We start from the raw sequence: 144,179 nt of genomic DNA, 5'->3' as shown, positions 1-144,179 counted from the left end.
CTGCTCTCGTTGACCTCACTCAAAAAGATATAGGACCACTTGGTTCAGTCCGGGTCTATGTGTTTATAATCGCATACGTTGAGCTAAGACAGCAGCTGATGACATCATTACCTGTGAGAAATACTGATCTGTTACATACTGTTCTTTTTTTGAATGAGCTGATCGAGCTATACTGCTTACAACAAAGACATTTGGCTAGAATTAATGGAGGCTATGATTGATGAGCATCTTCCATTGTTTTTATAGTCATTGTGTAAGTGTGTGGCACCCTTTGGAAAAGGGGGCACCACTTGGAAGACTCTAACCTCAGTAATTGCACCTTATTATGTACTTAGATTAAGCACCCCTTAAATATTTGACATCTCTGGGTCATGATTCTATTATTGTTCATGTCATAGTATATAGTAATATACAGTGCATTCGGTAAGTATTCAGACCCATTGACATTTTCCACATTTTATTACGTTACAGCCTTATTCTAAAGTGGATTAAATCATTTCCCCCCCCTCATCAATCTACACACAATACCCCATAATGACAAAGCAAAAACAGGTTTTTAGAATTAAAACAAAAATAAATAAAAACGGCCAAAATCTGTTCACATGAGATAAGCAGACCAAGTGGTATTTTTTTTGTATGGAGGTCTATGGGAGAGTGTCGAATAACATGAGTCTTATTTGATCGAATTGAAGTTTCGTAATGTTTATGCTGTTACAAATAACGTACTGCTATAAGTGGATGCACGTGGCATTCCCGCAACTTTGAGAAAAATGACTTAGTTGTGCCTGTTGTTCACACGCGTATCTGCCTTTTCATTGGCTAGAATGGTCCCACCTGATCTCGCCTCCTCTCGCCTGCCTTCCATCTTTGAGGACATGAATTTCCATTGTTAGAGCAGTCACCTGACTATTTTGCCAATATAATAGATAATCTTTGACTGCGATAAAGTTACCATTTAAGATACATATTGGTAACATTAGTTTACTTAGCTAGCTAACTAAAGTTACTTTGAAAAGTAGCCAGCTAGTTCACTAACTTAGTAATGTTAGTTACTTCCAAACTACTTTTTGATAAATTATCATATCTAAATGTGAATTGTTAGCTAACTAGACTAACGTTAGAAATTGCAAGTACAGATCACTATGGAGTCAGATGTTACGAGAATGTGTAATTTAGTTTATTAAACACCAAACTGTTTCGAGTGAGAATTAGGCAGGTGTGATGCTGAAAAACATATACTAATTTATTCCATTTGTAAAGCGATTTTCATTATACAAGAATCTCAAAGTGCAGAAAATAAAAGTATTGACACTACCGGTCAAAAGTTTTAGAACACCTACTCATTCAAGGGTTTTTTGTTATTTTTACTATTTTCTACATTGTAGAATAATATTGAAGACATCAAAACTATGAAATAACACATATGGAATCATGTAGTAACCAAAAAAGAGTTATGCCTGTTTGTTTCATTCTATTTCTACTTTAAGATTTTTTTCCCCCAAGTGCAATATTTAGATGTGTGTGTGTGTGTGGTCACAAGCGTTCTATTATAAAGGCTGTCATGGCTAACTGCAATATTAGTGTATTGTTTTTTCTCAGACTTGAGTGTCATTTTTAGTAAAGTCTAGGCAAAATCTTTTGCTGTGAGTTAGGTTCACATTAACCACTTTTTTATTTTACACACAGAGACTGATCATGTAGATCACATTATTTGTTGTTTAATTAGTTAAAACCTGCATTTCCCCCTAGCAGGGATTTTTTTGCATGTTTCAGTGAGGAGGGGAAAAAAGTGTCACTTTTTTGGGCCTTCACCAGTTTGCATCCCTGGTTTATCTTTCCCTTGATCCTGCCTAGTCTCCCAGTCCCTGCCACTGAAAATCATCCTCACAGCATGATGCTGCCACCACCATGCTACACAGTAGGGATGGTGCCAGGTCTCCTTCAGACGTGATGCTTGGCATTCAGGCCAAAGAGTTCAATCTTGGTTTCATCAGACCAGAGAATCTTGTTTCTCATAGTCTGAGAATCCTTTAGGTGCCTTTTGGCAAACTACAAGCGGGCTGTCATGTGCCTTTTACTGAGGAGTGGCCTCCGTCTGGCCCCTCTACCATAAAGGTGTGATTGGTGGAATGCTGCGGAGTTGTCCTTCTGGAAGGTTCTCCCATGTCCACAGAGAAACTCTGAAGCTCACCTTCCTGACCAAGGCCCTTCTTCCCTGGGCAGCCAGCTCTAGGAAGAGTCTTGGTGCTTCCAAACTTCTTCAATTTAAGAATGATAGAGGCCACTGTGTTCTTGGGAACCTTTAATGCTGCAGAAATGTTTTGGTACCCTTTCCCAGATCTGTGCCTTGACACAATCCTGTCTCGGAGCTCTACGGACAATTCCTTTGACCTCATGGCTTGGTTTTTGCTCTGACATGCACTGTCATCTCAAGGATGATCAATGGAAATAGGATGCATCTGAGCTCAATTTCGATTCTCATAGCAAAGGGTCTGAATAGTTATGTAAATGAGGTATTTCTGTTTTTTTATTTTTAATCAATTTACCATTTTTATAAAAGTCTATTTTTCATTTTGTCATTATGGGGTATTGTGTGTAGATTGAGGACCATTTTTTATTTAATCCACTTTAGAATGAGGCTGTAACGTAACAAAATATGGAAAAAGTCAAGGGGTCTGAATACTTTCCGAATGCACTTTAGTTATGTGTGGTTTATTTTTAGAAAGTGGAAATATGAGTTCATATACAGGTATATGATATATATTGAGGACTGTTTAAGTATAGGAGAAGAAATGTTTGCAAAAATTGGGAGAGTAATGCATATGTTTCTGTCTTTGTTTAGGTTCATGAGTGTTCAGGATGTCAAGAAATACTGGGAGCTGAAAGGTGTTTTTGTGTCTCTTCGGAGGAGTCTAGAGGACTGGCTGTACAATGTCAAGCTTGATAAACTTAAACCATCAAGGTAAGAAAGCACAGCTGAGATTTACTGTAAATGAATTTAGACCACCAGGTTACACAGTGAAATAACGGTATTATATAACTGCTCTAATGACACATAATGTACGCAACGATATGTTGTATTTCAGGAATGCGATGCTCAAGCGGTGCTACCAGGTTGTCTTCAGCCTCCCCTTTGAGTATTTCATCTACGCATTGATTGTCCTCAACATCTTCCCCATCATCCTGGAGTTCATCCCAGCGATCAGTGACAAACATAACCTAGAACTCAGTGTTATCAACTACATCTTCTTCAGCGGCTATCTTGTGGAGGCTATACTGAAGGCAGGACATAGGCCTACACTAAAATACATGTCAACTAAAAATTATCTAATACACAATACCTTCGCATAATGTCAGACATTTGGGTTTTAAGACCCTCTGTGACACATTTCCTCTTGTTCTACAGGCTTTGGCCATGAGGAAGGCCTATATCTTCAATCACTGGAACCAGTTTGACCTCTTCATTATCGTCTTGGCTTGTGTTGACATATTCCTGGACCATTATTTAGAAACCACATCATATGTTGTCAATATTCACATGCTAAAAATTGTGAAGGTGTCTAAAATGATCCGCCTTACCAGGGCACTTCGTTTGGTGAAGGTATGCTATGGTTTGACGGGACCATAAAATCTATGATCAGTGATATACACTGAGTGTAAAAAAAAAAAAAAAACATTAGTAACACCTTCCTAATATTGGGTTGCCCCCCTTTTGCCCTAAGAACAGCCTCAATTTGTCAGGGCAAAGAATTCCACAGGGATGCTTGCCCATGTTGACTCCGATGCTTCCCACAGTTGTGTCAAGTTGGCTGGATGTCTTTTGGGTGGTGGACCATTCTTGATACACACAGTAAAGTGTTGAGCGTGAAAACCCCAGCAGCGTTGCAGTATTTGACACAAACCAGTTTGCCTGGCACCTACTACCATACCCCGTTCAAAGGCACTTAAATATTCTGTCTTGCCCATTCACCCTCTGAATGGCACACATACACAATTCATGTCTCAATTGTCTCAAGGCTTAAAAATCCTTTAACCTGTCTCCTCCCCTTCATATACACTGATTGGAGTGGATTTAACAGGTGACATCAATAAGGGCTCATAGCTTTCACCTGGTTTCACCTGGCCAGTTTATGTCATGGAAAGAGCAGGTGTTCCTAATATTGTGTACACTCAGTGTAGATTTGACATAGCTTTGCAGTACATTTTTCTAAGGTTATCCAGTTGCATTTAGCAATGCTGTGAATCTTAATAATCTATTGTTGAATGTATATGTTTCAGATCATCATTCCCAAGCTCATAGAAATCATAAACCGTCAGATCCATAAGCAGCTCAGTTTTGGGTATGACATCGGGAAAGGCTATGTCATCGGAGAGGAGCACATAAGCAAGATCATTGACCATATCTCTGATGACAAAAGCATATCTAAGGTGTTTTTAAATTACATTTACAGTACAGTATACAACAACAGATGTTAATCTTTTCACAACATGATATCATGTTTAGACCTCTCATAGTAAAGAAATCTCAGGTACCTACCTTTATTTTGTTGCTTTTTTTGCTACACAGATATGTATCTAGCCAAATAATAATTACTCCATAGCCCTATAATGTGTTGGGATTATGTACATCACACCACATCTTGTGTTGCAGAAATTGAAAAGAATACTGGAGAGAAACTGCCAGCAAGCTGTCAGGGAGATTGGTAAGAGAGTAGGGGAGACATACAAGCAATGTTACTGCATGTACACTGTCTGTATCTTCAGTATATCAGTCATGCTAAATAAAGGCCATCACTTTAACCATGGTCACTGTGGGATCACAAATATAGTATAGTTAGTTGGCTTTAACTCACCAACATCTTTCACAGCAACAATCCTTCAGTCCTATTTACATGTCAAGTATCCTACATTGAACCTCCCCTAAATTGATATAGATGAAAAAAGTATTCAATGAAACAATGACAGAATCCTTCAATGGACTGATGTTGATGCTCTTGACTGGCCGGTATAGTAAGTAAGGGATAACCAACGAGGGCTATCCGTTCTATGGGAAATAATGAACAACGTGTAAAGTGTGTTCCACTATACACTAGCAGAGTGGAACTTACGTTCCACCGAGTTGCATTATTTTCCAAAGAACGAACGCATAGAGTCCCCAGTTTATTATCCCTTTTATACCATGGCTATAATTTAACACATGTGCCGATATAAATGTGTTCATTTTCCTGTATAAATGTGTTCATTTGCTGGTAGAAATGTGTTCAACATCCACAAGTAGCTAGCATGTTTAGTAGATACCTACAGTAGTTGCCGTGGTAACCAAACAGACTTGCTAGTTTAGCTAACCAAACCATCAGTCCTAGCTTGCCATTATTAAAATCTAATTCAACAATGCCAATAATGTTTTCAATTCTACTTTTGTTTTCAAAAGCAGCTCAAACATAGAACATGTAAGAATAAATTATAGCCATTTAATTCTACAGTACATTATAGGCAAATAATGCATGCTCTACAATGCCCTTCAAGCCAATCAGAAACAAGTATTCAATGCCATGGCGATTTAAAAAAAAAAAAATCATTTTTGCAAAGGCGAAAGTCTACAGAACCTTAGTACACTTTGTTCATAACAGATTCTAGTTTTGGGAACAGAAAACTATTGAGATCAAATGTTTAATCGATGAGAAAATGTGCAGAATGTCAGCCAAAATCCATCTCGTTCCATTTTCTCATGGAATTCTTCATTCTTCTGTCAGCCAATCAGCATTCAGGGCTCGAACTACCCAGTTTATAATGTGTGATATTCTAATTGTGTACCTTGGTTAATGGAGGAAAATGCACTGCTAGCCAATCATCATACAATCATTTTAACTTGCATATAGTTGAAGTTGTTCTAGTCATGCATGTAGGGATTCTACGGACCTACGTTCTGACCAAACTTACTTGAGAGGGAGAAAAAGGGAGCAGGCTGGGGGATCAAGTCTGTGTACTTTTAGAGCAACTATCTTTTTAGATACAACCATCAAAGGAAATGGGACACATCAGGAAATACTAATGATTGGGCCCCTGGTATCGGGAAGCTAGCAGGGCTTTGGAGAAAAGGTATGGGGTGTAAGTAACTACCAGTCCATTGTACGCCATCAAAGACAGAAACAGGACATAGGTGACTCCTCAAAGTAGGGGACCTAAATGTGTTCTGGGAGAACACAAGGGCTCAGTAGGATACTGGTAATAATGCCTCATGGAGCCATTTTCTCAGATTCCCAGCATGCTCTCCTGCTGGACGAGATTGATGCTTCTTTCTGAAAACTATATAACACCTTTCATTAGCATTTAGAAAGAGCAGATCTGTGGTGACCTTAGGGAGTCTTCACAGGCACAAAGCAGGATTACACACTACAAGTATATGTAAAACAGCTTGATTTTCTATTCGTGAAATAGAATTATGTAGCCCTCAGTGCATCTCAGGTTCTTTTTGTTATTTGATAGCAAGCTTACGCACAGTGTGCTAAGTTTACAACTGACAGGAGTGTGACTGAGGACACCTTGTGGGATCTTTTCTCAGGCTTGCTGCAGAGAGACCATCCTGAGATTGCCATCTCGGTGAAGACCAGACAGGCCATACGAGCCGTGCTGAACAGTGAGAGAGACGCCATTCATACACTCTTGTCCGGGGGGCTCTTAGATGACATAGAAGCATCAAAGCTGGAGAAGGTGCTTTCAGTTTGCTCCTCCTGCCATTTACAATGCCTCCAATGAATTTCTTCAAATACATACATATATTGTTAAATTAATGAATGTTACATTTTTCCCTTTGGCAGATGATTGAAATAAAAATGAAGAAATTGATCAAATTTCCGCCAACAATCCCAGCAGCAACAGCAGAGGAGCTTCTGCAGAATTTGCCTTGGCTGAATAAAGACAGCACCCAGATTCAGTTCATCAAGGTAGAGCACACTTCTCCCAGACCCTTGCCTTAGAATGACAATTGTTTTTATTTTCTGTATTATACCAATGTTTCTTTCATGCAATTCTTTTTTCTTCTATTTATTGTGTTATTTCAGACAGTGGCCAAGCTTCTTTTCTTTGACTTTGGAGACACCATCATACAAGAAAATGATGACCCTCAAGGAATACACTTGATTGTCTCTGGCCTGGTTAAGGTATGTACTGATATGCACAAATAGTAAAAGGGATAACATACTACTGAGCTGAAGTTGTGTTAATCAGTGGTTACTGTTCTGAAAATGAATTCCCGTTTTTGTATCAAGCGGTTTTCATTTGTAATATGATCAGACACAAAAACCACAAACTTGAAACATCACTGCTAGACGTAATAGTTGGGAATGAATGTCTTTGGCATGACGCATTATTTTCATAGCAAACAAAATAATGACTGGCTGATATTCATCTGCCTACTACTCACCAGTAGTTTCTTTCCCAATCTTCACCACAAACTAATTACCTCTCTCCGTCACATTGTAACTCTGTAGAACACAACATCAAGTATACAGTCAATGCTATTAATATTTGGAAATTACACTTAATCACTTGTCATTTTGGTCACCTTAAAATGGAACACAATGTAAGCTATTTCAACACATTACAGTGTGACAGTGCAATTATGGGTCATTTTGAAAGGCAGGGGATAATAGCGCTCTCTTTGTACAGACACCTTTACTTACCTTGTGATCTTACGCCGTTGTTCAAAATCAGCTCATTTTCTATACCAATTCTTTTTTCTTTGCCTCTGAATACAAAACTGGATTATTATTTTTTTAAGTCATTGTCCCATTCATGTTGTTAATGCAGTATAAGGCATTGGTTTCAGGACCTGATATTAAACAATATTCAGAAACATTGATGAACACGTTTCCTACATTTTCTTTATATCGAATTTCTCATTCGGTAGATACAGTAAGCCAAAGTACCTTCAGGGACACTTATTTGTTGAAGCTTTATTAAGGATAGTAGAAAACAAACTAGAAAGGGAAGTCTCAAATGGAAATATTGAGTGCAACAACAATCTCTAAGTAGTAGAAGGAGGGCTCTATTGTAGTACAGTATTTTATTCAAAATTATTTTTGTAATTAGCAAGGTCGTAAAATGTTAAAAGCACAAACATCCCTTTGTTACTTAGGGCTCTATTCAATCTTTAACACTGAAGCTCTACAGATTCCGCAATAGAAATTTAAAGGGAATTTTCCGATTGAAACGACATATGCAGTGGTTACCGTGAATGCAGTCTCCACTAAGCGGGAACATTGCCTTTAAAATTTCAATCACGCTGTAAAGCTGAACTTCCGCAATTACTGTATTAAGAAATTGTCTTTTGCTAATTTTTTTTGTTTGTTTGATCTCCTTATCCTAGAATGGTTTGAACTTACCAACGTCACAGGTCATTTTCACATTGTATGAAGACGGAGTGTGTAATAAGCTCTATGACTCTGAGTCATGGAGCAGCACGATGGGCATAAAAGCAAATGCTTTGTTACCTATGAGGTAGACCAGCTGTCACACTTACAAACTGCAGTATCCTCTTCTCAGAGCTCCCATCCTTATTCCCCGGGTCACATTGATGACGCTGGTTGATGCATCTTCTTCAAGAGGCGTAATTAAATGTACACATCCCCAGCTTATGTTTTTACATTATACTTTACATGGAAGGGTTTCCGGTTGTTGAAATGGAAGCTGGACCTTGAAATGATCTCTTATGTCGATGCTATTTGTATTATTTACGAGGTAATTTATATCCAATGCTGGTCTTATAGCGTAAGCTCCCCTAATCATCAAACAATACCAAAATCACTTGATTGACGCTCTGTGATCATAACCTTATACTGTATGGATGTGAATCTCTGAACCGTACTGTATCGCAGATGACTGGAGGAAGCCCAAACTTTGGAGGCAAGAGGCCCAAGGAGAAGACCAGACTGACAGACTACAGGAGCTGCGGGGCCATCATAGGAGAACTCAACTGTCTCACCCAGCAGTCTATGGAGATGACGGTCACCTGTGAGACAGCCACTCAGGTCTCTCTACAGTTCATTTACTAAACTTTGTTCGCATGAAATGGCCTACGTATGTCAGTGAAAACAAGTGTTTGAGAACCTTATCCAATCTCAAAGGTCAGATCAGTACAAATGTAAAGGAGAATAGTATGGACAAAGTGGGCAATATTATCAAGACTCTTTCCAGAATGGCCCTGTATCTGATGCAGGTTTTGGAGAAAGCCCAAGTAACTGAACATCCACTCCGCTGTCTGATAATAGCTATGTCAGACAAGGGTGTGATCTTTCACGACATAGATAATTGAGTGCAAAAACGTCACTGTGAGGTTGATAAACTAGCCATAAGGCCTCTTCTCCAACTGTTCCACGTAACCATGGAGACAATTGTTAGACAAACCTTATCCGTCATTTTTTCCCCAGTCTATATTTTTCCTTATTGTTTGTCCATGGTTTCTCCCCAGACCTGCTTCATTGCTATTGAATCCCTGTTTGAGGCGTTTGATGTTTTCCCCGAGTTCCCGTCTCTGGAGTATATGATCTGGCGCTCCCTGGCAGTGAAAATCAGCACCAGCACCTTCATGGAGCACATTATCTATCAGGTACTATCAACTTAGCGCTCTATGGTGCAATATGTAGTAAAGAGCCAAACTGCTTACGCCCAGGTTTCATTGAAATAAATGGGAGTCTCACACTCTGCAAGTTACACATCCACTGTAGCATTCCTATAAAGTTAAACAAAGAAAATGGCCATATTCGCAGCACAGATTGAGAGCGTGAGTTGCGTTACTTAGCATTCTGTAGAACCAGCGGACAACAGGACAACAGACAGTATTGTTAGACAGTTCCAAAATCATTTGAACAAAATCCTTTTCCCTCACAGGGCTGGAGTTACCACAGGATTTGTTCTCATCTGGCCCGGGCCTATCTGGTAGACGTGGAGGTGAACAGGAAGTTTGACGTGTACGACGGCACCATGGAGGACGTGGTGGTGATCTATGGGAGTTGTGATGACCTTGCGTCCCAGTGCTCCTACAACGCCCCAGCTCTCATCAGCAGGACTACTCACCAGGTTACTATACAACTCAGATGTCACCTTCTCATACTGTGGCTACACTAGTCAACTTGACATTCACTGACTGGGAAATAGTGCCACCTGCTGGAGACATCGTCAGTGCAACAGTGTCATGTTAAAAATGGCCGACATCCTCAGATAAGTTGCGCTATTGTATGTCTTTCTATTGTTTTTACCTCTTCATTCAGATGCAGAAAGTGTTAACTTATTTTGTTTTAACTCAACTCGGTATAGGTACTGGGCACAGCAAACACCACCAAACTGTTGATCGTGCCAAGTGAGCATTCTGAAATGAAGCGGACCGTCTCAGAGCTTCCAAGACAGGACAGTGTTCCCTGTCTGAGACATGCAGCTCATAGGAGAGGTGAATGAGGGCTTACAGTCAGCCTCAGGGTGATTACGTGGGGTGTCCCTGCTCTCTTCTGAACCTAGAATGATGCACGTCTTTGTAAGATGGGCAGAATGCTAAACTAGCATTATGACCAAGCCCTTCAGTAGTATTATTTCAAATGGGCTTTAGATAATTGATATTTTAAGTACAACGACCAACACCACTGGCTTTACAAGTATTGCAAGTGAATTGACATCGGACTCTCCTCTTTCTCTCCCGGCAGCATCTAGAGATGATCGATCAGGGCTGCTGAGAACAGTAAGCGTAAGTTAATATAATGAACTGTATCTTATCATGTTTAACACATTAATGAAGTGAAATAGTGGCCCCAGAGAGGAACATCCGTCTTTCTTTGTGAAGGTGACGTCTGAGAAGGGTTCTCCAAAGAGAAGTTGTTCAGCACTTGACAAGGCCACGTGATGATAGGGTATGACTGTGCAGCTGCTGGCCATACAGGCCCAGACACAACCCGCCAGGCAACCTGAATCTGTAAAACTTATATAAGCAAATATTTGTTTTCAAATGTATCATACTGATTTAATATTAAACATATTTATTTCATAGCGTTTGTGTGTTACTGTTTTAAGCTCAAACCTACTTGTCATCCAAGCTGTTCAAGGCTCAACTATTGTGCAGTGGCTATACTAACTGCCATTTGACTAATCCAAAATCTACTCTGGGAAAATAACACTGTACTAGCAAAGCACATGAGCATTTGAACACCTAGATTAATTGAACAGAAAATGCCCCCAGGTTTGTTTGAATTGAATCCCTCGATTAGGCTTGGCTCGCAGTCGGCGTTCCAATTCATCCCAAAGGTGTTCAATGGGGTTGAGGTCAGGGCTCTGTGCAGTCCAGTCAAGTTCTTCTACGACAATCTCGACAAACCATTTCTGTATGGACCTCGCTTTGTGCACTGGGGCATTTTTTTATGCTGAAACAGGAAAGGGACTTCCCCAAGCTGTTGCCACGAAGATAGAAGAAATCGTCTAGAATGTCATCCATTGTAAGCTGTAGCATTAAGATTTCCCTTCACTGGAACTAAGGGGCCTAGCCTGAACCATGAAAAACAGCCCCAGACCATTATTCCTCCTCCACCCAACTTTACAGTCGGCACTATGCATTCGGGCAGTTAGTGTTCTCCTGGAATCCACCAAACCCAGATTCGTCTGTCGGACTGCCAGATGGTAAAGCGTGATTCATCACTCCAAGGAATGCGTTTCCCCTGCTCCAGAGTCCAATGGCGGCGAGCTTTACACCACTCCAGCCGACGCTTGGCATTGCGTATCTTAGACTTGTGTGCAGCTGCTCGCCCGTGGAAACCCATTTAATGAAGCTCCAGACGAACAGTTATTGTGCTGATGTTGCTTCTAGAGGCAGCATAAACTCAGTAGTGAGTGTTGCAACTGAGGACAGACGATCTTTGTGCTTCAGCACTAAGCAGTCCCGTTCTATGAGCTTGTGTGGTCAACCACTTCACGGGTGAGATGTTTTCGCTCCTAGACATTTCCACTTCACAATAACAGCACTTACAGTTGACTGGGGCAGCTCTAGCAGGGTAGAAATTTGACAAACTGACTTGTTGGGAAGGTTGCATCCTATGACGGCGCCACGTTGAAAGTCAGTGAGCTCTTCAGTAAGGCCATTCTACTGCCAATGTTTGCGTATGGAGATTACATGGCTGTGTCCATTTTATACACCTGTTAGCATCAGGTATGGCTGAAATAGCCAAATCCACTCATTTGAAAGGTTGTCCACGTGTGTGTGTATATATACAGTCAAAAGTTTGAACACACCTACTTATTCCAGGGTTTTTCTTTAGTTTTACTATTTTCTACATTGTAGAATAATAGTGAAGACATCAATACTATGAACACATGGAATCATGTAGTAACTAAAATTGTTAAACAAATCAAAATAAAAGTTATATTTGAGATTCATCAAAGTAGCCACCCTTTGCCTTGATGACAGCTTTGCACACTCTTGGCATTCTCTAAACCAGCTTCATGAGGTAGTCACCTGGAATGCATTTCAATTAACAGGTGTGCATTGTTAAAAGTTCATTTCCTTAATATATTTGAGACAATCAGTTGTGTTGTGACAAGGTAGGGCTGGTATACAGAAGATAGTCCTATTTGGTAAAATACCCATATTATGGCAAGAACAGCTCAAAAAAGCAAAGAGACATGACAGTCCACCATTAAGGCAATAATGAACATTTCAAGAACTTTTAATGTTTCTTCAAGTGGTCGCAAAAACCATCAAGCGCTATGATGAAACTGGCTCTCATGAGGACCGCCACAGGAAAGGAAGACCCAAAGTTACCTCTGCTGCAGAGGACACATTCATTATAGTTACCAGCCTCAGATTGCAGCCCAAATAAATGCTTCACAGAGTTCAAGAAAGAGACACATTTCAACATCAACTGTTCAGAGGAGACTGCGTGAATACGGCCTTCATGGTAGAATTGTTGCAAAGAAACCACTATTAAAAGGACACCAATACGAAGAAGAAACTTGCTTGGGCCAAGAAACACAAGCAATTGACATCAGACCAGTGGAAGTCCTTTGGTCTGATGAGTCCAAATTTGAGATTTTTGGTTCCAACGGCCGTGTCTTTGTGAGACGCAGAGTAGGTGAACGGATGATCTCTGCATGTGTGGTTCCCACCGTGAAGCATGGAGGAGGAGGTGTGATGGTGCTTTGCTGGTGACACTGATTTATTTAGAATTCAAGGCACACTTAACCAGCATGGCTACCACAGCATTCTGCAGCGATACACGATCCCAGCTGGTTTGCGCCTAGTGGGACTATCATTTGTTTTTCAACAGGACAATGACCCAACACACCTCCAGGTTGTGTAAGGGCAATTTGACCAAGGAGCGTGATGGAGGGCTGCATCAGATGACCTGGCCTCCACAATCACCCGACCTCAACCCAATTGAGATGGTTTGGGATGAGTTGGCCCACAGAGTGAAGTTAAAGTAGCCAACAAGTGCTCAGCATATGTGGGAACTTCTTCAAGACTGTTGGAAAAGTATTCGAGGTGAAGTTGGTTGAGAGAATGCCAGAGTGTGCAAAGGGTGTCAACTTTGAAGAATTTAAAATATATTTAGATTTGTTTAACACAATATCTCTTAATGACAAAGCGAGAACTGCTTTGTCGAAATATTTGCAAATATAAAACTGAAATACCTTATTTATATATTCAGACCCTTTGCTAGGAGACTCGAAATTGAGTGCAGATGCATCCTGTTTCCATCGATGATCCTTGAGATGTTTCTACAACTTGATTGGAGTTCCCCTGTGGTAAATTCAATTGATTGAATATGATTTGGAAAGGCACACACCTGTATATAGAAGGTCCCATAGTTGACAGTGCATGTCAGAACAAAAGCCATGAGGTCGAAGGAATTGTCCGTAGAGCTCCGAGACAGGATTGTGTCGAGGCAGAGCAGGATAAGGGTACCAAAAAATGTCTGCAGCATTGAAGGTCCCCAAGAACACAGTGGCCTCCATCATTCTTAAATGGAAGAAGTTTGGAACCACCAAGACACTTCCTAGAGCTGGCCGCCCAGCCAAACTGAGTAATTGGAGAAGGGCCTTGGTAAGGGAGGTGACCAAGAACCAGATGGTCACTGACAGAGCTCCAGAGTTCCTCGGTGGAGATGGGAGAACCTTCCGGGAGAACCTTCCAGAAGAACAACCATCTCTGCAGCACCACCAATCAGGTCCTTATGGTAGAGTAGTCAAATGGAAGCCACTCATCAGTAAGAGGCACATGACAGCCCACTTGGAATTTGCCAAAAGGCACCTAAAGACTCTCAGACCATGAGAAAACAAGATTCTCTGGTCTGGTGAAACCAAGATTGAACAATTTGGCCTAAATGCCAAGTCTGAAGGAAACCTGGCACCATCCCTGCGGTGAAGCATGGTGGTGGTAGCATCATGCTGTGGGGATGTTTTTCAGCAGCAGGGACTGGGAGACTAGTCAGGATCTAGGGAAAAATTAACAGAGCAAAGTACAGTCATGCCCAAAAGTTAAGAATGACACATTAATTTTCACAAAGTCTGCTGCCTCAGTTTGTATGATGGCAATTTGCATATACTCCAGAATGTTATGAAGAGTGATCAGATGAATTGCAATTAATTCATGCAAATGAACTGAATCCCCCCCAAAAAACATTTCCACTGCATTTCAGCCCTGCCACAAAAGAACCAGCTGACATGTCAGTTATTCTCTCTTGTTGACGAGGACAAGGCTGGAGATCACTCTGTCATGCTGATTGAGTTCGAATAACAGACTGGAAGCTTCAAGGAGGGTGGTGCTTGGAATCATTGTTCTTCCTCTGTCAACCATGGTTACCTGCAAGGAAACACGTGCCGTCATAATTGCTTTGCACAAAAAGGGCTTCACAGGCAAGGATATTGCTGCCAGTAAGATTGCACCTAAATCAACCATTTATTGGATCATCAAGAACTTCAAGGAGAGCGGTTCAATTGTTGTGAAGAAGGGTTCAGGGCGCCCAAGAAAGTCCAGCAAGCGCCAGGACCGTCTTCTAAAGTTGATTCAGCTGCAGGATCGGGGCACCACCAGTACAGAGCTTGCTCAGAAATGGCAGCAGGCAGGTGTGAGTGCATCTGCACGCACAGTGAGGCGAAGACTTTGAGGATGGCCTGGTGTCAAGAAGGGCAGCAAAGAAGCCACTTCTCTCCAGGAAAAACATCAGGGACAGCCTGATATTCTGCAAAAGGTACGGGGATTGGACTGTCGAGGACTGGGGTGAAGTCATTTTCTCTGATGAATCCCCTTTCCGATTGTTTGGGGTATCCGGAAAAGAGCTTGTCCGGAGAAGTCAAGGTGAGCGCTACCATCTGTCCTGTGTCATGCCAACAGTAAAGCATCCTGAGACCATTCATGTGTGGGGTTGCTTCTCAGCCAAGGGAGTGGGCTCACTCACAATTCTGCCTAAGAACACAGCCATGAATAAAGAATGGTACCAACACATCCTGCGAGAGCAACTTCTCCCAACCATCCAGAAACAGTTTGGTGACGAACAGTGCCTTTTCCAGCATGATGGAGCACCTTGCCATAAGGCAAAAGTGATAACTAAGTGGCTCGGGGAACAGAACATTGATATTTTGGATCGCCAGGATACCCCCCAGACCTTAATCCCATTGAGAACTTGCGGTCAATCCTCAAGAGGCGGGAGGACAAACAAAACCCCACAAATTCTGACAAACTCCAAGCATTGATTATGCAAGAATGGGCTGCCATCGGTCAGGATGTGGCCCAGAAGTTAATTGACAGCATGCCAAGGCAGATTGCAGAGGTCTTGAAAAAGAAGGGTCAACACTGCAAATATTGACTCTTTGCATCAACTTCATGTACTTGTCAATAAAAGCCTTTGACACTTACGAAATGCTTGTAATTATACTTCAGTATTCCATTGTAACATCTGACAAATATCTAAAGACACTGAAGCAGCAAACTTTGAAAATTAATATTTGTGTCATTCAAAACTTTTGGCCACAACTGTACAGAGATCCTTGATGAAAACCTGCTCCAGAGCGCTCAGGACCTCAGACTGGGGCAAAGTTTCACCTTCCAAAAGGACAACGACCCTAAGCACACAGCTAAGAAAACACAGGAGTGGCTTTGGAAAGTCAGGACTTGAACCCGATCTAACGTCTCTGGAGACCTGAAATTGTGCAGCGGCTCTCCCCATCCAACCTGACAGAGCTTGAGAGGATCTGCAGAGAAGAATGAGAGAAACTCCCCAAATACAGGTGTGCCAAGCTTGTAGCGTCATACCCAAGAAGACTCGAGGCTGTAATCACTGCCAAAGGTGCTTCAAAGTACTGAGTAAAGGGTCTGAATACTTATGTAAATTTGATATTTCAGTTTTGTATTTAAGAAATTTGCTAACATTTCTAAAAACCTGTTTTTGCTTTGTCATTATGGGGTATTGTGTGTAGATTGAGGGGGGGGGGGGGGGAAATGACCATCCATTTTGACAAAGGCTGTAACTTAACAAGATGTGGAAAAAGTTAAGTGGTCTGAATACTTTCCAAATGCACTGTATAAAAATAATCAATGGTTGATGCATGATTGAAGCAATACCAAGAATATTCATTACACACGCATCATTATGCGGGTAGAATGTTTGACTTGAGTGGTACTGTAACAGTTGTAAAATGGAACCCATTTACCACAAGACTGCAGACAGTTAACACTCACTAGATACGTGCAACTGGAAACCATTTCCTACAGTTGTTCACCTTGGGTTTGTACAGTTTAATGTTGTCAACGGGGAGAGAACATGTGTATGGCACTAAGTAACAGAACATTATCTACCTTAATAAATTAAGTTAAAAACTATACCAAAGGTTTTCAAATCTTGCTCATGTTGAAAGTATACAAGAAACATTTACAAATAATAGCTGTGGCAAAATAAACCTTGGAATATTTAAAATTATTTTGATTCCTACCAACAAGCGTACTGATAAACATACCAACATGGGTTGCCGATTAACATTGTATGGTAGCTGGAAATAAAATTATCCGATTTTGTGCAGAAGGAAAACCCTATCAAAATCACACCAAGTTTACCAATTGGTATATTTCAGTTATCTTCCGTTTCTGTATACATTTTCTTTTTATAAAATATTTTATTCATACAATCATTTTAACTATAGCAACATTACTATTTAACTTGGAGTGGCAAAATATCAGACGGATCACCTCATAACAATAGTATATAAACAAATGCAAAAAAATAATAACTGTATCCATTAGAGTATCTCTTCATTCAGTTCCAACTTTCTGTACAACTGTCTGTAATAGCCTAATATTAATATTGCTGGTCCTGATCTGGTGAAGTTAGTGCAGCAGCAGCTCTGACTCTGGACTTGCACTGCCCTCTACTGGTGGCCCAGGGAGAGAGCTGTGCGTGGCAGGAACAGGCTGGCAGGAACCACACATCACCCTGGGCCGTTCACAGCTGCCGCCGGTGAGGCCACGCTCTGCTCTGTTCTGTAGGCGGGCAGACAGAGGACACAGTGTAACATACTGGATGACACACACATCACAAGTGATAAGACATGCCAGACTGTAACCCCACAGCACAACCTCATTCTCGCTGACACTTACTTGGCTTCGTCCATTGCTGTTCCTTCTAGGGGACCATTAACAGCGTCACTGGGGACTTTTGATTTCTCATCTGAATGTTGTGCACTGTGGAAGGGAAGAAATAAAGATAGGACATCATGAGACAGAACCGGTACAACAGCATGTCTGAAAATAGCTCACTAGTACAAGACAGTTCCAGTGAAGGTATAAGTTCACAACATGGAGCCAGACCCTGGTTTCGAACAGTTGCTGACAGGCTGGATAGATGCAGGGACCCTCTTCTCTGGTGTTCCACTCTCCCCCACCACGTACTTTGCAGATGCGTCCTCTGAGGTAGACAACTTCACATCCTCACTGCAGAGAAAAAAGGAACATTTACAGAGCTCTTGCCATTTCAAACATTCAGAATGACAAAAGTAGACAGAAACCCCCCACTGTTTAGACACAGAACGGAAAAGACTGACGCATGCAGAATGGGAGAGACAGACCACATCAAAGCATTGGACAAACGAATGTGTCGAAATGCGTATGGCGGTTAAAAATGGATGCAAGGAACAAAATGGACAGCAAATGGACAGAAGCAGCAAGAGTCCATTTAGATTTTCTGACCATCCACTTACAGCAGTTGCCTCTTTTTAAGAGTGAACTTGTTTTGAAGAGCAGAACACGAGGAGATAATGACAGTTTTGAAACTCACCGAAATGATTCAAAGTTGTGTCAGCCATCGGTCTTGATTTTTGTCATTAAAACCACGACTACGTCGTCATAATTACTAGGCAAAACTAACGCACTCCAGGATATTTGGGTATTTGTAAGGGTCTTGTTCATTTTCTCTTTGAGGCGGCAGTTATGTACGATTTATTTAACCTTTAATTTAAGCAGGCAAGTCAATTTAGAACACATTCTTATTTAAAATGACCTGGCAAAGTGAACTACATTTACAACTACCTAGATGGCATTTTTTTATTATTATAATCTTTTTTTTACCCCCTTTTCTCCCCAATTTTCGTGGTATCCAATCGCTAGTAATTACTATCTTGTCTCATCGCTACAACTCCCGTACGGTCTCGGGAGAGACGAAGGTCGAAAGCCATGCGTCCTCCGAAGCACAACCCAACCAAGCCGCACTGCTTCTTAACACAGCGCGCCTCCAACCCGGAAGCCAGCCGCACCAATGTGTCGGAGGAAACACCGTGCACCTGGCCCCCTTGGTTAGCGCGCACTGCACCCGGCCCGCCACAGGAGTCGCTGGAGCGCAATGAGACAAGGATATCCCTACCGGCCAAACCCTCCCTAACACGGACGACGCTAGGCCAATTGTGCGTCTCCCCACGGACCTCCCGGTCGCGGCCGGCTGCGACAGAGCCTGGGCGCGAACCCAGAGACTCTGGTGGCGCAGCTAACGCTGCGATGCAGTGCCCTAGACCACTGCGCCACCCGGGAGGCCGCTAGATGGCATTTTGAAGGTCTGTTGGACTTGAGATCCAAGCATAAAAACAAAGCTCACTGCTAGTAGAGCTGAGTTTTGCGCGACAACAGGACTACTGCTAGTAGAGCTGAGTTTTGCGTGACAACAGGACTACTGCTAGGCTAAGATTCATCTCTCTCCAGTTTATTCCAGCCACCTCACAATGCCATGAGCTACAAACCAAAGGCAATGAGACACCAGCACAAGGAGGTGGCGGATAAATTTTGAAGACTGCCTCCGCCAATCCACACCCCCACCTGGACATCGACAGAAAGGAGAACAAGGCCAACTCAAAGCCTGGGAGTGGCTAATCCTGAGGGCCAATTCACGACGTCATTGACGACAAGCGACGACCAAATCAATACATCTGAGATATACATGCAAATGGAGATGGCAAAATAATTAATAATAAAAAAAACTCAGTGGCTGACATGAAAACAAGACACAGCAGATGTCTGCCCCCCGACTGGCTGTACATACCGATAAGACTTCAACACTCTGAAGCCACACGCACGCCAGAGAGAAAGAGGAAGCTCATGTTGTAAGTGTTGCAGTTAAAGTGAAGGACAGTTTCTCAAACAACACAGACAGACAGCAATGTAGGTTCGGCAGGTTTGGTGATACATAAATGGTATATAGATATTTATACAAGTCTACTGGAGTGTCCCTGCCTTGCATGGATTTAAGTCACTCAGTGCAGGAGGGGGAAAACGTGGCAAGAAACAGGTCAATTCCACATGCTCTGTGAGGTGAATGGCTGTGTTGTAAATGAAGGATTGGTGACCAGAAGAGTCATCAAAAGCCTTACCTCTTGAAAATGGCAGTTTCAGTTTTGGCATCTACAGTAAGGCTAACTGTTTCCTTCATGGATCCATTGATGACCGTCTCAGTGGTGACGGACTCCTCTGCGTCCGAGCCTCCGGCTTTCCCTCCAGGGGAGCTGGCTGGCTGGGCTGCCTCGTCCCCTGGCCACTGGTCAGAATCTGCGACGTCACACAGGGACAGCATCATAACAGTGACCACAGAGTGAGCCGTAACACACTTATTCCTGTATAGCTCAGTGGCAAACCTCACCTTCAGGCTGCATTGGTGCGTTGACACCCAAGGGGTCTCCTGTCTCTATACAGGTCTCCATTGCTACTGGGGAATTGCTCCTCAAAGGATCTTTGGGTCTGGAAGATTCAAGAAAAGGTCTTGAATTTGTCCTCTTAAAAATAGCCAAACTCAAATATAAGACATGGAAAGGCAGGGGAATAAACAGAACACCCGTCACCCCCATCCTTATTCATACTACATGGAAGGATAACGCAATATGGAAACGTGGCAATAGTGTCACCTAAGGCCTTGGGACTGAGGGTGGTGGGATGATGAACCCTTACCTAACTGGTGAGAAGTTGCTAGAGAAGTCTGCCCAGCCCATGGCTTTGTCATGGGAGGCGTTGGGGGAGCTCCAGCCAGCAGACTCTGGTATAACCGCAGGGGAGGAGGGGGAGGCTGGGTCAGCGGTGGTGGAGGCTGGGGCAGATTCTCCCATCGCCGTAGAGCTCCCGGTGTCCATGGGTATGTCGTCAAAGTTAGCTGTCCACAGAGGCCCTGAAACAACAGGGCAGCCATCACAAAAAAGCAAGGCATCATCTTGAAAAGATCATACCAGACCGACCTACCCAACGAACCACTAACTCAACCCCAGTGCACCAACCCGGAACAATCCCTCACCAGTGTCCACCTCCATTCTGTCATCAGAGCTGGCGTTGTTGGGGTCAAAGGGATCACGTTTAACATCCTCCTCCTCAGAGTCTGTGCTCTCCTCACTATCTGTGCTGCCAGAGCTCCTAATGGGAGGCACAGAATGGACAAAAGTCAAGAAAATGTATCAAAATCACCCAAACCCAAATTGGTGCTTTGAATCAGCCTCAGATGATATGTTAGTCATTTGATTGACATATCCGTCAAGAGGCGCTGCCGTACCGAGGACGTCTCTGAGCGTCTGGTGCGAAAGTGACATCTTTCTCGTCCCAGATATCCTCCTCATCAGAGCCTGCATCTTCAAACTGCTGGATCTTCTCCTTACAGCAGGCCTCAAACAGAGCTATATTCGCCTGGAAGACAACACCAATACCAGGGTAAAGCACAAGATACACAAAAAGATATGCTATGATGCTAAATGGGAAGAAAATATGTATGTGCATCATTTTCATAGGTAACAGAACTTCAGACGTCTAGAGTGAAGCATTAGCTAAAGTAAAACGTTTTCAGTGTAAACTTAAAACGACTAAAACCAGGTAAAAAGATTGTTGAAAAGATAATGGAGCAACTTATTTTTTAAAATAGGATCATCTTTGAGAACTAACAATTACCAAAATAAAAACTAGTCTGGGAGAATCTGAAATTCCAAAAATGTCATGTGGCCCCCCATTGACTTCTGTTTTAATCACTTAGATAGCATAAGAACAAGAAATAAGCCATAGCAAAATGTGTAGCCTTGCAGGAAATTAGCTTCAAAACAGACATTCTGTCTCTGCGGCTGAAAAAATTCCCAGGGTAAAGACTAACAGCATTATAAAAATTGTAAACTTTAAGGCTTTGGGAGATAAAGTAGCAGTTTGAGGAAAATGATCTTACTCATTTTCACTAGAATTGAACAGATCACCAGTACAAATGGAAGACAACATGGCATTCATTTTAACATCCTTTCACTACCTTTGAAATGCATTAAATTATATTAAGATACTTACACTTTCATTTGTATTCAAGGAAAAATTGATGTCTGATATTCTATCAAAGGGAATACTGAAATGTTAAAGAAAAGAGTTTAGTTTAGTTATATTAATTAGACAATGACTACAAACAATGACCAAACACAATGGCTTCAGGACGCCTACCTACAGAGGCCCATTAACAGGTAGAAGGATGGCACAATGTTATTCACATGAAAGCAGCTTTATGCAGAAACTCCAGCCAGCCATTCCCATCTGGTCATTCTCCTCGGGCCCAACCACCAGCAGATCACCCACATAACAAGAGCCGGAGGCACAGAGCAGGGTTGAAGTGCGCTATTTACTCCAAACTAAACTGAATTATGCAGGGTTTTTACTCTGCATAGAAAAGTCTTGGGCGGGTCGCCTAAGTGTTTTTCCTCGGGCCGCCTATGTCCAAACAGTAAAAAATATATTAAATAAATAAATAAAAAAGTACATGGAAAGACGTTTTTCAGTGTAAACAAACTACTAAAACCAGAAAGTATGTAGGAAAGATAACGGATACATTTTTAAATAAGATCTTTCAAAACGAACAATCCCCTAAGTAAAAGCTAGACAGTTAGGGAGAATCAAAAATTCCCAAAATTATGATTGGTGATTTTATAATATTCTGCTGCTTTCACATAGGATTTATGGTATTTATTTTTATTTATTTAACTAGGCAAGTAATTCTATCCTAAACAATATTCAAAACAGAGATTTAAAAAAGTTTATTGATTTACCAAGATGAGTCCCCACACTTGTCTCAAAGCAGCGCGCTTGTGCCGTCCCAATCAAAACAGTGCTGAAATTATAATCTAGTAGGCTTTTGCTTAAAATTTATTACAAGAATTGGATGACTTTGGGACATTTCAGTAAGCAACAACTTGATACATGCCTTCAATTGCACATACTTTATTCCAATGGTTTCATCATTCAGTGATATTTATTCCCACAGTAATTCTTTGTATCCATCCGGTTATGTTTAAGATAAAAGTGCATGTGGTGGGCTATGAGAAGAGATGGGTGAAGCGACATGTCTTGCAAAATGTATTAACTGGCTGTCTAGCAACCATCAAGAGTTTAAGAGCGTAGTGCGTGCCAAAGCATTACGGTAACATTTCATACTATGCCGTAGGCAGAACTTTACTGAAATGATTAGTAGGTCGTTTGGCAGAAAAAAAATGTGGGCTTTGATACCGGCAATACCTTTCAGATATAAAGAAGAGGCGGTAAAAGTTGGCAGGATGATAAGGTTGGCGGAAAAACATCTTGGTAGAAAAGGGATATTTGACTCAGATAGCGTAAGGGATGGCAAAATGTGTAGAATTGCAGGAAGTGAGCTTTAAAACAGCTACATTGTCACTGTGGCCAACAGGAGGGCCTCAAATGTTTGGTCAGAGGCCACGCCCATGGCCACACCCACCACAAACCCCATTTTGATCAAGAAAAAAATATTTTAAAGTGTTTTGCAATTACCAATTACAAAGTTACTATCTGGACTCTGGTCCAAGCAAAGCATCAGTCTTAATTGACAGTGACACAGGCAATCTACTTTAATGGTAGAACTGTATAATATGAGCTACTTAAATGTAATAAGAACATTTGACATTCACGGGTTGCTGAATTCAAACTGGCATCCAATTAACCTACCACTTACTTTCCCCCACACTAGAGATATCATTATCCAAACAGTGGCATTTTATTTTCATATGTTAATTGCAAACATGTATGTAACCTAAACCTTTGTACAGAGAAAGAAACTGATTCCCAGTCCTTTGTTAAGGAAGCAAAGAATGTATTAATAGAACACCAGTCTAGTCACCCCACACCCTTATTGAAATCTCCCAACCAGTAGAATAGCAGGTTATGAAGAAAACATGCAGGATTCAGTACTCACTCCACGACATCATCCTGATCGGCAAACTCTTCGTCATTGAAGCCAAACTGCTCAATAAAATTGGACGTCATTTGTTGCATCTGATAATCAGAAAAGGCCTGGCAAACCCAGGACCAACGATAATGATATAGTCTTGGCACTACAAAAAACTTCAAGTACTTCAATTCAAAACAATTGACTAATACTGTAGCTATAGGTTAATCGTTTAAAGATTAAGAGCACAAGCATACTTACAATTGGAAGACACGTTTAATATTCGTTAAAATTCACAAAATCAGTACTACTATTACTAGACAAGTACACTGCTCAAAAAAATAAAGGGAACACTTAAACACAATGTAACTCCAAGTCAATCACACTTCTGTGAAATCAAACTGTCCACTTAGGAAGCAACACTGATTGACAAATTTCACATGCTGTTGTGCAAATGGAATAGACAACAGGTGGAAATTATAGGCAATTAGCAAGACACCCCCAATAAAGGAGTGGTTCTGCAGGTGGTGACCACAGACCACTTCTCAGTTCCTATGCTTCCTGGCTGATGTTTTGGTCACTTTTGACTGCTGGCGGTGCTTTCACTCTAGTGGGAGCATGAGACGGAGTCTACAACCCACATAAGTGGCTCAGGTAGTGCAGCTCATCCAGGATGGCACATCAATGCGAGCTGTGGCAAGAAGGTTTGCTGTGTCTGTCAGCGTAGTGTCCAGAGCATGGAGGCGCTACCAGGAGACAGGCCAGTACATCAGGAGACGTGGAGGAGGCCGGAGGAGGGCAACAACCCAGCAGCAGGACCGCTACCTCCGCCTTTGTGCAAGGAGGAGCACTGCCAGAGCCCTGCAAAATGACCTCCAGCAGGCCACAAATGTGCATGTGTCTGCTCAAATGGTCAGAAACAGACTTCATGAGGGTGGTATGAGGGCCCGACGTCCACAGGTGGGGGTTGTGCTTACAGCCCAACACCGTGCAGGACGTTTGGCATTTGCCAGAGAACACCAAGATTGGCAAAATTGCCACTGGCGCCCTGTGCTTTTCACAGATGAAAGCAGGTTCACACTGAGCACATGAGCACGTGTGACAGACGTGACAGAGTCTGGAGACGCCGTGGAGAACGTTCTGCTGCCTGCAACATCCTCCAGCATGACCGGTTTGGCGGTGGGTCAGTCATGGTGTGGGGTGGCATTTCTTTGTGGGGCCGCACAGCCCTCCATGTACTCGCCAGAGGTAGCCTGACTGCCATTAGGTACCGAGATGAGATCCTCAGACCCCTTTGTGAGACCATATGCTGACACATGCACATTTGTGGCCTGGAGGTCATTTTGCAGGGCTCTGGCAGTGCTCCTCCTTGCACAAAGGCAGAGGTAGCGGTCCTGCTGCTGGGTTGTTGCCCTCCTACGGCCTCCTCCACGTTTCCTGATGTACTGGCCTGTCTCCTGGTAGCGCCTCCATGCTCTGGACACTACGCTGACAGACACAGCAAACCTTCTTGCCACAGCTCGCATTGATGTGCCATCCTGGATGAGCTGCACTACCTGAGCCACTTGTGTGGGTTGTAGACTCCGTCTCATGCTCCCACTAGAGTGAAAGCACCGCCAGCATTCAAAAGTGACCAAAACATCAGCCAGGAAGCATAGGAACTGAGAAGTGGTCTGTGGTCACCACCTGCAGAACCACTCCTTTATTGGGGGTGTCTTGCTAATTGCCTATAATTTCCACCTGTTGTCTATTCCATTTGCACAACAGCATGTGAAATTTGTCAATCAGTGTTGCTTCCTAAGTGGACAGTTTGATTTCACAGAAGTGTGATTGACTTGGAGTTACATTGTGTTTAAGTGTTCCCTTTATTTTTTTGAGCAGTGTATAATAATGTTAACAATAATTTTTTTAAAGTATCAATATGGAGATTTAGCAGCATTTATATAGTCTCATCCAGTTACAGACTTACTTGTTGTAAAGAGGAATCCTGGTGGAATCCGCTGTCCTTGAAGTCTACCTCGTCATCACTGGATGAGTGAATATGGTGTGTGTTCACCTAGTGCACAATGCAACCAACCTTATGACTAAGAGGACAACCACGAGACATCCTTCAAACAGCTTTGGCATTACTGGCACTTCACCTTTCAGTACGTCAGTGTAAATACTGTGTAACAGTGTACTCTGAAAACATATTTTGCCATTAAGTAACTGAGGTGTCTATCAGACTTACTAGGTCTACAGTGTTTCTCTTGTTTGTGTCAGCTAGCTGACCAGAAATGAAGGTCTCCCATCTCTCTCTGTCTTCCTCCGTGAGCTCTGAAATAACACAGAGAAATAACAAGATGAGTCTATTCCACCTCCTTTCAGGATATAGTAAGGATTGTTTTTTCGCTCCAACAACCTCATTCCTTTTGGATGTCAAAGCCCACTCACCTGAGAGGAGCTGCTGTATCTGTGCACCATTGGGGCCCTTGTCGCTGTTGTGCACTATTGAGTTCGCTATTCTGGTCAAATGGCCCATGTAGCCCTGTCTACGTCCACCCTCAGCCCTGCAACAGGAAACACTTACTGAAGCCTACCAGCACATTGTGGTGACATTTCTGTGAGCCTTCGCAAGGGGAAAAACCAAAGAGCTCACAAGAGATATAAAAAACAAATCTGCAGTGGTCTAGTAACAACTAGACACATATATCATTAATAATAACAGTACTTACTGCGCTTTCTCATTGGAGCTCCATGCATCAAGAATTCTCTGTATAAACTGGCACTTCTGAAACAGCTAAAACACAGCGCACAAAAATAGTTGATTGACTTGTCTGATGAGTACCATTCTAGATGTAAAGAGAAGGGTGATGAAGCCTCACATGATTGATGAGGTGGCTTTCTCTGACAGGCTCCTGATCACTGTTGATTTTGAGGTTCTCACTTTGGGCTGGGGGCATCGCTAGGATCATTGCAGTGCATATTTCAACTTGTAAATGCAGGAAGTTATTCCATATATATTTGAAGTACATGTCCTGAGAATAAACAGATTGTTTTTTTTGTTTAAAAAAAAAAATACATTTATTTAATAAGAAAATGTTCCAAACCAAGTTGTTGAAGTGTGCATCATCCCTGTTGACCTTAGTTATGAGAAGGGGGTAGTAAAGGAACTAGTGTAATGAAAGACAGAAATCCCTGTGCATAGCAGTCTAAATCCAGGTGCTGATTACGGCAGGAACAACTAGTACTAAAAACCATGTGTAAAATATAAAAGACAGGAAACTTACGAGTATGACTCCTAGAGTGTTGAGGTTAATCAGCTCCATGTTGATGATATGAGTGTTGGTCTGCAGGAGGCTGGCCACTAGACGGACCACATTCAGCCGGGTGTTTCCCACTGGGGGGTCTAGCACTCCCCATGTGGTTTTCATGATATTCTTCTGCAAATATGGTGATGAAAGAAACAATCAGGCTCTCATTCAGTTGGTAACTCAAACACAACCGCCATTGGAGTGAACTTGTAGAGTGGACTGCACTTGTAGTCAATTTAGAGGAAAGACCACCCACTCTGAAGATAAATATGACTCAAAGTTAAACCGAGATTAAGATAGCAGGATCACTACAAACAGAGAAATGTAGTAATAGTTTATTTAAAATATTGTGGTAGTTATATTTATTTCAAGTTAATAACAAAGTGAAAAACCTCTACTTAGCTAACTGAAATGGCCTGAAATATCTGCAATGTTTAGTGTGTGTGTGTAAGACGACAGTACATGACCAAAAGTATGTGGACATCTGCTTGATGAATTTCTCATTCCAAAATCATGGGAAATATGGAGTGGGTCCCCCCCTTGCTGCTACATCCTAAATTATTCTGGGAAGGCTTTCCACTAGATGTTGGAACATTGCTGCGGGGATTCCACTCAGCCACAAGAGAATTAGTGAAGTCAGGCACTTATCTTGGGCGATTAGGCCTGGCTCGCAGTCGGCGTTCCAATTCATCCCAAAGGTGTTCGATGAGGTTGAGGTCAGGGCTCTGTCAAGTCCTTCCACACCAATCTCGACAAACCATGTCTGCATTAACCTTGCTTTGTGCACTAGGGCATTGTCGTGCTGAAATAGGAAAGGGCCTTCCCCAAACAGTTGCCACAAAGTTGGAAGCACAGAATTGTCTAGAATGTCGTTGTATACTGGAACTAAGGGGCCAAGCCCGAACCATGAAAAACAGCCCCAGACCATTATTCTTCCCCCACCAAACTTTACAGTTGGCACTATGCAGTCGGGTAGGTAGCATTCTCCTGGAATCCACCAAACCCAGATTCGTCTGTCAGACTACCAGATGGTGAAGCGTGATTCATCACTCCAGAGTCCAATGGCGGTGAGCTTTACACCACTCCAGCCGACGCTTAGCATTGCGCATGGTGATATTAGGCTTGTGTGCGGATGCTCAGCCATGGAAACCCATTTCTTGAAGCTCACGTCGAACAGTTCTTGTGCTGACATTGCTTCCAGAGGCAGTTTAGAACTCGTAGTGAGTGTTGCAACCGAGGACAGACGATTTTTACACGCTACGAGCTTTGGCACTTAGTGATCCCGTCCTGTGAGCTTGTGTGACCTACCACTTCGCGGCTGAGCCGCTGTTGCTCCTAGACGTTTCCACTTACAGTTGACCAGGGCAGCTATAGCAGGGTATAAAAAATAACTTGTTGGAAAGGTGGCATCCTATGACAGTGCCACGTTGAAAGTCAGAGCTCTTCAGTAAGGCCATTCTACTGCCAAAGTTTGTCTGTGGAGATTCCACCTTCTAGTAACAGGTGTGGCTGCAACAGCCGAATCCACTAACTCGAAGGGATGTCCACATACTTTTGTGTATATAGTATATGTAAAGTACTGTATTACCTTTGGGGGTTCCAGCAGCAGTTGATGGAAGTCTTTGAGCCTGGGTCTGACAGCCTCCAGAATGCTCTGATTGACTGAGAAGGACGGGTTGCTCATACCAGGAGGACAGATTTCCAAATGGCCTTCGAACCTGCAAACGACAGAACAGTACATCGGAAAAGTGTCACAAAACAAATATGACACATAAAACTTTCAAATGGGATATCGTTAACTTACGCTGGTCTTCGTGTCTCAAAGAGTGTCAGGAGAATCTGAATTACACTGACTATTGCAGAGTCATTTTTCTCTTTGTCAAAGATGTTGGACAGCAACTGCTCCACAGTCTCTTGTCTGAGAGAAAGGGACATGTACAGTATCAATCAAAAGTTTGGACACACCTACCCATTCCAGGGTTTTTCTTTATTTTGACTATTTTTTTTACATTGTAGAATAATTTAGACATAAACACTATGAACATACGGAATCATGTAGTAAGCAAAAAGTGTATTTTTCAAAGTAGCCACCCTTTGCCTTGACAGCTTTGCACTCTTGACATTCTCTCAACCTGCTTCACCTGGACTGCTTTTCCAACAGTCTTGAAGGAGTTCTCACATATGCTGAGCACTTGTTGGCTGCTTTTCCTTCACTCTGCGGTCCAACTCATCCCAAACCATCTCAATTTGGTTGAGGTCGGGTGATTGTGGAGGCCAGGTCATCTGATCCAGCACTCCATCACTCTCCTTAGTCAAATAGCCCTTACACAGCCTGGAGGTGTGTTGGGTCATTGTCCTGTTGAAAAACAAATGATAGTCCCACTAAGCGCAACCAGATGGGATTGTGTATCGCTGCAGAATGCTGTGGTAGCCATGCTGGTTAAGTGTGCCTTGAATTCTAAATAAATCCGACAGTGTCACTAGCAAAGCACCCACCTCCTCCATGCTTCACGGTGGGAACCACACATGCAGAGATCATCTGTTCACCTACTCCGCATCTCTCAAAGACACGGTGGTTGGAACCAAAAATCTGGACTCACAGTCTAATATGTCCATTGCTCGTGTTTCTTGGCCCAAGCAAGTCTCTTCTTCTTATTGGTGTCCTTTAGTAGTGGTTTCTTTACAGCAATTCGACCATGAAGACCTGATTCAGTCAGTCTCCTCTGAACATTTGATGTTGATATGTCTCTTACTTGAACACTGAAGCATTTATTTTGGGCTGCAATCTGAGGTATAGTTAACTCTAATGAACTTATCCTCTACAGCAGAGGTAACTCCAGGTCTTCCTTTCGTGTGGCGGTCCTCATGAGAGCCAGTTTCATCATAGCGCTTGATGGTTTTTGCGACTGCTCTTGAAGAAACTTTGAAAGTTAGCACATTTTTCAGATTGACTGACCTTCATGTCTTAAAGTAATGATGGACTGTCGTTTCTCTTTGCTTATTTGAGCTGTTCTTGCCATAATATGGACTTGGTCTTTTACCAAATAGGGCTATCTTGTGTATACCACCCCTACCTTGTCACAAAACAACTGATTGGCTCAAACGCATTAAGGAAAGAAATTCCACAAATTAACTTTTAACAAGGCACACCTGTTAATTGAAATACATTCCAGGTGACTACCTCATGAAGCTGGTTGAGAGAATGCCAAGAGTGTGCAAAGTTGTCATCGAGGCAAAGGGTGGCTACTTTGAAGAATATCAAATATATTTTGATTTGTTGAACACTTTTTTTGGTTACTACATGAATCCATGTGTGTTATTTCATGGTTTTGATGTCTTCACTATTATTCTACAATGAAGAAAATAGTAAAAATAAAGAAAAACCCTTGAATGAGTAGGTTAGTTAATTAAGTTATTTTATTGTTGTGCATTAACTATGATGACAGTAATAATGAGTATTCTTTCTTGAAAAAAAAAAACAGAAACAGGTTGTAGAGACTTACTTTTCTAGTGTGGCCAGTAATGGGTCAGGCTCTGAGCAGCCCTGCACTTGGAACATCTGATCTCTACTGAGGCGGATGATTTCACACAGAGACTGGGATGCGTTGGAGTGCCTCTGGATGATGAACAGAGAGAGACTGTAAAATGCTGTAAAAGAGCAACAGGACGCCAAACAAACTGCTGATGAAATGTGACTTACATCCTCATCCTGAGAAGGCTGGACCATATCAACAAGCCTCTGGATCACCTTCTCCTCGTTCAGCCACTGTGGGAGGAGAAGATGATAGAGGTCAATAATTGAACACACACTAAAAAAATAAGACCAAAACGCGAAGTAAACCAAATAACAACACTGACATTTAAGACATCTTGTCTGAGCTGCTGTGGTTCAACGCAGGTCAGCATTCTGAGCAGCAGGTCCATGATGGCAGAGGTCCCTATATGTTTAATCATCAAGTCCACAAAGTCTTCCCTCTTCCGCAGAAACTCCACAATCTGCAAAGTTTAAGGATGTGTCAAAGGACAATCTTTTCTCCCGGAGCATTCGTGAAAAGTCATACACTTTTTAAAACCCGTGTGGTTTATACAAGCGTTTTGTATTGATCTCACCTGTTCCGGTTTCCTACCGATGAGGATGCTCAGGACCTTGCTGAAGAAACTGGCCAGTAAAGGGTTTAGTGGAGATTCATTTTGCAAGAAGCCATAAAGTTTCATTAGTAAACGTTCATCTTCTCCCAGTCTGTCATTGATCTGTCCAACGTCCGAGGTAAGGAGTTCACACGATATGTTGGGGTACCTGAAAATAGCATAGAAGTAGAACATTTAATGATCAATTAATACAGTACCACTACCACACAAAAGAGCACATCAAAGGTCCTATATAATTGACTGTCTAGCAATTATAGGGGGAATTCCCTTGAGGTAAACAAATGCAAGGGAAACTGAAATAAAACAAGAAATCGTTCTCAAAATTGGCATATATCCGTAAGTATATCCTGGCCTAGTGTGTGAATCCCACTTACTTGTACTTGATCTTCTCCTCCACATCATCACTTGGCTCCTGCGTGATGTAAGTTACCAGGTCCTCCATGTACTGAGGCCGTACCAGGAAGTCCACCAGCTTGTGGTTCTGGGCCTTGCACTCCTGCAGGACATCCTCCTCGTCCATCACCTCTGTCAGAGTCACATCTTCCTTCTCCAGGAGGGTGTCGATGTGGGACGTCGTGTGTAAATCAAACTTCCAAAACATGATGCTTCTGCAAGGAAGGAAAACATTCATAAGACAATGGGAAAGCACTCAGTGACACAAAGTACACAATGTGGGTTGAGATGAGGTGGTCAAACAGACAGCTTCACAAATGTACCTGACTGGGATAGAGTCCAGAGGTTAAAAATAAAATGATATTGCTCTTTGGGAGTTCTGGCCCATTACAGGCTCCACAGGCAGCAGTGACAAGACAGACTTTTTGACACATGCAGCAGAACGACCACCTCAACAGATCAACGCACACCTGAAACAAACAAAAAATAAATTAGCATATTACTCATTGTAATGGAACATTTTCTTACTAACAGTAAGATTTCTTACGTTAAGGTCACATGCTACTGAAACAAGTAGTAATATAAGTTAATTATTTTGTGTTAGATTACCTTCTAAATAAGAAGTGTTAACCAGGTGAAAACAAATACTTAGTCTAGGTCATGAGACAAACTTTAAATCTCTGGCAAAGAGCCAGTAAACCATAGCTTTTCCATCATAGGAAAAGAGTGCACTTCCTTGTCGACATGTCAGCATCCCAACAACTCTCCCCAAAATCAGTCTAAACTTTGTTTAAACTTCAAAGCATTAAGACAAGCACTACTGGGCGAACCTCTCCACACTCAACATACTGGCAAGATCATTGTTAGTTCAGAACACTGTGCTTAGTCAAATCACCTTGTGTCACATCTTAAGTGGCAATATAGAACACTGTGTCAACAACTCACTCACCGTAGGAACAAAGCAGCATAACATGTTCAGTGCACACACTAGGCATATGCCTCAAAAGATAAACAGAATTTCCCACTGTGTACACCTGGCCCTCAGGTAAAAAAATAAATAAAAGTCAAAGTATTTGCTAGGAATTCCCATCTTGTGGGGAAGCCTGGGAGAAATAGGGTTAAAGGTTACAGTGAAGCCATCTTGTCTTATGCTAAGCAGCACCTCAGATAAGTGAATGGCTGAGAAAAGAAAGTGTATTAATAGACTGAGCATCGGGGCTGTGCTGAGGGACCATTGACATTGGTCCCTGTCCAGGCGCATTCTTTGATGAAAGTGTGCAACTCAATCATTGCTCTATAAAATACAATAAATTGAAGATGTCAAAATGAATGTCATGCACAACATTGGTTGTTGTCTGGCATTAAATTCTGTCTACCACAGGCGATCAAATAACGACAGGAAAACTGTTTTATCGCCACCCAAGAGCGCAACAAAAAATAAGCACTTTCAGCTGCTGGTTTACATCTGTTATATGGTTATTTATATGGTTATGGCCTGGTGCTGAAGTGTTTGCTCTACCAGCTACTGAGAACGCTTATGAACACTTAATTCCATGATTTAAGGAATAGCCCCATCTGTCTCAAATGACAAAAATATGACAAATGCAGAATAGCCAATCTCCAGTGGGTGAAGACAAAAACTATTTGTCAACTAAATCACAACACAGTAATGTATGGTTGGTTACTCAACTATACACGTATGACTATTCCAGTGACAGTGTAAAACTGAAACCCAGGGGTTGCCCAAGGTAACATTCTGTTTCATGTAAACTAAACCAGAATGTGTCATAACTTGATGTGTTTTTGTATAGGCAAACTTCTTTTAGTACACTATTGTTTGTCAAATGTAATGCACTGCCTTGGGAGCAAAGGGTTACATTGCCATTTAGCCCCATTTGCTGTTCAGTGTTGTTCTTACTGTATTAGCTAGCAAGACTACATACTTTTGTGCATTAGCTAAGTAACCAACAGCCATGTCTCAGGACAGCCTGGGACTAACTATCCAGCCAAGTTAGTTGTGGTTATAGGGGTCAGAAACTGAACTAGCTAGCTAAATTCAACACTTAGCCTGAGCCGGAAAATCCTGAAACTATGCCAAAACGACCAAGCTAACATGTAAACTATGCAAAAAAAGAAACAGCCCTTTTTCAGGACCCTGTCTTTCAAAGATAATTCATAAAAATCCAAATAACTTCACAGGTCTTAATTGTAAAGGGTTTAAACACTGTTTCTCATGCTTGTTCAATGAACCATAAACAATTGATGAACATGCACCTGTGGAACGGTCGTTAAGACACTAACAGCTTACAGACGGTAGGCAATTAAGGTCACAGTTATGAAAACTTAGGACACTAAAGAGGCCTTTCTACTGACTCTGGAAAAACACCAAAAGAAAGATGCCCAGGGTCCCTGCTCATCTGCGTGAACGTGCCTTAGGCATGCTGCAAGGAGGCATGAGGACTGCAGATGGCAGGTACAGGATGGCAACAACAACTGCCCGAGTTACACCAGGAACACACAATCCCTCCATCAGTGCTCAGACTGTCCGCAACAGGCTGAGAGAGGCTGGACTGAAGGCTTGTTGGACTGAAGGCTTGTAGGCCTGTTGTAAGGCAGGTCCTCACCAGACATCACCGGCAACAACGTCGCCTATGGGCACAAACCCATCGTCGCTGGATCAGACAGGATTGGCAAAAAGTGCTCTTCTCTGACGAGTCGCGGTTTTCTCTCGCGATAAACCGAGGCCTGTACTCTGGAGCGGGATCGATTTGGAGGTGGAAGGTCCATCATGGTCTGGGGCGGTGTGTCACAGCATCATCGGACTGAGCTTGTTGTTATTGCAGGCAATCTCAATGCTGTGCATTACAGGGAAGACATCCTCCTACCTCATGTGGTACCCATCCTGCAGGCTTATCCTGACATGACCCTCCAGCATGACAATGCCACCAGCCATACTGCTTGTTCTGTGCATGATTTCCTGCAAGACAGGAATGTCAGTGTTCTGCCATGGCCAGCGAAAAACCCGGATCTCAATCCCATTGAGCACGTCTGGGACCTGTTGGATCGGAGGGTGAGGGCCATTCCCCCCAGAAATGTCCGGGAACTTGCAGGTGCGTTGGTGGAAGAGTGGGGTAACATCTCACAGCAAGAACTGGTAAATATGGTGCAGTCCATGAGGAGGCGATGCACTGCAGTACTTAATGCAGCTGGTGGCCACACCAGATACTGACTTTTGATTTTGACCCCCCTTTGTTCAGGGACACATTATTCCATTTCTGTTAGTTACATGTCTGTGGAACTTGTTCAGTTAATGTCTCAGTTGTTATATTATGTTAAGTTGTTACACATGTTAAGTTTGCTGAAAATAAACGCAGTTGACAGTGAGAGGACGTTTACTTTGCCGAGTTTAGCTAACTAACACAATAGACAGCTGCTTGATAGCTAGTTAGCTAGTTAAGTAGGTTCGCTGCGGACAACTAACAACGTTCGTTTACCAGAGTTATTGAAGTAACGTAGTTACAGCTGACGTGGTTTTCACAAACTACTAACATTAACGCAAACTAGCTACTTTGACGTTACCCAAAAAGCTAACGCTTCCTAGGTAGCCAACTAACGTTAGCCAAATATTTTTTTGTTAGCTAACGTTAGCCAGTTCCCGTCAACAACTTGACGCCTCTAGATGGCTATCTAACGTTAACTGGCAAAAAAAATACCGAAGCCAACATCTAACAGTATAACGTTAACATCAATATCCAAACGGTGGGCGCAAGATAGATAACGTCAGTTAGCATTTTCCAGCTAACCAACGCAGACAGGCCAAACCGAACCGTGTATAACACACTGGTCTGAAATACGGCTAACTAGCGTTATCTAGCAAACAACATAGTGCATTTCAATGGACCCCAGTGCAGTGGCTTTTCACACACAATAAGACTAACGTATCGTAGCTATCTATCGAGTACAATAACAAGTAAGGACGATTCGTACTTATAAATACATCGGTGTAGCTAAAGAGAAATGGGTAGTTAATGTTGCTCTAGCTAGCTAGCTCAGTAGCTGTTCCTGTCTCCTGAACTGCATGCACTAGCTAGCAAGTACGTACCAATAAACAACGGTAAATGGTGAGTCCCCGGCATGTAGCTTATTGGGTCATTAGCCTAAAGTGTCAACAACAAAAAAGCCACGAATCCTAAGAAGAAAAAAAAGTGTTTTCAACGGATTCTGACAGGCGAGAAAATGTAGCTAGACTGTCAGATGGCACTTTTCAAGATGGCGGTTCCATCAACTTCAACGACCCCTTCCCCCACCACAACCAGGCAGGCAGGCACACACCAGATACCAATGTCTTTTGGTCGTCACTAGTTACCACAGCCACAAAGACATAATTATGGCTAAACCCCGCCTATTTCTACAATTTATCTTCTTAAAATCTTATTTTAAATCTAACCTTAAGCATAGCCTTAACCACACGACTGATCTTATGCCTGACCTTAAATTAAGACCAAAAAGCACATTTTTGTTTTAATTAGTGTGGCTGTGCCAGTGACAACAGTAATTTTGCCACAACTACCAGTCAATCAAACAGACCGGTTGAGCGCTATTGGCTAATTAATCATGCCAATCAGACTTCTTGCGAGCTCAGTCTTGTGATTTGGTAGTGTACAAGTCATTAAATGGTCCGTGCTATTGATCCTTGGGACGTCCCTACCCCATTGAAGTTGAGAAGTAAAATGGTTCGGGTTTAGGGTAGGGACGTCCCATTGACTCCGGATAGCACTGACCGTCATTAAACTGCGTCCACTCCCTTGCGTAAAAAAATTTTGTCGCGTCGAGAAACTCCCCATTTCCGCAGATAGAGCAGGGTCAGTTGAGGGTAGCCACGATGTCAACTTTGATGAACCCATCAAAGTTGAAGAGATTATAGAGTCTATCAAACATTCAAAGAACAATAAATCACCAGGTGTTGATGGAATTACATAAGAATTTTACAAATTATTTTCTGAACAAATAGCTCCCTTCCTATTTAAAGTCTTTTTAGAGAGTATTTAAAACAATGTTCTCCCTCATACAATGAGTCGGGTTAATAACACTGATACCTAAGCCTAAAAAATAAGTGCTGCTCATCGATAACTGGCGTCCAATTTGTCTTGTTAATAATGACTATAAGATATTAGCCTCACTACTTGCTAAAAGAATTAAAGAAGTCCTGGATGCAATCATTGATGAAACACAGTCTGGCTTCATGAGGAACAGACATATTTCTAACAATGTCAGCTTCATATTATTTTTAGATTTTTATAAAGCATTTGACACAGTAGAGCATCAGTTTCTCTTCCACTCCCTTGAGAGACTTGGCTTTGGGGATTTTTTCTGTAAGGCTATTAAGACTCTCTATGCAAATAGTAACAGCTCTATCAAATTGAAATATGACACCTCACCTAGATTTGAGTTAAAGAGAGGAATTAGGCAAGGTTGTCCTATCTCTCCGTACCTGTTTTTATTAATCACCCAACTTCTTGCAAATTCTTTAAATAATAGTCCTGTACAAGGTATTTCCATAGCTGGTAAAGAAATTATTATAAGCCAGCTGACTGATGATACTACACTTTTTCTGAAAGACGCTAACCAAATTCCCATATCGATCAATGTGATACAAACCTTTTCCAAAGCGTCTGGTCTATATCTTAACATTAATAACTGTGAACTCATAGCTGTCAAAGATTGTGTGACACCTTCATATTATGGTATTCCAGTAAAAGAAGAACTTACATATTTAGGCATAACCATTACAAAGGATCAGAAGTCTAGAGGCTTACTAAATTTTAACCCTCTTATTAAAAAAACCCAGAAGAAACTAAATCAATGGCTACAGAGGGACTTATCTTTAAAAGGTAGAGTCCTAATAACCAAGGCTGAAGGTATCTCTAGACTAACATATGGCGCTCTATCTTTATATCTTGACAGTAAAATAAGCAAGGAGATAGACCAGATGCTTTTCAACCTTCTTTGGAGAAACCGTACCATTACATGAGGAAAACTGTTGTAATGAACACTTGTTAGAATGGTGGGCTGAATTTTCTGGACTTTACTACTTTAAATAATACTTTTAAGATCAATTGGATAAAACAATTCCTAAGAAGACCCACTTCTATCTGGAATTGTATTCCTCATCATGTCTTCTCTACTTTTGGTGGCCTTAACTTCATGTTGTTTTGCAATTATAATATTGACAAAGTTCCAGTGAAACTTTCTGCTTTTCATCGGCAGGTTTTCTTATCATGGTCCTTAATTTATAAACACAATTTTTCTCAACACAGATATTATATATGGAATAATCGGGATATATTGTATAAAAATAATTCTTTGTTTTTAAAATATTGGTTCCGAAATAATATCCTATTGGTGAGCCAACTGGTAAATGCAGAGGGTCTTTTACTCAGTTATAAGGAATTCTTATTATTTTACAAGGTCCCTGTAACACCTAAAAATTTTGCAATTGTTTTAGATGCCATTCCCTCAGGTGTTGCTATGTTATTCAGGAACGTGTCAAGACCTGACCCTCAGAGCCTACCTTCTATTGACCCTGTTGACTCATCAGTAGGAAAGATTTGTTTCTCTTTTGGTCCATTCAACAACAGAGCGATACGAACCTTGTTTCAGCAGGATGTTGTATCTATACCTTATGTCATGCCTTATTGGAATGGATTTATTGATAATATCTGTTGGAAAAAAGTTTGGATGTTGCCACACACATACCTACTTGTTAACAAAATTAAGGAAGTTTCCTTTAAAATTATTCATGAATATTATCCTGCCTACCACTATATGAAGAAGTTTAAGGAAAACTCAAATTGCTCCTTTTGTAATGACCACCCAGAAACAGTGTTGCATCTTTTTTGGCATTGTATTCATGTAATAAAACTGTGGCAAGACATCAGTAGGTTTATAATTGAACACATTTATGAAGATTTGACACTATTGTGGAGAGATGTACTGTTTGGCTTCTTTACATACGATAGAAATAAGCTGAAACATTTTTATGTAATTAATTTCATTATTCTTTTGGCCAAATTTCATATACTCAAATGTAAATTTACAAACAAAAAAACACATGTTCTTACCCTACAAAAAGAAATTGAACTGTATTTTAAGACTGTTAAATACTCTACTAACAAAAAAGCTGTTAGAATTGTAAGTGTATGTATGTCCCTTAAGGTCCTTGTGTAATTGTAATGTGATATTGTACCCCCTAGCTCGATTGTCCATTCTATATATGTAACAGTTTAACTTTATGGCGTCCCCTCGCGCGAACCAGGGACCATCTGCACACATCAACAACAAGTCACCCACGAAGCATCGTTACCCATCGCTCCACAAAAGCCGCGGGCCTTGCAGAGCAAGGGGAACCACTACTTCAAGATTTCAGAGCGAGTGACGTAACCGATTGAAACGCTATTAGCGCGCACCACAGCTAACTAGCTAGCCATTGCACATCCGTTACATATAATCTATATATACTTGTGTTCCCTCATGTACTTTATGTATTGATTTGTTGTTGATAATAAAATAAAATAAAAATATATATATATTTATTTTTAAATATATATTTTTTTTTTAAGAAAAAAAAAGAGCTGGGTCACTTGCCATGGGTCAAAATCCCTCATGTCCATCACTGCGGCAGTCAGAGGATTGGTGGTATCAAATGCATACCCTGAAAACATACTTTTCTATATTTATGAGTTTAGGCAAATATGCGTTAGGGCAGCATGTGGCTGTCCATTCTTTTTCAATGAGGGACTAGGAACAGTGGGTTAACTGCCTTGTCCAGGGGAAGAAGCACAGATTTTTACCTTGTCAGCTCTGGGATTTGATCTTGCAACCTTTTCGGTTACAAGTCCAACACTTTAACCACTAGGCTACCTGCCGCCCCGACTTTTGGAAAAATAAGCTCTTATTGTTCTTACACACAGGGGGATGCAGCATGTCTTACACGTGACATACGTGTCTTCTGTGGGCATAGTCTATGGTTCAATCTACAATGAATGTTACATGATTACCACTCATTGTTATGAGTTGATAATAGAAAATTACACCAGATTACCTGAAAGGTGTATTCCAGTATATCATTTCTCAGTGTGATGATATTGATGTATTATAGGCCAGGAGATGCTCACCTTTGCATCTCAAGGATTTACAGCCCATGCAACTGATCAAAGGTCATCTCTTAGCATAAAGCTAATCTAATCTGCTAGTGTTAAACCATATTATTGCGCATATATTTTAGACTGTCCTGCTGTCCTGCCTGGCAGGCTCCCCTCTCTTCACTGGGATTCTCTGCCTCTGACCCTATTACTGGGGCTGAGTCCCTGGCTTACTGGTGCTCTTCCATGCTGTCCCTAGGAGGTGTGCGTCACGTCGTGACAGGCTTTTTTCGCTATACTCGTCATGAGTGGGTTGAGTTTCTGACGTGATCTTCCTGTCCCGTCTTGTGCCCTCTTGGGCTTGTGCGGTGGAGGAGATCTTCGTGGGCTATATTCAGCCTTGTCTCAGGGTAGTAAGTTGGTGGTCTGTTGATATCCCTCTAGTGGTGTGGAGGCTGTGATGTGGCAAAGTGAGTGGGGTTATATCCTGCCTGATTGGCCATGTTCAGGGGTATCATCAGACAGGGCCAGTGTCCCCCGGCCTCCTGTCTCAGCCTCCAGTATCTATGCTGCAATAGTCTATGTGCCGGGGGGCTAGGGTCAGTCTGTCCTATCTGGTGTTTTGTGTGAACTTAAGTATGTTCCCTCTAATTCTCCCATCTCTCTCTTTCTCCCCTCCCAGAGGACCTGAGCTCTAGGACAATGGCTCAAGACTACCTGGCCTGATGACTCCTTGCTGTCCCCATCCCCAGTCCACCTGGTCGTGCCGCTGATCCAGTTTATGCGGTTTTGCCTGTGGCTATGGAACCCTGACCTGTTCACCAGACGTGCTACCTTGTCCCAGACCTGCTGTTTTTGATTTGATTTGATGTTGTCCCCGTGGTTATTATTGCTGTAAAGTGTGTGTGTCATGAGTATTTCGTTTTTTTGTTCTCTGAATTGTTTTTCTCTTATTGTGACATCACAACCTGTAACCTTAGGGACTGAAAATGGAAATGACCTTAATCTGGTGATGTATTGCAGGCCTTCAGTATGTTATGTTACAAATGCAGGGGGCAGAGTAAAGACTACCTATAGGTGTGGTCATGTTTAAATCCTGCAGACACTGTGGACCTCCTTGGCCACCCGTCTCTTGCTGTTACTCCCTAAAACAGTGATTGGGTTATCATTGGTAACATCAGGGATTATGGAAAGGAGAAGTATACCTTTGTCATCATTGAGCAGAGATGGAAGACATCCAAATGAGCAAAACAACCCGTTTAGACCTGTCATTACATGCCTGTCCTTGAGAGCAACTTCACCTGGAGACTTTAGTAGTTTCCTAATGTGCCCCTACCATTCACTGTTAGTAACCTCAAATGCCAGCCACCAAATGTCTAGTCTTACATAGTTGTTTCTTCTCCTCAACCAACCTACTCAAAAGTTTCACAGGGATCTTTCATGTATGCACAATTATTTCTGCAATGTAGAGCAAAATGAGAGCATAAAATATATTAAATAGCAACTTGTTTCCTCATATGTAGTTTCCTTCAGTTTTACATACCCAAGGGATGAGAGTTGAAGTTTTAAGGAGTTGTCCATATTCAAAAAAGTCTAATCCTTGTTAATACGGGTCACAGAGTAGCTTACACAGGTTGTTATTGTGTTTATGAGGGTGACATACCACACTGGCTCAGCAATGGAACACAGATATTGACATACTGTATCTTCTTATTCGAACTGCAGACTGATGTGTTATGCTGAAGAACATTGTATGCACCAGCAATTGCTCCACAGACGTGTTTCTAGGACAATCAATAAAGTACACCTGCTGTATATTCTTCTTTCAGCTCTCACTCAAAATACTGTGGCCATACCTAGTCTTTAATTAGGGTAGATTGATATTTTTAGACATGGATGTTCACTTGTGAAAAGTGAAAGAGAGAAATTAAGCATTTATTTACAAATAAAAAGGACGGTCCAACTCTTCTCCATATGGTGGCAGCATTTAGCTACAAGTCATTCAAATGTATTTAAAAAAAAAAAGCCCTTTTTACATCATCAATTATCACAAAATAGCCATACAGATACCCAGCCTAAAACCCCAAAGAGCAAGCAATGCAGAAGCACAGCGGCTAGGGAAAAAACCCTAGAAAGGCAGGAACCTAGGAAGAAACCTAGAGGAACCAGGCTGACAGGTGGCCAGTCCTCTTCTGGCTGTGCTGAATAACCAGTGCAGTACCATCTCAACAGGAATGTGAACTCCATTTGGCTAACCAACATGGAAATTAATATCACATTTCATGTGACTATATAAAACAATGACACAGCTAATTTAAAAGATTAGGCACACAAGTATTCCTTAAAATATAACCTTTATTATATAAAAATGCTTTTGATACAAAAATTATCACAAGTGTAAATTACACAAGGCATTTAAAACACAAAACAGAGTTTGTACGGAGAGCATCTATATACTGGCACAATGAAGTAGAGTCGAAGTTTTCCCTATCCAGCAACAAGGCTTAAAATGGGCAGGGCAGCAGGTTTTGTTGTGGAGGTCTGAGGAACCTATACAACCTCTCTGGTAGAAGCCAGAGGTGTTCAACATAAAGATGGAGGCCTGACACTATGTCATAACACTAATGTTGAACATGATTTAATTTCACTTCTTATGTCAGCACCATTGTTAATTGCCTATACACAAATATCCAAATGACTGAGAAAAAGCTTGGAAATAAGCTTTAAAAGAGGTATGAATTTAATATACATTTCCCTCTGCACGTCCAACAGTCATTTTTACATTCACTGTTCACATTTCATAACTGGTTGGATAGTTCATTTTTAAGTAAGTGCTCAATTTAGCAACTGACAGCTTGCTGAGCGTACACATAGACCTTCAAAACAAGACAATATAATGGAGCCATGATTTTACAGGTGCATGATATTCACCACTGATGAAATTCAATCTATAGAATTAAATTGAAAGGTATGAGGATAGTAAAATTGTTTAGAGAAGAGGATGATGGAACAGTTTTTTTTAAACTAAAAACTGACAAAAGCTGAAATACCAACCGTATTGGCATCTTATTTTAATTTTTTTCAAGGAATAGTCAGTGTAATATGTCATATGTAAATAGAGCACACTGACATGGCATATCAGTTTAATGATAAAGTGAAGAGATTCACGAGAGAGTTAAAAGGTTGTGTCTAGCCTTGTCATTTCTGGGTGACAACTGCATCAATGATGAAGCCGTTCTTATGAGTTATTTCATACAGACTCCTTCAAAACAATGAACACAATTTCACAAATGCACATGTGAATACTGTTCTACACAAAAAAAACAATTGCAATGTTGCTAGACAAATAATTAAAAACAGTCAAATAGCTTCATGATCTATTGTCAGTCTTAATACGCAAATTGTAATTGTTTGGTTGGGTGCTTTCCTTTTTTTTTTTTTTTGTGTTTTTATAACTCAGTATATATGTACAGTAGCAGCAAACACACTTTTGGTATATTGTAAAATAAACATATGCTTGGGACAATTTCAAATCACAAATAAAATCATTAATAAGAACATATGATGGCTGTTATGAAAACAATTATTATTTACTTAATTACAAATATTTACAATATAATTTTTTTAAATTCTTTTGGCTGGCCACATAACCAGTTTAATATTTTTGAATAGAGTACTTCCTCAAATCGATATTGGTGTCCGCTTGTTAAAAATGTCACCGTAAATAGGTATCTGTTGTTTGAAGGAAGTTCTAAAGTATTTTGCTGAAAAAACAAAGGCCAATAGAACGGAGTCAAATTGAAGGTATTCTCTAAATTAGGACGATACTCCATCTGAAACGAAGGTGGGAAACATGAAAGATAAAGACAAGTGATACAATTCACACTGTACAACAATTTCACACTTGATCTGGCCCTATTCCATCCCATCCCCACTTTAACCCATGGCAATCAGTGGAAATGAATAAAATAGAATTATCTAATTTGTTCATATTTAAAATTATTTACAGACATGGCTATTTCCCCAAGTGTCATGAAGAGTCAGTGCAGGGTGAGGGGGGCGGGGGACAGAGGTGAAAGTAACTGCGCTCTGTGGATGGAGAAGGGGGGCAGCTCTCCTCTGCTGATAGGTACTGGCTCCGGGGGGTGGGGGGAGGAGGGTAGGGGTCAGAGTCTGAGTTAAGGTCCATGTAGTACTTGTTGCTCTTCCAGCGACTTGTGGTGTAGTCGCTGTCACAGACGTCAGTGCTGCAGGGGGTGGTGGGGGGTGCCACGCCTCGCATTAGATAAGGCCTTTCAGGAGCAAGCATGGAGGAGAGAAGACAACATTGTAAATTGGCATCTGTTGTAAAATAAAACAAAGTTGACTGTAGCATAATGCAAAGAGAAAATGATCTCTTACCTGTAAGACCTGGTGGTGGAGGGACTGTTAGAGGAATAGAAGACGTCTGCGTTATACAGGGAGCGATCCGTGGCTGGAGAGGGAGGAGGGTTGAGCATCTGCAAATACAGAGAATAACATGCATATCTTCAGCCATTCTCCATTTGTAATTGAACTTTTACTTTTCTTCAGTATGGGAATTATGTATGAGAGCCAACTCGGATAGGACAGACGAGGTGGGTCCCCTACGTGCAGGTAAAAGAGGGTGGAGAAGGTAGGTCCCCTACGTGCAGGTAAAAGAGGGTGGAGAAGGTGGGTCCCCTACGTGCATGTAAAAGAAGGTGGGTACATACCTGTGGATAGAAGGCTCCCTTGGCGCTGGATGAGCTGCTGGAGGAGGCCCCTGTCACATGGTTCCTGTCGTAGAGCGGAGTTCCACTACTGCTGCTCCCCATCAGACTGACAGAACTCATGATAGACTTCCCACACGAGATACCTAAGAGAAACAAAACAGTGTCTGTCAGAACAACTACCTGCTTCAGCACGTAAAAACAATCCCGTCACAGTACAGGCGATCTATATACACTCATCCAATTGACCTGCAGTTTTCAGTGTTGTGTAATTGCTGACCTTCTTTACCTGTGAAGGTTCCGTTCTGTGAGCTGCTAGGGGCGATGAAGTTGAGGGGTACGTGGGGGGTGCCACTGATGTACTCGTGGGGGAAGGCTCCGTTGGGACCTTTGTAACGGCGGCACACGACCCGCTGGCACAAAAAGTACATCCCTCCCATCACAAACACTGACAGGATGATGCCAATGACAGGGCCTATGGTGCTGGTGTGAGATGAGTGAATGTCGTTTGACGAGGGGGTGAGGAATTCTACAGACAGACAGACAAAGACATTACTATACATTTAACGGACCGCTGTCAATTCTGAGCAAAATGACACAAAATACAGGTATGTGTAAATTCTGAACTGACAATTCTAAACTCCCTTGATTTTGGCGACAGTGAGTGAAGTTAAACGCACCACAGAAGAGCTCGTCAGAGTTGTCAGCACAGTCACTGTAGGAGTCACACTGCTGTTTCTTCAGGATGCACTGGTTGTTGTTACAGCGGAACTGGTTGGGCAGGCAGATAGCTGAGGGGAGGAGAGGAGAGCAAAGTCCTCGTTACAAGACGAGGCATGGTTTATCGTTACAATCCACACAACAAGGTCGCTGTTGCTCCCAGTCTAAATCCCAACCCCATTAGTCCATGTTTACTAAACTGTCCCAGTGTCAATATGTAGTACACAGTCTGAGTTGAGTGAGCGTACTGTCACAGTCCTGTTCATCGGAGTTGTCTGTGCAGTCTGCCTCTCCGTTACAGCGTAGCTGAGCATCCACACACTGGCCCTTGTCACACTGGAACTGGAAGGCCGAGCACACTGGGCACTTCTCCTCGTCACTGTTATCGTCACACTCGGCGAAGCCGTCACAACGCCACGCCATGGGGATGCAGTCAATGTCGCCTGTGGCACAGGTGAACTGCTCTGTGGAACAGGTGGGCGGCTCTGAGGTGGTAAAGGAGCAGAGGACGTTTAGATTCACAGCAAAACGCCTGGTGGAGGAATAATGCACCTGATATTGTTCACTCAAAGCCTTATTGGATTTGTTAGAGCAGCGGCTGTGCTGTACCTCCACAGACCAGCAGGTTGGGCAGCAGGACCAGGTGCATGGGACAGGAGCAGCGAGGCGTCCCGTCTCCTTTGGCGATGCAGATGTGTGAGCAGCCTCCGTTGTCACGGGAACAGGGATGAGAAGCTTTGGAGGAGAGGAAGGAAAAGACGTGGATGGTTAGCTTTGGCCACTGGAGAGTGTCAACCGAACTCTGCTGTACTACATACAGCACTACATATGCAAAGGTACTGTTATAAACTGTGGCAACGGAAGTGACTAAACAAAGGGTCCTGTTGCCTTACCAAACTCGGTAGGGTCCATGTCTTCCACAGCGTGGATGCTGGTGAGGTAGGAGATGCGACCCTGGATGCGGGTCCTCTTCTCCCCCGTCAGCTTGTCCACCCGCTCGATCATCTGCTGCTGTCTGTCGATCCAGTACAGGTGCTCTCCCAGCACCGTCAGACCCATGGGCTGCAGGATGTTTGAGTCCTGGAGGACGATCCGATTGGCTCCTGGGAGGAGGAAAAGAAATGACCTCATCAGAACCAGGGCCGTATACATTATCCTAATCATCAAAGACCGTGCATTCTCCCAAACGTATTTACTTTCCAGACCCTTAGGGCTTACTTTAGAAGCTCTAACCTTTATCATACCAAATATAGCTAACAACTTCAGACGCCATCACTAAAACAACTTTGTTTGAATAATATTCAATATCTCTGACCAAACATGGTGTGCCAAAGTAAAGATACACTCTTATATAACTCGACAGTCTTCGATGGTGCATAAATGGCCTGGATAAATCAGTCTGGGTGCTTGTTCCTATCCATTCCAGACTTCAGAGGCCAGGCAGGGGGAGTGAAGCTAAACATGTATGTGCACAGTCAGATAAAGGTGAGCTCATCAGCCACCAGGCAGACATCAAACCTTTCTCTCTGCACCAGGACCGGAAAGGATCACAAGGCCTTGGCTAGCAGCTGTCTGACAATGATAGAGCTTAACCAGACAACCTTGATGTCTCTGCTCGTGTGAGGGAGGGACTAGGAGAGACCAAGGATTAAATGTTTTTTTTAAAGGCCCACATCCATTCTGATTACCTACTATTTTCCTATGATCAAACTCAGCTCCCCCCTATTTGACCACAAACTGTGTTTGGACTGGAGGAACATTCCGTATCATTTTCTGTAGTATTGCGGTGTACTTCAGTGACTATTGAGAATGAGAGCTGTAGATAAACACCGTCGAAGCAGATGAAAAGGAACAATATATTTTCAGCTGAGTGTTTAGAAGTGCTGGTCCTCTGATTCTAGAATGGTTGTTGTTCTTTAGCCCTGGGACTCACCAGTGAGGTCACTGCTCTCGATGCGTTTCAGGTCAGCGTCCACCCAGAACAGTTTTCCCAGCTTGTTGTCCAGGGCTAGGGCTACAGGCCGGATCAGACCCGTGGTGAACAGAGACTCCCGCTCCGTCCCGTCCAGAGACGCTCCCTCGATCTTAGCAGAGCGATCCTGCATGGTGGTGAAATACATGTACCTATAGGAGAGATGAGCCGGTCCGAGGTTAGAAAACTAAAACGACCAAAACAAAAGCATACTGCCAGACATTTTATCGGTTTCTAGCCTAACCCCCCAACTGTGTACAGTACTTTAGATGTACATTAATATACAGTATCTATCAAGGTTATCACAAAACATTGGGCCGGCAAGTAGCCTAGTGGTTAGATCGTTGGACTAGTAACCGAAAGGTTGCAAGATCGAATCCCTGAGCTGACAAGGTAAAAATCTGTCATTCTGCCCCTGAACAAGGCAGTTGTAAGGCCCTCATTGAAAATAAGAATTTGTTCTTAAGTGACTTGCCTAGTTAAATAAAAGTAAAAATAAATGACAAAACAATTGAAATCAGCCAGAGATGATGGATAGTATAATACTGTGGTATGTGTGCTGGGTGTAGACTAGAGCTCAGGGCTGTTCAGTTAGCCCCCCTCTCCCTCTCTGAAAGCCTGGAGGAGTAGAAGCTATTGTCTGTCTGTGTGGGCCTTCCCTGGTTTGTTATGTCTCACGCCAGGTTCTATCAGCTCTGATAAGACCCTCCCTAACACTTGTTGGACTGAGAAGACTTGGAGAAATAAACGCTATTGCTCAAACGCTCATCTGTTTGTAATTTGGTTCTGCCTCTCCAAGGGAATAATTGTTAAATGGCAGTCTGTGAGCATAATCAATTGACATATTAATGTAACACCAGAATGCTTTGAGTAAATCTGGAAGATGTCACTTCAAGGGAAAGTGGGAGAAAAATTTATCCTGACAGATTCTCAACCTGCCTGTAACCTTTACTGAGCCAAATATCTTCAATGTTTATCTACTGCTTTCCAGGCCCAAAGAGAGACATTTGAAAGTTGCATTTGATTCCCTAACATACAAAACTACAAGACCATGTCAAATTCTCAAAATTGTCAGCTGGTTGCCATAAGTTTTAAATTTGTTCCTTTCTGGCCACGCTCGTTGAGATAATAAACACGTCTCATGATGATTTGTTTACTTCTTTGACTTTGGGTTACTCCTATGGAATAAGTCCCCTCTGTCACATCCAGGCCAAGCCACAAAGAGCCCAAAATAGAAGCTAACGTGGAGGGCAGCCGCATGAACAATGGGCATCACAATTACAGCGCAGCTTGCCAGGGCCTGACCATGGCCCTGAACATACCACTGCTCCACTAGGCTAGAGGTGAGGAGAGAAGAGAAGCTCAGGCAGCAGAGCACAATATGCACAACCATCTGCTGCACACATGGCCCGACATCTCAGCCTCGTACTTACTTAGGGCTGTGGTTCCTTCCCTGCCCTATGGAAGGAAAATAAACAGAGCTCCACGGAGCGTCCAAGTCAAATTGTCAACACCACATCACTAAACACCTGATCACCCACTAATTACTCTGCTGCTTGGAGGCGTGCCACGCCCTGTCCCTGATATATTTTGGAAGTCCTGTATATTTTCAAAAGCTTTCGAGTGAGTTCCCCCTGTTTTCCATTCCCAAGTCCACCACTTATGGGGTAGATTTCAAATAGAAATGTTGCCATCTCTAAATGCAGTTATTGAGTCAGTCTGCCTCCATCTTCACAGTTGCCTCAACCAGTGTGACAGTATGAAACAGTATTTTGTTTTATTCAGACTCCGCCATGACTCCACCCTCCCCTCTCACCCTTTCTCTGCATTGACAACGATGGCTCTGGGTTTGTCGTGTTCGTCCCTCAGCACCACGCCCACAGCATCTCCGTCTAGGCGCTGGAGGTTGATGGTGTTGGTGGCCTCACAAGTCCAGTAGACAGTACGGCTGTAGGGGTCCAGGCTCAGGTCGTGGGGCTGCTTGTCAGGCTGCTGCTGGTGGGTGGAAGTGGTGGACACCACCACTGATGACTGGAACAGGAAAAAGGAGAAACAGATACACATCAGAGAAAGGGGCCTACAACAGTTTCACATGGTCAAAGTTATTTCCAGTGTTCATACAAATTCATTTGTGGCTGATGGCTGTACTGATGTCAATCAAATTAAGTGTTATAACTCTGTCATCGCCTTGATAAAGTAGCCTGCTCTATATGTCAACTGGAAGGTGACAAGCATAGTTAGTGTCTGTTGGAAATCACATGACATAGTATCTTAAAATGTGCTGTTGGTACAAGCAGGTTAACATTCTGGCCCGTGGTCCTGTTAATGCTCTCGCACCTGTGTGCCATCGTCGCGGGCTCTCCTGATGTTCTGTCGTCCGTCCACCCAGTAGACCAGGTGGTCCAGGGGGTCATAGCTGATGGCCCGGACGGTGCGGAGCACGTGGATGGGCAGGATGATGTCGGGGCTCTGCTCCCCCAGAACCATGCGGCTGATGGAGGCCTTCTGGCTGAACAGGAGGAAGCTGGAGGGGGCTAGAGAGAGAGCCGGGGGGGGGGACAGAGGTCAGCAGGCGCAATCCAAACAAATCTTTCTCGTTCCCCCTTCTCCTACCAACCTCTCCATGACTGTAATCAGCTTACTAGAATGCAGTAATCAGTGATCCCCAGAGGCCAGGGAAGTATGCAACAGTAAGAAAGAAAAACAGACTCATGTAGAAAGACAGAGCCTTCATCCCCTGCCAAGTGCAGAGGAATGCTCAAGCTGGGATATGTGCACAGCAACCTCCTTTCTAACACTTGTGTCCACATCAGGCCTCAGTGAAAGTCTGAGGTTTGCTCATGGCATGATTCAGACAGACATGTGTTTGGGGTTTTGCATGGCCGAGGGCTGTAGACAGACCTGCGTTTGATTTAGACAATACATTCATCTACAGCGGGCGGAGGGATCGATGGCAATATTTTTTTTTTTTTTTAAGTCAGTGGGGGACCACACATTTTTTTGGGGGGGGACTTATTTGGTTGCCAAAAGCAATTTGCGGGCCAGATAGAGGGCAGTTATTTGAAAAGGTATAGGTCCATTCTAATTTCTACATACTTCGATCTAGATTTAGACGTTCACGAGCAGCCTGGAGCTTTAACCCAAAATAAATCCTAAATACTCTCCTTACCCAAACACACAAACTATGACTGCTCAATACAACACTGAACAAAACTACATTTTGTTTATTACACCAAAACATCCCCCAGCCAAGAGCCCGCACGCTCCCCGTTTCTCAACTCACAGCTGCAGTTCCTGCCGTTGGAATCCAGGGTGTAGTGGGAGGCACAGCGGCACTGGGCGCCGGCGGGCGACGCCAGGCACAGGTGGGCACAGTTGCCGTTGTTCTGGGAGCAGTCGTTGGCACCATCCTGGCGGGAGGAGTGGAAGACCAGGATGTCCATGACGTACTCCAGGTGTCCCTGGACCATGGTGCGGTTGAGGCCGCTGCGCTTGTCTGCCCGCTCGATGCTGCGCAGGTTCCAGTCGGTCCAGTAGATATAATCCCGGTACTGGGTCAGACCAAACGGGTGCGGGAGGTCGTCAGCCACTATCTCCCTCTGTAGACCTGGGGGAAATATATAATTATCAATGTGGACTAATGAAAATGTATTGGTGAGGGTATGGTTTTAAACCACAGCAATATGAAAGTAATATTGTACAGTAATATGAAAATAAGTATATCATCAATATACACCATGTATCATTAACGAAACAGCAGAGGGGGTTGAAAAAGAGATCGACTAGGAAAAAAGGAGAGTATCTGGGCTAAATGAAGATTGATATTTCTGTCAACCACAGAAACATGATGGATAGGGTAATACGCTCATCATTTATATTGGAGTCATTTTAGTAGACGCTCTTATTCAGAGCGACTTACAGCGCCTTCAGACCCCTCAACTTTTCCCACATTGTTACTTTACAGCCTTATTCTAAAATGGATTATATAATTACTCAGCAATCTACACAGAATACCCTATAATGACAAAGCGAAAGCAGGTTAAAAAAAAATTGCACATGTATTACAAATAAACTGAGATCTTGTTCACATACAGTACCAGTCAAAAGTTGACACCTAATTATTCAAGGGTTTCTTTATTTTAACTAATAAAATAAAATAAATCTACATTGTAAAATAGTGAAGACATCAAAACTATGAAATAACATATGGAATCATGTAGTAACCAGTGTTAAACAAATTTAAAATATATTTTAGATTCTTCAAAGTAGACACCCTTTGCCTTGACAGCTTTGCACACTGTTGGCATTCACTCAACCAGCTTCATGAGGTAGTCACCTGGAATGCATTTCAATTAACAGGTGTGCCTTGTTAAAAGTACATTTATGGAATTTCTTTCCTTCTTAATGTGTATGAGTCAATCAGTTGTGTTGTGACATGGTAGGTGTGGTATACAGAAGACAGCCCTATTTGGTAAAAGACCAAGTCCATATTATGGCAAGAACAGCTCAAATAAGCAAAGAGAAACAACAGTCCATCATTACTTTAAGACACGAAGGTCAATCAATACGAAAAATTTCAAGAGCTTTGTGCAGTAGCAAAAACCATCAAGCGTTATGATGAAACTGGCTCCCATGAGGACCGCCACAAAAAAGGAACACCCAAAGTTACCTCTGCTGCAGAGGATAAGTTCATTAGAGTTAACTGCACCTCAGATTGCAGCCCAAAGAAATGCATCAGTTCAAGTAACAGACACATCAACTGTTCAGAGGAGACTGGGTGAATTAGGTCTTCATGGTCAAATTGCAGCAAAGAAACCACTACTAAAGGACACCAATAAGAAGAAGAGACTTGTTTGGGCCAAGAAACATGAGCAATGGATAATAGGCCGGTAGAAATCTGTCCTTTGTTCTGAGACTTTTGGTTCCAACCGCCATGTCTTTGTGAGACACAGAGTAGGTGAACGGATGATCTCCACAGGTGTGGTTCCCACCGTGAAGCATGGAGGAGGTGGTGGTGCTTTGCTGGTGACACTGTCTGCGATTTATTTAGAATTCAAAGCACACTTAACCAGCATGGCTACCACAACATTCTGCAGCTATATGCAATCCCATCTGGTTTGCGCTTAGTGGGACTATCATTTGTTTTTCAACAGGACACTGAACCAAAACACACCTCCAGGCTGTGTAAGGAGCGTGATGGAGTGCTGCATCAGATGACCTGGCCTCCACAACCAACCGACCTCAACCCAATTGAGATGGTTTGGGATGAGTTGGACCGTAGAGTGAAGGAAAAGCGGCCAACAAGGGCTCAGCATGTGGGATCTCCTTCAAGACTGTTGGAAAAGTATTCCTCAAGAAGCTGGTTGAGAGAATGCCAAGCGTGTGCAAAGCTGTCATCAAGGGAAAGGGTGGCTACTTTGAAGAATCAAAAATCTTTTGATTTGTTTAACACTTTTTTGGGTTACTACATGATTCCATGTGTTATCTTATCATTTTGATGTCTTCACTATTATTATACAACGTAGAAAATAGTAAAAAGAAAAACCCTTGAATGAGTAGGTGTGTCCCTTTGCTGAGACTCAAAATTGAGCTCAGGTGCATCCTGTTTCCATTGATCATCCTTGAGATGTTTCTACAATTTGAAGTCCACCTGTGGTAAATTCAATTGATTGGACATGATTTTGAAAAGGCACACCTGTCTATATAAGGTCCCACAGTTGACAGTGCATTTCAGAGCAAAAACCAAGCCATGAGGTCGAAGGTATTGTCAGGGGACCTCCGAGACAGGATTGTGTCGAGGCACAGATCTGGGGAAGGGTACCAAACAATTTCTGCTGCATTGAAGGTCGCCAAGAACACAGTGGCCTCCATCATTCTTAAATGGAAGAAGTTTGGAACCACCAAGACTCTTCCTAGAGCCTGCTTGGAGTTTGCCAAATGGCACCCAAATACTCTCAGACCATGAGAAACAAGATTATCTGGTCTGATGAAAACAATATTGAACTCTTTAGCCTGAATGCCGAGCGTCACGTCTGGAAGAAACCTGACAACATCCCTACGATGAAGCATAGGTGGCAGCATCATGATGTGGGGATGTTCTTCAGCAGCAGGGAGTAGGAGACTAGTCTGGATCGAGGCAAAGATGAACGGAGCAAAGTACAGAGAGATCCTTGAAAAGGTCCTGAGCGCTCTGGAGCAGGTTAAGACTGGGGCGAAGGTTCACCTTTCAACAGGACAATGGCCCTAAGCTCACAGCCAAGACAACGCAGGAGTGGCTTTGGGACAAGTCTCTGAATGTCCTTGAGTGGCCCAGCCAGAGCCCGGACTTGAACCCGATCAAACATCTCTGGAGAGACCTGAAAATAGCTGTTCAGCAACGCTCCCCAGCCAACCTGACAGAGCTTGAGAGGATCTGCAGAGAAGAATGTGAGAAACTCCCCAAATACAGATGTGCCGAGCTTGTAGCGTCATACCCAAGAAGACCGCTGTAATCGCTGCCAAAGGTGATTCAACAAAGAGTAAAGGGTCTGAACACTTATGTAAATTTGATATTTAATTTTTTTTTTTCTCTAAAAACCAGTTTTTGCTTTGTCATGGGGTATTGTGTGTAGATTGATGAGGGAAAAAAAACAATTTAATCAATTTTTGAATATGTCTAACGTAACAAAATGTGAAAAAAAGTCAAGGGGTCTGAAAACTTCCCGAAGGCACTGTACAAGAATAATTAGGGTTAAGTGCCTTGCTCAAGAGCACATCAGCTTATTTTTCACCTAGTTGGCTCAGGGATTCAAATCAGCGACCTTTCAGTTACTGGCCCAACGCTCTTCACCACTAGACTACCTGCTGCCATTTCATGTGCTGTCGTCATTAACATTAGTGGTTGGAAAAGAGATTGACTACGGTATGCGTTTACCTTGCATGTTGGTTGACTCTATCATGCAGGTGTCCAGGTCGGTCCAGTACAGTCTCTGGTCAATGTAGTCGATGGTGAGGCCGTTTGCTCTGCCCACTTTGTCCACTAGGGTCACTATGTTGCTGCCGTCCATGTGGGCCCTGGCGATCCTGGGCTTGCCTCCCCACTCAGTCCAGTACATGTAACTGAGGAGAGTAGACAAAGAACTGCTTTTTATATCCCCCCAAACACTTGATGGCAGCCAAGACCATGTCTGCATTCTTAAACTAATTCAATATGAACTAGTAAATTGGTAAAAATGGCCACGGCCTCAAGTACGGGGACAATCACTGTGGAATAACTCGGTGTTGTATTTGAGAGAGGAAACGATGCCAATGGGTGAAGCTATGTGGTAAAAATGCATCAGAAGCCACAGGAATGACTTTTGACAGCTCCAGGATATGACTTCATACTGCAGAGTGACATGTAGAAGCCGTGGCAGGTTGGCACAAGAGTGTCGACAAACTCCTCACACGGAGGACTAGCCGCAGTGCTGTGCCACTGACGCAACCTCTCATTACACTCACTGCCTGAGAGGGAAAAGATCATGTGTGGGGATTCACCCAGCCAGACATCTCTATCAGTACTGGTGAAGAGACAGTCTAGCCTGGCTTCAGAGCTGTTTGTACGGTTTTCCCCACTCTTATGGTCACGGTCACACGTTCAAAGTTGGCAAGACTGCACAAACAGATCAACGACCAGGCTAAGGTCAGTCAGACATGAAAGTTGCCTCATGCAGATGGGACGAATCTCAGTCAGTCTTACCCGTTGGCGGGGTCGAGGGCCAGGGAGCGAGGGTTGTCCAGGTCCTTACACACCAGGACCTGCCGGTACTGTCCGTCCAGCCGGGCCACCTCGATGCGGTTGGTCCCGGTGTCGGCCCAGTACACGTTCCTGCCCATCCAGTCCACTGCCATGCCCTCTGGGTAGTCCAGGCCAAACTCTATCACATGCTCCACAGAGCTGCCATTCATGAAGGCCCTGCTGATGGTCTGGGGAGGCAGGACACGGGAGTAGGGTCAGACACTTGTACAACAGTCAGGCACAGAGCTCAATAGGAATTTTAAAAAGCCCGGAGCCTAAACAAATAAACACCCGGTGGCTAATTCAACCCAAAACGACAGAAAACAAACCCCCAAAACGATACATGGAAACTCTAAAATTAACAATGACTAGAATAGAATGACAGAAAAGCAGTCATCCTCACCTTGGTGCTAACGTCAGTCCAGTAGATCCTGTTCTCGGAGACGTCAAAGTCGAGGGCAGAGGCCTCCTTGACCCCGGTGAGTGGGATGGCCACATCGTTAGAGTTTGTGCCGAGAGAGATGGAGCGGATGTCAGCCCGGTTGGTGAAAAGCAGGAAAGCCTCGGGCACCACGCACGTCCTCATGTCACTGAGCAGCTCCAGGCCCATGGGACAGGCACAGCGCAGGCCCTGTGGCCGGTGGAAACACAGGTGGCTGCAGCCGCCGTTGTCTTCCGCACAGCCGTTCGTGCCTTTAGGATAGAGAGAGAGGCAGACACGGTCAGTTTCTCTGCAGTAGACAGGGAGTTCTGCTCTCTTCAAGTGTTGATAGTTGTGGATATCCATACATGAAAATTAGAAAACATTTACATGAGTATTCGTAAATATTGTATACTACTTCTACTAAAAAAGCTGTCTACATCCTTGTGTCAAACATTAACATTCTGTCTCCTACCGGAGGTCTCTGTGACTCTGGTGGCCTTGAGACCCATAAGGTCAGGCAGCTGATCGATGATGATCTCTCGGATGGCGTCGGTCTTGTGGACCCTCTCGATGCTCCGTCTCTGCCAGTCCGTCCAGTAGATGTAGTCGCCTAGCAGCGTGAAGCCAAAGATGTGGGGAAGCTTGTCCTCCAGCAGGGTCACCCTGTTGGAGCCATCCACGTCAATCACCTGAGGGAGAGCAAGGAGGAGGGTTTAACTGTAAAAAAAATGGGCAACCCAAGCAGTAGCCTATGCCATGTATGAAAATAAACAGTTTTATTTCAGCACACCTGGCGCAGTAGGGTGATTTGCTCAAGGGCAAAATGGTAGGAACTGGCAACTAATAGGCATCTTAAGTCTGCCAAGTATGAGCAACAGAGTTTGATTCATCCTCAGGCTCTTGTTCTGTTAGACAAGCATCCACTCACACCCCATAGATGCTGTAGGCATCAATAAGAGTTATGCAATCTTGTACTTGATAACCTGGGGGTAAATAAAAACAGGTGAGACCAAGTTTGACACAACTGGATACATTGCACTGACAGTGACCCTCACATAATATTTGTTGAGTTCACCAAGTGCGTACTAATTTCAAGACGTTCTTGCTGCGTGTATTAAAGCCAAATCATGGAGACATTTCAAACCAAGAAAAGTCAATACATAACTGCAAACAGACAAACTTGATTTTCATAGATTACCATTAACCATAGAGCATGACTGAATATCTCCATCTGTGTGAGACAGCACAAATCCTTATTTGTATCACGTTTAAAAATGAATAAATGTGACAGTATAAGATTCCTGTCACAAGTGTTGCATTACAGAGGGAAGAAAATGAAGTAAACGGATGTAGGGAGTGGTGCCAAAGCATGTGTCGGTCTTTTAAGGTGCAGAAAGAGAGAACTGAAACTGAATGTTCCTTCCTGGGAAGTGAACTGTGCTTATTTCAGAAAAGACTGCAATTACACTCAACACAAATCCTAGACTACCCGGCATTACCATTACACAAAACTGTGCCTCTGAAAATAGAGCCATTTTTTATTTTCGCAAACTGGGGTCAGCTCCAGGATATATTTCCATCTGACTGAAAATTCTGGTGTGGCATCTTATGGCGGCCACTACTACGTGACTCGGTGAGCATATTCTGCTCCAGGAGAAACCGAACGCTACGCAGATCAGCACTGTGTTTCTCCTCTTCCATTTCAGCTTGCATGGAGGTATCAGTGGGTTCACGTGGGTGTAATTCAGTCCATGCAACCAACCAGCCCACCCTAGGTGTCCATTTTGGTGGGAGACAAACTGAAGTGGTTCAGACACACAGTATTACATTTTTTTTTTAAAGGGCCTGCTCTGGATAAAAACAAGATGTTGTCCACAAGCACAAAACCCTATAGGAATTCAGCACAAAAGGCACCAGTACACCTTTATGTCCTGTTCAAAGCAAGTATTTAACATAATGGCAACTTGTACTTCTAAGATCCGGTGGTCTTACAGATGACTTTGGATTGCTTGAGTTAAGACAAACTTAGGCCCATTCAGCAGTTACCGGTTGACATGTAGATTTGTATTAAGACATTCTGCCAGGTGACGGCCATAATAATGTGGACTATTGTTTTACCGAGAAGGAGCTCTTAAAACAAAGACTTCCTGTACGATGTGGTTCCCATCTCGAGACCTTCCTGTGTGGAGCAGAGAGTGCAGACGGAGATTGGGTTAGGGCTGGGGTATGGGGCTACTGCCAGGGGCTGTTGCCCTGGAGGGGTGTCCACTTGATTCATTCCTGCAATTCAGTCCCTCGCTTCCTACAGCTGGTGGAGCGACTGACTTCCTCCCTCTCCTAATATAAAGAAAAACTGGGCGCATTGCAGGCAGCACACTATGAGGGGGACTGGCAGAATTTGACACCACAGAGAAATGGTGTCGCTTTTGAGGGAAAAAGGTGATGGAAGATAATCCGGTTCACTAAACTGCTCTGACCACATGGCTGACAAACTCAAGGGGTGGATTGGGTTCACTTTACACCCAGCATTCTTTATTGGACATTTATACCGTGTGACTCGGTTGTCCCCACCACTGTTTCGGTAAAAAGCTGAGATGAGGCTGGAGAAATGTTAGCAGTCAAATTCATAGACAGAGCTAGGGATGTAAAGAATGACATCAAAATTATAGTTAACCATGTTGAGGCTATACAGTGTTTGTAAACAAACATTGGCGTAAAACAAGCTCATATTTTAAGTTCTGATGGGGTACTACAGTTAAACTAAGATCATGAGGAATGTATATGTTATATTCTTCAAGAATCAATGGGTACATATCAAATTTATAAGTCCAAAAATGGATGTAGAAACTGCAGATTGCCCCTTTAAAAGGGCTAAGCACAACAAGCCAACCAATAAAACTCAGTGCGCAAAGTCTTAAAGGGGAACTAGCAGAAAGTTGTTTTTTCACACCTCACTCCAATACACAGTTCAACTTCAAAGACAAGTTGAAGTGCAGTAACACTGTGGGGGAGAGGGTGGGTCATCTCTGGGGTGGGTCACGTGACGCTCAACAAACAGGTTTCTATAACAGCCCCAGCTAGCAGAGATATAATACCTCAACTGAACTTTCCTGGAAGCTTCACACAACGTGTGTGGTATTCCAAGTTCCATGAATGTTATGATTCCCTGTTTGAGGGAGACGGATCATTTAAAATGTTTTTCCTGTCTTTGGAATGTAAATATTTGTTATTCTGTAGTTAGGCCTTACTAGTGCCTTATCTTGTCCCAATTAAAATATTGATGACCAGTTATGCTTTGGAAGCAGACTTTCGACTTTGGGTTCTAACAATCTGTACAGAATATTGAGAGTGTTGTTGAACACAGGATGGGGTTGATCTTTGTCTCATGATTTCCTAGGAGTTAGGCATGAATTCTTTCCACTGGTGTAATTAGACATGTTATTGGGTGGCATACCTTTCAAAACGTCCGTTTCCCCTTGCCTTTTTGCTTTCAGTGGACTACAGGACATTGTTCAGGCGCTCACCCGCGTATACCACCAAAATCCCAGCACTTTTACCAGCAATGGATGAAACCTCCCCAACTCGGGGATGATTTCTCCCCTTTACCCTTTCCCCCCAGTCTAATCCAGGTAGGAGTACTGCTCTGGAGTCATGTTCCTCCCTATCCTGACAATTCCACATAATCCTTTGATGCGCTGCAAGGCGAGCGGTGTAAGTGCGCAGCTTATCAATTTTTGGCCCTGGATTCCAGCGGCGTGGCCACACTTTCTCCAGGTTAACTCCTTCTGGGGTTGGCCTGGGAGTGGAGGGGAGAAAGGAAGGAGTGGGGGAGGGGAGGCCCTAGACAGCATGCTCGGGTAAACGCATGGCTGCCAGTGCATACTGGACCCTTTTGTGTAATTAAAAACGTGCCAGCTGCCTTGGTAAATTAGCACAGAACAAACTTAAGCAGGCCTCTGAGGTCATTCAAACATATGCCACAGGGAGAAGAAAGTGTTGAAGGAATTGACCTCCCCTTTCCACCAAAAAGGAAAAATCTTGCAAACAACCAAAAATGGACTCAAAACACCCAAACACACATTCTTTTGCTAAACAAAAAAAAATGAAGGTATAGAGTTGGCAATACAACAAGTAAGGTTTGTTAAATAAGTTGGATCTGATCTTATTATGCTAGATATAGAAATGTTGATTCCACAGGATTTAGGATCAACTGAAAACACACATTTTGATGGCACTTATGAGCAGAAATCTTTTCCAACCCTTGGAAAAATGATAAAACAATTTTATTGAGAGGAAAACAAAACATTAAAGTCTCATCAGCAAGTCAGAGAAAGTTACTTTTTATTTAACCTTTATTTAACTAGTCAAGTCATTTAAGAACAAATTCGTATTTACAATGACAGCCTACCCCGGCCAAACCCTAACGACGCTGGGCCAATTGTGCGCCGCCCTATGAGACTCCCAATCACAGCCGGTTGTGATACAGCCTGGAATCGAATCAGGGTCTTTAGTGACGCCTCTAGCACTGAGATTCAGTGACTTAGACTACTGAGCCACTCGGGAGTCCCTGCTTGGCGGGCTTCAATGCCAGCCGATTTTAAATATCCTATTTGCGCCTTAGTGTCACAGATGCCATTCAAATTCTGTGGGCCGGGGCAGTGTGACAACGGGCCGCATGTTCTCCAAAGACCAGTCTCTACTAGCAAGCCTAAAGCTGCTCTGAGTATGACTGAGGCCTGACCAACACAGAACAGGCCATTTCACTCCCACATTACACTTGATTTACAACATCAGTGACATTTATTTCTTACCACTTAGTCTCAATTACAAACCATCATTCCAATGGCCCTTCAATTAAAATGTCAAGCACTAGTTTATTCTAATTTAAATAATTAGGCTATAAAGTCAGCGTTCTGCAGAAGTAAGATAGATTTGTAGTAGTGGGACCTGGGATGCGTTTTCCTGGGTTTGTTGCTGTGTGATATGATACCTACCCATCATATCATTGGCTCAGCTTTGGGATCACCATCAAGATGCACATAACCTTGTGGACTACATTATATGGAGAAGTCTAGGAAAATTGCACAAATTCAATCTCCACATGAGCGAGCCCCCCCCCCCCCCCCCCCCCACCACCTCTTTTACCTGCCAGATCTGACCAATTACCCCACTCCTGAATACAGCCCCCCCTCAGGCCGCTTCACACGAAACAACCTCCCTATTCACCATTGGCTTTGAAATATTATAGGGTTTCGCTTGAGCTTTGGCCAGTTCTTCTGAAGGCCCGACTCGGCAACAAATGATATTATCTTTTTATCTGCCGTTTTCTATGTAAGGCCAAGAACAGCGCTGCCTTAATTCAAACAGAATGTCCTTACTGCTTTTCTTTCCCCCTCCAATTCTCCATTACACCCCCCCCCCCCCAATAATGTTCCATGCACTTTCCCCCAACTCCCTTTTCAAGCCTTTCTCTTGCTCACCCTCCCTTATGAGGGTTGACCACCTCCACAGGAAATAAGCAGGAAAGGAGGAGAAATGCTATTCTCAAATGACTTTGTATATTGGGTGACACAATTCAAATGTTATGCTTCTGTTTGAAGCCTTAAACAACATTTGGTTTAATGGACTACTATTGGTCATATGATCAAATTCTTGTAAAAGACTTAATCTGAACATGTTTTAATTATTTGCTTATACATGTTGACGTTTGGTCTGTGAAGACTATCTTAAAAACAAAAATGGTGGATCTGAGTTGGTGTCATGTCTACAAAATATCTAAATATAAAAATGTAATATCAATTCTGCAATTCAAATGTCTAGTATCATAATTGGAACTGTCCTCTGGAACTCAACATGAGTCTAATGTGATGCAGAACACAATTCAAATCAAATGTTATTTGTCACATGACTCGTAAAGAACCGGTGTAGACTAACAGTGAAATGCTTACTTACGGGCCCTTCCCAACAATGCAGACAGAAAATAACGAGGAATAAATACACAATGACTAACGTGGCTAGACACACACGGGGTACCTGTATCGAGTCGATGTGCAGGGGTACAAGGTAATGGAGGTAGATATAGGTAGTGGTAAAGTAACTAGGCAACAGGATAGATAATAAACAGTAGCAACAGCGTAAGTGAAGAGTCAAAACGTAAGTGCATAGAGGGTTCATGCAGATAGCACTAATAGTTAACTTCTAGTTAACTTCTTCGGGGTAGGGGGCAGTATTCAGATGACTGAGGTGCCTAAAGTAAACTGCCTGCTACTCAGGCGTAGAAGCTAGGATATGCATATAATTGGTAGTATTTGATAGAAAACTCATAGTTTCTAAAACTGTTTGAATGATGTCTGTGTATAACAGAACTTATTTGGCAGGCGAAACCTTGAGGACAAACCATCCAGGAATGTTTTTTGTTTTTTTTTGGTCACTTTTCAATTGGTTTTCTATGGGGATCTAGATTTCTAAGGCACTTGCTTGCAGTTTCAATCGCTTCCACTGGATGTCAGTCTTTAGAAATTGGTTGATGTTTTTCCTTTGAGAAATTAAGAAGTAGGGCTGTTCAGAACGAGGATCGAGTCTAGTGTACTGTTGTGGTTGGGGCGCGTGACTTGAAAGCTCGCTCCACTTTGTTTTCGTCCTGTATTGAACGCAGTTTATCCCATCTTAAATTGTATCGATAATTTATGTAAAAAAATACCTAAAGTTGTATTAGAAAAGTTGTTTGAAATGTTTGGACAAAGACTACAGGTAACTTATTAGGTATTTTTTTGTCATGTTGCGCGAGTTGGAACCTGTTTTTTTCTGGATCAAACGCGCCAAATAAATGGACATTGGAGATATAACGACGGAATTAATCGAACAAAAGGACCATTTGTGATGTTTATGGGACATATTGGAGTGCCAACAGAAGAAGCACTTCAAAAGGTAAGGCATGAATTATATCGTTATTTCTGAGTTTTGTGTCGCGCCTGGCGGGATGAAATATGATTGTCTGTGTTTGTTTCATGGGGTGCTGTCCTCAGAAAATCGCATGGTTTGCTTTCGCCGTAAAGCCTTTTTGAAATCTGACATGGTGGCTGGATTAACAAGAAGTCAAGCTTTAGTTTGCCATATTGCATGTGTATTTTCAAGAATGTTAAATATTTACAATTCCGTAGTTTGAATTTGGCGCCCTGCACTTTCACTGGATGTTGGCCAGGTGGGAAGCTACCGTCCCACGTACCCTAGAGAGGTTAACAAAATAGCTGCTCGGACTGAGTGATTAACCAAAACGGTTATTTTGGTTTTTTAAACTAATTGATCGACTTCGGTTCAATTATTTAAATTCCATTTTCTTCTGTTTAAAAAAATAATCTGTGAGCTCAGTGCGCACATTGTACTGCATTTTCTCTAGAGATAAATGCCCAAACTGTGCAATGTATTAAGGGGTTGTAGTTTCCAACAGGCCAATGTTCTACATGTTAACGTAAGAATTAAGTGATGCAGAAAACGTGATAATTAACTACAATGACCATAATCCATTGTGCAGCTACTTGGCCGGTCTTGGTTTCTTTCACGCCTCCTACTAAGAATGCGCGATCAAGGGATACAGAGAGCAGTTGCTTTGCGAGGTATTGGTATTCAGCAGTCATGAAAGTATGCGTTATGTACTTTGAAATACTACTTAAACAGTTATCGTCAGACAGCAGCTCTATAGAAATGATTTTTAAAATTAAGTCATCAAATATAATATACAACTGAAATATTTTATTAAAGTAAGGTAATGCGAATAACTGATCAATAGTCATGGGTAGTCACTACCATTATGGGAATTTGCGTTCAACCCACATGATGCATGTAATGTTAAAAATAAAATATTTTTTACTAATCAAACTGAAAACAGACCAGGGGGAAAAAAGCACTAATCGCTCAGCACTATGTACTATTTAGTAGTCTTACGGCTTGGGGGGGGGGAAGAAGCTGTTCAGGGCCTTGTTGGTTCCGGCCTTGTTGGTTCCAGACTTGGTGCATCCATACTGCTTGCCGTGCGGTAGAAGAGAACAGTCGGTAACTTGGGTGGCTAGATTCTTTGACCATTTTTAGGGCCTTCCTTCGACACCGCCTGGTATAAAGGTCCTGGATGACAGAGCTCAGCCCCACTCCACTACAGCCCCGTTGATGTGGATCGGGGCGCGCTCGGCACTCCGTTTCCTGTTGTCCCATGATCAGCTCATTTGTCTTGCTGATGTGGAGGTTGTCGTTCTGGCACCACACTGTCAGATCACGGACCTCCTCTCTATAGGCGGCATCGTCGGTGATCAGGCCTACCACGCGTGTCATCAGCAAACTTAAATGGTGTTGGAGTCGTGCGAGGTCACACACTCGTGGGAACAAAGACTACAGGAGGGGACTAAACACGCATCCCTGTGTTTAGGGTCACCGTGGCGGATGTGTCGTTGACTAGGCCAGATTTTCCAAAGGGAGGGCGAGCCTTGTTACGCATTTCTGTGTGTGGACTATTGCTGATCTACAGTTGTTGCACAGGTGACACGCTGGTGAAAACCGAGGTAAAACGGATTTCAGTTTCCATGCATTAAAATCACAGGCCACTACGAGCGCCACCTCTGGATGAGAATTTTCTTGTTTGCTTATGGCCCTATACAGCTCGTTGAGTGCGGTATTAGTGCTCGCGTCGGTCTGTGGTGGGAAATAGACGGCTACTAAAAATATAAACTCTTGGTAAATAGTATGGTCAGCAGCTTATGAGGTATTCCATCTCAGGCGAACAAAAACTTGAGACTTCGGTAAGATTAGTGATCGCGCAGCAGCAGCTGTTAACACACCCTCAGCGCAAACAGCTTTCCACATAGTACAGTAATCGGAGAAGTTTAAATTGTGGATTATTGCATTTTATAAATGGTCATTTTCTACCAATCATTTGTTTATAAAGGTGTACCTTCAAAAAGGTAGATGGAGTTATTTCCTAGCTGAAGGAGACTCATTAGCGCCACAAGTTCAAGTTGATATATTGTGATTTACAGTGCATTGCACAAAGTCCATATTTTCTTTATAGCAATATAAACATTCTTGTTCCATATGGGCAAACTCCAACACACACACACCCAGACAGAGCAACAGAACCAGATAGGGTCTAGCTTTAGCTGAACATAGTAACTCTTGATCCATGGAACTCCATCTTCCCCTCATCCCTGCACCTCCCCAGGAAATATGGGGAGCTGGTGTCTGGAGAGGATCACTGACAATAAATCTCACCCACTCGTCTATAAACATTGAAGTATTCTCCAACCAGGCCTGCCAACAGTAGGTCCAGTTAAGCCAAAACATAATTACATTTACATGGCGGAACGGCTTTCACACGCAAAGACAATCCTGCTGATCCAGGAGGCATGAGTAAAACGCACGACTTGGGTAACAAGAGCGTCGGGCTCATTTAGGCTGTTCATTCACAATTGTTAAAGCAAAGAGTAGTGTAAACAGTAGATAAAGGCAATGTTTTTGTATACTATGTCAGTCAATCGTTGAGCCAACCTGCACACACACACGATACAAAAGTGATGGGGAAAAAATTTACATTTTTTTTTTTAAATAATAAACCCCCCAAGCACCATATTCAAGGACAATGTAAACAAAAATGTACAGTGCCTTGAGAAAGTATTCACACCTTGAGTTTTTCCACATTGTGTGTTAATGCCTGCATTTAAAATTTATGAAATATTTTTTTATGTCACTGTCCTACACACAATACCTCATGTCAAAGTGGAATTATGTTTTTAGAAATGTTTTTAGAAATGTCTTGAGTCAAAAGTATTTAAACCCTTTGTTATAGCAAGCCTAAATAAGTTTAGGAATAAAAATGTGCTTAACGAGTCATAATAAGTTGCATGGACTCATTCTGTGCAATAATAGTATTTAACATGATTTTTGAATGACTACCTCATATCTGTACCCCACACATACAATTATCTGTAAGGTCCCTCAGTCGAGCAGTGAATTTCAAACAGAATCAAACAAAGACCAGGGAGGTTTTCCAATAACTCAAAGGGAACATATTGGTAGATGGGTAAAAAAAGACATTGAATATCCCTTTGAGCTTGGTTAAGTTATTAATTACACTTTGGATGGTGTATCAATACACCCAGTCACTACAAGCACAGGCAAAGTCCTAGAAGCAGGACAATAACTTAAAACACAAGGCCAAATCTACCCGAGTTGCTTACCAAGAAGACCGTGACTGTTCCTGAGTGGCCGAGTTAGATTTAAGCAGATTTAAGTCAAAACTATGGCAAGACTTAAATGGTTGTCTAGCAATGATCAACAACCTATTTGACAGAGTGAAGAATTTAGAAAATATACCTAATTTTTTTAAACAATTTAAATAATGGGAAATATTGTACAATCCAGGTATGCAAAGCTCAGACTCACCCAGAAGCACTCACAGCTGTAATCACTGCCTAAGTTGGTTCTAACATGTATTGACTCAGGGATGTGAATACTTACATAAAACGCAATATTTCATTCAATACATTTGCAAAAATGTATAAAAACAAGTTTTCACTTTGTCATTATGGGGCATTGTGTGTGTAGATGTTTGAGACAAAAATAAAATTCTAATTCATTTTGAATTCAGGCTGTAACAAAATGTGGAATAAGTCCAAGGGTATGAATACTTTCTGAAGGCACTATAAAATGTAGCTAGGAACTATAACAGGTGCTTCCGGTCTTCTCAACTGGGTTTAGAAAGGACGGTCTAAACAGGCTGGCTGTCTCAGCGATGTCTTTGAACGCCACGCAGGCCTATTTGCCTGTAAATTCCAACACAATGTGGTCTTTGGGATACATATGGGATGCATTGTGAACAGACAAGTCGACAGCTTCTGGCAACTCCTCACCGCAACACTGCTATGGAGAAGAGAGATAGACACAGCACAATCATGTTAATAAGCCACAAACATGGCCAGAACAGGAGCAGAGGAGCTCGCAGACCCCCTGCCTGCTGACAGATGTGGGACAGCAGTGCACATCCCTCAGGAAATGAGACATTGTCGTGCAGCACAGCACTGGGGCTAAGGCTGCTTCTCTGGCTGAATATTACTAGACCAGGCAGTCTCAGTGCTGGAGCTAGGGAGGAGAGCCAGACAGCTCTTTGTAAAGGTTATTGTTAACCTTTGAAGATGCCGATCTCATCCTCCCCTCTAGCAGGGCTGTAACGTCAAAGAAAACAGACGTTCTTGTTGATTCAAGACACTCCTCTCCAATTCATCTTTCCCTTTCCTTTGTTATTTCCAAAGGTGCACCGCCACGAGCCATCAAGAAGATGAGCGTTTACCGGCGAAGTCTCCTGGAAAATTGCAAGACACCTAAACAACACATAGGCTAATAGTTCTCTTCCCGGCAAAACATTTGATTAACTTAATGTATTGGAGAACCTGGAGTTTAATAGGTCTAACACAGCTGTTTACCATCAGCCTGGGCAGACAACTTTAAAACAACTTTAACATTGATGAAGGCACCAAAACACGACACTTGCCACTAATGAGTCTTTCAGATACCTAGATGTGTTTTCTAAAACAGCTTTGCCCATGATGTACAGCCCAAGTGAGTGACAAGTTGGACGGCAGAGTGCTGGCCGATGGGGGTGGAAAATCTTACAAAAGTCAGGTGTCTTTTATTCCCCTCAAATGTGTATCCTTCCTCAGAGCTTAAAACATCAAAGTTTAAGACCTCACTGTAGAAGGCAACAGCAACAAACGGTTGTTACCAGGCAAGTAACTGATTGGCTAAGTGAGATAAGACGTAGCAGTGGAAACAAACCAGCCAACAAGGCCAGCACAACAACAAGCTTGTACACAGATTTACTGGACACCTCTGAAAATGAGATGCATGTCATCATCCCCCTTTATAAAACCAGGGAGTTCCACAGTAAACATGTGGATAACCTGTAAGAAGAGCAGAGCATTCAGCAGACTTCATTCCAGAAAATTGTGACTGAATGAAAGCACAGAAATAGCAATGATGGCAGATGAATCCATAGCGGAATGGGAGTTTAACTTATTTCCTACAATTTGAGTTGTGACTCGAGGTGGTTTGATCTTACTGACTGTGAAGGTGGTTGGACAAGGATTAAGAGAGCGAGTCTGTGATACAACTCAGCTGTTAAGACTGATCGGCCACAAGGCTGTGTGTGTGCGTGGTTGTGTCTGTTGAGTGGCTGAGTGCTCTATGGCTTACTCTGCTGCCGTCCCCCCCACCGTCCTCCATGTGAAGAGGCTTGAACGGGTCACTTATACTGAGACTAAAGCTGTCATTAGCATGGCCAATGTTTTAGAGAGGGGCCCCTTGTTGGAAAATCCTCCGCAAATCAAGTTTCACGGCTCAAGACGGCAACAATGTGGCGAGGCCATCTGAGCGACGCTTCGGGGGAACTTTAAAGAAAACATTATTGATCCCTTTCAGACGAGAGAGGTTTCAGCCAGCATCCATCAGCACCAGGGCCTTCAGCTGGTCAGACTCAGATCTCAAGCCTAAATAAAGCCTTTCTTTCAGAGCAAGGCTTTTCATTGTGGTGGTGAAATCAGCCCTGGTTGCCACTACCTTGGCTGTAATGTACCGAAAAAACTAAAGTAATCAGATGCACTTAAGGCTATTCATTGTTGTTTGTGCCCTTTCTCCACTTTTTATAGAAATAATAGACCACTTCACATAATGATTTATTTGACAAACAGGCAATTCAGCATTTATTTTGTTCATTTTACCAAAGTTATTTTAATGAGATTCATGGCTCAGCAGTAAGCCATAGACAAAAAAAATAGTTATTTTCACACATTGGTTCAAAGTTGCCTCTACTCTTTTCTCACCAACACATAGATGGGTATTGGGTACAGCTGCTGAGATCACAGGAGGTCTTTGAGGTTCAGGTCTGAGAACCAACACCCAGTTCCTGAGAAGCTCATATTTTTCATTCCGCTCATTTTTCTGGAGGAAATTCAATCACCATACCATTTACTTTCCTCTACCTCACAAAATGTACCATATGGAACCACACTCTACACACATGGCAATGAAGAGTGACTAAACGCTCCACGGAAGGAGAATCTGCATAATTGTACAACAAAGCATGAGTTTCTGTATAGAGGACTAGCACATCAGTCAAATGAGTTATCCTCAGGATCTCACCAGTTATTGGGTGAACGAGGGGGTGCGGCAACATCAGAGGATTTCACCGGGGGGGGGGGGTGCGAGGTTGCAGGGGGAGTCAGATTCCTCAAAGAGGCTAAAACACATGGCGAGAGACTGAAATAAAAGACCACAATTCCCTTACTGTTTAAGGAAAAACCTTCCAATCCGAGTGCCAATAACTTAGCCTGCTTTCAGACGTGCGGGTCCCGAGATGAAAGAGGACCTTCTTGGACTGTATTCAAAACCGAGCTTTCAACAGCACATTTAAAAGAAAAGGAGGCAGTGGACTCAGATCACCATTTCAAACTGCACTGTATCTCAGCAAAAGGCCTACTTGGTAGCTCGTCAGCAATGAAAAGCTTTGTCAAAAACATTAAGAAAACTTTATCCCTACTATTTTGTCTTAATAAATACTTTGATAATATCTAATAGTATTGAAACTTCACTTCAGAACACTGATATGGACAGAAGGAAAACAAATTACTAATTTACTTAATTGAAAGTGCCGGACTTAATCGATTTACTCAACAAGCAAGCAATGGATAATGCCATTTAAAAATATTTCTCCATTTTGAATGAATGTGAAAAGGTACTACCTCTGGAGATGGCAAGGGGGACTTTCAAACCATAACTCTTTAAAAAACACCAGAGTAAAAATGGTATAATAGCATTAAATATCCCCAGAAACATCTGATGATAATATAAATTGAGTCTGAGCCACACTAGGGATGGGAGTTTGAAATCATTTAACCAATCGAATAGTATCATTCATATTTGGTCGGATATTCAAAATGCATGTGTTTTTAACAACATACGTTTTTAACCAGAGCACAGCTGTGCGATTTGGAGGCTGGCACTCTATTGCTGCAGGTGCTGAGGTTATATGGGGCGGAGTGTGTAGCAAGCAGTGGATACAGTCACGGCTAGCTAACTTGTAGCAGCCACAATGTTATTCATCATCCCATATAAGCTAGTTGCGCTTTCTCCTCGACCCCATTCAGATAAGACATCCTACCTGTTGGTTGCCCGTTGTAGCCGACCTCCTTATTTCGCTAACTTCATTCCATTCAATCTTGCATTGCGTTAGCGAACCCTCACATCGAGCCTGTTTGCCACTGATTGGCCAACAAACAGGCTACATATGTGAAGGCTAGAGGTTAGATACTGGTCTTTAATGGGGCGCACCGTGCATGGCATAAAAACTATATTGAAAAGTGTTTTATTAAATGAATAATTTGAAATGTCATGGCATATGTGTATGTAACAATGTCACATGGATATTTTAATTTTGAAAAATAAATTTCCAGTGTTAAAATTAGATATACACACACACATACGTTTTTCCCCTAGCAAAGAATGAACTCACAATTATTCAAATAATAACGTCAATTCAGATATTCAAATAACAGTGCACATCCCTAAGCCACACATGCAAAGTGTGAAGATGACAAACATTTAGGGGAGTGAAGAGCTATGCCCTCACACACTGAAAAATGTCTTCGGACCCAAAGGGCATTTCACGACGCAATAGAAAATAAAGAAAATTCTGACAGGCCCAGTCACCAGCACAGAAAAAGAGTAAAGGTGTGGGGGGGGGGGGGGGGGGGCTGGGAGGAGGCCTCCAGACCTCTATTTATAACCATTCAGCCAGTGAACTGACACATTCCAAATGCCAGAAGGCACTTTTCAAAAACATTTAATTCAAGACCTAATGCTGTTGTCATCTAAAAAGAAAAAATGTAGGCAGTAGCAACTAAATGCACCCTTCTTTAAGGAAAAGATAGTCTCGGGAATTTCAAACAGCCATTACAAAAACACAAGGGGGCCCTCAAAACAAAAACGCTTAATTATGTTCAAAAACTTTAATGAGAAATGACTGATGTCTGAGCAGCGCCGGGATTTCTCCCCATTAGCACTTCAAGCAGTTCTGTTCCCTTCAGCAGCTAAGTGGGTCCGTGGAAGAACTGCCCGGGCCTCCATTAGGTGAAGCTGAAGAACCCTTGTGAAAAGAGCAGAACAGAACACACTTGTCAGCTGCTGGGAGCCTCTGGAAGCATGGCTGCCACCAAAGTGTGCATCTGGTGCAGGAGTGGGGGCTGCTGAGAAGGACTCTACAAGGGCCGGCCCGCCACCATTCTATGCACCCATTGTAAGGTCCAGGGCAAGGGTCACGGCAGAGCACACGGGCTAGGGGCTTCCCTTGTCAGTCAGCACATTGGTCAGGCGTGCTGTGCTGTGAGAAGAGGCAGTGCTGCCCAACCCCCTCTTTGAATTGCTCCACTCCACTACCCTTGTTCGGTTTCTCCTCCATCTGCTCTACACAGACAGAGAGAGAGTCATGCAAGGAACTCTGGGCTGCTGGGTCCAGACTCCAGAGCAAATAAACAACTCTTCACCAGCCACAAAGTTATGGAATGTACGATTTCTGGAAACACTATTGTCAGCCAATAGCAATTTCTTTTCACCTAAATTATCCAGTTATCACTAAAAGTATTCATCTGGAAATGAACCCAACATATGATTCCCAAAACTGGTCACTCCCACTCTCAGGACCTGCACACACAGATGGATTCAACATTTTGGACATCGCCATCTGACAAAGGGCTCTTTCTACTTCTCTGTCTGCCCTGAATCCTGTGGGGCTCGAGAGACGATGTCGTCACTCTTTCAGGAAAGCTTCGCCCCACGGCTCTGAGTTGACAACTGATTCAGACAGGAGAGAACATTTCTTCACTGTGCCCCTGGACAAAACCCAAGGCTCGCTGGAGCCTGGTGCTAGCCAAAACCAGTGCCAGCCAAAGCCCCAGCGAGGGACATATGCCTGGTTTAAGGCGAGGGGAAAGGGGAGACAGGGACATTACATGTTGACACATCTGTGGCCTCTCATTGAGCTCAATATCTTAGTGGGAGCTACCTATTCCCTGCTCATTCATCCCAGCCTGCATGCCAAACCCTGTTAATGATAATCAACACTTTGGACACAAACACACCAGCTTCAGAGCATTCTAGCTAGGCAGGTAAAAATGATTTACAGTTCAACCAAGAGTTTTGGAGTGGATGTGTAAATGGATAGTCTCCCCCCTAAGGGTAGTTTATGCTTTCTGAGACTGAACAATGCCCCTGCAGGGTGCCAGGCAACAGAGGCGAGCAAAAAAAAAAAAACTGTGGTTAGGAAACTTCCAAGGGCTGATGAGGCCAGTCAGAGAAACTGCTCCTAAACGAACAGAAACCCATGTGAGTTCACTAACCACTGGTAAAGGCATAGTTATGATGAGCAGGGGAATATTCAACCAACAGGACACACACACAGTCACAGGGAAAGAGAAGAGAAAGAGTGAGAAGGGGAAAATAACGAACTAATTCCCACCAAGCGCTGTGTTAAAGCTCATCTGGGAGGTGGCTCCGGCTCTTCCTGTGTTTACATATTATATGGAGCATGTGACTGGAGAAATATGGCCACCGTGGTATTCAACACCCTGGGACCTGTGCATGCAGGTAGACGATAAATCATAAAATACAGTCAGACCTTGAAGACACACACATACACAGCTCTTCCTCTAAAGATATGATCACCCGCACACTAACAAAGGAGCAGCCTAGCACAGTTTCTAGCCTCTCAAAATAATTCAGTCTTTCACATGTAAAATGACCCCCCCCCCCAATAAAATAACACAATATTGAGCAATATAAAGTGGGAAATTGGGTAATATCAGGGTTTCAAAAAAATTGGCTTTGGACAGAGGCAAGCAGGAAATAAGTACAGTATAAAGTCCTAGCTGTTAGAATCCAAACAATAATAAAACTGCAGTTTGTCTGACAGGAAATCTAGAGTTGCTTGTCCAGGTATTATAACCGCTCGCTCAGACATTCCTCTGTAGCTCAGAAGGGATCAACGGTCAGATTAGGGCTGTAACAGTCATGGAATATTAGATGACGGTAATTGGACAGCCAAATGACCGTGTTCACCGCAATAATTTTTTAAAGCCCATTTTCTCCTCTCCGCCACTTCTGACTGCATGTGCTGCCATAGAAATTGAATGAATAAGACGGGCGTCCCCATTCAAGTCAATGATGGCATAATGGGTGGACTGATGGCCGTTGCAAGTGTACCCATAGGAGCAAGGCAGGAAGTAAAATACTGTATGTGCTAAAATATGCACCGTGGTTTGTTGATTCAACTCAACTGACATTACAAAAAATACATTCCATTGTATGAGCCACATCAGTTAACAATTTGAATGATCATTCTACATTACCATGGAAATGATTGTCACAATGACATATACATATTAATTCTTTTTTTTTTTTTTACACAGTTATGCCGGTTATTTTATTTCCATGACCGGTCTTCATCCATAACATGGTTATAGGGTAATTGTGCCAGCCATAGGTCAGATAAATTCTCAGGTTTGGGCTGCCTCTCCTCATCCAAGAATGTGCTCCTGAAGCACTTCTCAACATCCACAGGCAACACAAACACACCAGACAACCTCAAAATGAGGGGAACGAATGAATGAGAACACAAGTCCCGAGGGAGACGTCGACTCAACTACTTCCACAATCAACAGCAGCAAACCATGATGGGAATATTATAGTTGCTCCATAGACAACTATTTGGTGCATAAGAAGCACCAAACTTACCTCAATTTTGTCTGTCTTGGCATCGCCCCAATACAGCTTTCCTGCTTCATAGTCGATGGCTAAACCGTTGGGCCAACCCAGCGAGGTATTGAGCAGCACGAGACGCTCAGTTCCATCCAGGTTAGCTCGCTCTATCTTGGGCTTCTCCCCCCAGTCTGTCCAGTACATGTAACTGTGGAGAGAGACAGGAACAAAATTCTAACTCAACTAGAAGCACAAGCATTTCGCTACACTCGCATTAACATCTGCTAACCATGTGTATGTGACTAATAAAATTTGATTTGATTTATAGTGTAACTTGAAGTGAAATCATTAAACAGGTGTTTTGTAGAATACATATGGAATGAAGGAGGAATACATCATTATTTTTGTTGTTGCTGAAATTAGTTAACTTGATTGCTGTGATCAAGTAAGAAATAAAAGGGGAAAAAGACCTAAATCGTCTATAAAACACACACATACCCATTGACAGGGTCCAGCACAATGGCCCTTGGTTCATCCAAGTTCTCTGAGATCAGAATACGCCGGGAGGTTCCGTTCAACCTGGTAACCTCAATACGGTCAGTGCCAGTATCCGTCCAGTACAGGTTCCGGGCCACCCAGTCCACTGCGATGCCATCTGGGTGGTTGATCTCAGTGGTGACCAGGGTCTGGGCCTCAGTGCCATCGATACGGGAGCGGCGGATGGCTTTGACCTCGTCATCAGTCCAGTACACGTATCCATCCACGGGGTCGTAGTCAATGGCGATGGCATGGCGGATGTCATCCACCTGAAGGACAATGTCGGTGAAGTCTGGGAGGTCCAGAGAGATCCTCCGCAGGTCAGTCCTCCGGGCCAGCAGCAGAACCTGCTCTGCACCTGGGGGGGTAGAAGTGGACATTAGTGGGGAGAGAGCATGCCATTCAACTGGCATGTGACATAACAGAGCTTATTGGAGACCTATCTGGAGGTCCTACAAAGCCATACCTGACAAACATAAATGAATATGCTTTAGTAAAGACGAACCTTCAGAGGACAATTTATAGTTGTAACTTAATTCTTGTATTCTATTTGTTTACTCGGTTTTTAGTTGATGAAAATAGGCAATTTGTTCACTGTTTTCCAAACAAAAAGTGAGAACAGGCTTTAGATTAGATTGAAACAAATCCAAAATACTAAATTATCCCTTTTAAATATCAGCCTATCAAAAAAACTGTTGTGTATAAATGTTTTCCTGAGGGGACACCTAGCTGCCACTGAGCCTGGTTTAAATAGCAGCTGCATTTGCTCACTAGAGCCACACTCTGCGGAGGCAATTAGGGCCAAATTTTTCCTTGCCCAATCTCACGTTTTAGCCATGTACGCTCCAGTGCTCCCAAAACCAGCTTCAGACTACCGACGCCCAATCAGAAGAGGGCATCCATCAAGGGTGACACCAATGAGTAATGACAGTGAAAAAACGGCTCTTCGTTTTCCCATCAAGGAGAGAACGCCACGCCTTTGATTTAAATTCACTCCTCGGTCTGCTTCACATTTGACAAAGTGACAAGACTTCCCCTAAAACCACAACAAATGCCCTCAATTTAGCCACCCAAGCTAAACAAATGAGGAGCGTGGACACTAGCTCTTTTTAATCTTCACACAACCACCCCCCGTCCTGCTGCTTTCCCCCTAATCGGAGCTGATACAATGGGGTATTGTTTTACATTCTGTTTAGTTGTCAACACTGCTGGAGGTTGGCTTAATCCTATAGTCACTCTGAATACATCCATGTTCTATCAGGCCTGGATAACTAAACCCCCCCCCACACATACACTATGGTTTTACTTACTCCTCTGGAATGAGGGCTAGAAGAATACAACTCATTGTTCCCTGGCCTGGGAATACACCGCCTCAATTTCAAATAGAGGATCTGCTGCATCCCTGGCCTGGGAGAGAAGTCTTATTGAGGCAAAGAACAGGACTGGCGCACAGAGACAATAGTGTTTTCTGTCCACCAGAGAGAGGGGTGAGAACCAGGATGGCCAGGACTGAACTAAGGATTTCAGAATCAGCACTGACCTTGGCTTGACGTCGAACTGTTTCATTCCAACAAGGAGGTATCCCAGGTCAAAACAGCATCCAGCTACTAAACAATCAAAGGGCTGTCACTCCTCAAACAAGGGTTGATCGCAAGAAATCCCCCAGAAGTTTTTTCTTCCCCTCTAGACAAGTATTTGTCACCTTTATGAGGGGGGGGTGGGTCTCTCCTTAGTCATGGGCAGGCGGGGAGAAATATCAGGCCCTCCAGAGAGAGACCAGAGGGAATGTAAACACCCTGGGGCAAGTCAAACAAACAGGTTTCATTTTGCAGGATGGGCCCAGGCTGTGTCCACTAAACACACAAACGGAGCAGTGACCTGATTAGGCCTGGCTTCCTACGTAATTGCGCTCTCTGCCCAGAAGTAAGGCGAGGAGATTGGAGTGGCAAGGGAAATGACCGCAGCAGCAACACAACAACGCATAAACAGGGGAGGTCCAACCTTCCTGAATTTCAGTCAGTCACATCTGTGGCCTTTGGTAAACTCTGGAAAGTAGGGAATGTGGGGAGAGGAGGTGGTGGAGTAGTAGGCTTCTAGGCTAAATGTAGCTGTCTGTATGTGGGGGCAATAGAAATTAAGAGCAAACGGCAGGGTAAATTGTGCATTGAAGAGCTCGCAGTGTGTAGCAGCCATCTGTCAGAGATTAGGCCCTTTTAATGGCTCTCTGGTTAGGCATGGTCGAGGAACAGGATGCCAATACACCCAATAAAAATATCTTAATTGAATAATTGTATAAAAAAAATGAAAATCTAACATTTTAACTGAATTTGATGCTTAATTACTGTGCACGTTGTTATGAAATGAAAAATAGATCTTGGCATATTTCCTAATCTGTTTAAAGAAATTGGGAAAATATGACTTTTGGTTTGTGTGATTAAGGGCAGCTCTTGCAATTGAATAGGCCTAACTCAAGAGTCCATAAATAAAATAACCTCCGAAATGTCAATAATGTCCCGTACACCAGATAGGAATGTCTAATGTGAAACCGCGACACATGTACAGTAGCATTAGGAGAGGGCGTCATCACTGGGGGGGCATTGTGTGGGCTTGATTCTCAAATGGCACCCTATTCCCTCTAAAGTGCTCTACTTTTGACCAGCGCCCAAAAGCAATGCACTGCATTTGAGATACAACCATTGTGTAGTCTTTTCAAAAAGGGGGCTCTCTACGGAGAAACCCATACCAACTGAGGGTAGTGGCCACAGCGGCTTGTCTCTTACCTGGGCGGCAGGTCTTCCCATCCTCCTTGAGCTTGACTCCAGTGGGGCAGGCACAGCTGTAGAAAGGCTGTATGGGGGACAGCAGGCACAGGTGGGAGCAGCCTCCGTTGTCCACACTGCAAGGAGTTTGGACTGAAGGAGCAAAGAGCAATGTCAGAAGAGATTTCACTGAAAGTCAGTGAAACTGTCCCTAAAACTGAAAGCCACACTGCGAGCGTCTTCTATTCACATGTACTGGTGTCTTCGAGAGAACCATTCTGACAACAATTGATGAAAAACTTGAAGACTTTCAAAAAAACAAAAATATAATTTTTCTTTCAAACTAAACCAACTGTGATATTTTTGCTCCACAATAAAAAGGTCGCTGCTCGGACAATAGCTGTGCCACAAAGTTTGATGTCCTGTGGCGTGATTTTCCCTGTCTACTGGGTCACGCTCTGCCAATCTCAGCAGGGCACTACAGAGCTACAAAGCCCAGCGGCTGGCACAGTGGACCAGCAAACACCAACCCTCCCCTTTCTCACAGCACTAAAGGAGGATTACAACCAGGCCACAGTCAAAGGCCAAATTGCTCAAACTCCTCTCACACAAAGTCTAAGCCAACTCATTTCTGGATTGAATTTATGGCGGCTTAATATACAGGTTAGGAGATTTATTGTTGAATATTTATCTAAATGGCCTACCTCCTAAATATCAATGTCGTCCTCTCTAAAGTTTCTTATCTAAGCCTCCTACCTTTCCATCTTTCTCTATATCACCTGCCCTCCCCAAACTCCTTGGGAGACGCAACCCACCATAATGGTGGCGTTCGTCATCATTCACTCTCCAAACACAGGCGTGTCAATGTTTACACACTGCCAAAGTCATCCGTTTTTCACTACCTCCCAACACACACAACCATAGACACACAGATGGGAATCATAACGCACTAAAAATATCCTCCCAAAACAAAGACAATCTGTTATGTTGTGCTCTCTAACATTCATTATGAGTACCATGGGGATATTTAAGTAACACATTGCAGGCCGTTACACATGCAGAATGAACTGAAGAGGCACTACTTACTGTCTGGCTGTCTATCTGGACCCAGCACTTGGATGTCCATGGGGGAGTAGATTCCACTGAGGATCTCCCTCCTCTTGTCTCCTGTGTGTTTGTTGCAGGCGTGGATGGAGCGGGTCTGCCAGTCTGTCCAGTACAGAGTCTCCTCTGACAGGGTGAGGGCAAACGGGTGGGTGAGGGTGCCCTCCACCACAGTCTCCCTGTGAATTCAAAACATAATTTATGGATCAGCATACCTTTTTAGCCATCAGTACCAATCCATGCTTAGACGGTATATTTGTAAGAGTAAAATTGGAACGCAATGAAGAGGAGTATCAGTTGAGATGTTGAGTTGTGCGTCTCAGCCATTCTACAAGTGTGAATGTCATGACACCAAACAGCAGTAACTGGCAAAATCTAGGGCCTTCACGATACCAGCAATATTTCTTCCATGGCAAAAATGAACACGAAGCAGAAACCTGCTGCATGTAAAATAGTGTGCTATTGCTTGGAAAATAAATAATTGTGACACTGGATGACAATGTTTGTTTCCAATATTAGAGCCGTTTTCTTAAAGAAGTTCAATCTTCTGTGTTTTGTTTTCTTGTTAAGATACTAACGAGTATTGCGAAACAGGTATCGTCCTGGCCATAGCAAAAACCCAGACTGAGTAGGAATAAATTCATACCAAAAATAACAAGTGGTAGGGGAAATTAGTTAACAACAAGCTTGAGCCCCCTGGTTGGGATTTCAGTCAGGCCCTAAAGAGGATGCGTTGGAACACGTAGTGACGTCATGGAACCACAGTTCAGGAGCCGCACCAAGCCCTTTCCAAGGGAAAATTTAACAAATCAGCCTGTCATCAGACTTTAATGCAGCATCTGGTAAACTATTTAACAGGGGAACGATTGCCCCGGCTCTGTACTAACAGTACAGCTGTCCTGATTCAGTGGGGAAGTAAGTCAGAGCAGTAGTCTATCAAAGCCAGACCAGACCAGAGCAGCAGAGTACCGAGCGCAGCCTCATCCAGTAGTGCTCCCCTTTGCGCCGCCAGACGACACAGTCAGGCCAACAGCCAGTCAGCCCTGTGAGGACATAAATAAAATGCAGGATCAAAGCGTGGCATGCCGTTGCACAAGTGTTAAGAACCCTGATACAGAAAGCAGAATTCTGTTGAGGCCCTCATCAATCACCAGACTGTGGAGGGTTGGTTGGTAGGTAAATGGATCCCTTTTCAGAGGGGTAGGGTCGAGGAGGGCGACAGCATGTTTTCTCCAAAACTTTAATAGCGTGTGAAGAACGAGGGGTTGGGAGAGAAAAAATATATATAATTACACCAGATTTCACAGCTATTTTGCATTCGACGTACTTGGAAGTTGGACGTGTGCATGTTTGAAGAAGCCGTTGAAAACATACTACAAACTGCTCCATTAATCAGACGTGTCAAGAATGTGTTGCACATGAAAGGCAAAAACGTCTCGCTTTAAGAGGTAAACGCTAACAGAAACTACTTCTGGGGTGAAGTTGACTTTTCTCTGTAAGAGTGCTTACGATAATTCCGAGTACCATTACTAGAGGCATGCAATTAGATTACAGTTGGCAAGAAACAGTTCCACCATGGTGCGTCTTATCCTTAAGTTAGAAATCACAACTTAATTTCAAATTGACATAACACACTGGGCAATCTGGTCCTGAGGGAGTTAAACAAACGAGGGTATTGCAACTGCATTGATCTTGAGAAAAACGCCTTTCACTCTACACCCTGAAGAAAGCAGTCTTGTCTGAACGAGAGAAGGGCCCTCTTTAGGGCTGGGCAATATGGCCAAAATGTTATCACAATATTTTTCACATTTGACCGTATTTTGAGTTTTTGAATAATAAAAATACTAAATATGCTTTGATTAGTTCATGACCCTAGGGTGGCAACGCATAAATTATACATGATTTCAAAAATGGGGCTTCGCCATTCTAATTGTTTTATAGTGTTCAATGCAACAAAAATAATAATTATAATGCATTTATAATTTTTTGCATTTCCGTTATCATTTCCACAGTGTGCCACACGGGGCTGCATGATATGGGCAAAAAAATACGTAGGCTTAGTTAATTGGTGAACTGTTGGAACCTTGGAAATATAATGATTATTAGCGCTGAGCGATTGACCAACATGTAATTTTTTGTTATCAAACACATAATTGACCAACGTTGGTTCAATTACATTAGTTTTTTTTTTTTTTGTGAGCCCAAGGCGCCGTCTCTCTAGAATTAAATCAAATCATTCACGAGAGAAATCATGTCAAGAACTGTGTTGGACGCTGGGCTGAACGGAGCTGTAGTTTTCATCGAGCAAATATTCAACTTAGTTAAGCGCAAAAACAATGACCATAATTTATTGTGCCCATTTTTTTCCAGTCTCAGACAGAGATGGATACACTTTCACTCCTGCTATGTTAGCACACAGACTGCATGAGAGGAACATACACAACAAGAAGGATAGAGACAGTTCGTGAAAGTATGCCTTATCTATTTTGAAGAACTTGTCAAATTAATTAGTCAGACAGCTCTGCAGCATGCTTAGTCAGGCTAGCCTAGCTAAATAGGATGACTAAAGACAATACATATGGGGAGCACAGAACGTTGTCTGGCTGGCAGACTGCTACTGCCTGAGCAGAGATGACATTACTTGATTTTTCATTTCTTGAAGTCATCGATTAAAAACGAAGTAATATCTACAACGGAAATATTTTATTTCATAGTAATTTGCCATTTTTCTATTGATGTCTACCCAATGCAGACCTGAGAGACAATGCAATATTGGCAATTGAATGTTAACTATTTTTGGCATTGGAATTCCATTAAAAAGCTCAAAAATCATTTGAATGCCATTATTTCACAAAAACATTTAACCAAAAACCGTGATGATTTAAAAAAATTAATCGAACAGACCTCAATAAGCACTAATCGCTCAGCACTAATGATTATTCCAATTCTATAGTTGGAATATAGTGGGCAGCACCTTGAATACATTGTTGTTTGACATGACAACGAAAGAATAAGACAGGGAAAAATTATTCACAGGGTAGGTGCCAAAGTGTTGGTCAGTTTTTCCAGGCGACCCTAATTAGATGTTAAATTACATCATATAGCTAGCTAACATATTCATGCTTCGCCTATTCCGCTTTGATTTAGAAGATACCGTTGCACAAACATGATCATCTAGGCCTACACCAGCACTGGTAACATGCTGTATTAAATAGCTACGTTTGCGCGGACTCTTATGACATTTAGCAAGCTAGCTATCCAGCTATATTAGCAGCTTACAATATTTATTTCAGCCACAACTTGCTAAAACACACCAGCAGATAGTAGTTTGCAGACAATAACAAACTAATAGTGCAATTAGAGAACTCTTGTGGAAAGCACCATGTCACTAACATCTAGTTGCATCCATCTGACCATGCAGACTGCAGTGCCGAGTTAACAGCAAGAAAGTGCTCCGACTGTGGTCGAGTAGCTGCTCTCTCCTTGAGTGACAGGGGGCAGGGCTTGGTGTGGGAAGCGGCATGCAGCAGGAGGGAGAGAAAGACTCAAATAGCAAATGGAATCAACTATAAAAACAGATATTACACGTGCTGGAGTTGCGCATCACATTTAACAAATCAAACATTGAAATACGGTTATAAAATGTTAAAAACCCAAACTGTGTATCAATACCGGTATATAGTAAAATACAGTATACCGCCTAGCCCTACCTCTCTTTATGAACACTGCCATTAAATCCAAGTTACACAAAGGAAAGTCAACCCGAGGGCCCCAATCACAACTATAATGCCAAGTCAGATAGGGTTTCAACAGTATGGCAGAGGTAATCTCCAGTTTAGAGAACCACAGAGGGAGGGGGTCACAACTGGGCCTACATGCAGAGCCAATGTTTGGATTGGGACCTCCAGAGTCAAATGTGTTTGGATTGGAGGTTTCAGCCGTCTCATCCTCTGAAATTAAGTTGAGTCCAGTGCTACGGTTCATTCAGATCCCTGGCTGCTTTTGCACAAAGGGTGTACAAACTAATAATGAGAACAGACTGACCGTGAGGAGCCATCCAAGTTAGCTCTGTGGATGAAGCTCAGCTTGGCGTCGGCCCAGTACAGTTTCTGTTCGTCCAGGTCAATGGTGAGACCGTTCGGCCAATAGATGTCCACCTCCACGATGATCTTCCTGTTGCTGCCGTCCATCCCCGCCCTCTCGATGCGAGGCTCCTCCCCCCAGTCTGTCCAGTACATATAGCTGAGGAGGAAAATAAGAGTCAATAAGTAAAACAGCACCCAAACACACCCAATGGTCCTACCAAATGAAAGGTTTCCATTTTCCCCGGCAGAGTACAAAACAAAGCAGGCAGCATAAACACAACTAAAGACCCAGCAAAACTTTGTACAGCACCACTGATAAGACCCACTCTCAGAAGGCTTGAAACATAAAATACCATGTGAATTAACAATACAGGTGGTCTACATGAGTGTTCCCAACGCTGGTCCTCCAGTACTCAACAGGACACATTTGTTGTAGCCCTTGACAAACACACCTCATTCAACACAATTGAGGGCTTGATGATTAGTTGAATCAGGTGTGCTTGTCCAGGGTTTCAATAAAAATGTGTCCTCAAACACTCCCAACAGTAGACATCGGCATTGCGCTTCCCACGGTATCATTTATGCTGCTGTTACTCTTGCTTTTCACAAAAGAGTAGTGTGTGTAGCTTGTTCCTGTTGTCGTGAAAGTCAAACCAGCACTAGGCTACAGTCAGAGCTAGAGCCTCCGTGTGGCAAGTTATTATATATCTAGGCAATCAATGGAAGATGGAATTAAAATGACAGAACTACAAGTTAATTGAGAAAGACAGGCTACAACACCAAGAGCCAACAAGCAGGCTGCTACTTCATCTGAATGGAGTTATTTACTGTATGATTCGGACAGGGAGAAAGCACACAGTTCATGTTATGTAGTCTCAATTAGCCTAGCTAACATTAACTAGCTAGCTTAACTAGTTTCTCTCGGTTTGATAAAGTCAAGACCGGTACTATGCAATAAGTCGACTTGGTTGTCATCTCTGCTCCCCTCGTCACTTTAGATAGCGCCGCTTGATCTAAAGAAGGGAAAAAAATGCAATTTGTTCTTCTACTAACAGTACAGCATCGTTGTGTTAGGTATTTGTAAAAAAGAATATAAAAATAAATAGATTTATTATGATCGGGACCTGTTAGTGGTAGTTGTGTGATAACTGCACTGTGATTTAAATGTTAAATAAAACATTTGGAGTTAGGGATTTTTCTTAACGTTTAGGATCCCAATTTTGTTTAAAACGTTTTCACCCCTAACATGCACACACACGTTCTCATGTCCCCACACGTCCTCTGATAACGCCTGATAGAAATCTTAAAACCTGGCAGATCTCCAAGTTGTAGTCTGCATGTTGTGCCCAGAATACCTGCAGTGGCTCCAATGTGCACTGCATTGAATGGAGGCTACATTAGGCATGTTACATTTCTATTCATAGACAGCTGAGGTGGTGGATGGACAGGGAAGCCCACCAGCAAATAGAAATTATCCTACATACACTACATGGTCAAAAGTATATGGACACCTGCTCGTCGAATAGCTCATTACAAAATTTTGGGCATTAATGTGGAGTTGGTCCCCCCTTTTGCTGCTATAACAGCCTCCACTCTTCTGGGAAGTCTTTCCACTAGATGTTGAAACATTGCTGCGGGGACTTGCTTCCATTCAGCCACAAGGGTATTAGTGAGGTCAGGCCATTAGGCTTGGCTCGCAGTCGGTGTTCCAATTCATCCCAAAGGTGTTCGATGGGGTTGAGGTCAGGGGTCTGGGCAGGCCAGTCAAGTTCTTCCACACCGATCGCGACAAAACACTTCTGTATGGACCTCGCTTGGTGCACTGCCATGCTAAAACAGGAAAGGGCCTTCCCCAAACTTGGAAGCACAATTGTTGAGAATGTAATTGTATGCTGTAGCATTCAGATGTCACTTCACTGGAACTAAGGGGCATAGTCCAAACCATGAAGACAGCCCCAGGCCATTATTCCTCCTCCAAACTTTAGTTGGCACTATGCATTCGGGCAGGTAGCGTTCTTCTGGCATCCGCCAACCCAGACTCATCTGTCAGACTGCCAGATGGTTAAGCGTGATTCATCACTCCAGAAGACACGTTTCCACTGCTCCTGAGTCCAATGGCGGTGAGCTTTAAATCACTCCAGCCGACGCGCATGATGAGCTTAGGCTTCTGGCGGCTGCTTGGCCATGGAAACCCATTTCATAAAGCTGCCGACGAACAGCTCGTGCTGACATTGCTTCTAGAGGCAGTTTGTAACTTGGTAGTGAGTGTTGCAACAGAGGACAGACGATTTTTACATGTGTCAGCACTCTGCAGCCCCTTTATGTGAGCTTGTGTGGCCTACCACTTTGCGGCTGAGCCATTGTTGTTCCTAGACGTTTCCACTTCACAATAACAGCACTTACAGTTGACTGGGCAGAAATTACCAAAAGACTTGTTGGAAAGGTGGCATCCTATGACGCTGCCACGTTGAAAGTGACTGAGCTCTTCAGTAAGGCCTTTCTGCCGCCTATGGAGTTTGCATGGCTTCTGTGCTCAATTTTATACAACTGTCACTAACGGGTGTGGCTGAAAAAGGCGAATCCACAAATTTTAAGGGGTGTCCACATATTTTTGGCCGTGTAGTGCATGTTAAAATGGACAGAATAAAAATGGTGTTAGAACTGAAAAGCTGTTGTAAAATAACCTGGAACAAACATGCAGAATTTTATGAACAACGTATGCGCTGCCTCCAGGTTTCCCGGTTGTCCTGGTCTATGGCTTACTCCGTTTTTCCATTTATCAAACTGGCTAGAGAAAGTATTGGGTGTGGTAGACTGTCTTACTACTACTCATAGGCTACTCACAACAAAAAGACACACTCAGAGGTCAGTTTTGGGTCACTAACATCAGTGTTGTTCCAGTGTTGTACAAGGTCAGCTAGAAAGCAGATACACTGAGTATACAAAACATTAACTGCTGTTCCCATGACAGACTGACCAGGCGAAAGAAGGATTTTTAAGCCTCGAGACATGGATTGTGCATGTGTGCCACTCAGAGGATAAATGGGCAAGACAGAATATTTAGGTGCCTTTGAACTGGGTATGATAGTATGTGTGCCAGGCGCGCCGGTTTGTGTCAAACTGCAACACTGCTGGGTTTTTCCACACTCAACAGTTTACCGTGTGTGAATCAAGAATGGTCCACCAAAGGTCCAGGAATGGGAGGGTCATAATGTTTGGTATACTTCTGTAACATTAGGGATAGCTCCATGTTCCCAGAGCCCCCCTGACGCACATTACTCAGGATGATGTGAATTCCTGAACTCTAGGCCCTGTGAGAGCAGAGCACCTTGTGGGTTTCAGTTGCATTCTAAATACGTCCAAAAATGGATATACTGTACGAGTAGCTAACTCTCAGACATCACGTTCCAACAAGAGCCAATAAAAGCAAAGATCTTTTTTTAAATCCATGTCTTTTGATAGGAAAAGTCTGACATGTAGATTTGTGCCAGAATGGATCGCCTATGTGTCAGGGACCCAGTAGCTGATTAGAATGTAACACTGTGCACCAACTGACACGGTGAACAGCATTCCTGTGTCCAGCCGGGTAGAAAATACAATTATGGTGTCAGGAAACGGGAGTTTGGAGAAGCCCGATTATTCATTCATTTAGCATGTGGTACGACAGCAAGCATGTCACCCACCATCGGAAACTCTTAAACCTAATGCCAGCAGGGAGACCAAGCATGAACACCCCCCCCCCAGAGACCTAACATATTAGTTTGACAATGGTGCCAAACTCAGCTAGCACATTTTTCACAATTAAGAGCTTCCCTGCTCCTATACCCCCGTTAGAATTCAGTTATTGGTTGAACAAAGAGCATGAAGAACAACGGCTGTGCTGTCTAGGAATTAAACTCAACAGCCTCATGAGGGCAAAGCAAGGACAGAAGGGAAAGGCAACACATGTCAACTCGCATTTGAGACACATTCAGGACAGCCCATTTCGCATATATTGTTATTAGGTATACGCATAATTGATAGTATTTGTGAAATAAAAAAAAGTTGAATCTAGAGTTGCTTCTAAACTAATAATCAACGTAATGAAATGAGTATCAACATTGGACATAATTGGCACCTCTAAATAACGCTCATATTAGGTGATGTGGTTGAGAACAGCCTTCCACCTAGCCACCACCTCAGCAAGTAAACGTTGTGCAAATCAAAATATATGTTAGCTTAAACACACCATCCACCAGCGCTAGCTGAACTAGGCTATAACTGGATCCTGGACTGTGGCCTACCAAGGACTGAACACCTTTCCCTCCACTACTCAACCCCCCAAAAAACACTACTGAAGCTGGCAGAAGCTGTACTCAAAAGGAGAGATCTCAAAACGGAAGACTGCAAGAACCTAAAAATGGCTAATGTATTGTGTTTTTGTGCTTCTTCAAGATGAACAAATGTCTTTCAGAGAAAGAATTCAACAAATGAATAACTCAAATCTTACTTGGTTTATCGGACAGTATTTCAGTGATATATTTATTTGAACTGTATGAACACAACTTTGTACAGAGAGTTAAACTCTTGACACCATAATCTGTTTTAGTTTTTATATCGCTATGCTAAAGAGTAAAAAAAAAACAGGTTATTGGGGTTTAAAGTCCAAACGTTAATAAACCATATACATTGAAAAATAGCACTCAATTGCACTAAATCCATCAACTAAAAAGGTATTCCTGCATTAATTTCCACTGACTGAGGTGGAATTTCACTGACTCAACAATGCTAACAAAGGATACACAACCTTAGTCCCTGACGTAGAATTAGAAACAGTGCCCTATGAGAGAAAAGGGGATCCAGAGGATCTACGCAACACAACAACAGGAAACAGACCCAGCTGAAAAGCAGGTTTTCCACCCTCTCTCATCAACCAACGGATGCATGTATGAACCAGAAATACACATGGAGGGAAGGGGAGGCTAGTGCGGATACATGACCTAGGAACCCACCCCAAACCATGTCCAGTCAGGGGAGAGAAAGAGGTCAGGCCAGAGACTCACCGATGGGCTGGGTTCAGGGCGATGGCCCGGGGTTGGTCCAGGTCTAACCAGAAGAGCACTTTCCGAGATGTGCCATCCAGGTTGGCTACTTCAATGCGGTTGGTCTCCGAGTCGGTCCAGTATAGTTTACGGCCCAACCAATCGCAAGCCAGTCCGTCAGGGGAGTCGAGGCCTGACACGACAACAGTCTGCCCTGTCCCCATGGCCTCTTTCAGAGCTAAAAACAAAATGCCAACATTTCAGTGGGAACACTTAGGTCTACACTTAACATCCCTACATTATTAGTGACATTCTTGTGCGATTATCTAGACTTAGCTTAGTTTGCATCTTTTTTCCAGTTTATCTATGCTTTGCAGAGATTAATGTTTAATTATATTTGCAACCAACTTAAAAACAACACATATTTAACACACTTACAAATGGAAGCCAACACAACATAAGTCCCTAACTGGCATGCGGCGCTGTAACGCTTACAGTGAGTGGACTGATTGTAGTAGGTTTGCTTGATGGCCTCCTCGCTGACGTCAGTCCAGAAGATGAGTGCTTCAGAGTAGAGAAAATCCACGGCAGCAGCATCCTCCAGATCACTGACCACCACCACCGACTCCGGCCTCCCCACCTCCACCAGCCTCACATCCCGCCGGTTGGCAAACAGCAGCAAGGGAGATCCTGAGGAAAAAGAAAAAATGAAAAAAAGAAGGTACACAGCCATTATACAACCTACTCTCATTTAGGTTGAAATTTGACTAAGAGAAGCCCATGACCTTTCATGTTAATTACATTTAGAATCAAGTTACATATTCCGCAAGGAGAGAACGCCAATAGCAAAAGCTGGATTGCATAATGTGCCACCCAGTAAGCAAGTGGTGACTCAGTGACTGCTGATTGGGATGGGGGCATTGGATGCATACACACAGACTGATGTCATCACTGGCAGAAAGCAATGACAATGCTTGCGGAGAGGAGAGAGGTAGCCTAGTGGTTAGAGTGTTGGGCCAGTAACCGAAAGGTTGCTGGATCAAATCCCATCGCTGACAAGGTAAAAATCTGTTGTTCTGCCCCTGAACAAGGCAGGGGGACTGTTCCCCGGTAGGCTGTCACTGTAAATAAGAATTTGTTCTTAACTGAATTGCCTAGTTAAATAAAGGTTAAATAAAAAATTGAATAAAAAGATGCCTCCGTCAGCAATGTTTTACATAAAAAGTTGTCAAAACATGTTCCAACTTTCTCTGGGGTATAATCACTTGCTTAACCTTCAGTACAAACCATGTTGAAGCTGCCATGGACTGCTGCTTGTTGCTGCTAAGGAGAACTTCCTCCCCCTGAACAGGATTAAAACCCAGACTAACCACAATTTACTGCCTGTCTACACATCCTCAGAACACGACTCCTCATTATTGACTACAAAAGGGCTGTGAGGCAAATGAACTGAGATGAGCGACACATTTAAATGTGATGGGAGACCTCATACATAGTTTCTACCCCGTCCTCCCCATATCTAGGCCGATATGTCCAACGTAACCTTTCTTAAACCATGATTTTGTGGAATTAAATCTGGATTCCACATGTCTTTGTAGTGTGGTGCACATGTTAGACAGTGAGAAAGACAGAAGATGGCTATCACACAGGTACTAGTGGAGAAAAAGAGGGAGAATAAGCTTTAGATTTAAAGCCACAAGTCACAGCCTAATTCTCCCATAAGGCCACGTGCGTCTCCCTCTTTCTTTTCTTCCCTGAATCACAAGGTTCATAGGTCAATACTGAAAGAAGAGTTGTGACCTGGAGAGGAACATAACACTATCACTGCCTAAAGGTACAGAGAACTCGGCTACAGAAATGCCACAATCAAAGAAAGTCTCTAGAAACTAGGCCTAGTCAACATGTGGCATACAACAAGTACACTACATCCTGATTATGAGATCTCAAGGATTTAGCTTGGAAGTAAGTGGCCGTGTGTATTGGACATTGGAGTGTTGAAAACAAATACGCCCCATTGGTAATCCAAAGGCATTCCTAAAAAGACAGCAGAATGTGGAGGCCCAGAGAGAGAGAGACCACAGAAAGCCATCAGGGAGGATTCTTGACACCTCAGCCCCCAGTGGATACATAACAGTGGGGATTACAAAACTCAACAGCTGCACTTTTTATGAGATCTGAGCAGAGGCCTGTCCACTCCACATGCTGCAAAGCAGTCGCTCTAGGTCTCTGCCCCAAATGCACAATCCCAAGAGGCAGGGCCAGGAGCCAGTCTACCAAACAAACAATGCCAGCGCTTTCCTAAACATCCATGACTGGCTCCCAGACACGATCCTTCACTGACAAGAATGTGGTTCCTTATTTGCCTATCATCATGGTCAAGTGGCTCCAACAGTTGGATTATCAAGCCAGCTAATATAGACATAGAAATGAACAGCCTATAGGCCACATTATCATTTGGGGGTGTAGCTATAAGGATATAGTTTAACAACCCTGCAAACATCTTGCCGGTGAGGCAATCAGCAACTCTATACACTGGAAGGCTAGTTTATATCAAAATGGCTGACCCGAAACAAAAACACTATAGTGCTAGTCCCTGTACAGGTCCATCTTCAAAGCCTATGTTTCTGTCCCCTCTCGACAGTATTTCATTTTCTTTCTCAGCAACACTCAATGAAGAACTTTCCATCTGTATAAAACAGCAGGAGGAACCTGGAAACTTCCTTGAAAAAGCACAATGAAAGCTCTGGCACTCAGGAGAAATGCACTCTCCGAAGATGGGCCCACCGTGAAGAAAGAAATTAAGACCGGGTATATAAAAATATAGGGTTCAGAACCTTCAGGCATTTCCTTAGTTTTGATATAAATGCACTATGCCTCACATGAATTTTGCACTTGAAGCTTAAAAAAAAAGGATGTCTCAAATAGAGAGGAAAGTACAGCCTATCAGATAGGCTACTTACTACCTGAATAAGAAACTCAATTCTGCTCAAGGGCACACAGCTTGGGATAAGATGCATACCAGAGTCTGCTCTGTTTTACTTTTGCACAGGGTCCCAAAAACCTAAACCTCTTTCTTAGTAAGTCTAACTAAGTCAATAGCTGCCCTGACATTTTTCTCTGCCAGTTCAAATAACTTACCAACATTGCATCATACCAGCTTTTCCAGTCAGTCATTTGAAAGGGGGTGAGTTAGGAACACCTGGATCCAGCGGACTTGGCGTTTGTGGAAGAGGGAGCACAAAGGAACAGCTGAGGAGTCTGAGCTTGTCACCAGGATTAACTGGCCCTCCACTGGGAGGAGAGATAGGGGGTGAAGGGAAGGGGGTGACTACTCTACGAGCTTCAGAAGTGTCCTGAAAGGAAGGAAGGCAGAAAGCCTCCATTACTCTAGCACTGTGCTCAGCTTGAGAAGTGATTCCCTCCCACTTATTTTCTTGTTCTGGTTGGGAGGAAGAACAGCTCCCTGGCTCCAAAGCCTTATCAGAGTGCTGTGCTGTGTGTGGTGTCTGAGGTTGCGAGGAAGAGTAGGTGTTAAGGAAAAGGGAGTGGGGGACCCATGGGGAATCTAGACTGCCTGTTACAGTGTACAGAATTCAGCTAAACGTCCTCTCTACATCCCCAGCTGAAATGAAACAAATAACCTACTCATATTTCAAAAACTGATGTGTGAAAAAGATTAAATCTATAGACTACATTCTTCACCCATGGAATGGAATAACATTCACGCCTCAAGTCGTGCAAATCTTCCCATACACAGCAAGGCTTTATTTTCACAGCAGAACAATTAGCCAAAACTCAGATCTATTGGGAAAATAGATCTGAAGGGATTGATTTATGATATGCAGTCACAAGAAAGCAACAGTTACTGAACATGGTCAAACTTATTTTTTAAATTTTAAACAATGAAGTGACTAAAGGGCTGAATCTTACATAGGATGTGTAATGTGAGCGTAATTGAAATTAATACAATCATACATAAAATAATGAGTTTATTTTTGATTGATACTAGTCAGAGGGTAATATAGGATTACAGTGCCATCAGAAAGTATTCACACCTCTTAGATTTAATTGTCAAATGGATTTAAATTGTCTTCATCAACACAAAATACTATAATGTCAAAGTAGAAGACTCAGGAACATTCATGTTGGAAAGCAGACAACCAGGTTTCCTCTTGGATTTTGCCTGTGCTTAGCTACATTCAGTCTCTTTTTATACAAATAAAAAACTCCCTAGTCCTTGCCGATGACGAGCATATCCATAACATGATGCAGCCAACCCCATGCTTGAAAATATGAAGAGCTGTGCTCAATGTGTTGGATTTGCACCAAACATAATGCTTTGCATTCAGGACAAAAAGTTAATTTCTTTGACACATTTTTTGCAGTATTACTTCAGTGCCTTATTGCAAAACAGGCTGTATATTTTGGAATATTTTTTATTCTGTACAGACTTCCTTTTCACTCAGTCATTTAGTATAGTGGAGTAACTATAATGTTGATTCCATCGTCAGTTCTATCACAGCCATTAATCTGTTTTAAAGTCACCATTGGCCTCATGGTGAAATCCCTGAGCAGCTTCCTTCCTCTCCGGCAACTGAATCAGGAAGGACGCCTGTATCTTTGTAGTGAATGCATCTATTGATACACCATTCAAAGTGTAATTAATAATTTCACCATGCTCAAAAGGATATTCAGTGTCTGTTTTATAATTTTAAAAAAACACGTTACCCAACTACCAATAGGTGCACTTCTTTGCGAGGCATTGGAAAACCACCCTGTTTTTTGTGATTGAATCTGTGTTTGAAATTCACTGCTTGACTGAGGGGCCTTACAGATAATTGTATGTGTGGGGTACAGCGATGAGGTAGTCATTAAAAAAATAATGTTAAACACTATTATTGCACAGTGTTAGTCCATGCACCTTATTATGTGACTTGTTAAGCACATTTTTACTCCAGAACGTATTTAGGCTTACCATTAGAAAAGGGGTTGAATACTTTTGACTCAAGACATTAACGCTTTTAATTCTAAATATAAATCTCAAAAGAAAATTCCACTTTGACATTGTGGGTTATTGTATGTAGATAGGTGGCACACAATCTGAATTTAATACATGTTCAATTCAGGCTGTAAAACAACAAATGTGTAAAAAAAATCCAGGGGTGTGAATACATTCTGAAGGACTGTATATGATAATTTGCCAAAATCAATGCTGGGGAAAAGGATAAAAAACCTTAAGTGGGCATTAATCTGCCATTTTCTATTTAAAAGAATGGCCATAAAACCCCAAAATATTCACTTTCTACTTCTTTCAAACTCTAATTGTGTACAATCATGCTAAACTGCATACAGAAATCTTGTATTGATTTATTTCTAGGCATAGCCAGCCTATATTCGATAAAAAGTGAACTAATAATTTAATCTATATATAGTGCATTCAGCCCTAGTCAACCTAGTGGAAACAGCTGGCTAATAACGTACACACAAAACAAGAATCTATAGACCTAAACCCACTTGTAGACTTTGAGAGATGTTTTTTTGTGATTCCTAGTATTTACAAAAATATGTATGTAAAATGGTCAAATGCATTTTGTTAGTGGTTTGATGATCCATCTTACAAAATATGTGTTTGCCTATTCATTGTTTAAGGATTTTTTGGGCACCTTCAGAAAAACTCTCACACCCATCTCATTGGGTATTTGTGGTTTGCTACTTCAAAAAGTTTTGGGGAAAAAAAGAGAAACAACTTGTCCTTCACTTTCACACAAACTTTCTCGCACTTACAAACAGAAAATCAAGGACTCCCAAATGACACCCGACACCGGCGATCAATCGCAGTACATTGAGGCCTCGGAGTATAGGCTCTAAAATGAACTTTTGCGGTTCCCCTCAATAATTAAGTAAAGTTGCGCAAAATAATGTCTCTCATTTCATATTTTGGGTTTTGAACATTTCACTATTACTGATACAGTGTGAAAGCATCACAAATGCGCGAGACAGTTTCGGCTTGAGTGAACTCCTGCGATTTTCTTGCCACACAGTCAGTATCCAACTTGGAAAGAAAAGACTCAAACGTATAATATTTAAAAGAAAATACACGCCAAGACATGCTAGACTCTATTCAACTCTAAAATATTAAAATATAACTTATGGCTACTATAACTACCGACCTCTAGCGAGATACATTCACATATCACGTAGATATAGCCACATTGCTTCCAAGAACTTTGCCACCTCCGAGCAGGGTCCGAACAAAAAAATGCTACTTACCATGAACCAGAGAGAGCAAGCTGCTATAAAACAGTAATTCCACAAGAAGAACGTCCATTGCTAGTGCTCGTGGCTTTAATTCCATAACTCCGACTCCATTATTCGGGTTATTTGTGCAAAAGAAAGTTAAAAATCCGAACGGGAGTCTTAGTCGATACTTTTTATACTTTTGTTGGAAAGCTACTCCAGCCTGCCTTGATTGTAGAGGCACTGACGAGAATGGCAACGGAAATTAGATGACGTCACTAGACATACAGTTACTTTATGCAGAGAGGAAGAGGCAAAGCGAGAGGGATAACTGGGCCCAAAATCTATCTTCTCTAGCAGGTGGCGTTTTTTCCGCTCACGAAGCGAGGAGTTTTAGTATGGAGGACAATGAATGTCGAATTTGGTTGACAAAAAATGTAACGGCATATTTGCAACGTGTGGCTTATTTGATCGAACATAAGTTTCGTAATGCGTAGTTTCTTACGAGTGTACTGACATAAGAAGGACTCTTCACATCCCGGCAACTTTGAGAAAATTTACTTTATATCGGACTTGTGCCTGTTGTTCACAAGCGTATCTGCCCTCTCATTGGCTAGAATGGTCCCACCTGATCTTGCCTCCCGACTGCCTTCCATTTTTGAAGACGTTTATTTTCATTGTTACAGTGTACACTGGAATATCTGCGCCATGTAATGGATAATCTGTGCTTTGTGCCAGGGGTGCCCAATTACGTTCAGTTTTCTTGATCGGCAGGTCGGGAGCCGACCAGGAACATAATTATAAATAATGTGTACTGCACAATGACCGCAAGAAGCGCAAACAGACATAGTAAAAAAACATAATAATTTCAATTCTTGATTACATTTGGATGTGATCACATAATGCTTCTCTATATATGCATGGGAATAATTGGGTACACATTTCCTACATTAAAACCACTTTGAGCTGATTTCCTGGTGATTTAACAGTCTTTGTAATGTAAAACTTGATTTTTAAAAATCACCTGACAGCTCCAATAAATATACTTCCGTAACAAGCTACGTGTCCGTCAAATATTGACTTCATATAAAGTAGTCAATATTGAAATGATTGGTGTTTTTAGGCTTAGAATCAAAGATAATGTAGTACATTTTTATGTGACAGTGAGAATAATTTTGACCTGTAAAATATATTGTGTAGGCTACAGTGGATGTCAAAACATCAGTGACAAAGTGAGTCCATCTTGGTCCAGTGCAGGATGATTTATCTACAACATCTGCAGGCTATAGAAGGGTATACACTTCCTTACAGCAAATGGCCAGTAGGCTATACTGCATCAGCACAGAGGATATTTGGCATGAATAACTCTTTACTATTAGATAAACCTATATTATCTATATCAGTCTCCAAATGCGCGTTGCACTTTGATTTGCTTAGCTGACATTGCACTTAGCCCATAATGTGTCTGAGGCCACAGAATGTAAACAAGTCATTTTAAACAAGGCACACGGACTTGGTCACTACTAGGTTACTTCTACCCATGTTCTCCATATTATATATAATGCAATAACAGAAAAGTCCTTTTATGAGAAACCATTTGCTCTTTCACAAGACTCCAGGCACTGCAAACAGGATTAGGCCATAGACCTGGCAGAAAAAGCACTCGTCGGGTTGAATGCTAAGGTTCTCCAACTGGCCTGAACTCGAAAGAGGAAAAGTAGAAGCATATGTCCCTCTCAGTGCGTGTGAGTGAGGCAGGAAACCATTCCCAGCCCAGAGAAATATGCTGTAATGAAGCCTGCCTTTACAGTCACCTGCACCATATAGCCTGTGGCATTCCCTTTGATCCACTGGGCCCTATCCACAAATAAAAAAAATCTGCCTTTCCATTGGTCTTTGTTGCTTATAAATATTGGGTTTGCAGTAATATACCCACGCCTCAGTGTAACAAATACCCCTCACAGAGTAATGCAGTCCATGAGGGACAAGCCCTCTCAAAACAAAAGGCTTATACAGGTATCATGTCAGCGAGCTTATCACTAAACCCCTGGCTACCAGCTTCTTACCAGGTATTCATATTGCAGATATTGCAGACGCATGTACTGGAGACTCTGATTTCCTGCTCTCTCTGATTTGACAGTTACAGCTCAATACTGAGAACAAAACACCCATAACTAGAGCAAATAGAACATTCCCAAACACTGAAGTACACCAAATATATTCATATTGGCAGCAATATATATTGGGGTATGGCAGATACTGTAGTAACCAATTGTTAGTTATTTTTCTACTAAATGCAGAAAACTGTTCTTTGGCAGTGATGTTGCATGAGGCAAAAATGCTATTTTATTGCCAAATATTCTCAGAAATTGAGAAACTAGACCCTGTGTGGACCGGGACTATCACTGGAAAACTGTGTGGAACAGGGATAAGTCCACAGTAATGGTTGTTTGAACAAGAACTTTTAGAAAGCATTGGCATGAAGAGAGAAGTAAGCAGAGAAGCAAACGAGAAACATAACAACCTTTGGCATCTCAAGGCAGTTCTCTCCTAAATGTTACTCTAATGGAATCCATGTTTTCCCTTTTCAGCTTTTGTTTTCCCTCAAAATAAATGCTGCCCTGGCGTGTGCATTGTAAAGGTGTCGGACCACCTCCACGCTCTCATTTTCTTCTCTGCCAATTAATTCGTAGTCCAGACCTTCAAACTTTCGCTACAAAAACAGACACATTACATGTGCATCATATTACCAGGAAGCTATTACTGGGCTAGAGCTGTGGGATGTTACAGTCCCAACTGATTGATATGCCCTTCTAAAAAACAACATTGAATCTCTCCCTGAAACACAGCATATACACAGTGGTGCAGCCATCTTAAAAGTCTTACAGGAGTTGAGAGAATCGAAGACTACTAATGCATCTCACTGAAATTACACTGACATTTTTTTTGTGTGGGGGGGGGGGGGATGAAAGAAAAATCCATTTCATTCTTAATTGTTTTCTTTACTGGAAATAACATATCTAATAGCACATTAGTAAGATTTAAATTGGCACATAACAGGCCTTCAGACCCATTTCCAACCTTGACAGAAGTTCCTCCGCATTGGAAAGTCTCTCTTGGTTATCATATAATCGTTCCTTCTTCTTCTTCATGGAATGGAGTTCATAATGGCTAGACAATTCCCTTGGCTTTAACGTTCATTTTGGCCTTCAATCTTAATCCAAGGACAGGAATGGTAAACAAAGGAAACATGCAAGTCATGAACAAAGGAAAATTGCACGAAAAATTACCAACAAAACGTACACAAAGCAATGGATACATACAAGCGAAATATTTACAATAAATGAAATACCAGAGATGAAAACAAAGCTACATCAATAAACCTTTTCAGCCCCTTTTCCACAGAACGATATTCACCATTTTAAAAAAGTGAATACTTAACAGTCTATGGCCATAATCCTATTGGTTGGAGGTGGAATATTAATCTGCATAGAAATGTAAGACATAGAAATATAGGACTAACAAACCACTGTGGTGATACTTTGGCCCATGGCCTGAATTGGCCCATCATAAGACCTTAAGGCCTGAATAAAAACAAGAGCAGGGGTAACTTATATTTGAATAATCTCTGTATGCTGGAGTACCTTTAAGACAGAAATGTTATACAATACTAGGGCAAAGGCTGCTGCAACATTGACAATCTCTTAACTCATGTATGTTATTAACCCTTTTCCAATAAAGAAAATATAAAAATAGAAATAACTGAACCATGTTGAAATGTAAACACTCAACTATCACTTTTAAACACCTGAATCAGAATACATTCCATTGATGAGATAGTCCACCTGGGTGTAGTCTTTCCTCCTGTAACTCTTATAGGCCTGTGTTAGGAAGAGAACAACTGTAACTAGGAAGAAGAGGAGGCCAAACAACAGAACAGCCAATAGAGCGCTTGTGTCCACCAACTGGCGAGTCAGAATCTCGCCGGCAACAACATCTATAATGGCTCTGTTGGTGTCTTCGTCCAGCCTTTTTGTGCTGACCTCAGCAGTGGAGGTTGAAGGAACCATGGTGTTTCTGGAGGTAGCTTGAGAGCTGGGGGCCTCCGGAACGGTTGGTGACGGCTTCTTCTCCTCATCTGTAGGCGTGTCTGCGGTGGTGGTTGTTTTTGGAGTGGTAGTTGACGGTAATGCTGTTGTTTTTATTGTGGTGGCAGTTGTTGGTATTGTTGTTTTGGTGGTAGTTGGTTGTGTTGTGGTGGTATTGGTAGTAGATGGCATTGCTGTTGTGGTGGTAGTAGTAGTCATAGTGGTGATTGTTGTTATTATCTGTGGGATGGCTGGTGGAGTCATAACAGTAATAGATTCCAGCTTTACTGAAGTGGCTGTGGTTGTTACAGGGCTTTGGACCTTTGACTTGTGGGTTGTCTCAGATACTGTAGTTGCTGTGTCATTCTTGAGAGCTGGCAAAAGTGCTGCAGTCATGTTAGATGCAGTTAAGACAGGAGAGTCTCCAGCAGTTGGAGCCTGACCAGCATCGCTGTGCTGTGAGGTAGAGTGGGTCTCATTGAGGGCAGAGGTTTGATTGGCATTATTGTTGACTGTCAATTTATGCACAGTAGGGTTCTTATGTTGGCTTTCTGATGGAGTTACGGAACTTGAAGACTGAATGACATGTTTAGCTTCTCTCTTAAAAACACTGATGTCTGTTTCTGGGGGAAAAAAACAGATTTAAAATACTGTGACAAATGTAAAGGCATTACACGACATGCATTTCAATCACAAAATAGATGGTTCATTTACAACCCCTGGAAACCAAAAGATTCAGTAACTAGATATATCAACAGAAAATATTCATATTGATAATAAGAAGCTAATAAACATTCTCCACCCAAGCATTGTGTACACACCTTGTTCCCTTATCAGGTCAGCGACGGAGATACTGCTGCATTTGGTGCAATTTGGACATGTCAAGAAAAAGCAGGTGGACTTCTCTTTCCAAAAGACAGCATGATCACATGTCGTATTGAGTGAGCCTGTGGAATAAACACACACACAAAAAATGTAATAAGGAAATCTTGCATGCAGTCAAAATCATATCCAATATTAAGCAAGAAATTGTTGACACACCTATTCATGAGCTTGACTATTTTCTACATTGTAGAATAATAGTGAAGACATCAAAACTATGAAATAACATATGGAATCATGTAGTAAACAACAACAAAAAAAAAAAAGTGTTAAACAATTCAAAAATATATTTTTTATATTTGAGATTCTTCAAAGTAGCTACCCTTCGCCTTGACAGCTTTGCACACTCTTGGCATTCTCTCAACCAGCTTCATGAGGAATGCTTTTCCAACAGTCTTGAAGGAGTTTCCACATATGCTGAGCACTTGTTGGCTGCTTTTCCTTCACTCTACAGTCCAACTCATCCCAAACCATCTCAATTGGGTTGAGGTTGGGTGATTGTGGAAGCCAGGTCATCTGATGCAGCACTCCATCACGCTCCTTCTTGGTCAAATAGCCCTTACACAGCCTGGAGGTGTGTTTTAGGTCATTGTCCTGTTTAAAAAGAAATAATAGCGCAAACCAGATGGGATGGCATATCACTGCAGAACGCTGTGGTAGCCATGCTGGTTAAGTGTGCCTTGAATTCTAAATAAATCACTGACAGTGTCACCAGCAAAGCACCCCCACACCTCCTCCATGCTTCACGGTGGGAACCACACATGTGGAGATCATCCGTTCACCTACTCTGCGTCTCACAAAGACACGGCGGTTAGAACCAAAATTCTCAAATTTGGACTCAGACGAAAGGACCGAATTCCACCAGTCTGAGGTCCATTGCTCGTGTTTCTTGGCCGAAACAAGTCTCTTCTTATTATTGGTGTCCTTTAGTAGTGGTTTCTGTGCAGCAATTCTACCACGAAGGCCTGATTCCCGCAGTCTCCTCTGAACAGTTGATGTTGATATGCGTCAGTTACTTGAACTCTGTGACGCATTTATTTGGGCTGCAATTTCTGAGACTGGTATTTTAATTTATTATGGATCACCATTAGTTCCTGCCAAAGCAGCAGCTACTCTTCCTGGGGTCCAGCAAAATTAAGGCAGTTTATACAATTTTAAAAACATTACATTCACAGATTTCACAACACACTGTGCGCACTCAGGCCCCTACTCCACCACATACAGTTGAAGTCGGAAGTTTACATACACCTTAACCAAATACATTTAAACTCAGTTGAACAATTCCTGACACTTAATCCGAGTAAAAATTCCCTGTCTTAAGTTAGAATCACCACTTTATTTTAAGAATGTGAAATGTCAGAAAAATAGTAGAGAATTATTTATTTCAGCTTTTACTTCCATCATCACATTCCCAGTGGGTCAGAAGTTTGCATACACTCAGTTAGTATTTGGTAGCATTGCCTTTAAATTGTTTAACTTGGGTCAAATGTTTTGGGTAGCCTTCCACAAGCTTCCCAATATAAGTTGGGTGAATTTTGGAACATTCCTCCTGACAGACCTGGTGTAACTGAGTCAGGCTTGTAGGCCTCCTTGCACACACAAACTTTTTCAGTTCTACCCACACATTTTCTATGGGATTGAGGTCAGGGCTTTGTGATGGCCACCCCAATACCTTGACTTTGTTGTCCTTAAGCCATTTTTCCACAACTTTGTAAGTATGTTTGCGGTCATTGTCCATTTGGAAGACCCATTTACGACCAAGCTTTAACTTCCTGACTGATGTCTTGAGATTGCTTCAATATATCGACATCATTGTCCTTCCTCATGATGCCATCTATTTTGTCAAGTGCACAAGTCCCTCCTGCAGCAAAGCACCCCCACAACATGATGCTGCCATCCCCGTGCTTCACAGCCTCACCCTTTTTCCTCCAAACATAACAATGGTCATTATGGCCAAACATTTCAATTGTTGTTCCATCAGACCAGAGGCCATTTCTCCAATAAGTATGATCTTTGTCCCCATGTGCAGTTGCAAACCGTGGTCTGGCTTTTTTATGGCGGTTTTGGAGCCGTGGCTTCTTCCTTGCTGAGCAGCCTTTGAGGTTATGTCGATATAGGATTAGTTTTACTGTGGATATAGATACTTTTGTACCCGTTTCCTCCAGCATCTTCACAAGGTCCTTTGCTGTTGTTCTGGGATTGATTTGCACTTTTCACACCAAAGTACGTTCATCTCTAGGAGACAGAATGCGTCTCCTTCCTGAGCGGTATGACGGCTGCGTGGTCCCATGGTGTTTATACTTGTGTACTATTGTTTGTACAGATGAACGTGGTACCTTCAGGCGTTTGGAAATTGCTCCCGAGGATGAACCAGACTAGTGAAGGTCAACAAATTTTTTTCTGACGTCTTGGCTGATTTCTTTTGTGCCTCCCATAGTCTGTTCTGGACTTGGGAACTGTGAAGAGACCTCTTGTGACATGTCTTGTGGGGTATGCATGGGTGTCCGATGCATTCAACATGTCAATACGTCTCATAAATAAAAGTAGTGATGAAGTCAATCTCTCCTCGATTTTCAGCCAGGAGACATTGACATGCATATTATTAATATTAGCTCTCTGTGTACATCCAAGGGCAGGCCGTGCTGCCCTATTCTGAGCCAATTGCAGTTGCCTTAGGTCCTTTTTTTGTGGCACCTGACCACACGACTGAACAGTAGTCAAGGTGTGACAAACCTAGGAACTGCCTTGTTGATGTTGTTAAGAATGCAGAGCATTGCATTATTATAGCCAGACTTGTCCCCATCTTAGCTACTACTGCATCAATATGCTTTGACCATGACAGTTTACAATCTAGGGTTACTCCAAGCAGTTCAGTCATCTCAACTTGCTCAATTTCCACATTATTTATTAAAATATTTAGTGGGTGTTTTGTTCCAAATACAATGCTTTTAGTTTTAGAAATATTTAGGGCCAACTTATTCCTTGCTACCCACTCTGAAACTAACTGCAGCTCTTTGAGTGTTGCAGTCATTTCAGTCGCTGATGTGTATAGTGTTAAGTCATCCGCATACATAGACACTCTGGCTTTACTCAAAGTCAGTGGCATGTCATGAGTAAAAAAAAATAAGCAAGGGGCCTACATAGAATCAGGAATTCCCCAGGGTAGCTAACTGGATTATATTTTAGAGGCTTCCATTAAAGAACACCCTCTGTGTTCTGTTAGACAAGTAACTATTTATCAACATTATAGCAGGGGGTGTAAAGCCATAACACATACATCTTTCCAGCAGCAGACTATGATCGATAATGTCAAAAGCTGCACTGAAGTCTAAGACAGCCCCCCCAATCATTTTATCATCAATTTCTCTCCTTCAAATCAGTCATTTGTGTAAGTGCTGTGCTTGTTGAGTGTCCTTCCCTATTAGCATGCTGAAATTCTGTTGTCAATTTGTTTACTGTGAAATAGCATTGTATCTGGTCAAACACATTTTTTCCCAGAAGATAGTAAGGGTTGGTAATAGGCTGATAGGTCAGCTATTTGAGCCAGTAAAGGGGGCTTTACTATTCTTGGGTAGCGGAATTACTTTTGCTTCCCTCCAGGCCTGAGGGCACACGCTCTCTAGTACGCTTAAAATTAAGATGTGGCAAATAGGAGTGGCAATATCGTCTGCTATCATCCTCAGTAATTTTCCATCCAGATTGTCAGTCCTCGGTGGCTTGTCATTGTTGATAGACAAAAAAAAATATTCACCTCTTCCACACTGACTTTACAGAATGCAAAAGTACAATTCTTGTCTTTCATAATTTGGTCCGATATACTTGGATGTGTAGTGTCAGCGTTTGTTGCTGCCATGTCAACCCTACGTTTGCTTACCTTGCCAATGAAAAAATCATAAAAGTAGTTTGCAATATCAGTGGGCTTTGTGATGAATGAGCCATCTGATTCAATGAATGAAGGAGCCAAGTTAGCTTTTTTCCCCCTAAATTTAATTGAAGGTGCCCCCAGATTTTTACTATCATTCATTCTTTGTTACATAGTGTAGTTTCTTTATAAATGTAGTTTCTTAATTTGCAGTACTTTTGCCAATCAGTTGGGCTGCCAGACTTAATTGCCATACCTTTTGCCTCATCCCTCACAACCATACAATTTTTCAATTCCTCATCAATCCAAGGGGATTTAACAGTTTTTACAGTAATTTTCTTAAATGGGTGCGTGCTTATTAGTAACTGGAATAAGTAGTTTCATAAATGCGTCAAGTGCAGCCTCTGGTTGCTCCTCATCGCACACCACAGACCAGCAAATATTCTTTACATCATCAACATATGAATCACTACAAAACTGGTAACTAACAAACTTATCCTCTGCAGCAGAGGTAACTCTGGGTTTTCCTTTCATGTGGCGGTTCTCATGAGAGCCAGTTTCATCATAGCGCTTGATGGTTTTTGCGACTGCACTTGAAGAAACTTTCAAAGTTCTTGAAATGTTCCGTATTGACTGACCATGTCTTAAAGTAATGATGGACTTGTCGTTCCTCTTTGCTTATTTAAGTTGTTCTTGCCATAATATGGACATGGTCTTTTACCAAATATGGCTATCTTCTGTATACCAACCCTACCTTGACACAACACAACTGATTGGCTCAAACGCATTAAGGAAAGAAATTCCAAATGCATTCCAGGTGACTACCTCATGAAGCTGGTTGAGAGAATGCCAAGAGTGTGCAAAGCTGTCATCAAGGCAGACTGGCTACTTTGAAGAATCTCAAATATACTTTTTTGGTTACTACATGACTCCATATGTATTATTTAATAGTTTTGATATCTTCAATATTATTCTAGAATGTTGAAAATAGTCAATAAAGAAAAGCCCTGGAATGAGTAAGCGTGTCCAAACTTTAGACTGGTACTGTATATTAATTCAAGACTGAAGAATGGAACATACCAAGAGGATTGTTATGTAGGCAACATAAATATAGCTTGCCAACAAATAACACTTCTCAGGAGTTATCCAAACATGCCTCCCAAAAAGTTGCCGCAAAAAACCCTGGGAATTCCTTTAAAAATGTTCACCACAGGGACTAAGGTTGTCAGCGTGAAATGAAATAAGAGTAGTACTGAAAAATAGAGTAAAAACAGTCTCAGCAACCACTGTCCGTGTTTATCAGGAGATCTGGGATCCATTACAGAAACAGATGGGAGAAAAACAGGCCTGTTTACGCCTCCTTTGATCCCTTCCAAACTCGTGTGCTGGAGCTATCCTCTCAGTTACACACCTCTGCCTCAACATCCAGCCGTGCACGCCTGATGGCTCTCTTCCCACTGCAGAGCAGACCTACTGATGAGGGTAACAGGTGGGGAAAAGCAAAAGAGCGGAGGCAGCCCTGGGCCTGCACCGAGGAGAGGAGTCAGCCCCACCGGGGAGTCAATGTGAGAGGAGGCAGAGCGAGTTGTGCGACCTCAAGTCTGTCTCCTCTCCTGCTTTATTTTAAAGCTGCTGCTAGGCGCCGAGGAATCAAAACTCCTTTGCGGTTAAAAACTTCAGGTGAAATGATGATCGCGCAAGAAGAGAGAAAAAAAGTTTGGCCTAGAGAGCCATTCCTGGTCAGTGATGGCAAACTAACTGGAAGGCCAGATGCTTTGTGTTTTTAATGATTCCCCAGCTGTTCCACATGGGACAGGAAAAGAGTGTGGAGTTGGGAGTTGAGGAAAGCAGGGAGAGGGGGTAAGAATATCAATGTTGCAGACGGCCCCTCACCCCCCTTCCTCTTAAGTTACTAGGGGGTCACCCTATGCTAGGGGCATGACGTGTCCCAAACATACAGGTCTCTAAGCTGGAATGCGAAATGATTATGTATTTATAGCTCTCTGTCATACCACACATTACATGCTTCCAGATGGTAATAGCGACCTTGTTTTCATGCCCTACTACTTTCAAACCCACATTGCCTCTCGGAAACCCTGTCGCGTGTTTAGGGTGGATCATGTGGTGGAACTGGAAGAAGGCTGGGCCAGTTACAACTAACTCCTCCCATGGAGATAACTGCCTTTGGGTTATATGTAGCTATGCATTTGCTGCATAAATCTGACCAGACTCAGGTGGTGCAGCAAGAAGTATTGTAAGAACTAATTTAAAGAAGAACCTGTCATGACAAAGGCTGCGTTTACACAGGCAGCTCAATTTTGATCTTTTATTCCCCATTAATGGTCTTTTGAACAATAAGATCCAAAAAATATTTGATTTAAATAGATGTGATTGGGCAAAAGACAAATTAGTGGGAAAAAATATATTGAATTTGGATGCCTGTGTAAATGCAGCCTTTAGACTCATGGGGTAACGCTCTCCAAAGCAGCGCCAGGCTCATACACAACACAGCAAGGCCTAAGAATCCCTTTCATCTTAAATCTGAAACACATGGTTGCTTTGAAATTATATGTCCTTCAGTAGAAAGATGTGATTTGGGGGGAAAAAAGAACATTATGGCTACTCCCATATCGGCAGTGGTCCCACTTTATCCAAGAGGTAAGCTTTGAGATGTAGGTAGGTAGCATGCATGCAGCTTATCTTTTTCTATAAGAGCTTCCTTCAGGTTATGAGTGACTAACGTTTATATGAGAAGTAGTTAGACAATGTATCAAACATTGGTGAGCTTTAGTGAACTGGTGTACATTCCACAACATATTTGATGTTTTCAGTCAAATAATAGAGTCGGAGCAAAGATATAGTATTTATGTGTGTTTTCACTTTTCACCTGTGGCAACACACCTGATTTGTTGATTTTCTGATTCAAACTTACATGCTTCAGAGCAATGGGTTTGCTCGGTCATTGTCTGGCTGGCCACAATGCTGAACTGGCTGGCCACATGGGATGACAGACAAGGTAGCACCAGAAGCCCAAGGACAGGGGACAGGACGAGGAGAAGATGCAGGGTCATGGTGAAATGGTGGCACACACTGGGCAGGGAGAGGAAGGTTGTGGACACGAGTCACAATGAAGGCAGGGGACACACCACCATCACAGCTCTAACATCTACAGGAGGGCACAGAAATGGAAAAAGGTCCTATTAAAGATATTTGCAGCCCTCATCATCCCATAGAATTGCATATCATTTACAGACATGTGTTTGCATTTTAATGTTGTACGTTCATCTTCCATAAAGCCATGGTTGATGGATCACTTCCATCTCAATTTTATTCAAGACACGCATTACCATTAAAATATTGAATTGTGAAGATTCACGTCTGCAGAGAAAAAGACAAAAACATGTTCGATTCTGGCTCCAGGTAGCCAATGTCTGTGCCATGAGCTGTTTAGAGACCAATTGCAAGTTTGACTCATGAGCAGCATCTAGCGGGATTACTACAAAACATACAACCGTTTAAAAATTCTATCGCCTGTTACAAATTGATGATATAGTTCAAGTTTCATGTAACATCTGAGGATATGTGTAATGATTTTTCGATCTAGCCTAGTTAACGAAGAATAGACAGAGGCAGAGATGCTTGTAGCAGAACACATATTTCACCATTGTACTGGGCAGCTTAGTTATTTCTGATACCATCACAATTCTGATACCATAAATAGGCTATCATACACGTATATTTGGATACATCCATAACAATGAGCTAATGGAGGCGCGATTTCACCTGGCATAGAAAATGTGCTGACTCGTCAAGACACTGTTGTTCAGAGGAGTTAGCTAACACAATCACTTCAAACTGAAGCTGGAAAGAGTGCAAACTACCTGCACTTCGTTTGACTTATTTTCATTTCTTTGTATATATCCATAAAAATTATGCCAGCCAATTCATGATTTCGACTGCCTGAGAAACGCTGTCTGCTTGTCTGTCTCGATCATTACAGCAATACAAGGTTTATACAAATCTCCGCTGTTGAAAACTAAATGTTAGTCTAAAATAAAATGTGATAATGTCTAGATGCTTTTTATAGTGGAGATCAAGTTTATAAATTGCCTGGCTGGGTTGATGAGACAGTGGATTGCGCAGTCAGATGGAACAGTAAAAAGGCACTTTAACGCACAGATTTAGCCGGAGGTAATTTGTGGAATAGACACCGGCTGGAATGCGGTTTAAGCAAATCAGCATTCAAGATTAAACCCACCCATTGTGGGTAGTTTTAGCATTCCAGAATATTGTTCAATCTTCGAGGACACTCACTGTTTATAGAGTAAGATGACAGTTGACTATTCTGTATCATGTTATACAGTAGTAAGAAGCCAACCCAAATATCATACCATTGTCACACATCCAGAAAAGGAACATGCATACATTCTACAAGAAACAAAATCTCTCACCATTGCTGTCCTCAAGATATAATGGTTACACCTTTTCATACCTCTTGTTGGCTATGCCCTAAATGTAAACACCACTTAGCTAACAAATTGCCATAGTCCACTGCATGCGTGCCAACGTGGTGATCATGTGATGAACAATGGATTTCACTCCACTCTACACCCAACTTTCATTGCACAAATGGACAGTTCACAGAGTAGTTAACTAGTTACATGTGTATGGAAAACACCAGGGACGTCTGGCTTTGTGTATTTATTACCAATGAGCATTGGCAATATGGTTTAACCTTATCGTCCCATCAACAAACCACGCTAGCTGGCTATATTTGTTTTGTAGGAGATTTTCCAGTCATCTGATGATTCTCAGTACCTATACTGTTCTCTTTGAAGTAGAAAGAATAATCGATATAAGTTTAAATATTAGACATGTGTAAGCAGAATGAAGGCTGAAGCCCATGTGAGTGTACAATGCTGGATCAACATTGAATTCTCCATTGGACATGTAAAAACAGAACGTATGCAGAATCTGTGTAGATGAGGCAAGGTAAACTAACAAGACGTGACTGGTCTGGCCTATATCTGATCTTGTGAAGGCTACTGGACATGCACATGAGTTAATCACAGACAACATCAGCCTGAACTTGTCAAGACCTTTGGACAGGAACATTAGCTAAGGGGTATGCATGTCACACCACCAATATAATCTATGCCCTAATATCTGAACCAATAAGAGAATGGAAACTAAGTAAGACAACATGATTCGTAAAGTGGAGTGAGGATGTTATGTAAGGCTAAAACTGTATAAAAGCCAAGCACTAAGAATGAGGAGGCAGTTTTTCCATGGAATTGCTCAGCTTCTGTTACTTTTGCAATAAAGTCTAATTGAATTTACAAGCTCCTGTATCTGAGAAGTATTTGATCTAATATTTTCTACAACAGTTTCCTGAACACTCAACAAACATCTGTCTTCAGACCTCTTCCCCCAGTCATTTTGATAACTACTAACTTAGCTAGAAGCCAACAGTTATGGAGTTAGTTATTAGCTAGCTAACAACATTGTGCTTCCTACAATTAACTTCACCTTTTGGCTGTAGCTACGTTACTGAAATTAAGAGACAGGTCCACTGTGTTGCAATTCTGGTTCATCACACTATCTTGCTTGCTAAATCGACAGCTAGTTGTCCATGTGGCTGATTGTGTAGATAACAGGCCAGCGTTTCTAGACCGGCAACAGTTTGCAAATCAGGCTACCATCAAATCCACCGCAGGTAGTTTAGCCACTACCCCCACTATTTGCTACCTAGTTAACGTAGTAGCTAGCTGCAATTTAGCTAACGTTAGCCAAAGACCAACTCACTCACCCAGGAAGGAGGAGGCTAAATGCACAACTTTTAGCCAACTTCTGTTCTTGTAGCTAGCTAGCTAGCTAATACCGTAGTAGTTAACAATCTATGTATGGGCTAAAACGCTATGTCATGACACGCAGTCAAACACATCCTCCTTCCCAACACATACTATTTAGCTAGCCATTAACCTCATAGATGAGAACAATGATAAAGACATTTCACCGGATGTATTACAGTGAAGCATCCGCGTGGCGTCCGCTCACTACCAAATATGGTGGTGAGAGGAAGCCAAGTGGCCGGCAGTGGGAGAAGATGGAACGAGATGGATTTTGGGAAACATTCTGCAAATGCTCTCATCGATGAAATATTTGATCACAATACAGTTTTCTGTTCCCAAAACTAAAATCTATTGCGAACAGAGTGGACTAAGTTTGGTAGACTATACCCTTTGCCAAAGTTTCCAAAAAGTGTGTTGTTTAGTAGGAGTGCAAGGGCGAATTGAGTTATTGCACACGCGCACCTCACAGAGTAGGCGTTCAATAACATAAATATGCCAATGCATGTTCTACAGCGGGTTGGTCAAAACAAGCATTGCGATTGGTTAAGAAGCGTTCTAAACCATACTAAAAAAACAGTTTAGCATGATAAGCCTGACTCAAAATAATAATATTGAAATCATTAACTTGATCTCCACTGCAGAAAGTATCTAGACATTATTTCGCCTTGCTTCTAGCCTAACATTTGGTTTGCAACAACAGGGGTTTGTACAAATGTTGCAGTCTGTCTCTCGAATTTTGCAACATTGCTTCAATATTGAAATTCGATCTTCACTGTCCTAATGAAAACTAACGTGTCAGAAAGAGATTGACATCTTTTATCAGCCAGTCGAAATCACGAATCAGCATATTTTTTATGGATATATATATATATACAAGGAAATGTCAATAGAAAAAAAGGTCAAACAAAATGAAATGCAACTACTTTTCTGCTACATAACAAGATTCAACAACTGAGACATAAACTGAACAAGTTCCACAGACATGTGACTAACAGAAATTGAATAATGTGTCACTGAACAAAGGAGGGGGGGTCAAAATCAAAAGTAACAGTCAGTATCTGGTGTGGCCAGCAGCTGCATTAAGCACTGCAGTGCATCTCCTCGTGGACTGCACCAGATTTGCTAGTTCTTGCTGTGAGGTGTTACCCCACTCTTCCACCAACGCACCTGCAAGTTCCCTGACATTTCTGGGGGGAATGGCCCTAGCCCTCACCCTCTGATCCAACAAGTCCCAGGCGTGCTCAATGGGATTGAGATCCGGGCTCTTCGCTGGCCATGGCAGAACACTGACATTCCTGTCTTGCAGGAAATCACGCACAGAATGAGCAGTATGGCTGGTGGCATTGTCATGCTGGAGGGTCATGTCAGGATGAGCCTGCAGGAAGGGTACCACATGAGGGAGGAGGACGTCTTCCCTGTAATGCACAGCGTTGAGATTGCCTGCAATGACAACAAGCTCAGTCCGATGATGTTGTGACACACGGCCCCAGACCATGACGGACCCTCCACCTCAAAATCGATCCCGCTCCAGAGTACAGGCCTCGGTGTAACGCTCATTCTTTCAACAATAAACACGAAACCCGACCATCACCCCTGGCGAGACAAAACCGCGACTCGTCAGTGAATAGCAGTTTTTTGCCAGTCCTGTCCAGTCCAACGACAGTGGGTTTGTGCTCATAGGCGACGTTGTTGCCGGTGATCTGGTGAGGACCTGTCTTACAACAGGCCTACAAGCCCTCTGTCTTTTTGTAGTGTCCTACAAGCCTTTCTCAGCCTATTGCGGACAGTCTGAGCACAGATGGAGGAATTGTGAATTCCTGGTGTAACTCGGGCAGTTGTTGTTGCCATCCTGTACCTGTCCCGCAGGTGTGATGTTCGGATGTACCGATCCTGTGCAGGTGTTGTTACTCATGGTCTGCCACTGCGAGGACGATCAGCTGTCCGTCCTGTCTCCCTGTAGCGCTGTCTTAGGTGTCTCACAGTACGGATATTGCAGTTTATTGCCCTGGCCACATCTGCAGTCTTCATGCCTCCTTGCAGCATGCCTAAGGCACATTCACGCAGATGAGCAGGGACCCCGGGCATCTTTCTTTTGGTGTTTTTCAGAGTCAGTAGAAAGGCCTCTTTAGTGTCCTACGTTTTCATAACTGTGACCTTAATTGCCTACCATCTGTAAGCTGTGAGTGTCTTAACGATAATTCCACAGGTGCATGTTTATTAATTTTTTATGGTTCATTGAACAAGCATGGGAAACAGTGTTTAAACCATTTACAATGAAGATCTGTGAAGTTATTTGGATTTTTACGAATTATCTTTGAAAGACAGGGTCCTGAAAAAGGGACATTCCTTTTTTTGCTGAGTTTATTTCCAGATCTCTCCAGAGATGTTCGATCGGGTTCAAGCCGGGAATCTGGCTGGGCAACTCAAGGACATTCCGAGACATGTCCCGAAGCCACTCCTGCGTTGTCTTGGCTGTGTGCTTAGAGTAGTTGTCATGATGGAAGGTGAACCTTCACACCAGTCTGAGGTCCTAAGCGCTCTGGAGTAGGTTTTCATCAAGGATCTTTCTATACTTTGCTCCGTTCATCTTTCCCTCGATCCTCACTAGTCTCCCAGTCCCTGTCACTGAGTAGTTACGTCTGGCCACTCTTCCATAAAGGCCTGATTGGTAGAGTGCTGGAGAGATAGTTGTCCTTCTGGAAGGTTCTCCCATATCCACAGAGGAATTCTGGAGATCTGTCAGAGTGACCATCAGGTCTTGGTCACCTCCCTGACCAAGGCAGATCTCCCCCGGTTGCTCAGTTTGGCCGGGCGGCCAGCTCTAGGATGAGTCTTGGTGGTTCCAAACTTTTCCCATTTAAGAATGATGGAGGCCACTGTGTTCTTGGCGACCTTCAATGCTGCAGAATATTTTTGGTACCTTCCCCAGATCTGTGCCTTGACACAATTCCTTTGACCTCATGGCTTTTTGCTCTGACATGCACTGTTAACTTTGGGATCTTATATAGACAGGTGTGTACATTTCCAAATCATGTCCAATCAATTGAATTTACCACAGGTGGACTCCAATCAAGTTGTAGAAAAATCTCAAGGATGATCTATAGAAACAAGATACAACTGACCTCAATTTCGACACTCTTAGCAAAGAGTCTGAATACTTATGTAAATAAGGTATTTCTGTTTTTATTTTTTATAAATTTGCAAAAAAATCTAAAAACCTGTTTTCCCTTTGTCATTATGGGGTATTGTGTGTAGATTGATAATAAAAAAAAATGTATAAAGAAAAAGGCTGCAACATAACAAAATGTGGAAAAAGTCAAGGGGTCTGAATACTTTCCCAATGAACAATACAGTCCCGACACAAATCTAGGGTTGCTACCCAAGCCGGCTGGTCGTTCATTCTATCGGTTCGGTTGCCAGAGACGCAATCCAGTTGTTAAGTCTTTTGTTCCAAATCTATGGACTTGCGACCCAGTCGTTCGTTGTAAATGTTCTGTTGCCATGATGGCTGGCAGTGTTCTTATCCATTGATTGCTAGCTAGTGATTTGGGGGGGAATACATCCATAACAATGAGCTATTGATGTGCGTTTTCGCCTGGCATAGAACATTTGTTCTCTCGCCAGGCCACTGTTCAGAAGAGATAGGTAGCCAACTAGACAGCTAACACAAGCACTTCAAACTGAAACTGTAATGACAGCAACCTAGCTTTATGTTGTGTTTTTCTATTGAAATTTCTTGGTACACTGAACAAAAATATAAACACAACATGTAACTGTTGGTCCCATGTTTCATGAGCTGAAATAAAAAATCCCAGAAATTTTCCATGCACACAAAAGGCTTTTGCACAAATTTGTTTACATTCCTGTTAGTGAGCATTTCTCCTTAGCTAAGATAATCCATTCATCGGTGGGGCATATCAAGAAGCTGATTAAACAGCATGAGAGCTCCCGAGTGGAGCAGCGGACTAAGGCACCACATCTCAGTGCAAGAGGCGTCACTACAGTCCCTGGTTTGATTCCAGGCTGTATCACATCCGGCCGTGATTGGGAGTCCCATAGGGCGGTGCACAATTGGCCCAGCGTCGTCCGGGTTTGGCTGGGGTAGGCCGTCATTGTAAATAAGAATTTGTTCTTAACTGAGTTTTCTAGTGAAATAAAGGTTAAATGTAAAGCATTATACAGTTGAAGTCGGAAGTTTAAATACACCTTAGCCAAATAGATTTCAAGAAATCAGCCAAGACCTCAGAAAAAAATGTAGACCTCCACAACATCCTTGGGAGGAATTTCCAAATGCCTGAAGGTACCATGTTCATCTGTACAAACAATAGTACCCACGTATAAACACCATGGGACCACACAGCCGTCATACCGCTCAGGAAGGAGACGCATTCTGTCTCCTAGAGATGAACGTACTTTGGTGAGAAAAGTGCAAATCAATCCCAGAACAACAGCAAAGGACCTTGTGAAGATGCTGGAGGAAACAGGTACAAAGTATCTATATCCACAGTAAAATGAGTTCTATATCGACATAACCTGAAAGGCTGCTCAGCAAGGAAGAAGCCACTGCTCCAAAACTGCCATAAAAAGCCAGACTACGGTTTGCAACTGCACATGGGGACAAAGATCGTTCTTTTTGGAGAAATGTCCTCTGGTCTGATGAAACAAAAATAGAACTGTTTGGCCATAATGACCATTGTTGTGTTTGGAGGAAAAAGGGGGAGGCTTGCAAACCGAAGAACACCATCCCAACCGTGAAGCACGGGGGTGGCAGCATCATGTTGTGGGGGTGCTTTGCTGCAGGAGGGACTGGTGCACTTCACAAAATAGATGGCATCACGAGGAAGGAAAATTATGTGGAAATACTGAAGCAACATTTCAAGACATCAGTCAGGAAGTTAAAGCTTGGTCGCAAATGGGTCTTCCAAATGGACAATGACCCCAAGCATACTTCCAAAGTTGTGGCAAAATGGCTTAAGGACAACAAAGTCAAGGTATTAGAGTGGCCATCACAAAGCCCTGACCTAAATCCTATAGAATATTTGTTGGCAGAACTGAAAAAGCGTGTGCGAGCAAGGAGGCCTACAAACCTGATTCAGTTACTCCAGCTCTGTCAGGAGGAATGGGCCAACATTCACCCAACTTATTGTGGGAAGCTTGTGGAAGGCTACCTGAAACATTTGACCCAAGTTAAACAATTTAAAGGCAATGCTACCAAATACTAATTGAGTGTATGTAAACTTCTGACCAACTGGGAATGTGGTGAAAGAAATAAAAGCTGAAATAAATAATTCTCTCTACTATTATTCTGACAATTCACATTCTTAAAATAAAGTGGTGATCCCAACTAACCTAAGACAGGGCATTTTTACTAGGATTAAATGTCAGGAATTGTGAAAAACTGAGTTTAAATGTATTTGGCTAAGGTGTATGTACATTTCCGACTTCAACTGTGTATTTTTATTTCTTTTTTTATTTAACCTTTATTTAACCAGGTAGGCTAGTTGAGAACAAGTTCTAATTTGCAACTGCGACCTGGCCAAGATAAAGCAAAGCAGTTCGACACATACAACAACACATTGTTACACATGGAATAAACAAACATACAATCAATAATACAGTAGAAAAATCTATATACAGCATGTGCAAATGAGGTAGGATAAGAGAGGTAAGGCAATAAATAGGCCATGGTGGCAAAGTAATTACAATATAGCAATTAAACACTGGAATGGTATGATGTGCAGAAGATGAATATGCAAGTTGAGATACTGCGGTGCAAAGGAGCAAGATAAATAAATAAATACAGTATGGGGATGAGGTAGATTGGATGGGCTATTTACAGATGAGCTATGTACAGGTGCAGTGATATGTGAGCTGCTCTGACAGCTGGTGCTGAAAGCTAGTGAGGGAGGTAAGAGTCTCCAGCTTCAGAGATTTTTGCAGTTCGTTCCAGTCATTGGCAGCAGAGAACTGGAAGGAGAGGCAGCCAAAGGAAGAATTGGCTTTGGGGGTGACCAGTGATATATACCTGCTGGAGCACGTGCTACGGGTGGGTGCTGCTATGGTGACCAGAGAGCTGAGATAAGGCGGGGCTTTATCTAGCAGAGACTTGTAGATGACCTGGAGCCAGTGGGTCTGGTGACGAGTATGAAGCGAGGGTCAGCCAACGAGATCATACAGGTCGCAGTGGTGGGGAGTATATGGGGCTTTGGTGACAAAACGGATGGCACTGTGATAGACTGCATCCAATTTGTTGAGTAGAGTGTTAGAGGCTATTTTGTAAACGACATCGCCAAAGTCGAGGATCGGTAGGATGGTCAGTTTTACGAGGGTATGTTTGGCAGCATGAGTGAAGGATGCTTTGTTACGAAATAGGAAGCCAATTCTAGATTTAATTTTGGATTGGAGATGTTTAATGTGAGTCTGGAAGGAGAGTTTACAGTCTAACCAGACACCTAGGTATTTGTAGTTGTCCACATATTCAGAAGTCAGAACCGTCCAGAGTAGTGATGCTGGACGGGCTGGCAGGTGCGGGCAGCGATCAGTTGAAGAGCATGCATTTAGTTTTACTTGCATTTAAGAGCAGTTGGAGGCCACGGAAGGAGAGTTGTATGGCATTGAAGCTCATCTGGAGGTTAGTTAACACAGTGTCCAACGAAGGGCCAGAGGTATACAGAATGGTGTCGTCTGCGTAGAGGTGGATCAAAGAATCACCAGCAGCGAGAGCGACATCATTGATGTATACAGAGAAGAGAGTCGGCCCGAGAATTGAACCCTGTGGCACCCCCATAGAGACTGCCAGAGGTACGGACAACAGGCCCTCCGATTTGACATACTGAACTCTATCGGAGAAGTAGTTGGTGAACCAAGCGAGGCAATCATTTGAGAAACCAAGGCTGTTAAGTCTGCCAATAAGAATGTTGTGATTGACAGAGTCAAAAGCCTTAGCCAGGTCGATGAATACGACTGCACAGTAATGTCTTTTATCGATGGCGGTTATGATATCGTTTAGGACCTTGAGCATGGCTGAGGTGCACCCATGACCAGCTCTGAAACCAGATTGCATAGCGGAGAAGGTACGGTGAGATTCGAAATGGTCGGTAATCTGTTTGTTAACTTGGCTCTTTCAGAACATCAGCTATCTGGAGTTGGGTGAAGGAGAAGTGGGGGAGGTTTGGGCGAGTTGTTGTGGGGACCGCAGGGCTGTGTACCGGGGTAGGGGTAGCCAGGTGGAAAGCATGCCCAGCCGTAGAAAAATGATTATTGAAATTCTCAATTATTGTGAATTTATCGGTAGTGACAGTGTTTCCTAGCCTGAAGGGTATGCCAGAGTATGCTGCAAAATCAATAGAAGACATAATTTGTAACACTGGGTCATTGCAAAGCAATTGGTAGATGTCTGTCAAAATATGAACTAACCTTGGGATGGTGGACGTAACTCTGAGCTGAATGCTGAGAGCTTCCAACCAGAAAACAAACAAAGTGAAATGACTTCACACAGCCTAATCTGTTCGCAACAAAATACAATTTTCAGTCACGATTTAGCTAAAAGAAAATGTTTAGTTTACTCAATGGCACTGATTGATAATTGACGACAAATTATTGGGTTCTGTGCAGAAAGCGTCAACTCCCACCAGGTGGTGCAAAAGCCTTAGGAATGTGTAATGTCCAGCAGACAGAAATGTTACTCCTCTGACTCGGGTTTCATTTGTAAAAGTGCAAATTAAATGGATTGGAGAAGTCTTTACACAAATACTAAAGCTAGGCCCCACTACGTTAGACAACTTGATGTTTTTTAACCTTCTGTTTCATTTTATTACAGTGTGATATTACACAAGTGTAGTCTATTATTATCATAATAAAGTCTAACCAATGTTTCATAAATAAAGTTTTGGCATACTGGAACATTTGTAAGAGTGATTAAAAAAATTAATTCCTACAGTTTTCTAAAAACACTAAAAACACCAGTCAGTATCAAGGTGCTGCATTTGGTTAATTAAAGATATAACTATTGTCTAACTGTATCAACTACAATTGTCTATTGGTGTCACTATTCAGTGCCATTTTATAATAAATATTACTGGTAGATAACATTGCATTGATATTCATAGCTGTTTAATCTTCAATATACTGTGTCCCTACCCCCAATAGTCTGTCACTATTAGGCAAAATTATGAACAGGAGATGAACTTTCTGGAGAGTGATCTTTACATCCCTGCTTAACTCATCAGGTTTTATGGAGACAGTTGATAAAGACTAAAACATCTAACTGCCTGTAGCTCAGGACCTGAAGCAAGGATATGAATATTCTTGATACCATTTGAAAGGAAACACTTTGAAGTTTGTGGAAATGTGAAATTAATGTAGGAGAACATAACACATTAGATCTGGTAAAAGATAATACAAAGAAAAAAACATGCATCTTTGAAATGCAAGAGAAAGGCCATAATGTACTACTCCAGGTTAGGCGCAATTTAGATTTTGGCCACTATCAAGGCTGCCCAAATGTGCCTTATTGGTTTATTAATACATTTCCAAGTTCATAACTGTGCACTCTCCTCAAACAATAGCTACTGTAAATTGGACAGTGCAGTTAGATGAAAAATAATTTAAGTTTTCTGCCCATATCAGATATGTCTATGTCCTGGGAAATGGTCTTGTTACTTACAACCTCATGCTAATCACATTAGCCTACGTTAGCTCAACCGTCCCGCGGGGTGGACACTGATCCCGTAGAGGTTTTAATGTAGAAAGGTAATCTTCAAATGATGAATAACTCAATGAAGATTATAACCTACAGTGCCTTCAGAAAGTATTCACACCCCTTGACTTTTTCCACGTTTTGTTGTGTTGCAGCCTGAACTTAAAATGGATTGAAGAGTTTTTTTTCTTCACTGGCCTACAGACATTACCCCATAATGTCAAAGTGGAAAAGTGTTTTTCGAAATGTTTACAAATTAATAAAAATTAAAAGCTGAAATGTCTTGAAACATAAGTGTTCAAGCCCTTTGTTATGGCAAGACTAAAAAAGTTAAAGAGTAAACATTTGCTTAACAAGTCACATAATAAGTTGCATGGGCTCACTCTTTGGATGATGTGTCAATACACCCAGTCACTACAAAGATACAGGCCTCCTTCCTAACTCAGTTGCCGGAGAGGAAGGAAACCGCTCAAGGATTTCACAATGAGGCCACGTGACTTTAAAACAGTTACAGAGTTTATTGGCTGTGATAGAATAAAACTGAGGATGGATCAACAACATTGTAGTTATTTCACAATACTAACCTAAATAGCAGAGTGAAAAGAAGGAAGCCTGTACAGAATACAAATATTCAAAAACATTCATCCTGTTTGCAATAAGGCACTAAAGTAATACTGCAAAAAATGTGGCAAAACAGTTCACTTTTTTTGTCCTGAATACAACGTGCTATGTTTGGGACAAATCCAATAAAACACATTGTTGAGTACCACTCTCCATATTTTCAAGCATAGTGGTGGCTGCAAACATGCTATCATGCAAATCGCTGTGAAATGTGTTTCTACAAAGTATTGACTCAGGGGTGTGAATACTTACATTAATTAGATATTTCTGTATTTAATTTTCAATCAATTTGCGAACATTTCTAAAAACATGTTTTCACTTTATTATGTTACTAAAACGTCAACTTTATCCATTTGGAATTCAGTCTGTAACACAACAAATTGTGGAATAAGTCAAGGGGTATGAATATTTTCTGAAGGAACTGTATGTCCTGTCAATTTTAGTACATTCTTTATAATTACTTTGGATATCTGCATGCTCCAATTTAGTGCTTACATCCACTAGCGTCCCAAGACATTGCATTTATCAGGAGTTGAGTGTACATATCTACTGTGCAGTGATCACTATACAATTTACAGTAACCAGAGATAATAAGGAGTGCTAACAGAACATCAATTGGGTAAAGTCAATTAGTACAAAGTACACTGATCATACTGTTTTCACACTTTTGAAAGAACAACATAGGTGCTTGTTTTTGAACTCATGGTCGAGATAATAAAACAAGGGTTGCAAAGTTCAGTTATTTAGTTATATATGCTGTTGTGCCTCTTGGCCTTGGCTTTTCATTGCTGAAATCGTGCAGAACAGATGTGGACCTTGACACACCTCTTTAGCCTGTTTGGTACATGCGCAGCTAGAGTATTGTGATCATAAGACCAGGTGGGCCCGTGATGTGATGCTGCTGCATTATACAGTCAGTATCACATTACTGGACAACAAATTGAAGTTCCAGAAAGCCATAAAACCTTTAGTGCGTCAAAGGTCACAGTGCCTTACAGTAATCTCTTGTTGAATGACAAACATCTACTATGCCTCTCTTTTATATTCATTGTCTTCTGGTTATGTGCGTAAGCAAATGTCCCTTTTGCAAAAATGATGCCAATGAACTTTCTAGAGTGTTTTCTGTTTCTCAAGGGATGATCAGATGCCCCATCCTTAACAGTGTCTGCAGTGGAGAACATGAAGCTTCCAGAATTCCTTCGCAAGAGCAATATTGGTCAAATCATCAAATTAAATAAAATGTTATTCGTCACATGCTTCGTAAACAACAGGTTTAAACTAACAGTGAAATGCTTACTTACGGGTCCTTTTCCAACAATACAGAGCTAAAGATAAAGAAATATAAAATAAAATAGAAATAGTGACACAGGGAATAAATATACAGTGAATAACGAATAACAATAAGGAGTAAAAATAACATGGATATATAGGGAGTAGCAGTACTGAGTCGATGTGCAGGGGTACAAGGTAATTGAGGTAGCTATGTATACGTAGGTAGGGGTAAAGTGACTCGGCAACAGGATAGGTAATAGACTGAGCTGTAGCAGCAGCATACAGTATGTGGAGCAGTAGCAGCAGTGTATGTGGTGAGTGGGAAAGAGTGGGAGTGGCGCCAGTATGCCTGTGTGCACATGTTAAGTTTGTGTGGGCGTAGGGGCTCCAGAGTGGAGCAGCGGTCTAAGACACTGCATCGCAGTGCTACAGGTGTCACTACAGCCCCGGTTTGATCCCGAGCTGTATCACAACCGGCCGTGATCGAGAGTCCCATAGGGCGGCGCACAAATGGCCCAGCGACGTCCGGGTTAGGGGAGGGTTTGGCCGGGGGGGATTTACTTGGTTCATCGCTCTCTAGCGACTCCTTGTGGCGGGCTGGGTGCCTGCATGCTGACATCGGTGATCAATTGAACAGTGTTTCCTTCGACACATTGGTGCGGCTGGCTTCCGGGTTAAGCTGGCTGGTGTTAAGAAGTGCGGTTTGGCGGGTCATGTTTCGGACATTACATGACTCGACATTCGTCTCCCGAGCCCGTTGGGGAGTTATAGCGATGAGACAAGATCGAAATTGGAGATACATTTTTATAAAAACTTTTTGTGTGGACGTATGTAGTATGTGTGTGTGTGTGTGTGTGTGTGTGTGTGTGTGTGTGTGTGTGTGTGTGTGTGTGTGTGTGTGTGTGTGTGTGTGTGTGTGTGTGTGTGTGTGTGTGTGTGTGTGTGTGTGTGTGTGTGTGTGTGTGTGTGTGTGTGTGTGTGTGTGTGTGTGTGTGTGTGTGTGTGTGTGTGAGTTGGGTTGTCAGTGTAAGTATGTGTGAGTGTGTGTGCATAGAGTCAGTGCAAGAGAGTTTGTTAAAAAAAGGGTCAATGCAGGTAGCCCGGGTAGCCATTTGGTTGGCTATTTAGCAGTCTTATGGCTTGGCTTGGGAGTAGAAGCTGTTCAGGGTGTTGTTGGCTCCAGACTTGGTGCACTGGTACAACTTGTTGTACGGTAGCACTGGCTTTGGTGGCTGGAGTGTTTGACAATTTCTTGGGCCTTCCTCTGAAATCCTCTGGTGACATCAACATCAAATTGCCAAGCTTCTCTTTGCTTACAATTAAGTTGATCTTATGTTAACATTGACATGATATGCAATATGTGAACAAAGCAGCCCATGAAAATTCAGACAGAAAAGTTGTTACTGGGAATGGAACATACTTTTGACATATTGTCACGCCCTGACCATAGTTTGCTTTGTATGTTTCTATGTTTTGTTTGGTCAGGGTGTGATCTGAGTGGGCATTCTATGTTGTTTGTCTAGTTTGTCTATTTCTATGTGTTTGGCCTGATATGGTTCTCAATCAGAGGCAGGTGTTTGTCGTTGTCTCTGATTGGGAGCCATATTTAGGTAGCCTGTTTTGTATTGTGGGTTGTGGGTGATTGTTCCTGTTTCTGTACCATACGGGACTGTTTCGTGTTCGTTAGGTTATTCGTTATTTTGTTTTGTTTGTTTCAAGTATTCTAATAAATATGAATACTCACCACGCTGCATCTTGGACCGACATTTCTTACTCCTCGTCAGAGGAGGACGAAGAATATCGTTACACATATTTTATCATGATTGGTGAAAAGTCATTTACAATGCAGCATTGATGTTGTTAAACACACGTTTTCATACGGCATGGGTGTAATTGTAATCAACTGAAGCTTAGCTTTGCCCGACCCACATTTGGGGCTACAGCAGGTCTAATGGATGTCCTACAGTTGTATTAAAGGCTATTTGTTATTGAGCTCCTGGCAGGCTAAGGGCAACAGCCAAAGTCATTTACTGCAAATGGTTATTAGAAACATAGCAATTTGACGCAATGACCACATTTTGGTCCAGTCTGTTACCCAAACAAGGGCAATCAGTGCTGTAGTCAGTGGCTGTGCAGTCATCTTACTGATAGTGGCATTTCTCAATAGTTTGGAAGTACATTTAACCCCTTGGGAACAGAGCATCAAACTTTGACAGCATTGTTCCTGTCCACATCTATCTGAGGGGGACTGCCTTCACTCCCAGTGCCAAAAGTCTGCAAATGGTGTGAGTTGGCACCTATGAAGATAGGGACTGTATGATACATTTCATGTTTTTACTTTTGCTTACTCTATTAATGGTGTGTGAGTATGTGTGTATACAGTATGTGATTGTGAAACTCTATAGCTAACTTTAAGAGTTGTTATTCAGCAACACTTTGATGTGTGTACAGGTTTTTTTTTTAAGTCATTACATATAATAGACAAAATATTAACCATTATCCTCAGACCTTTGAATGTATACAGCTGAGTGCTACATTGAAAGAGATGATGTCATAGCTCATCATTAGCACATCATTTAGTGCTGCAGTGCCTTTTCACCCAGTCAGGTCCCTGTTGCTATTGAAGATAATACGGAATTTGAACGTCAGACCTTACATCTTCCATACAGATTTCCCTTGACAACAAGCAGTAAAGAGTAACATTGTAGAAAATATTCCCCTCTCCTTCTATGTACTAATACACTGTTTCAGGGTGGGGAGGGAGGAGGGCAATAGAGTTTTCACGTTTTATCCAGCTTTGACATCATTTGGCCTAAGGTTACACAGAATTATAGGCATTTACGTAACTTGAGAAACCGTTTCCATGATCTGAAAGCCCATACCTTATGACCAGGTCAAATCCCCTCCCAAAAGAAAATATGTTAAAGGTTTATTTTGAAAGGTAAATATCTAATCTCATGTAGCACTGATACTGTACATATCTTCCCACCATATCTTCGTATCAAATCAAAGTTTATAAAAAATTAAATACAGAAATATCTCATTTGCATAAGTATTCACACCCCTGAGTCAATACATATTAGAATCACCTTTGGCAGCAATTACAACCTTGAGTCTTTCTGGGTAAGAGTTTTGCACACACAATATTTGCCAATTATTCTTTTTAGAATTCATAAAGCTGTCACGACTTCCGCCGAAGTTGGTCCCTCTCCTTGATCGGGCGGTGTTCGGCGGTCGACGTCACCGACCTTCTAGCCATCACTGATCCATTTTTAATTTTCCATTGGTTTTGTCTTGTCTTCCATCACACCTGGTTCCAATCCCATCAATTACATGTTGTGTATTTAACCCTCTGTTTCCCCTCATGTCCTTGTCAGTGATTGTTTATTGTAAGTGTATGTGTACGTCTGTACTGGTGTGCGTCGGGTTATGTTACCCATTGATTTTTATTATGTTTTCCGGTGGGTTTTTTGTAAATAAACTGCGCCATTGGAAACACAGTTATTTCTCTCCTTCGTCTGACTTCTCTGCCGCCAGTTCACACCCTTACAAAAGTTCTGTCAAGTTGGTTGTTGATTATTGCTAGACAGCCATTTAAGTCTTGCCATAGATTTTCAAGTCGATTTAAATCAAAACTGTAACTAGGCAACTCCAGTGTATATTTGGCCTTGTGTTTTAGGTTATTGTCCTGCTAAAAGGTGACTGTGTTTCCCAGTGTCTGTTGGAAAGCAGACTGAACCAGGATTTCCTCTAGGATTTTTCCTGTGCTTAGCTCTATTTCATAATTTTTTTTATCCTAAAAAGCTCCCTAGTCCGTGCCGATGACAAGCATACCCATAGCATGATGCAGCCACCACCACTCAGTGATGTATTGTGTTGGATTTTCCCCAAACATAACACATTGCCACATTTTTTGCAGTTTTACTTTAGTGTCTTATTGCAAACAGGATACATGTTTTGGAATATTTTTATTCTGTACAGGCTTCTTTTACCCCTTCTTTTCACTCTGTCAATTAGGTTAGTATTGTGGAGTAACTACAATGTTGTTGATCCATCCTCAGATTTCTCCAATCACAGGTATTACACTCTGTGCGGTTTTCTTCCTCGCTGGCAACTGATTTAGGAAGGATGCCTGTATCGGTGAATTGACTGGGTGTATTGATACACCATACAAAGAGTAATTAATAACTTCACCATGCTCAAAGGAATATTCAATGTCTGCTTTTATTTTTTTTACCCATCTACCTAGAGTTGCCCTTTGCGAGGCACTTGAAAACCTCCCTGGTCTTTGTGGTTGAAACTGTGTTTGAAATTCACTGCTCGACTGAGGGACCTTACAGATAATTGTATGTGTGGGGTACAGAGATGAGGTGGTCATTAAAAGGTCATGTTAAATGCTATTCTTGCACACAGTGAGTCCATTCAACTTATTATGTTACTTGTTAAGCACATTTTTACTCCTGAACTTACTTATGACTGCCATAACAAATGGATTGAATACTTATTGATTTGAGACAATTCAGCTTTTCATTTTTTATTAATTTGTAAAAATGTGTAAAAACATAATTCCACTTTGACATTATAGAGTATTGTGTTTAGGCCAGTGACACAAAATCTCAATTTAATCCATTTTAAAATCAGGCGGTAACACAACATTTTTAAAAAGTCAAGGGGTGTGAATACTTTCTGAAGGCACTATACATATAATATATATAAATATGTATATACAAATAATGGAGTGTACAGACAGTATATGAACAGAAAAGGTGTGTACATCAGTAGTTATATAGGATCAGCAAAGTGACAAGTCCATGATGATCTTCCCGGTCTTCCTGTGATACAAAAATAGATATGGGTATCTATCTTTAAAGATATCAAAGGTCGAGAGAGTGGTTAGATTAAATGTGCAGAGTCACACAGGAAAGAATTCTCATAAAACAATCGACCTTCTGTAAGCGTTTTCCACACTCCAACGCTCTTGCCTGCGTTCACACCCCTTACGGAAAAAACACCTGATTTCACATGTGGAAAATCACATGTTTCATGTGACATTTCAACATGTTTTGCGCATGTGAAATCATGTGAAACCATGTGTTTTTGGAACACTTCACGTGATCATATTTTAGCTGAACAGCGATAATACATTTATTCTTTTTAAAATTAACTGTACCTGAAATTTCCTCAACATTGGTTAGCACACTTAGATGACATCAACCTGAATGTCCTGCTTTGTTACCAGGGCTGTGGCCATGACAGAGATCGGCCACAGATTTATTGGCAAGAAAATACCTACATGGTAACACTTCCTTGTAAGTGGTCCTTATTACATGTGTAATGCACTGTAACAAAAATTGTAGTTAACTGTAACAACTCATAGTTACAATGTAATAACAAGATGTACCTGGTAGTAGTTGCGGTCAGTAATTACAGAAGTGTAACAACGAATGCGTGTTACCATGCTTGTTACAAATGGGCAGGTTTCTACTAAATTTACCAACTTGGTGTTTCGCTTCTTCTCAGCTGCATCCGATTCATTAACAACTGGGACAAAGGTTGGCATCCCTTGTTGATCCGCTGTGTGTCTGAGAGTTTATAGCCTATGCTCAGTAGGCTCTAAAGACTTACCCGTAAATGTGCACTGTTCAAAATATGCACTGTTCAAAATATATCTCCAGTCAACTTTATTAGCACTTGCCCCCAAAATAAAGTGTACCATCTGGGTTAACATGGTTAAGCTTACAAAAACAGATCTATTTAATACGAGTGTCATCCCAGATGTGGAATAAGACACCATTGTAAAGCATAGTACATGTAATGTTTGCCTAAGTACAATGTAAATACTAGTTGTTACACAGGATTTAGCTGGTTAAAGTGAAGTGTATCTTCAGGGGTACTTACTTGTTTTCAAGCTTCGGAAGTGCGATCCAAGTGGGAGAATAAATACATTAGTACACCAGAGTACATGTAATATCTGCATAAGTACAATGTAATTACTAGGTGTTACAAAGGATTTGCTAGTTAAAATTAAGTGTATCTTGAGGGGTACTTGTAATTATAGTGTACCGAAAGCCAGTGGAGGAAAAATCACCCAATTGTCATCCTTGAGGAAAAGTAAAGATACCTTAATAGAAAATTACTGAAGTAAAAGTTAGTCACCCAGTATAAATAATTTCACATTCAACCAAACGGCACAATTTTCTTATTTTTCTAATTTATGGAGAGCCACTGCAACAAATGCCAGATCAGAGGCAGTAGGGATAACCAGGGATGTTCTCTTGATAAGTCTGTGAATTAGACCATTTTCCTTTCCTGCTAAGCATTCGAAATGTAATGAGTACTTATGGGTGTCAGGGAAAATGTATGGAGTAAAAAGTACATTATTTTCTATAGAAATGTAGTGGAAGTTGTCAAAAATATAAATAGGAAAGTAAAGTACATATACCAACAAAAAAATTACTTGAAGATGCACTCTCAAACTTTTGTATAATTTCAGCTAGTTTTTAAATTGATGCTCATGAGACAAAAGTGGTCCCCATTTTTTGTGTACTACATCATCAAATTGTGTACTACGTCATCCATTGCGTATGATATGTTACGTATTGCAAAACAAATAATTGAGAGAGTGGTTAGATAAAAAAAGAAATGTTGTTTGTTGTGCAATTCGTATAATATGTTAGGTATCCAATTTGTACTATATGTTACAAATTTGTTGCGGTTAAGATCCTGGAGTGCATCTTTAAGTACTGGTACTTTAGTTTACACAACTGCTGATAGCATCCCAACACACCATTTTCAGCCTGCACAAACAACATTATGTGTAACCCAACTAAGAACCGATCACCTCATTGACACAACTCTGCAATAAAGAGTTCTGGAGTCTGATGCCCAGGGCAAGGTAAAGATTTAATTTCAAATTAATGGAAGCTATGAACACAATGGCAAAAACTAGTTTGTTAATGGTTCACATATATACAGTACCAGTCAAAAGTTTGGACACACATACTCATTCAAGGGTTTTCCTTTATTTTCACTATGTTCTACATTGTAGAATAATAGTGAAGACATCGAAACTATGAAATAACACACATGGAATCATGTAGTAACCAAAAAAAGGTTAAATAAATCAAAATATATTTTTGATTTTTCATAGTAGCCACACTTTGCCTTAATGACAACTTTGCACACTCTTGCATTGGTGCAATTATTTATTAAGGCATAATGACAAAAAATTAAGGCATGTCCCCTTGTGTTGACACTGATTTCATGTGACAATTCACAAAGAACAGGGTCGAGAACAAAGTCAGTGTGGACGGATTTATGATTTTTAGTTGGCCGTTTGTTGTTGAAAGTTGCAAGTGGACAGAAGGCTCTCAAAATGTCAGTGCCCGGAGAAGACAAGTTTCCGAGGTGAGCAGGATGATTATGAGATGGAGTTACCTCGAGATGTCACCAGGCCACAAGAAAAGTCGGGAGAAGAAGAATATTGGGAAAGGCACACAGAAAGATGCATTTCTGAGGAGGAATTTAAGGGAAAAAATACGAAGAAGTCGAAAAGAATGAGGAGAGCAGAGGTTGGATTTTAATTTGAGGAAGATGGAGATAAAAAAGGAGATGGGGTGTCGAAGAAGATTGGTGTCAAGTGCAAACAGAGTAAGCCGAGCACCAGACAGAATTCTTGAGGTGAAATGGAAGTGAATGAGTTAAGTGAGGTGGAAGGTGTGTTGAAAAGCTCGGAACCTGAGCATGGCATCAATGGACATGATAAAGAAGAATCTGGTCCAGTATTAGTGACATTTTAGGAGAAAGTGGATTTGTGGTTTCGGGGTGGGTGAGAAAGGAGTTGGGTGCAGTTGAATCAGTGAAGGTGACCTGTAGTGGACTTGTGATATTTATTTGTGTTTCTTCTGACCAGAGGGAGCAGGCGCTTCATGTCACGCAACTTGGGTCAAGGTCTGTTTCTTGCTTTGCTCTTAGGAACAGGGCACCATTGAAATTAGTGCTTTCTGGGGTAGCATTAAGTGTGGAAATGGAGTAATTGAAGTTGAAGATTCCTGGTGTTTGTGATGCCCGCCGTTTTTGGCGACGCAGACCCGGTGGTGAGCATGGTGAAACAGAGGAATCACTGTTAGTCCTATTGAGTTTTGATGCAGTCTTTACCCAAAAAAGTAATGTTAAAATATATCAGTTATCCTGTTAAAGCTTCTGTGCCAAATCCACTGTGGTGTTTCAGGTGCCACATTTATGGTCATGTAGCAGCAGTTTGTAAGAGGAAGATTCTATGATGTGGGAAGTGTGCAGGAGGATATGGGATAGAGGACTGTGTCGTTTTGGTGGATAAAGTTGTGTGTGTCAACTGTAGGGGTGCCCATGTTGCTGGGGATGGGAAGTGTCCGGTGCAATAAAGGCAGGTTGAGGTGGCTAGAGTCAGAGAAGGTGTCGTATGCTGAGGCAGTGAAGAAAGTAGAGGACGATGGGTCAAAGGGTGAGGGATCCTGGGAGGATCCCTGTGAGTAGTAGAGGAATAGGCCAACAAGTGATATATGCTTCAGTAAAGTTGGATCTTAGCATTCATAGCAATGGTTATCAACTGTACCGCAGAAAATGTAAATCACAGAAAGTAGGTCTTGTGGTGGCAGCTGCAGAGAAGTATGTGGGCGGTAATGCAACGTATTGGATGCCAACCACTGTTAAACTCCAAAGGTCAGTGTGCAAAATCCAGACATGAGAGATTGCTGCAAAATAAAAACAAAGTGTTCGTAGACAAAACAAAAACGTCAAGACAGGAGAGAGAAATGACGTTTTCCATACAATTTGTTTAGCTATTTTTTGGGGATACATGAATTCTGCTGGACAATTTAGCTTAAGTAGTTAGCTATTTAGCTAGCATTTGCCAGCTACCTAGCCTAGTGTTGGAGATATATGGCTCTGGCAAACTGTAACTAGCAAATGTAGCTATCTAGCTAGCAAACATTAGCTGTCATTTTTGTTATGCCTACCAACTAAGCTGGCTAGTTAGCTAGCTACCATAGCACATTCTACAGAATAGATTTTCTGTAGTTTCTTTATTAGATTAGCTAGCACGCTAGCTAGCTAGTTTTCTAACCTTGACTAGCTAGCTAAGTTACCTAACCTAAAGCTGGCAAATAGCTAAGCTATGGTCGCTACTCGCTAGCCAACTAGTCGGTCTCACCTACACTATATATACAAAAGTACGGCTATTTACAAAAGTTTGGCTATTTCAGCCACAACCAATGCTGGCAGATGTGTACAATCGAGCACACAGCCATGCAATCTACATAGACAAACATTGGCAGTAAAATGGCCTTACTAAAGAGCTCAGTGACTTTCAACGTGGCACCGTCATAGGGTGCCACCTTTCCTACAAGTCAGTTTGGTAAATTTCTGCCCTGCTATAACTTCCCCGGGCAACTGTCAGTACTGTTATTGTGAAGTGGAAACGTCTAGGAGCAACAGCAGCTCAGCCACTAAGTGGTAGGCTACACGAGTGTTGAAGCGCGTAAAAATCGTCTGTCCTCGGTTGCAACACTCACTACCGAGTTCCAAACTGCCTCTGGAAGCAATGTCAGCACAATAACTGTTTGTCTAGAGCTTCATGAAATGGGTTTCCATGGACTAATGCATAGTGCCAACAGTAAAGTTTGGTGGAGGAGGAATAATAGTCTGGTGCTGTTTTCATGGTTCGGGCTAGGCCCAATAGTTCCAGTGAAGGGAAATCTGAACGCTACAGCATACAATGACATTCTAGATGATTCTGTGCTTCCAACTTTGTGGCAACAGTTTGGGGAAAGCCCTTTCCTGGTTCAGCATGACAATGCCCCCGTGCACAAAGTGAGGTCCATACAGAAATGGTTTGTCGAGATCGGTGTGGAAGAACTTGACTGGCCTGCACAGAGCCCTGACCTCAACCCCATCGAACATCTTTGGGATGATTTGGAACACCGACTGCAATCCAGGCCAAATCACCCAACATTAGTGCCTGGCCTTACTAATGCTCGTGGCTGAATGGAAGCAAGTCCCCGCAGCAATGTTTCAACATCTAGTGGCAAGCCTTCCCAGAAGAGTGGAGGCTGTTATAGCAGCAAAGGGGAGACCAACTTCATATTAATGCCCATGATTTTGGAATGAGATGTTCGACGAGCAGGTGTCCACATACTTTTGGTCATGTAGTGTATGTGTGAAGCTAGCCACAATAACGATTAACCACAACAGTGGAATATTAAACATTTGATCTCAATATAGTTATGTTCTCAAACTAGAATCTGTAACAAACAAAGTGGACTGCGTTTTGTTTCCTCTTTGCCAAAGTTTTAAAAAATTGCGTTGTTTACAAGGAGTGCAAGGGCGAACTGAGTTATTGCCCACACGCACTTCAGAGTAGGCGTTCCCTAACAGATTTGAGTTAGTTATAAAAATCTTTGGTGTTAACATGCACTTTTATAGCTAGCTGGATAACACAATAACTAGCTTGTTAGCTTGCTAGGCCTAGCTAAATATTGGCCTAAACTATTGAAAGCATGATGATGATAACTAGTATAGGGTAATGTACTGTCTAATGCTAAATTGTCATACATTCTTCTTCTCTACCACATATTTCTACAAGGTCTCAGACTCTAGGACGGGAAAATGTTTACCAGAAATAAACAGATTAAGACAGAGACAGAGTTGTCGATTTCCATGTTACCTGTAATGTTAAAAAAGCGAGAAAAAGACAATCTCGTTTTTCTAAATGAGCTATTAGGTTACTCACCATTCTATAGGCTATAGACTTGAGTCACCACTAGAATAGTTATTTTTATGTTATATCTTTGTTTAATTTATCAAATTATTAATCGAACAATAAAAATCCTAAATATTTAGTAAGAAATGTAAAGTATTTTTTACATGTAGCAATAAAGCTGACTGAAGAAGAAGCTCATCTATTGTTTGTAGGTATTTTCATTTGGTAAAGAGTAGTAACTATATAGAAAGGAATGGGAGGACCATCTTCCCCAGAGAATTCCAGAAACATTTAAAAAAATATCCTTTTTAGATAAAAGTATATCAAATATATTTACGTCACCAAATAATTTATTAAAACACACTGTTTTGCAATGAAGGCCTCAACAGCACTCTGTAGGGTAGGTAGCACCATGGTGTAGCCGGGAGGACAGCTAGCTTCCGTCCTCCTCTGGGTACATTGACTTCAATACAAAACCTAGGAGGCTCGTGGTTCTCACGATGAAGGTTTGGCTTGGATTTTTTGCTGTTGTTGCCCGGTCTAAAACAGCTGATGCGTTGTGCACTGAAGTCCACAAGTGAAGGAAAAAGGTGAGAGGAAGAGAGCGTAAATGCGAGAAAATTATACAATGATTAAATGGTTCATGCTGTCTGTATGTGGCTGCTATGAAAGTGAACAGTGCTTGCGTGTGATCGGGGGTGTATTCATTCCACCAATTCTGTTGAAAAACATTCATTAAACGAAAGCAAATGGAACGAAACGGGGATAAACATCTCTGAATTTGTCCAATAGAAACTCTCATTTGTAACTGTATGACACCCTAGATCAGCTAGATGCAGGCAAGAGTGCGCGACGCGCATTGAATGTGTCAATGTCTGTCACCTTGGTTACTCAAATGTCTCTCTACCTGTGCACCTAGCGTACGTTGTAAACTTTCATTCATAGGCTAGGTTGTAGCAACTTCCTGATGGGTATAGGGAAAGTATCATGTAGTAGCCTAAACCTATCAACGTTACATTGAGCTGGGTGAATGGAATATGAATGACAGTCATCCAATATGCTGTAATAGAAATAAGGCCATGCACCTACCGCCACTGCTATAATTACAAGTAAGTACCCCTGAATATACACTTCACTTTAACCAGCTAAATCCTTTGTAACACCTAGTAATTACATTGTACTTATGCAGATATTACATGTACTCTGGTGTACTAGTGTATTTATTCTCCCACTTGGATCGCACTTCCGAAGCTTGAAACAAGTAAGTACCCCTGAAGATACACTTCACTTTAACCAAATCCTAGCTAAATCCTGTGTAACAACTAGTATTTACATTGTACTTAAGCAAACATTACATGTACTATGCTTTACAATAGTGTCTTATTCCACATCTGGGATGACACTCGTATTAAATAGATCTGTTTTTGTAAGCTTAACCATGTTAACCCAGATGGTACACTTTAATTTGGGGGCAAGTGCTAATAAAGTTGACTGGAGATATATTTTGAACAGTGCACATCCATGGGTAAGTAATTAGAGCCTATTGAGCATAGGCTATAATCTCTCAGACACCCAGCACATTCACAAGGGATCCCAACCTTTGTCACAGTTGTTAATGAATTGGATGCAGCTGAGAAGAAGCAAAACAATATGTTGGTGAATTTAGTGGAAACTTGCCCATTCGTCACAAGCGTGGTAACAAGAATTTGTTGTTACACAGAATTACTACTAGGTACATCTTGTTATTGCATTGTAACTATGAGTTGATACAGATAACTACAATACTGTTGAAAATCATTTAAGAAAATAATGTGGATTTCTATCAGTCTTATCGAGGTGTAGATTACATATCACATGACAGTGTTCCAACTTTTAAACCAGGCTGCATTGGATTTCTCTTAATGCAGCTTCGTGCAGCTAATGGCATTTTCCGCTTCAGGTATAATGTCGGGAGACACTTGTAGATTTGACTGCTCTAATGCAGTTCTACCTCCGAAACAACCACTATAGAGGTGTCCGCTAGCGCAGATATGATAGAATCAAGCCCTAAGTGTTTATAAATGTTCTCGGGATTTAAACTTGCGAGCTTTTGGTCTGGAGTGCATTAATGGCTTAGCAGTGCCTCCAGATGTTATATATTTATTTTTTACCAAGAACATATATCCAAATACTCTCAAAAATAAGAGTATGGTTATCGTACAGTGTCGTTCCCTGGTATGTAAAAAAGGTCTAAGATATGTCACGAGATGGATTGGTAGATCAGTGGATAAGTGGGTGGCGGAACTGGTGTGATCAAATGTACCTTCAGGGAGTTAGCTAATCACACAGGTAGCTGGGGATTGGCTGTCATTTCCTTCAAAAGCCCCGTTCTGTGTTGTTTGTCTGCTGGGACTTGAGCAGAGAATGTCTCTCCGTTGGGATTGGGCCCCTATATAAGTTGCCATGTCTTGGGTGTGATTGCACTGGACCATTGTCTGCAGGATGAGAAGTCTTACTGACGAATTTGAGTGAGGAAGTGGGCGGCTGGGCTGACGACGAACTGGGGCTGCGGAGCTGAGTGCTGATCCGAGAGCAGAGGACCGAGAGGGGCATTGGTACAATGCACATCTAGTAGCTTTAGCTCCGCCAAGTAAGGGACGTGATTCTTCCTGTGTTCCCCTTACACTACTCTGTCTCTCGGCCATTTTGCCATGCCACTGAAAGCCACTAATGTCGGCAGGTTTCCCTGGCGTCTGTCTCCCAATCGTTCAGCGGGGCCATCGGTGATGTCGCCGAGCAGAGTCTCAGACATGGGAACGTTCCAGGACAGGGAGCTGTGCGGATCTGGATATCTCCAGACAAAGACATGTATTTTATTTTTGTGGGGATATGGTTCTCGTTGGGCCCTAGAAATCAATAACCAGGGGCCTCCCGGGTGGCGCAGTGGTCTAAGGCTGCTGTGCCACCAGAGACTTTGGGTTCGAGCCCAGGCTCTGTCGCACCCGGCCGCGACCGGGAGGCCCATGGGGTGGCGCACAATTGGCCCAACGTTGTCCTGGTTAGGGAGGGTTTGGCCGGCAGCGATATCCTTGTCTCGTCACGCACTAGCGACTCCTGTGGCGGGCCGGGCGCAGTGCACGCTGACCAGGTCGCCAGGTGTACGGTGTTTCCTCCGACACATTGGTGCGGCTGGCTTCCAGGTTGGATGTGCATTGTGTCAAGAAGCAGTGCGGCTTGGTTGGGTTGTGTTTCGGAGGACGCATGGCTCTCGACCTTCGCCTCTCCCGAGTCCGAAAGGGAGTTGCAGCGATGAGACAAGACTGTAACTACTACCAATTGGATACCACAAAAAAAAGAAGAAATCAATAACCTATCCCCAGCCTCTTTATATGTTGTCGGTCTTTCTCCCTGCCTGTTTTGTCCCATAGCAGTAGAGGGTCCTTTAGAGGGGTTGGCGGAGTAGAGCACGGCCAAGGGTTGGTCCCATATTGTGTGCAGCACTAGAGTGAAATTGTAGTGCCTTTCACATTATTGTTTGCAGTGCCTTCCCTTCGAATAACTATCAGAATAATTCGGATAATTCCGAATTCAGTGTGAGTGAGATTTGTAGTGCTTTTTATCATATTGTTGCAGTGCTGTATCAGAATAATTCTGTGTGTTGCAGGGTCACTTTCGCATGCCTGATACTTACCTGAGGGATTAAGGGGGAGGGTAACCTACCTGAGGGGAAGCTCTGTGTCGACAAAGTCCGGGAAATCATACGGTCTGCTGTGGGAGGTGGGGTAACGGGGTCTGATCCATGTTATGCCCACGAATTTAAAATAAAACTTACCTTGCGCATACTTACCTGTCCTGGTCTTCTGTGTTGGTTGTGTGCTCGAACATTAAATCCTGTGCTGGGTGGCGTTAAAAGGGGTTCATATTAAACTGTGACGGGTACACGTACCTTCAGAGGTACACAGAAACTCACATGATACTGGTCGATACCTTTTTAGAGTACATGTGTGGATAATCTAATATAATAGTACATTTTTCTACCGAATATAGTGTGTATATATATAAAGCTGCGTTCGTAACAATATGGGAAATTACCAGTTGAAGTGATAAATACTTGTTGGATGCATTCACGTCCTCTGAAATCGTTGGGAATTGGCCAACAAGCTGCGTCAAACATACTAAAAGTACAGATATCATGCATGTAAACCAATTAAAGAGTTAAGAAAAACATAACTTTTTACAAATGTTTTGTTACATTTAACTTCTGAAACTGCTGTTGAGGTTAGGTTAGCATGTGGGAGAAGTCAGGGATGATACATTTCCCACTAGTAATTACCAGTTGGAGAGCCGTTCAAGTGGCGTTTTCCCAGTTGTAAGTGGTAAATTCCCACTTCGCACATGGTTGACTGCAGCATTAGATACAATCATTATATCGTTCCTTTTATAACCTGTGAAATCAAGTTATTTTTACATTTAGCTCATTAAATTACTTCATGTGGATTTTCCGTAAGGGACAGGCAGCCCAATTCTGATATTTTTACCCCCAATTGTTTTTTTTGACCAATCACATCAGATCTTTTCACATCAGCTCTTTTTCAGAGCTGATCTGATTGGTCAGAATTGGGCTTCCTGTCTAAACATGTTTCCTGGACAATTAGATCTCTTTGTATTTTGAAATTCCCTTTATCAAATTAATGCTGAGATGGGTAACACCCAAGGTAGATATTAAACGATACCCAAGGTGAGGTTTTATGGACTCTGGAATAACCTGACTTTAATATCTGAAACTATTGTGAGATAAGGCACCATAGAATGCATCATAAAGATGTGTTGTACAGATTGTCCTTGAGCTGGTTTGATTGCATGGTGTTTCATTTGTTCTAATACTTCTATCTTATGAGAAAACAAAGGCCTGTATAGTGCTTATGAGCCTTGATTGCACAGTTGAACAAATGAAACAAATGAAACACATACACATCACTAGTAGTAGCTAGTCTCCTCGAGTTCTATCCAGGTCTGAGACTTGGCTAAGCTTTTCCGCTCTTTATCTAATCAACTCACTGCATATGACGTTCTGTAATGATTATGTCAAAACTTGACGAACAAGGACTGTTATGACATTTGTCGGAGGCCTTCCACGTGAGGATAATTCTATTACTAACAATACAAGATAATACTTGTGCATGTAACGAATAACAAGTTATCCTTTAACAGTTTTATTATGTATTCTGGCTTCATACCAATCAAATGTAGTTTTACTGAAGCTGTGGTAAAGACTTTACCTGGTGAGGTAATATAGCTTGATTGTGCAAAGAAACTACCACCAAGCATGTCTAAAGACACCTAATACCCACAACAACGTGCTTTCAACATCTAAAAGACTGCATTTCTATGTATGATGAATTGGATTAAGTGGTTTATTTACAATGTGTAATATTTTGTTAGACCGTATTAAATGGTGTTGCTATTACATGAATAGTGTACTGTCTCAAAATTTGCCTTCAATTCTCTTTTTCCACCTTTTTTTAAGACCTCCTGTCAAGCAGTGGCAATTGTTACTAAGAGGACAATCCTGGTTAAATAAATAAAATGAACCTAGATCTGTGACCCCTAGAAGTAACTGTGTGTCTCTGCCCACCAGAGCTATGTCGTGTTAATGGTTGAGCCATTAGTCCTGGTAGGAGGAGAGTCCACTGGTGTACCGCTATATAAATAACTGCACAGACACCACATCATCTCTTTTGCTGTGTAGTTTTACGCCAGTTGGACATGGGGGGAGGCTTCTATATCAGTAAGTTTGTTGGGGTGGTGGGCATTGTGTTTGGTGCAGGGGCAGTGGCCACCATCATTGCGTTGGCAGTCGTTTATTCTCAAGAGGTAGCCAAAAACGAGGCTGTCAGTCCGACTAATGGAGGTTCCACTGTCAAGCCACCGGTCACCACACCTGGAGGGTCAACTGTCAAGCCACAGGTCACCACACCTGTCATACCCACAACTGCGCCCTCAAATGAACCATGGGACAAATACCGTCTCCCAGACACCCTGAAGCCTGATCACTACAACCTAACCCTGTGGCCTCGACTCACCGTCAATGCACAAGGCCTCTACATCTTCACAGGGAAATCCTATGTGGTCTTCCAATGTGTGAAGGAGACAGACCTGATCCTCATACACTCCAACAAGCTGAACTACACCAATTTGGGTGATGACCATCTGGCTAAACTGTCTGCTCTCGGTAGCACACCCGCACCAACCATAAAGAAATCCTGGCTACAGCCAACAACTCAGTTCCTGGTATTGGAACTGAATGGCAAGTTAGCTGTTGGAGAATCCTACCAGCTGGATACAGTGTTTGTTGGGGAGCTGGCTGATGACCTGGGAGGCTTTTATAGGAGTGTATATACAGAGGAAGGAGAGGAAAAGTAAGTTGTAATGAAGCTTAAACTCTGTAATGCTGATGTAGATTGACTTGATGGATTACACCTATATTTGACGAAACAATTCTGAACCATTGTACTGTTTGTCTCAGAGTTGTTGCGACAACTCAAATGCAGCCCACAGATGCCAGGAAAGCCTTCCCCTGTTTTGATGAGCCTGCAATGAAAGCCATCTTCCACATCACACTCCTCCACCCCCCGATGACAGTGGCCCTGTCCAACGGCATGGAGCATGGTCTGTACTGTGAATGTTTAAAGAACGCTTTGGTTCAGAAATGCTGCATTATGACTCTTATCAAAACATCTTATTGTCCGCTCTTGTTTTCCTAATTCTTGCTCAGCTCCTGTTGAAGTCAATGAGATGGGGCCCGAGGGGTCTGTGAGAGTTTGGAGGACATCTTTCGACGAAACAAAAAAAATGTCAACATACTTGTTGGCGTTTATTGTCAGTGACTACGACTATATTAACAGCACAAAAGACAATGTTCTGGTAATGTATTTGACCTATTCTTTAGAATAACTAAGTTCAGTCCCATGTTGCCGTTTGTCACATTCAAGGAAAAAGCTCATAATGTTCAAGTGTCATAAAGTCTATGTGGATATAACTGTGTTTGTGATATACAGTATGAAGTGCAATGCTGCTAAATTGTTTTCAGATCCGGATCTATGCCCGCAAAAAAGCTATCGCTGATGGACAAGGCGAGTACGCCCTCAACAAAACAGGACCCATCCTGAAATTCTTCGAAAAATATTACAATGCCACCTACCCTCTGCCAAAGTCAGGTAAGGGTTTTATAGAAGTTGAATTTCTTACATCTTGATAAGGTTTTAGATGATAGATTTCTTTATAGGTTTCAGACACTTCTTTATGGGAAGCCGTATGCTGTCAATTACTTACTGTTAAAACGTAATAACTATTTTGTTCTTAACTCTTATATGGCATCTGTTAACTCTTTATTCATGGAGTTATTGTAGCTCTATAGTACCGTATATGGCTGAGAATGTGTCATCCTTTTTGTTTGCTGATTCTTTCTTCCAGACCAGATAGCTTTGCCTGACTTTAATGCTGGAGCAATGGAGAACTGGGGACTCATTACATACAGAGAAACAGCCCTCTTGTACGACCCTAAGATGTCCTCCAATTCAAACAAAGAAAGGATCGCCACCATTATTGCTCATGAACTGGCCCACATGGTATGTGAACTACATACAGTATTGTACATACAATATACTGTACCTCCCTGTGTTTTCATAAAACGATTAACTGGGTCATGTACTTTGGCTAACTTGATTAGACATTTGTAAGTAAATGCAGTTACTGTATGTTTTAGCAATTCATAACCTACTGTATATTATCTTGTCTTATGTTAGCTGATTACTTTGGATTGAAGTCAACCTGTTTTATTTTGAATGGTCTTGTAAGTAACATGAATCTCTTCTCTTCAGTGGTTTGGGAACCTTGTGACACTGAGGTGGTGGAATGACCTGTGGCTAAACGAGGGCTTTGCATCTTACGTAGAATATCTTGGGGCAAATGAAGCAGAGCCTGACTGGAACATTGTAAGTGTTTCAACTATTTTTCTATTCATCTCAGACCTTCATTTGGACAGCTTTCTGTCATTAATATTATTTTCTTTGGCTGAACAAATTATGAAGACAATGCATATCAATTGTCCACATGGAGTGGACTGGAGAGGTCTCCCTCATTGTATAATCATGTATTTTCCCTCCACAGAAAGACCTGATAGTTCTGGGTGATGTGCACAGGGTGTTTGCAGTAGACGCTCTTGCCTCATCTCACCCCCTGTCCTCCAAAGAGGAGGACATCCAAAAGCCTGAGCAAATCAGTGAACTGTTTGATGCCATCTCTTACAGCAAGGTACACTCAAGTATTTTCTCTGCCATGATCTTTGAAGAACAAATAACATTGATATCAACATAAATAAAATCATAAATTGTGACTAATTGTGTTGCAGATATTAAATATCTATCCATGATTAATATATATTTGTTTTAGTTGTAGCTATATCATGTATCGTCATTTGAATTCTGTGGCGTTCCACAGGGAGCATCAGTGTTGAGAATGCTCTCTGATTTCCTGTCTGAAGAGGTCTTCTCCAAAGGACTCGGAGTATGTACAGTATATTATCATATTATTAATATAATCCTGAGTAACACTGTACTGCAGGTGGTAGAACAAAAATGGTTGTCTCTGGCTGTCATAAGAGAAGAGTAAGTACAGGGTAGATGTAGTAAAATGTGTCAATGCATCTATAAGTTCAAAGCAATTATGTATGTTTATTGTGTTGCTGAATAACCTTTCTGTATATTCTTTCCCCTATTCTCCCACAGACATACCTGAACACGTTTGCCTATGATAACACAGTGTATACTGACCTCTGGGATCACCTCCAAATGGTACGTTTCCTCTCTATTATTACATAATCAAACACTGAAACAGTAGTGATAACTTGATGAAACTCCTATCAACAATAATATATATATATATATACAGTATCATTCAAAAGTTTGGACACACCTACTCATTCAAGGGTTTTTCTTTAGTTTTACTATTTTCTACATTGTATAATAGTGAAGACATCACAAATATGAAATAACACATATGGAATCATGTAGTAAAACAAAAAAGTGTTAACCAAATCAAATTATATTTTAAATTCTTCAAAGTAGCCACCCTTCGTCTTGATGACAGCTTTGCACACTCTTGGCATTCTCTCAACCAGCTTCACCTGGAATGATTTTCCAGCAGTCTTGAAGGAGTGCCCACATATGCTGAGCACTTGTTGGCTGCTTATCTTTCACTCTGCGGTCCAACTCATCCCAAACCATCTCAATTGGATTGAGGTTGGGTGATTGTGGAGGCCAGGTCATCTGATGCAGCACTCCATCACGCTCCTTCTTGGTCAAATAGACCTTACACAGCCTGGAGGTGTGTTGGGTCATTGTCCTGTTAAAAAACAAATGAGTCAAACTGAGCGTAAACCAGATGGGATGGCGTATCGCTGCAGAACGCTGTGGTAGCCATGCTGGTTAAGTGTGCCTTGAAATCTAAATAAATCACTGACAGTGTCACCAGTAAAGCACCCCCACACCTCCTCCTCCATGCTTCACGGTGGGAACCACACATGTGGAGATCATCCGTTCACCTACTCTGCATCTCACAAAGACATGGCTGTTGGAACCAAAAATCTCACATTTTGACTCCTCAGACCAAAGGACAGATTTCCACCGGTCTAATATCCATTGCTTGTGTTTCTTGGCCCAAGCAAATCTCTTCTTATTTGTGTCCTTTAGCTGTGGTTTCTTTGCAGCAATTCGACCATGAAGGCTTGATTCACACAGTCTCCTCTGAACAGTTGATGTTGAGATGCATTTGTTACTTGAACTCTGTGAAGCATTTATTTGGGCTGCAATCTGAGGTGCAATTAACTCTAATGAACTTATCCTCTGCAGCAGAGGTAACTCTGGGTCTTCCTTTCCTGTGGCGAACATCATAAGAGCCAGTTTCATCATAGTCCTTGATGGTTTTTGCGACTGCACTTAAAAGTTCTTGAAATTTTCCAAATTGACTGACCTTCATGTCTTAAAGTAATGATGGACTGTCATTTCTCTTTGCTTATTTGAGCTGTTCTTGCCATATGGACTTTGTCTTTTACCAAATAGGGCTATCTTCTGATTACCACCCCGACCTTGTCACAACACAACTGATTGGCTCAAACGCATTAAGGAAATAACTTCCACAAATTAACTTTTAACAAGGCACACTTGTTAATTGAAATGCATTCCAGGTGACTACCTCATGAAGCTGGTTGAGAGAATGCCAAGAGTGTACAAAGCTGTCATCAAGGCAAAGGGTGGCTACTTTAAAGAATCTCAAATATATTATATTTTAAATTGGTTAACACTTTTTTGGTTACGACATGATTCCATGTGTTAATTCATCGTTTTTGATGTCTTCACTATTATTCTACAATATAGAAAATAGTAAAAATAGAGAAAATCCTTGGAATGAGTAGGTGTGTCCACACTTGACTGGTACTGTATGTATTTGTTTTAACCTTAACGTTTCTTTCCTTTGTCTCTAGGCAGTAAATTCCACTGGCACGTCTCTTCCCACAGGCCAAACTGTGCACAGCATCATGAACCGCTGGGTCCTTCAGATGGGCTTCCCAGTGGTCACCATAAACACAGCCACTGGACTGATCACCCAGCAGCACTTCCTTCTGGACCCTGCCACTGCAGGGAGTGTACCACCATCTGACTTCAAGTACGTCTGAATGAAAATGATGAATAATTGCAAACTAAGTTGAGGATTAAACAAAAGGTAGCACTTTACTATAGGGGGGTATACATAACACCTTTCTGAACCAGTCATAACACCTTTATGAGTGTCACAGTATCATTCATAACCTTAATCAATACTAATAGAAAAACTGTATAGCGCACAATAACCTAATGATAATGTCTTTCCCCAGTTATACGTGGATAGTACCAATCAGGTGGATGAACACAGGAGTTGTATATCAACAGACATGGCTAGAGGACAAAACTGGTATGCATTACAACCACTGACTATGTGGGAACCTGTCAAATGTATTGTGGTATATTTAAAGCAATAAACAGTTAATGGATGGAGATGAGCAAAGCTAGGGATTACAGTACAGCCAAGAGAATCTTATCAAAGAGCATTATTTAGAAATTGACATGTTGCTTTTGTCCCTAAATATTAAGCTAATAAGCCTGAAATGACAGTCACTGAGAACAACTGGATACTGGCCAACCTTAACGTCTCTGGATACTATAGGGTTAATTATGATAACGCCAACTGGGAACGTCTCCTCGTTGAACTGGGCAGCCATCATGAGGTCAGCCATTGATATAAACTATCTATTCTCCAAATAAACATCAAATTACACAAAATACAGAAACAGTCATTCATGCTAATGTTGATGGTAATGTTTTCGCATAGTCTATTCCAGTTATCAACAGAGCTCAATTGGTGGATGATGCTTTTAACCTTGCAAGGTGAGTACATAGTTGACTGTATGCGGGGTTTAAATAGTAATAATTGGCATTAGATTGATAAATAGTAGGCCTAGAAGGATTCTCAATTAATTTGTATATTTTCTCTGTCAAGGGCAAAATATATCGACACAACATTAGCGTTGCGAACAACGAAGTATCTCAGAAGTGAAAGGGAATATATGCCGTGGGAGTCAGCTCTTGACAACTTGGACTTTTTCTACCTCATGTTTGATCGGAGTGAAATCTATGGGGATATGCAGGTTGGTTTATTATCTAGAAAAGCAATGCTAAAAAATAAAAAGCATGTTACAAATAATATTATGGGCAGTATACTAAACAAAAAAAATATTGGAAATTACACTTTTTCTCATGTTTGTTTTGATCATTTAGACTTACCTAAAATATCAAATAGAACCACTTTTTAAGCACTTTGGGAATATCACTGGAAACTGGACAGAAGTACCCACTGGACATATGGACCAGTGAGTAGATCAATAGCCTTACATTTCTTGATTATAATATACAATTTTATTTTTGCTTTTACCCAGCCATGTCCAAACAAAAGTATCATTTTCACAATATCACTATGGCTTACCTAACTATATGAAGGCCAAGACAATCCCCTTACTTGTATTTTTACACCCTCAGGTACAACCAGGTGAATGCCATCAGGGTGGCCTGCAGCACTGGTATGGAAGAGTGCCAGACTCTGACTAAAGGCTGGTACAGTCAGTGGATGAAAGACTCTGCAAACAATCCGTGAGTTCATTTCTGAATACCCTTACAGATGTAGGATCTTAATCTGAGCCAGTTTTCTACAGTAGGAAAATAATCCTGCAGCAACAGGAAATGTAAATTATGTGGATTATAATTTTTGTAGGGGTTGATACATTTTTCCTAAGGGAAAATGACATCTGAAATTTCAAAATGGAAATGACAAACTTCAGAAGCATTTAGTGTTTTAAATGTGTAAATTAGTAAATGTTTTTCCTTCATTACAAATTAAGATCCTACACCTGTAACAGTAAATATCAAACATTTTGAGTACCACACAGCATGATAGATGCTGAAATATTTAGATATTTTCTTTCCTATTAGGATACACCCCAACTTGAGGACGACAGTGTACTGCAGTGCTATTGCTGCAGGGGGGGCTGCGGAGTGGGAATTTGGTTGGGATCAGTTCAAGGCTGCCACCATCGCTATTGAGGCAGACAAGCTTCGATCTGCCCTGGCCTGTACCAAGCAGCCATGGCTACTCAACAAGTGAGTTCAAGTTTTCCAGGCCAGACTAAATATAGTAATGTTAACCTAAAATTGCAATCTGTTATTAGCCCTCCTGTAAGTGTGAGAGAGTATTCAATAAGCAGCAAATCCTTGATTCTCTGTCTGGCGTCAAAAGGAGAAATATTAAAACATTGCGTGAAAGAGACTTGTGTGTTTGACATGAATATGAGGTGCTTCAATGCCTCATATTGTCTTTGTACCTCCATGCCACATTTAGGTACCTGGAATACACCCTGGATGCAACCAAAATTCGCAAGCAGGATGCTACCTCTACCATTGTTTACATTGCAAGCAACGTGGTGGGCCAGTCTCTGGCCTGGGACTTTATGAGAGACCGATGGAGTTACATCTTTACTCAGTGAGTTTGAGCTTTTAAAACACACATTGTTTTGATTGTTTCATTTTCAAAGTAATTATTTGTCACATTGATATTTGATTTAACTCTTCACTAGATGTTGATCTTTAGCTTTACCTCTTATTCTGTCATAGGTACGGTGGTGGATCTTTCTCCTTCTCCAACCTCATCAATGGTGTGACCAAGAGGTTCTCAACAGAATTTGAGCTCAAACAGGTAAAATTAAAGTTTAGGGGATTTTTCAGCACGTACTGCTCAACATATTTGTATTGGACACTATGTCGACCTTGAATATTGAGGTTTCTACACAATACAAGTTCATGTTTCTCTTCGCTGCCACAGCTCAAGCAATTCCAGGCGGACAACTCTGAGGTTGGCTTTGGCTCAGGTACCTTGGCAGTTTCACAGTCCATTGAGAGGACAACAGCTAACATCAAATGGGTGGCGGAGAACAAGGACTCAGTGCAGGCATGGTTTAAAACAGAGGTTCCTAAAGAATAAGGGTCACATGGAGAAACAAACACCTATCCAAAAGCTATGTTCAATGTTTTATATCTCTTTAACGGTTAAGGACCATTTTGATTCTACAGCTATCCTGCCTTTTAATCAGAAATACTATGTATGAATTGAAATGTTATTTTTCTAGCAAAGACTAAAGACATTTTGATACATGCCTGCATAACTTTTTGGGGAAGTTTATTTTTTATCATAGTATATTTTGCTTAAGTCAATATTTGAAGACAGTAACTATATACAATGCTGATTTGTTATAAAAACACTGGTTTGTTGTGGAAATAATATACTTGTTTTACACTGCATCTTATGTAATTTTGCATTAGTGGAAATAAACGGTTCTCCTTACAAGGAAATAGTAATAGAAAGTGTGTAAAAAAAAAATCAATGAGTTGCCTAGAAGTATTTTGCACTTTTCCTACAAAACTATTGTGTGTCACGCTGGTATGAAGGATCGAGAGACAGGTGCAGGAATGCGTAATAGTATATATTTTTTTATTCCCAAATTACATCGTGCCATGTAAAGGCACGGGGACGAAGACCAAACAAACACGTAGACAAAACACAGGGTTGAAACCCAAACAAAAGAGGGAGGAGTACCTCGAATAAATAACACCAGCGCACAATGATACCACACGGGACAAGACCCGTAATCATCTGCACAATACAAGCGGAAAGCAAGTCAAAACAACAAGGCACAGGTACTCACACGACCAACGGACATTGGAACACTAATCGACAGCCCAATGGTGAACCAAAGGGCATATTTATACAATTACAATCAGGGAAATGGGGACCAGGTGTGCGTAATGACACAGTTCCGTAGGGATCTGTGACAGTATGTCTGTGAGTGTGCAAAGCTGTCATCAAGGCAAAGGGTGGCTACTTTGAAGAATCTCAAATATAAAATATATTTTAAATTGGTTAACACTTTTTTGGTTACTACATAATTTCATGTGTTATTTCATCATTTTGTGTCTTCACTATCATTCTACAATGTAGAAAATAGTAAAAATTAAGAAAAACCCTTGAATGTGTAGGTGTGTCCAATCTTTTGAATGGTACTGTACATAGCGCATTGATATAAATCACACTGCTACTCTCTGATTTAGCTATTTGCGCCTTTGGTTGGATTGTGATTGTTGTGGATGGCGGTTCACAAATCAAAATATGTATTTGAACCCAATAATGGTTGAATTCAAGAAGCTTAAGCTGCCTATCAATCATTGGTTTTGAAACCAGTGGAGAGCAAAAAATGAACTCTTGCAACAGCTGCATAGTGCGGATCCCAGCCTTTGGAATAAATGTAGGGTTTTTGTTACTCAATCTAATTCATGCTGATAAAAAATACATCCATAGGCCTAATGGACACATGCTCAAACTCACACACTTTTGATAGACTAAAAGGGGCAATCTGTAGTTGCTACATCCATTTTTGGACTTATAAATTATACATATATTAATGTAAAGATATCATTTAATGTAGTAGAAAGCTATGGGTTAGAAGAAGCCTACATAACCAACCCATAAAGTAAAATGTAACATCCATATATGGCCAGCTATGTAAACTTTAACATTGATTTATCCTGCAATAGATGTCGTTCAATTGGTAACATACATTTTTATCTTCTTCTAGTGCCTCTTAAAGGGAAAGTAATCTAAAAGTAACTGAATGTAATCAGATTACATTAGAGTTTTGGTAATCCAAAGGTTACGTTACTGATTACAATTTTGGACAGGTAACTAGTAACAGATTACATTTAGAA

The 144,179-nt window shown here is 42.0% G+C and overlaps 5 protein-coding genes across 15 annotated transcripts; 2 read left to right on the top strand and 3 right to left on the bottom strand.

Annotated features, from left to right (window-relative positions):
* Positions 1–3,349: 3,349 nt before the first annotated feature.
* LOC139530142 (sperm-specific sodium:proton exchanger-like) lies at positions 3,350–11,031 on the top strand. The gene is made up of 12 exons (XM_071326283.1): positions 3,350–3,601; positions 4,279–4,428; positions 4,652–4,703; positions 6,563–6,711; positions 6,819–6,944; positions 7,062–7,160; positions 8,877–9,029; positions 9,470–9,607; positions 9,889–10,077; positions 10,315–10,444; positions 10,695–10,735; positions 10,832–11,031. Exons 1-12 carry the CDS (start codon positions 3,416–3,418, stop codon positions 10,889–10,891), a joined length of 1,473 nt encoding a protein of 490 aa, XP_071182384.1. The 5' UTR covers positions 3,350–3,415; the 3' UTR covers positions 10,892–11,031.
* Positions 11,032–16,753: 5,722 nt separating this feature from the next.
* LOC139530141 (serine/threonine-protein phosphatase 6 regulatory subunit 3-like) lies at positions 16,754–35,830 on the bottom strand. Of its 8 annotated transcripts, none has more exons than XM_071326274.1 (26): positions 35,619–35,830; positions 31,840–31,986; positions 31,498–31,731; positions 31,085–31,271; positions 30,833–30,970; positions 30,675–30,740; positions 30,478–30,590; positions 28,779–28,892; positions 28,563–28,692; positions 26,951–27,103; positions 26,546–26,698; positions 26,396–26,460; positions 26,115–26,230; positions 25,912–25,997; positions 25,651–25,737; positions 23,709–23,806; positions 21,806–21,860; positions 21,039–21,169; positions 20,787–20,902; positions 20,450–20,663; positions 20,145–20,242; positions 19,879–20,053; positions 19,551–19,568; positions 17,834–17,956; positions 17,624–17,707; positions 16,754–17,506 (listed from the first exon to the last, which is right to left on the bottom strand). In XM_071326274.1, the coding sequence occupies exons 3-26, from the start codon at positions 31,722–31,724 to the stop codon at positions 17,455–17,457; spliced, it is 2,799 nt and encodes a 932-aa protein (XP_071182375.1). In that variant the 5' UTR covers positions 31,725–31,731; positions 31,840–31,986; positions 35,619–35,830; the 3' UTR covers positions 16,754–17,454. The 8 variants fall into 8 exon arrangements, with proteins under 8 accessions (XP_071182375.1, XP_071182377.1, XP_071182380.1 ...); XM_071326276.1 differs by having other exon boundaries at positions 20,450–20,648; positions 35,619–35,757; XM_071326279.1 differs by having other exon boundaries at positions 23,709–23,788; positions 35,619–35,757.
* Positions 35,831–41,994: 6,164 nt separating this feature from the next.
* Positions 41,995–93,261, bottom strand: lrp5 (low density lipoprotein receptor-related protein 5). 2 transcript variants are annotated; one of them, XM_071326273.1, is made up of 24 exons: positions 92,820–93,261; positions 87,045–87,239; positions 86,571–86,787; positions 81,488–81,685; positions 77,426–77,622; positions 76,361–76,492; positions 73,542–73,938; positions 73,080–73,251; positions 55,732–55,948; positions 55,239–55,528; positions 54,797–55,023; positions 53,993–54,177; positions 50,363–50,686; positions 49,417–49,613; positions 48,896–49,110; positions 47,041–47,231; positions 46,001–46,210; positions 45,717–45,842; positions 45,356–45,592; positions 45,068–45,178; positions 44,668–44,916; positions 44,391–44,533; positions 44,059–44,156; positions 41,995–43,949 (listed from the first exon to the last, which is right to left on the bottom strand). In XM_071326273.1, exons 1-24 carry the CDS (start codon positions 92,902–92,904, stop codon positions 43,688–43,690), a joined length of 4,875 nt encoding a protein of 1,624 aa, XP_071182374.1. In that variant the 5' UTR covers positions 92,905–93,261; the 3' UTR covers positions 41,995–43,687. The 2 variants fall into 2 exon arrangements, with proteins under 2 accessions (XP_071182374.1, XP_071182373.1); XM_071326272.1 differs by having other exon boundaries at positions 44,677–44,916; positions 92,820–93,259.
* Positions 93,262–95,767: 2,506 nt separating this feature from the next.
* Positions 95,768–107,619, bottom strand: c9h11orf24 (chromosome 9 C11orf24 homolog). Of its 3 annotated transcripts, none has more exons than XM_071326269.1 (4): positions 107,428–107,619; positions 104,551–104,784; positions 97,696–97,821; positions 95,768–97,497 (listed from the first exon to the last, which is right to left on the bottom strand). In XM_071326269.1, the coding sequence occupies exons 2-4, from the start codon at positions 104,687–104,689 to the stop codon at positions 96,587–96,589; spliced, it is 1,176 nt and encodes a 391-aa protein (XP_071182370.1). In that variant the 5' UTR covers positions 104,690–104,784; positions 107,428–107,619; the 3' UTR covers positions 95,768–96,586. The 3 variants fall into 3 exon arrangements, with proteins under 3 accessions (XP_071182370.1, XP_071182371.1, XP_071182372.1); XM_071326270.1 differs by lacking the exon at positions 107,428–107,619 and adding an exon at positions 107,148–107,357; XM_071326271.1 differs by lacking the exon at positions 107,428–107,619 and adding an exon at positions 106,070–106,090.
* Positions 107,620–134,532: 26,913 nt separating this feature from the next.
* On the top strand, positions 134,533–143,304 carry anpepb.1 (alanyl (membrane) aminopeptidase b, tandem duplicate 1). Its single transcript, XM_071326267.1, has 20 exons — positions 134,533–135,197; positions 135,305–135,447; positions 135,554–135,702; positions 135,869–135,995; positions 136,252–136,406; positions 136,659–136,772; positions 136,948–137,091; positions 137,278–137,343; positions 137,565–137,630; positions 139,319–139,500; positions 139,709–139,785; positions 139,965–140,098; positions 140,203–140,258; positions 140,371–140,518; positions 140,649–140,740; positions 140,907–141,017; positions 141,357–141,524; positions 141,763–141,903; positions 142,035–142,116; positions 142,243–143,304. Exons 1-20 carry the CDS (start codon positions 134,545–134,547, stop codon positions 142,399–142,401), a joined length of 2,967 nt encoding a protein of 988 aa, XP_071182368.1. The 5' UTR covers positions 134,533–134,544; the 3' UTR covers positions 142,402–143,304.
* Positions 143,305–144,179: the final 875 nt, after the last annotated feature.

The sequence above is a fragment of the Salvelinus alpinus genome, chromosome 9 (assembly GCF_045679555.1).
Source record: "Salvelinus alpinus chromosome 9, SLU_Salpinus.1, whole genome shotgun sequence".
Classification (NCBI taxonomy): domain Eukaryota; kingdom Metazoa; phylum Chordata; class Actinopteri; order Salmoniformes; family Salmonidae; genus Salvelinus; species Salvelinus alpinus.
Note: the sequence above shows the minus strand (reverse complement) of the source record. Positions and strands in the feature narration are given on the sequence as shown.

Excerpts from the sequence above, each read along its gene's own strand:
- c9h11orf24 (XM_071326269.1), bottom strand. The coding sequence starts at position 104,689 with ATGACCCTGCATCTTCTCCTCGTCCTGTCCCCTGTCCTTGGGCTTCTG. Across the intron at positions 97,822-104,550 it reads AACCCATTGCTCTGAAGCAT|GCTCACTCAATACGACATGT; the intron begins GTAAGTTTGAAT and ends TTTATTCCACAG. Across the intron at positions 97,498-97,695 it reads TGACCTGATAAGGGAACAAG|AAACAGACATCAGTGTTTTT; the intron begins GTGTGTACACAA and ends TTTTTCCCCCAG.
- lrp5 (XM_071326273.1), bottom strand. The coding sequence starts at position 92,904 with ATGGAATTAAAGCCACGAGCACTAGCAATGGACGTTCTTCTTGTGGAA. Across the intron at positions 55,949-73,079 it reads CCAAGACAGACAAAATTGAG|GTGATTGACGTGGATGGCTC; the intron begins GTAAGTTTGGTG and ends GCTCTCCCTCAG. Across the intron at positions 49,614-50,362 it reads CAACGGCAGGAACTGCAGCT|CCCCCTCCAGCTTCCTCCTG; the intron begins GTGAGTTGAGAA and ends CTCTCTCTCTAG.
- anpepb.1 (XM_071326267.1), top strand. The coding sequence starts at position 134,545 with ATGGGGGGAGGCTTCTATATCAGTAAGTTTGTTGGGGTGGTGGGCATT. Across the intron at positions 135,198-135,304 it reads ACAGAGGAAGGAGAGGAAAA|AGTTGTTGCGACAACTCAAA; the intron begins GTAAGTTGTAAT and ends TGTTTGTCTCAG. Across the intron at positions 141,018-141,356 it reads AAAGACTCTGCAAACAATCC|GATACACCCCAACTTGAGGA; the intron begins GTGAGTTCATTT and ends CTTTCCTATTAG.
- LOC139530141 (XM_071326274.1), bottom strand. The coding sequence starts at position 31,724 with ATGTTTTGGAAGTTTGATTTACACACGACGTCCCACATCGACACCCTC. Across the intron at positions 30,591-30,674 it reads AGCCTTCTCAGGATGAGGAT|AGGCACTCCAACGCATCCCA; the intron begins GTAAGTCACATT and ends TTCATCATCCAG. Across the intron at positions 20,903-21,038 it reads GACGCTCAGAGACGTCCTCG|GAGCTCTGGCAGCACAGATA; the intron begins GTACGGCAGCGC and ends GCCTCCCATTAG.
- LOC139530142 (XM_071326283.1), top strand. The coding sequence starts at position 3,416 with ATGAGGAAGGCCTATATCTTCAATCACTGGAACCAGTTTGACCTCTTC. Across the intron at positions 3,602-4,278 it reads GGGCACTTCGTTTGGTGAAG|ATCATCATTCCCAAGCTCAT; the intron begins GTATGCTATGGT and ends TATATGTTTCAG. Across the intron at positions 6,945-7,061 it reads CCCAGATTCAGTTCATCAAG|ACAGTGGCCAAGCTTCTTTT; the intron begins GTAGAGCACACT and ends GTGTTATTTCAG.